Here is a 121,896-nt window from a genome sequence, read left to right as displayed (position 1 = left end):
GGGGGATAAAATCGTGTTTGTTTGCTGTTAGGAACGATCCAGTGGAAAAGCGAAGGTTGATGGTGCAAGGCGAAAAAAAGAATGGCGACATACTCGGGTCTTGCGCCCTGACGCCTGTGCATCTGCGCGGGCAAGAGGCAGGGCTGCCTCGGAATCACCCCACCGGAAGAAGGGCCGGACAAGTGGACAACAGGGCGCGCGAATACATGGCAAGGCGCGAATACACAGCAAGGCGGCAGACAGAGACGGGGGCTCGGGGCGCTTACAGCTGCTCTGGTTTACTTATCGGGAGCATAGTGACTGGTCGAGTGAAGAAAGCAGGTAACTGGGGAAATACAGTTTAACTAAGGGACAGTCCTGACACCCACCTGAGACTTGTGGTCACGAGTTTAAAGTGAGAACAGTCGCGATCGCATTTTTCCAGTCACATCTGGCGAAGCAGGCGCGCACACAGCATGTAGAGCGTCGGTCTAACCCAGGCCAGGGCTACACACAGCTGCGCTCATGAGAAGAAACAGAACATGGGACAGTTTATATTGCTGAACACCAATATGCCACTTTATTATTTGGACTTTGTTTTTTCCCATTTGTCACATACCTGTCAATGTTTATACAATGAGGAAAATCAACCAGCAGTGGAAGCAACCAGCCAAAATCAGCTGATAATTCTGTACCCTCTTAACACACATCGATTCTAACTTGGAAGGGACATCTTTAATTTGATTCAGTCTCACGGCTATTCTTAAAATCGGTGTCAAGATTGTCACAACTTTAAATACAGATAGAATTGCCAGAAGTACATAATTTTATATATATATATATAATGTATATATATATATACACACACATACAGAAAATACAAGACTAATTGTTTTTCCACAATATTTAATTTACACACTACTGTAACTCTGCAACTTCTGAAGACAGGTTAAGGGGTACAAGAAACTGTTTAGAGCAAGTAAGTCATTTGGTCCAATATTATCTTAACATAATGGTTATTTGCTCCCTCCCTTTTATGTGACGACATACTATGACATACAACACATGCACAGTCATTCACTGATGAACAAGGGGTAAGACGCCACGCAGACTAACATCTGTCTACCCAGAGGGCCAACCAACCACACACGACTAGTAAGGCTATGATACAGCTATGCAGCATAATGGTCAACACTGCTGATCCTAAAAGTGAGCACCATATATACATTTGAATATAAAAAACGATTGAAAACCAAACACATACGGGTTAGTTAAAAGGTGCCATTCCAAGGCTATACATAATCACAGGAAAAAGTATTTACATTACTTGGAAAACAGCTGCAACAAAGAGTTTATTGCCAATGCCCTTTATAAACTTCTCTCTGACGTTTAATACAGATGTTACGCTCACTATCTATGTGAACCACACATCTTATTTCTGGCCCTTTATAAGATCCCTGCTCAATAAATTTCAAGCAAATATGTTCTATGGCTTCACCCACACATCTATTCTCATAGCTTTCAATTATAAACATCACAATGAACTAGAGCTGTAGCTTAAAACGTTATCTAGTCTAGGTCTAGAAAGTAAAATAGGTATTTTGAGTATCATCTTTACTTAGGTTAGTAAGCATACTGTGAAATTCAGAGTTCCGAGTAAAATACATGAATCCTAAAGTAGCAGAGTCGGTGTACACTTGGAGAAACCGTGACCAGTGGAATGCTGTCCTTCGCTGCTCCGCCCACTCTACAGACCAGACAACCGTCACTCAGACAGGACGGGACACTGGGGAGCGTGCGAAAGCCAGAGGGACTGGCCACGTCCTATAACCAATGTCACTAAGCGCTGCTTTTAAGACCCTCTGGGCACAGCAAGAAAAAGTAGCATCTCGCCCCTTCCCAAAATGATACTGTGTCCTACAAGATAAAAGCCACGAAAGATGATTATCTGGTCAAGAGTAGTCTTGTACAGGAGTAGTTTTAAAGCAAGAGTTCTTTGATTATTGTTCTGGCAGGAAGGTAAGGTAAAAAACACTTCCAGCAAAAAACAAAAAGAAAAAACAAAGCAGGCTTTGTGCATTTTTGTTGGCTGTTTGTGTATTCAACAGTTTTAATCTTTTTAATCAGCCAATTCCCATAGGTAGTTGAGCTAAAGGACATAAAAGAATGGAAGTTACCAACAGACAACCTAATTATCAAAGTCCTAAAAATCAAATGCCAAATTTTTTTTTTTAATGGGGTTTTGACTTTGCCAACACCTTTGCTTCCACGTTATTTAGGCCCTAGCGTTTCTTCTACCTACATGGTTGTCCAGGAAGCCTGGGGTACGCCCTCCTCAAGGGAATTTACACCAAGCATCCTTTTGTTCTGTTAGACAGACACACACTCTAGAAGTCAAGTTGAGACATCTTCAGTTCACGTTACCACATTACAAAATGAGACTGTCTGCTTGCGACTGACCACTGCGGAGGAAGCTGCCTAATGAATCTATGTACTTTCTCACCTAGTACAAAACAAGAACATCTTTTTCAGTTAAATTTTAAGAGCCCAAACTGTTTTCACACTATAGCTTAAGACAAACAGGTGTGGGTTATGCTGAAATCATGGTTTTACGGTTGTCAGTGCAGACGCTTGCTGCACTCTGCTCCGCACAGGCCCTGGAGGCTGGGCACCCCACGCCTGCGGGCTCCAGGCCTATCGGCATCACAAGGTTATTGCTTTGGTTCTGTCTCAGACACCAGAGTATGCCTCAGAGCACGGAGTTCCCATGTCACTGAAGGTCGGGGCGGAAATTTAGATTTTTCACAAGGAAAAGCATTTTCTCTAAGTTAAGTGCAGAACATCAAATTTCTAAGTGCTCCATGGATATTAGGTTCCAAATATACATTTTAATTTAATCCTGATCATCCACATTAAAATTATAAATGTAAAAATGACACGAGACTTTTCAGCTGGAAAAGAAAAGTAGTGTCTAGCAGCATGCACAAAGACCATGCATTTGTCACGTCGTCAGGCGAACAACGAGAAAGTAATAAATAACTGCGGCTTTAAGAGAGTAAAACCGAAAGGGGACCAGTGGAGTGAGCCGGTCTTGGCCGCTCTGAGCAGGAGGCACGCCGAGCTCAGATGACGTGGCAGCAGCTGGCCTGGCTGGAGGCGCACAGCAGCCCCTCCTTGGGGTTCCGCTGGATGTTCACAGAGATGGTCTTTTCGCACAGAGGTAGCTGGAGCACGTTGTTTTTCAGGTTCCTGCTCTTTATCCGGTCCAACTCCGCGGTGGTGTCCACCACGTGGTCAGAGAAGAACTTCATGCCGCCCCCTGCCGGGGCGGACGCCGCACCGCCGGCGGAGCCAATGCACATCTTCCAGGCGGACTTCTCCTGGACCTTCACGCTGGAGAAGGACAGGCCGCTCTGCGGGTCAAGAATGTACTTGGCGCTGCCATGCAGCTGCGAGCCGAGGCAGAGGCCCATGAGTTTGAGGCTCTCCACCAGTTCCCCGGCGCCGCGCGCGGCCAGCTGCGTGGATGTGGGCAGCGGGCCCGCACAGCGGCGCGGCGCTGCCCGGCGATGCCCGCCGGGCGCCGCCCGAGCCCCCCGTGGGGCCGCCGCCGCCGGCGCTGTGCTCGCTGGGGCTGGCCTTGTCCGCGCCCCCGCCGCCGCGGCTCGGCTTGCTCTGGCCACCACCGTCGCCCTCGCTGCCCGGGGGCCCCTCGCTGCTGTCCCGGCGGTGCCAGGAGTACGTGAAGCCGCTGTCCTTGTCCAGCCGCCGGCGGCTCTCCGAGTCGTCGTCGCTGGTCTCCGAGCTGCTGCAGCTGGAGCCGCGGCCCTGACTTTTCCGGCGGTGGTAGCGCTTGTGCACCGTGCCCGGGGAGGCGATGTTCATCTTGAGGCGGCTCAGCTTGGGCGGCAGGTTCTCGTCCATGTCGAACTCGTCATCCGACTCCCCCTCCTCGAAGATCTGGTTGAGCACCGGCGCGCTCTTGCGGGATGTCAGCCGGTTGGTCACGGACGGCTTGCGGCGCAGCACCACCTGGGTCGAGAGGGACATGGGCTTCTTGTCCTCCTCGTCCTCCTCCTCATCCTCCTCCACCCGGAACAGGCACTTCCGCCCACTGGCCGCAGGCTTCAGGCCGGCCTGTGGCCCCGAGGACAGCGCGGGCCCCGCCAGCTCGGGGAGGTCCTCCTTCTTGGCCGAGTCACACAGGCCTTTGCTCCTGTGCCCGTTGAGGACACTGTCGGTGGCCCGAGCAGGAGACTGAGGGACAGTCGCGTGGGACAAAGGAGTGGCCGTGAGGTCATCCTCAAGGTCCTGGGGCACATCAATTTTGGTTGGCCAGGACTGCCTATATTGAAAAAAAAAGGAAAAGCTATGAAATAATACGTAGACTTGACTCAAGTACCTTATATATAAAACACTGGGAGGAAAGCCACAGACATGAAGAAAACGAAAGCAACAAAAAGCAGCAGCAGCCCTGCAAACCCTCTCGACATCCTGAAGGCACTGCGAGGACACTAGAGTATGTGCTCACATGGGGCTGAGGTTCCGGCTTCGTGACCAAATGAGAACTTCATCACAGCTGTCAGAAGGGGGCAAACATCTCTTCTACATAAGTGTTTTACACCACAAGAAAAGCCTTTTTAAAAGTGCAAGGGAGTTATCGCCAGAGTCAAACCTGAACACAGGTTCTGCTCCTTCTGGTCTTAGATCACAATCTTTGTAGGTATATATTATTGCTAAAAAATTCACCTGCAATTTCTAGTCCTCCAGATTTTACAGGGTGGTGTAAAAAGTTGGTGTGTAAAAAAATAAAAATAGTTTAATGGATTTAAACTACTGATGAGCAAAGTCAGTGAATACTGGCACATATAAATCTCTTCAGCAATTAAATTATGCACCCCATAAGCTCCTTCTCTTTCTCTCTCTCTCTATATATATATTTTTAATGACCACACAGGAGTTCTGCACAGCAAAATCTACTGTTATTTGAACTTTGATTTTACTCCCAATCCAGAATCACCCAAGTAGTAAGAACACTGCTTGGTAGCCCAAGGACAACTTTTGAAAGTGAGGTCTCTAGCCTCTCTTGAATAAACATCTGCAACTCTCAAGGGCCCTCTGCCCAGGAGAAGAGACACCAGAGACACTGCAACAGCCACAGCTAGACCGACACTGAGCTTCCCACCAACTGCTATCCCAGACGTAAAACCCATCCAAGCTGTAGCTTTACAAGAACCCATAGGCGTTTACTGCAGACCTCTTTTCCCAGCTCAGAGCTTCCTCCTCTCAAGGATGGAGTGGGCCTGTTTGCTGCTCACTGCTTGGTAGTTTACAGAAGCTGAGTGTTCAATGTTTTTGAGGTCAAGCAGCGTCTCTGGACAAGTCCTCTGTCCTCACGACACAACTGTGCCAACTCCAGGTGAGCCTTGGGCCCTGAGAAATGGCACCCAACATTCCTTTCAGGATATATTCCTCAAAGAGCAACCACTCAAAATGTCACCCTAGCAAACACTGGGGTGGCCCTGTGGTGGGAGGCACGTCAGACCCCCCAGAGCCACAGCCAGGCCTCTCGAGGGGGGCGGGGCAAAGACTGGAGGGGATTCTCTCCTCCCCCCACAACAGAACCCACCCGGAAACAAGAGGCAAAGCCTTGCAGCTGTACCGGCCACTCCACCATCACTCTGAACCAATGGTTCTTATTTACATGAGTTATCAGATGGTTAAATAGCTCACATCTACGAAGAACATATCCGGGTCCAATGCTGTGCTAGACTAAATAAGCACGACACTGTGAGAAAATCACAGCTTCTCTTAATGAGAGACAAGAAAGCTTGCTACCAAGAATCGTCAACGAGCTGCACCGACGGCACAGTTCCCACGGACAGGGTCGGCTCCTGGAGGACCTCTCAAGGCTCTCGTACAGGCAGAGGGCACGTGTTTCCAGCCTACGCTGGCAGGACACAAAGAATGGACCCTCTCCAGGCAGGCCTTCCCTGGCTGGACCCAGGGACCCACAGCTAACTCAGCCGCTTAACACCAGCCTCCTGTCTCAGGCCACGTTTCTGCACAGGTCACCCTGAGCCTGAGGCGCACCCAGCAATGGAACTGAGTTAGGGTCCGGGGTTTTGACAATGAAGACAAGGCAAGTCAGCAGACATCTACCACATGCCAGCAGGCCAGGGCCCAGGAGGAGGACAGGCCCCACAGCACCTCCACTCCCTAATCCCCAGCTGGGTAAAAGGAGACTGCATGGAAGGCGCTGATACTTCTTTATAGCTACTGTTGGCTGTGTAATTTCTATAATAAAGTAAAGCCACTTTAATTCATTTACCTGTCTGATCAATTTTAGATTGAGTTCTGTCCCACTGAAAATAAAACAGTTCAATTGCAAATGTTCCCTTCTCCCAAACACTGGAGTGGCTCCAGCCCAGGCCCGCGGTGATGCTGCTCTTCACACAGGAGGGCTCGGGTCAGGGCTGGGCTGACCCTAACCACTCACTGACCTCCTCCTGGTTTGTCCCACGTGCAAGGTTCCCACCTTCCCTGGGGCCCAGTCCTTTCCCAAGCTGACACCAGACAGAGTGCCTGGTTTTCGTTATGCAAGAAAACATCCAGGATATAAATGAAGCTACCAAATTCATCTTCCAGTTAAACTAAACTTCAAATATTTAGTCTTTGGTCACCCAGGAATGTTTTCTTGTCTCTTCTCTGTCACGCCACCCCAAGCAACAACCTACCCGTGGCAAGCTGACTGCAAGTAATTTAAAATCCAATGGTACTCTTCTTTAAAACAGTAATTTATTATTACATATTCATACACATATGTTCATATATAGTTAGATGTACAAGTAGAGAATTACTAAGAATCAAGAGCATCCTTCTGTTTCTGAATCACTATTAATTCCACTATAATTTCATTATTTTATCTGAACAAAGATAAATTCTAAATAAATTTTCATAATGGTGACAAAAGTAACCCTTTTGTAACCCTTCCCAAGTTTTGATATTAAATGGAAAGCTAATATGGTAGAAGAAAAAGAAGAGTAGGCAGGTAGCGGGAGAGGAGGAGCAGGAAAAAGTTGGGGAAGGAAGGGAAGGGAAACACAGCGGAGACGCGCGCGGCCCCTGCTCTGCCGAAGATGACACGGCGGGGACGCCCACAACGGCGACAGCGAACACACAGGCCGGTTCAGACCACCTCGCACAGATAGTAATTCGTTTATCCCAATGACACCCCCAAGGAGCAAAGAGCATTATTCCACCCATTTCACAGATGAGGAAGCCAAGTCAGAGGTTAGGTGAACTCCCAAGGTGAAGTAGCTAATAAATCAACTAGCTGATCTGTCATATTCCTGCGATCCTGAGATAACATCATGCCACAGAGAGGCCCCGTAGGCTTTCTAAAATTATTCCAGATACTGAGGGAAAACCCAGCCTTGTTCCCGTAATAAAACTTAAAAGAAAATGACACATCTCTACATGTCAGATCTGGAAGAGTTGAACAGAAATAGCGACAGACACCCCCTAGCTTGAAGCCGCTTCTGCACAGATGTCTTCGCAGCCAGGCCAGCAGCTACAGCCCATGTCCCCGCGGAGCCCAGGAGAGGAGGGCGGCCCCGGTGATTAAGGACCCCGGCCCCTCCCTCCCGTGGGGAGCCCACACGGGGCCTCTCAGCGAGGCTGTCACCGCTTCATCCTCTCGCCCCAGACTTAGGAAACATTGAGGAAAAGGTGGCTATTTCAAAACGGTAACTTACTAAAATCAGTGAAGATTTTTTTCTCACCTAAACTGGGCCTTGATGTTGCTAGGGCTTGCAGATCTGGTTTGTATTTCTTTCTCTTGCTTTTCCCTCAGGATCCTTTCAGCAAGCAAGAAGTAAGTGGCTGTGATGTGGTTGTACCTGTTGGTTTCCAGGGCCCTGAGGAAGGAAGGGAGAGAGAGCAGAAGCCGCATTAGCAGGTCTGATTTTGCACAACACAACTGAGTTTTTGCTTTTTAAGTAAAACCAAATGAAATCCAAGGACCTGGAATTCTTTAAAATTATAGGGGTGGGGGGGAACCCCACAAAAGGCGAAAAAAAAACTAAAGCTGGTAGTAGATCATTCTTAAAACTCTAAGAAACAACTGCATAAAAATGCTCGGTTAGTAGGAAAAACCCAAAATGCTGATGGCAACTGAGCTGGTGTCAGTTTTAGATGCTTAAGAAAAGATAATGAACTTTCTAAGAATGTATACATTATCTAAAAATTTAATGTCCGTCAAGTTTACTAAAGTGGCTTACTTGCTTCCAACAGAATTATGAACTGAGTTATATGAATGTGCACTCAAACACGAGTATCAATGAGAAAAATTAGAAAAAGCTCTTCCTTTTACACTAGGTATTTCCTGGCATTTTCAGACCCTAACGCATGACTAATCTATTGAAAGCATGTTATTAGCCCCTTCTTTGAATAAAATTTATGAATAAAATAAAATTGGTACGTCCACCTCAAAAGTAGTGCTGAGTCCTCAATGTGGCTGGCACTGCTGGGCACATGCCCACTGGGCAGCCAGCGCCCCCGCCCCCCGCCCGCCGTGGATAGACACTGGAGGGGTGTACGACCGAGGATCCACAAGGCCCGGAAACACACGATGCTGCTGTTCAGGCCCCTGTGTATTAGTGAACTTACACAAGGAGCACTCGGGAAGGCAATACAGGGGCTGCTCCTCATAAAACAGACGGTGGGGCCGCAGCTCAGGAGGGCAGCCAGGGCCACGCGGAGAGATGCTGAAGCCAGACATCGAGGGGAAATCTGGGACCAGAATGGCTTCTCGGAGGGTTTCCTCAACTGAGCACCAGATAAAGCTGTGGGCTTGTCTTAAGGGGATGGACAAATGTGTCTTTGAATTCAGCAAGCATCCTACAATGAGGAGCTGCTCATAATGTGGGCAGCAGGCAAGACTAGCCTGAGAACAGCTGGGAAGACCTGAGGCTTCAAATTGTCCCTCCTTTTGGATTTATAATTGAATTTACCTAAATTAAACAGTTCTACAGGACTCCACTGCATGTATTTATTTAAGACTCAAGCCAATTCAAGGAGATGCAAACAGCCTTTTATCCACTCAAAAGTGAAAAGTCATTCTCTACACATTCCTACAGTGAGTATCCTTGGCAAAAAGAGCAAGTGTCCTGCTCTTCTCCATTTGTTTAGGTCATTTCAGTAGCTGCGGGTCAATCTGTGAAAACTCAAAACACACTCAGAAACCTGCAGATATTTGTACTTAAACCAAAACCATGAGCCTGAGTTTATTCTTATAAATTCTTCTTTCCAGTATACCCTAAAGATGCACGTCCTTTATAAAGACACCACCCTTCTCATGGACCAGACCCGGGAGCTGAGCCTGACAGCCCGCCCGCTGCAGTGGTACATCCAGCCTGCATCCGCCTCTTCCCGGCAGTCAGACACCTGGGTCGGAGCACTCAGCCAGGCCAGAGTGGCCCCCTTGAGGGCAGCCCCCCAGAGTATATCCTTGTTCCATCATCCTCAACTGTTTCACCCAACGAATTAAATTACTTTTGACTTGGCAAAACACTTCATATTTTTAGACAGGACCTCTTAGAGAAATGAATCATTGTTAAAGCAACTGTATCTTTATATTATCCTTGATTTCAAACTTCATAGTTTATAAAAAACTGGCTTTGGTTTTTAAAAAATATAACTAATGTGTGCATCTCATGGGCTCCAGGTTACTATAGCAAAGGCTCTAAAAAGCCAGACAGTAAAATCTTCTAAGTCTCGTTACGTCGTATGGTCCTTCTCACGATGACTCTGGTAACGTGCACACAGACGGGCTTGGCTGTGGGCCCCTACACCCTTACTTATGAAAATGTGCGACGACAGACAGGCCAACTCCTGATTTCAAGAACTTGGGGTGCTGCCCCTGCTTCCCTGTGGGGACCAGAGGGAGACCCAGGAGTTAGAAGGACCCAGCAATGGACAGCGCAGCTACCAGGACACAAAACAGTCTGCTCCAATTCACCTCTGTGAGAAGGGAGAGCAGCCACAGGACCCACTGACACCACTAGCGACGGTTTGCTCGTTCACTAGCACAAAAAATAAAAGCAAAAGACAACAAAACCATGAGCCAGGCCCGGGGCCGGGAGCTCCAGAGATAAGTGACGTAAGCCCTGCCCACTGGGAACTCCAGCTGTTACACCACGCCACAGGCCCGGACACAGTGAGAGCGAGCCCAGGACTTCCCTGGCGGCTCAGAGGTAAAGAATCTGCCTGCTGATGCATGAGACCCGGGTTCCTTCCCTGATCCAGAGGCCCCACATGCCTCGGAGCAAGGCATGCACCACAGCTCCTGAGCCTGGGCCCAAGAGTCCTGGAGCCTGCGCTCTCAACAAGAGAAGCCACCATCTGAGAAGCCCATGCACCTCAACGAGAGAGCAGCCCCTGCTTTCTGCAACCAGAGAAAAGCCCACGCAGCAACGAAGCCCCAGCACAGCCAAAAATAAATAAATTAACAAAACTTTAAGACAATCTTATTTTATAAAATAAAGGGCCCAGCCCAAGAACCCTAGCCCCTCGGCCCTGTGCTGGCGAGCGCCGACATACTCGACGATGGCGTCGCGGTCCGCTATGTCCCCGAGCACCATGCGCTGGATGATGCTGTTGTGCTCCTCTTCTGACAGGTTTTTATACGACACGAGCGGGATGTTATACTTCGTGGCTGGGGAAGGGTCCACTCCTTGAAGCCAAGGATGGTTTTCAATCTCTTCTAAAGAGGCCCTCCTCTTGGGATCTCTCTGCAGCATTCGTGTGATCAGGCTGGAAAGGAAGGTAAGTCCATTGTTAAAGCAAAGTCCTGGCAGGGATGAGTAATGGTGAGCTACTGTATTTTTCAAAACTGTTTCCTAAACTTATACCATCAATTTCATTAGGTTCGCCAGTGCTGATGGTGGGGCTGATGGGAATGAAGCAAATTTGGTGCCATCAGATTCACAGAATAAAAAATCGTAACCACCAGATAGAATGAAGCCAAACACACAAATGCAGTTTCCTATCATCTAGGATTAACACGAGACATCAACATCTGCCCCTGAGTTAACTGGGCAGTGGCGCCAGAACCCGATACAACAGCCAGCAACACAGAGCAGGGCGCTGAGCTAACTTGTTTCCAGAAGAATGAATGACCATCCTGATCAAAGCGACCGAAGTGTCATCTACCTTTAGACATATATTCTGTTTAAGGGCATTGTGTTGGCAAGAAGGAAGGAAGGATGAAGGAAGGGAAGAAAAGATAGAAGGACGGAGAGATGGACGAACTACTCAGCAAGTAAAAATAGAGTAAAAGTAAGACTCTTGGGAGCAAATGACAAAGCTGGCCTTGTTCAGATTTTTCCTGCTTCTGCACTGAGTAACTCAAAGCAGAATATACGCAGAATATAATGATTGTGCAGAGCCTCCCGAAGGTGAGAAGTACAACCAGAACATAGCAAAGAGCTGGGACCCAGCTTCAGCGTGAGGAGGAATGAGAGGTGAGAAACACGTCTCCTGCTAAGACGTCAAGATGGAAACCTGCCTGCCTCAACACTGCTGTGGAGGGGGACAGGGGAGTTTCTTCTACGAACTTCTAGGTACAAGCTGGTCCTCACACAGGTTTGTGGTCCAAATTAATGACACTAAATCTGTGTGGTACACACAGTGAAAAGGTTACTTTTAAGAGGTTTCAGGGTGGAAATGCCCCTGGGTAACCAGGAGGAAAGCGAATACAAATTCTTTGTGTGGGGACTATAACTTACAAGAAACCTGACCTCCCAATCAAAAAAAAAAAAATGCAATGGAAACAAAGTTCCACTGCGAGAACTTAAAGACAGGATGGCAAATTAAGAATGCAGACTTCAAATACATCTCCATCTATCAGTGAGTACAATAATAAATCGAATGACTCTCCAATTAAAAGACAAAATGCTCACATGGTTAGATGGTATCAATCAAAATTCTAGCTCCTAGTTGCTGAAACAAAATATGTACCTAAAAACCAGACAATAAAAGATTTAAAGAACGGAAAACTATATAGCACATGACTGCTAACCAAAAGAAGACTGGTGTGATCAGCTACAACTAGATGACACAGACTGTAAGGCCCAAAGCATTGTTAGAGAGACAGTGATGCAAAGGTTCAACTCACCAGGAAGACCCAACAGTTTTCAACTTGTCTGGATGTAATACTATTCCCCCCAAAACACCAAAAGCAAAAACTGACAGACTTCCAAGTACAAAATAATAAGCTGAGTGTGTTGTATTAATGGGGGTAATAAATATTTTTATTTGCTTATGATACCTTTTTACACAGTGGAAGAATATCTCACCAAGTGGTAGATTAAGCAGTGAAATAACTAGGAAAGGATTTAAATAATTCTGAACAGTATAATTAACAAGCTTAGTCTTAAGGATTTATAAAGAAGTCTGACCCCAACAATTAGAAAGTGTACACTCTTTTCCAGAATAAAAGGATTATTTACAAAAACTGACTCCATGCTAATCTAAAAGCAAGCCTTACCAATTTAATAAAAACTAGTACCATATAGACTCTAGCCTTGGATCACAATGCAATTAAGTTAGAAATGAATAACAAAAAGCTGATTAGTAAAACTCTTACACGTTTGGAAATTTAAAATATCCTTCTAAAAGTAATGGGTTAGATAAACACATGGAAACTAGACAACAATCAGAACTGAATAACAAAAGGACTATAAATCAAAACTAGCGGGATGCAGGTAAAACGGTGCTGAACTACTACATTAGAAAAGAAAAATTTATGGAATAGTCAACGTAAGAAAATGGAAAAAAGAACTAGCCCATTAAGTAGGTAGCAGGAAATAACACAGACAAAAGAATATCAGTAGCATAAAACAAACAAGCAAAAAAATACAACAGTAAATCAAGAAAAACAAAAGACAGCTCTTAGCAACATTAAAATGAACAAACATCAGGCAGGCCTGATCAAGACAAAAACAGAGAAAGCAAAAATAGAAGAAGGCAAAAAAGTCAATACTAGAATGAAAAAAGGACAGCAAACCCACTAGTCTATGGGCTTTAAAAATATAAGTAGAGAATGTTATGAATACTTGAGGCCAAGAAATGTGATAATTTAGATAAAATGGTAAGTTCCTTAAAAAACAAAACTTAGCAAAACTGACACAGGAAAAAGGAGAAACTGGTCCTATGATTATTTAAAGATAATCCCTCTGAGAAGGAGATGCCAAGAAGAGGCTTCTAAAATATTAGAACTGTTTCTTTTCTTGAGCTGGCTACTGGGTACAAAGGTGCTCACTTTATCACATATACATTTTATCTGTTCTTCTGAATGATATATGTCATCATAAAAATATCTTACTCTGTTTTTTCTCAGAAGGGGCTATGAAGACACTCCTGAAAGACAAACATCTAACACACACACACAACATACAGCCACAGACAGCAGCCTGCTTCCTGGGACAGAGAACAGTGGCAGTCAGGGCATAAGGATGGCGACGGTGGTACTCACCACCAACACTCATCCTGAGTGCTACTTATGTGCTAAGACTCAGCTACAGCTTTATATACATTAATTCATTTCATTTCCACAATAACCCTGTAAGGCAGGTTCCACCATTCTCACATCAGTAGTAAACGGAGAAACTAGTATTTGAATCTCGAGAGTTTGAATTCCTAAGTTCTTAACCATGGCCTAGGATAGGGATCCACTTGCAGAGAAGATTCCTCAAACTATCAGACTTTCCTTCATATAAAAATAATGATGGGAGAAACTAAAAACTTTAAAGTAACGAAATACTGAACTTCCAACAGTTCTTTCATTTCATTATGAATTTATCACTATATACATCACAGTGCTATATATAGTACTTTAAATCCCAAATAATCAGCTTGCATGTACTCTTCCTATAGTCACACGAACCAAACAGAGCTCTTAGTCAACCGCAGGGAAGAGTACATGAATAAAATGAGGCACGCTCTGTAAACCCAAAAATGCTGTGTTGATAGTCTATTTCAGGAAAGCAAATCCCCTAACTCTTCTCTGGAGCTTTAAATAATTCCAGGAGCAAAAACAGAAAGTAGTTCTTACTGCAATTCTTCAAGTGAAAGTAACCCACCAGTCCTGGAGGCCGAGGAGGCATATAATGCGTTTCTTGAAAACTAGCTTATTTGAAACACAGACTAACACATTATGTTCTCCAACGTTAAATTTCAAATCATATTCTGGGGTTAACTCCCAGAACACCCTTACCAAGAGTAGAAAGTTAAAAGGGTTCAAAAGTTAAAATGAACGAAGATGCACATGTACTTTCATTATTTTCACTTACTCCTTACACTCTTTGGACACGTGGGATGGCACTGTGTACTTGCAGTCCATGATCATGGTCAACGTTTCACTGTCATTGGCCTCTTGGAAGGGTGGCTGCCCACACACCAGCATGAAAAGGATCACTCCCAGACTCCATATATCTGCAAATCAAAGACATATTGTTAAATACTAAATCAATAAGAAAACTAAAAACATTCAGAGGAATAAAAGTAGACTACAAGTTTATTTTATTTTGAACAGGCAAAAAACCTAGAAACAAGTGAAAATGAAAACGACGATCCAGAACTGACATGAAGCAGCAATAGCAGTTTCAAGAAGGAAGTTCAAAGCAAGACAATCTTACTTCAGAAAACAAACCAAAAAAGTAGAAGGAAAGAAATCATAAAGATCAGGTCAGAAATAAATGAAACAGGGATGAAGAAAATAATTGCAAAGATCAATAAAACTAAAGCCTGGTTCTTTGAAAAGATAAAGAAAATTGATGGACCTTTAACCAGAAAAGGAAAAAATGAAAAAGGCTCAAATCAATAAAATTAGAAATGAAAAAGGAAAAGTTATAACAGACACCATAAAATACAAAGGATCACAAGAGACTACTGTAAGCAGGTGTCTGCCAATAAAAGGCATAACCTAAAAGAACTGGACAAAGCCTTAGAAAGGCACCATCTTCCAAGACTGAGCCAGGAAGAAACAGAAAATATGTACAGACCAATAACAAATAATGAAACTGAAACCGTGATTAAAAAAACCAAAAGCTCCCAAACACAGGTCCAGGAACAGATGGCTTCACAGGTGAATTACAGAAAGCATTTAGAGAAGAGTTAACATCTGTCCTTCAGAAAATATTTCAAAATATTCCTGAGAAAGGAAAACTCCCAAACTCATTCTAAGAGGCCAGATCACCTTGATACCAAAACCAGGAAAAGATATCACAGGAAAGAAAATCACGGCCAGTATCACTGATAAACACAGATCCAAAAATTCTCAACAAAATACTAGCAAACTGAATTCAACAATGATCAAGTAGGATTTATCCCAGGGATGCAAAGATTTTTCAATATTCACAAATCAATCTGTGTAATATACCACACTAACAAACTGAAGAAAACCAGATGATCATCTCAATAGATGCAAGGGAAAGCTCCTGACAAAATCCAACACTCATTTATGATAAAAACTCTCCAGAAAGTGGGCACAGAGGGAACCTACCTCAACATAATAAAGGCCATTTATGACAAACACACAGATAACATCATTCTCAACAGTGAAAAGCTGAAAGCATTTCCTCTAAGATCAAGACCAAGACAAGGATGTCTACTCTTGCCACTTTTATTCAACAGTTTTGGAAGACCTAGCCATAAGAATCAGAGAAGAAAAAGGGGATACAAGTTGGAAACAAAGTAAAACTGTCCCTGCTTGTAGCTGAGATGGTATCACACACAGAGAATCCTAAATATGCCCGAGAATACTACTAGAGCTCATCAATGAATTCAGTAAAGTTGCAGGATACAAAACTAATACACAGAAACCTCCTGCATTTCTATACACTAACAACACAAGATCAGAAAGAGAAATTAAGGCAACAATCTCACTTATCATTGCATCAAAAAGAGTAACACCTAAGAATAAACCTACATAAGGAAACAGAAGATCTATAATCTGAAAACTATAAAACAATGATGAAAGAAATCAAAGATGACACAGATGGAAAGATATGCCATGTTCTTGGATTGGAAGAACAATATTATCAAAATGACTATACTATCCAATGACTGAATGCAATCCTTACTGAATTACCTATACCATTTTTTCAGATCTAGAACAAAAAATCTTAAAATGTATGTGGAAACACAAAAGATCCCAAAAAACCAAAGCAGTCATGAGAAAGAAAAACAGAGCTGGCAGGATCAAGCTTTCTCACTTCAGACAATACTATAAAGACACAATAATCAAAACCATATGGTATCTGGCACAAAGACAGGCTTATAGATCAGCAGGACTGAAAGTCCAGAAATAAATCCATGTACCTATGGTCAATGAATGCATGGCAAAGAAGGCAAGAACACACAATGGGGGAAAGACAGTCTCTCCAGTTATCGGTGCTGGGAAAACTGGACAGCTACGCCTAAAGAATGACATCAGAACACTCTCTAACACCATACACAAAAATATACTCAAAATGGATAAAAGATCTAAATGTAAGGCTGAATACTATAAAAGTCTTAGAAGGAAATATGAGAACACTCTTTGGCATAAATTGCAGGAAAATCTTTTTGGATCCACCTCCTAGAGTAATGAAAAACAGGCGGGGGGGATCTAATTAAACTTAAAGGAAATCATTAAAAAAAAAAAAAAAAAGACAATCCACAGAATGGGAGAAAACATTTGCAAATGATCTGACCAACAAGAGATTAACTTCCAAAATATACAAACAGCTCATGCAATTCAATATATTAAAAAAAAACAATAAAAAATGGACAGAAGATCTAAATAGATTTCTCCCAAGAAGACATACAGATGTCCAAAACACATGAAAAGATGCTCAACATCACTAATTATTAGAAAAATGTAAATCAAAACTAATTAAAGTATCACCTCACATCAGTCAGAATGGCCATCATCAGAAAGTCTACAAACAATAAATGCTGGAGAGGGTGTGAAGAAAAGGTAACCTTTCTACATTGTTGGTGGGAATGTAAATTGATAATAGTCGTTATGGAGAATAGTACTGAGGTTCTTTGAAAAACTAACAACAGAAATACCGAATGTTCCAGCAATCCTGGGCATAAATCTGGAGAAAACCGTACTTTTAAAAGATACATGCAATCCCATGTTTTTTTTGCAAACTATTTACAATAGCCAAGAGACAGAAACAACCTAAATACCCACCGCTAGATTAATGAAGAAGATGTGGTGCATATATATTACAACGGACTGTTACTTAGTCATAAACAAACAAGAATGCCACTTGCAGTGACTTGAACAGACCTGGACATCATCACAGTAAACAAGTCAGACAAAGATAAGCATCGTGCAATATCACTTTTATGTGGAATCCAAAAAATAATACAAGTGAACTTACAAAACAGAGAGAGATTCACAGTTTCAGAAAACAAACTTAAGGTTACCAAAGGGGAAAGATGGAGGGGAGGGAAAAATAGGAGGCTGGGTTTAACATATACACACAAAAATACACACACACACACACACACACACACACACACACACGATAGATAATCACTAAGGATCTACTATACAGCACAAGGAATTCTATTCAGTACTCTGTAATAACCTATATAGGAAAGGAATCTGAAAAGAGTTGATATGTATAACTAAATCACTAGCACAACATGGTCAATCAACTTTACTCCAATGACTATCAAAAAATTCAAAGAAAACAGAAGTTTTAAAAAACCATTTATAACTCAAAGTAAAAAGATCTAGGGAAGAGAAGTTACGCCCCAATCAGGCAGAGAAGGTATCTGTCTTACTCTGTTTTTATATTCACTTAAGATCCAAGTGTCAGGCACATAGCGAACAGTCAATAAATGTTCAATGAAGAATAGAAACTTAAAGTACCTATCAGGGTTCCCAAATCTATGGACACACACTGCCATTTTTCCCATTACATTATACACCAGAGATAAAACTAAGATACTAATACTCTGAAACATGAAAAGGGTTTTGCCTAAGGTCACAATTGTCTGGGTTGTTCTTAAACCTCAATCCTGGTTAGGTAACCAAATCATGTGACAGACAAGAAAATTAAAGCTCATGAGGAGAAAAATTTTCCTGGGCTGGGATGTCAATGAGGAGAAAGACTGGTTATGTATGACTTCAGAGGAAAGAACTGGGATTGAAGGTATAAGCAACCGGGAGGGCTCACCTGACTTCAATACAGATGCTGCCATGAGAACACTGGAAAAGTCAGTAAGTTTCTTACCACTCTAAGTATTTCAGGAAAGGCTGAGTAATCATCTGGCTAATCTCCTGCACAGGCGCCTGTACTAGTTTTAAAGCTGGACCAGCTGATAATCTGAGGACTTTCAAAACCCCGCATTACACTAACTCCTATAATAACAAATAACCCGCTACTTCTTGCCACTAAATAAAAAATGAAGCCATCACTGAGATGGAAAAAGAATGACTCCATTTAGGAAGGACACCATAAGTCATTCATTTCATCCAAAAACTAAAAGTGTAGACATGATAATATCAACGTCCAAGTAACACAGCATCAATTCAAGAAGCTTTCTAGACCACGAAAAGCTTAGGAGAGAGCAAGTGGCAGGGCACATGGCCTTGGTCACCGCATCTGTTAACACTCAACTGCTGCTTTTACTTAAGGTTAAACACTCAAAATTATGTAGGTTCCATGGGAATTAAAACTTGTTAATAAAATCTTTTCCTTGGTCCAAACTAAACAAAAAGGGCAATAAATGCAGAAACCCAAAAGTTACACACGCTGTGATTTTTCTATATGTACAATAAATTTTATTAATTTTCCCAGTAGAAATTATTGAAGGAGATGGGGGAATCTACTAAAATTAAAACGTTTATAAAAATGAGAATGAAAGGGACCTGAGGACCCCTCAGTTCAAACCTCTGGCTCTGCAGTGTCGCCAGGAGGTCACCTGGCATTATCCGCTGGATGCATGAATTATTTTACTGCCCCAGGACACCAGGCAGCTTAGGATTCCACTCCACTCACTGAACCGCATTCCTTTATCTTGATTCTGGAACCCAAAGGGCCATCTTCACTCAAAGTCAACGATCAGAAATGGTGGCTACTTGCACCTGTTTCTAAAATATTCAGTGAGAAGAATTTCTAACCTCAGCTCTAGGAATACCTTATTACGATTTTTAAAGAAAATCATACAGCTGATGTTTACCTGAAACCAGATTTGCACAACGTGAACCTGCTTTTCTGGTCTCTGCTCCAACCTTCAGGCCACTGTGGACAAGTGGCGATTACAATGATTCTCCCTTCAATGCACGTGTCCTTCACGGCACACAATGGTCATAATCTAGAAAGTAACTGTAAAGTAAGCCTTCCACTGATCTTCATTACACAAGGATGGAAATTCACATTTTTGTTTATAATGTATACTTGGCTGTCTCCTCCCCAAGGAGGAGGCGATTTTAAACTGCTTACAATAAAAATGCATAAGCACTGAGGCGGAGTCAAGACGGCAGGTAGGAGGATGCAGAGTTTGTGTCTCCTCACAACCAGGGCACTACAAGGCACTGATGCAGGAACCTGGACACCTAAGTGGACAGGAGGAACCCCCTTCATGACCAGGTGGAATTCAGGGGGTTGGGAGGGGAGGGAAACAGAAACGGTGGGACCAGCAAGCCTGAGGGACGGCTGAGGCAGGGGAGAGGTTCCCAGGCTTGAAGGGGTTCACTCATGGTGAGGATATCAGGAAAAAGGGGGGATCTCAGGGGGCTGAAGGACCAGAAGGAAATGGGGCCAGTGCTTCTGCTGCCCACTCAGGCCCCAGGGGGCCTGCTGGGTCCTCCGAGGCCCTCTCCAGTCTTGTGCATCCTGGGGGATAAGGGGAGGCAGGGAGAGGGGGAGGGAAAGTAGAGGTGAGATGGGCGGGAGCCCCTAAGGGGCAGCGGGGGCAGGGGCGGGCTTCCCACGTTCAGGGCGCCCACTCACTGTAAGATGATCAGCAAGGATGGGGGAGACCTTCAGGGGGTAGGGGAATTAGAGGGGAGCCAGCCAGCACTTTCCACACCTGCTTGGGTCTTGGCAAGCCTGCTGGGGTCCCAGGCCAAGCTCCTCCCTTCCAGCTACACAGAACCTAAGCTCCGCCCCCTGCACCTCCCCCACAAGGACCTATTCCCCTGCACAGGGGCCCTGAGCCTAGGCCCCACCCTCAGCAAGACCCTGCCTCCACAGCCAAACGTGGCTCTACCCAACCGCCTGCAAACTCCAGCGCTGAATGCCTCAACCCAAACAACACCAAGACAGGAACACAGCTCCACCCATCAAAAGAGTGAGATGACAAAAACACAGGTCACTGATGAGAGAACAAGGTAAACACCTACAAGACCAAATAAAGGAAGAGGAAACAGGCAAGCTACCTGAAAAAGAATTAACAGAAATGACAGCAAAGATGATCCAAAATTTCAGAAACAGAATGGAGACACAGATGGAGAAAATATAAGAAATGTGTAACATGGACCTACAATAACAACAGAATAAATAAACAGTGATAAACAACACAATAACTAAAATGAAAAACACATCAAAAGAAATCAACAGCAGAATAACTGAGGCAGAAGAACAAACAAGTGAGCTGGAAGACAGAATGTCGAAATAACTGCTGAGGAGCAGAATTTATAAAAAAGACAAGACTTGAAGACAGTCTCAGAGACCTCTGGGACAACACTAAACGAACCACCATTCAAATGGCAGGGGCCCCCAAGTAAGAGAAAGAGTCTGAGAAAATATCTGAAGAGGTCACAGATGCAAACTTCCCTAACATGAGCAAAGAGACAGCACCCAAGCTCAGGAAGCACAGAGTCCCACATAGCAGGGGCCTCCAGCCCTTCCTGGCACCAGGCCCAGCTTCACTGCAGGTAAGCTTAGGTGGACTTTTCCATGGACTGTGGGGGAGGAGGTGGTCCAGGCAGTCACGTGAGCAATGGAGCCGCAGGGGAAGCTCTGCATGCGCATCTGGGTCACTACGAGGCCGCAGACCAGCACCAGGGTTAGCGACTTCTGCCATGCAGGATAAACCCAAGGAGACACACACCAAGATGTCCAATAGTCAAACTAACAACAATTAAATTCAAAGAAAAAGTATTAAACAGCAAAGGAAAAGCAACAAATGACATACAAGGAAATCCCCATAAGGTTATCAGCTGATTTTCAGCAGAAATTATGCAGGCCAGAGAGTGGCAGAGAGAAATCAAAAGCTTCACAGACAAGCAAAAGCTAAGAGACTTTAGCACCACAAACCAGCTTTACAACAAATGCTAAAGGAACTGCTCTAGGCAGAAAGATAAGAGAAGGAAAAAACCCATAAAAACAGACCAAAACTATTTTTAAAACGGTAACAGGCACATACATACTGATAATTACCTTGACTGTAAATGGATTAAATGCTCCAATCAAAAAACACAGACTGGCTGAATGGATACAAAACAATATCATATATATGTACATCTACAAGAGACTTACTTCAGAACCAGAGACATATACAAACTGAAAATGAGGGGATGGAAAAAGACGTTTCATGCAAATGGGAATCAAAACAAAGCTGGAGTCATAATAACCTTAGATAAAATAGACTTTACAATAATAGTGGAGGGGGATTTCAACACCCCACTTACACCAATGGACAGATAATCCAGACAGAAAATAAGGAAACACAACCTTAAATGACAAGACAGACCAGACAGATTTAATTGGTATTTATAGGACATTCCACTTGAAAGGGCAGAATACACTTCCTGCTCAAGTGCACACAGAACATCCTCCAGAACAGATCACACCTTGAATCACAAATCAAGCCTTGAAAAATTTAAGACAACTGAAATCGTATCAAGCATTTTTTTTTTTTTTACCACAATGCTATGAGATTAGAAATCATCACAGGAAAAAAAAAAAAAAACTGTAAAAAATACAAACATATGAAGGCTAAGCAGTGCACTGCTGAATAACCAAGAGATCACTGAAGGAATAAAAAAAATTAAAAATACAAGTAAATGACAATGAAAACATGACCCAAATGATGAACCAAAACCTGTGTGACACAGCAAAAGCAGTTCTAAGAGGAAGTTTACAGCAATTCAAGAAACAAGAAAAACCTCAAATAAACAATCTAATCTTACACCTAAAGCAACTAGAGAAAGAAAAACAAAACCCAAAGTTACTAAAGGAAAGAAATCATAAAGATCAGAGTAGAAAAAATGAAACAGAAATAAAGAAAACAATAGCAAATATCAGTAAAACTAAAAGTTGGTTCTTCGAGATCATAAATAAAACGGATAAACCTTTAGCCAGAATCATCAAAAAAAAAAAGGGGGGGACTCAAATCAATAAAATTAGAAATGAACAAGGAGAAATCAGAACTGACATGGCAGAAATACAGTCATGAGACTACTACAAGCAACTATATGCCAATAAAATGGACAACCTTAAAGAAATGGACAAATTCTCAGAAAGGTACAACTTTCCAATACTGAACTGGGAAGAACTAGAAAGCATAAACAGATCAATCACAAGCAATGAATTTGAAACTATTACCAAAACTTCCAACATACAAAAGTCCAGGACCAAATGGTTTCACAGGTGAATTCTATCAAACATTTAGAGAAGAGCTAACACCCATCTTTCTCAAACTCTTCGCAAAAACTGCAGAGGGAGTAATACTTCCAAACTCATTCTACAAAGCCACCATCCCATAATATCAAAACAGACACAGATATCACAAAGAAAGAAAACTACAGACCAATATTCTTGATGAACATGGACAAAAAAATCCTCAAAAAAATCTAATGATACAATGAAAGAGTCATACAGCACAATGAAGTGGGATTTGTCTCAGGGATGCAAAGATTCTTCAATATACGCAAATCAATCAATGTGATACACCATATTAACAGATTAAACAATAAAAATGAGATGATCTCAATAGATGCAGAAAAAACTTTTGACAAAATTCAATACCCATTTATGATTTTAAAAAAAAAAAAAACCTCTCCAGAAAAAAGGCAGAGAGGGAATCTACCTCAACATAATAAAGGCCATAGACAACAAATCCAGAGTAAATATTCTCAGTGGTGAAAAACTGAAAGTATTTCCTCTAAAATCAGGAACAAGACAAGGATCTCCACTCTCACCACTATTACTCAACACAGCTTTGAAGTCCTAGCCACAGCTATCAGAAAAGAAAAAGCAATAAAAGGAATCCAAATAAGAAAAGGTAAAACTGTCACTGCAGATGAAATGACACTACACACAGAAAATTCTAAAGATAATGCCAGAAAACTACTAGAGCTAATCGGCGAATCTGGTGAAGTTGCAGGATACAAAATTAACACACAGAAATCTCTTGCACTCCTAGACACTAACAATGAAAGATCAGAAAGAGAAGTTAAGGAGACAATCCCATTTACCACCACAACAAAAAGAATAAAATACCTAAGAATAAACCTACCTAAGGAGGCAAAAGACCTATACTCAAAAAACTATAAAAGACTCATGAAAGAAATCAAAGATGACACAAACAGATGGAGATATATACCATGTTCTTGGACTCAAAGAATCAATATTGTGAAAATGACTATACTACCCAAAATAATTTACAGATTCCATGCAATCCCTATCAAATTACCAATGGCACCTTTGCAAAGAATTAAAATAAAAAATTCTACAATTTATATGGAAACACAAATGACCCCAAATAGCCAAAGGAATCTTGAGAAAGAAAAAAGAGCTAGAGGAATCAGGCTCCCCAACTTCAGACTGTACTATAAAAGCTATAGTAATCAAGACAGTATGGTATTGACAGAAAAACAGAAATATAGATCAGTGGTACAGGACAGAAAGCCCAGAAATAAACCTATGGTCAATTAACCTAAGACAAAGGAGGCAAAAACACACAATGGAGAAAAGACAGTCTCTTCAGTAAGCAGTGCTGGGAAAACTGGACAGCCACATGTAAAGAAAATGCAATCAGAACACTCCCAAACACTATACACAAAAACAAACTCAAAGCGGGTAAAAGACATAAATGGAAAACCAGACACTATAAAACTCTTAGAGGAAAATATAGGCAGAATAGTTTCTGATATAAATCACAGCAAGATCCTCTTTGACCCACCACCTAGAATAATGAAAATAAAAACAAAAATTAACAAATGGGACCTAATTAAACTCTTCGGCACAGCAAAGCAAACCATAAACTAGATGAAAAGACAACCCTCAGAATTGGAGAAAATATTTGCAAATGAAGCAACAGACAATTTATCTCCAAAATATACAAACAGTTCATGCAGCTCAATAGCAAAAAAACAAAATTTTTGAAAACAATAAACAACCCAATCAAAAATGGGCAGAAGTGGTAAACAGACTTTCCTCCAAAGACGACACACAGATGGCCAAGAGGAACATAAAACAATGCCCAACATCACTAATTATTATAGAAATGCAATAAAAACTACAGTGAAGTATCACCTCACACTAGTCAGAATGGCCACCATCCAAAACTACACACAGGGACTCCCTGGTGGTCCAGTGATCAAGAATCTGCCTGCAAATGCAGGGGCACAGATGCGATCCCTGGTCCGGGAGGATCCCATATGCCACAGAGCGACTACACTTGTGCAGCACAGCTACTGAGCCCGTGCTCTGCAACGAGAGAAGCCACCACAAGCAGCCCGGCACCGCAGCAGAGTAAATTCCTGCTTCCTCTAACTCGAGAAAGCCCTCCCACAGCGATGCAGACACAGAAGTATTTTTTTAAATCTACAAACAATGCTGGAGAGGGTATGCCAACAGTCTTGCACTAATTGATACAAGGGCTCTGGAGAACAGTATGGACGTTTCACAAAAAACTAAAAATAAAACTCCCATATGACCAAGCAATCCCACTTCTGGGCATAAAACCATAACTGCAGCACCATTTACTACAGCAAGACATGGAAACAACCCAGATGTCCATCGACAAATGAATGGATAAAGAAAATGTGGTACATATGTGCAATGGAATACTACTCAACCATAAAAAGGAACAAAACTGGGTCATGTTTACAGATGTGGATGGACCCAGAGCCTGTCGTACAGAATGAAGTAAGTTAAAAAGAGAAAACCACACATCGCGTATTAACACGTCTGTGTAATCTAGAAAAACAGCACTGATGAACCTAGTTCCAGGGCAGCAACAGAATCCCAGACCCAGAGAATGGCATGCGGACACAGGGGGAAGAGGAGGGCGGGAGACTGGGAGACGGGGACAGGAGACCACTGCCATGCGTCAAACAGCCAGCGGCGGGGGCCTGCGCAAAGCACAGAGAGCTCAGCCTGCGCCCTGCGACACCTGGAGGGCTGGGTGGGAGGCGGGTGGGAGGGGGCTCACGAGGGAGGGGACATGTGTGTACACAAGATGATCCGCTTCGCTGAACGGCAGAAATTTACACTCCAATAAAATGCATAAACATAAATATCAGGATAGTTAAAAACTTTCTTCTGTCTTTAAAATACTGACAATGTTTAATGCTACTACCGTAACCAAACCTAACCATTAACACATATGTAAATGAGATATAACAAATTCATATTTTTCCATATAAATTGTTAAAAAAAAAGAACAAACATTTTTATAAAGTAAGTTTGGCTGTACTATTTCTCTGGTCAGCTCATACTCTGGTTAAACTAGTTTGGCTTTTTACTTTCTCTCTATGCTAAACTGGAGATGACATCTGACAGTACAATTATACAGAACCAAGGATTTAAAAATATAAGAAATAATATAAATATCAACTAATAATTACCCCCAAATTTTAATTTGCTTAAAAAACCTTATTTTTCTGTTAAATAGTAACCTCAACAGCAATAACTATTTGGAAATGTTCTCTTCAGGATCATTTGCCCAAGCAAGCTAACACACTCAGCTTGTTATGAAGCGAGGCATGTCTAGAAGAGCAAAGGAGAAAAATAATGTAAATATATACACTGTTCTGTTTCTAGTTCAGGCTCAAATAATTGCTGAACATGGAAATGCTTACAACTTGAGAAACTCAGCAATACAATTCTAGGGCAAGTAGTTTACAAAGCTCCATGACGTCTGAAGCATTGAAGCTGGAGGAGAACAGCAGAGTGACTGAGGGGGTCAAGTTTTGGAAAGGGCAAATGACTTCTTATGGAGACATCATTCAAGGGACCACTTATTCCATTTACTTTTTTTCCCCTGAATCTTTATTTCTCTTCTTCTTCCTTTTTGTCTCTGAATCATTAACTTTTCCATCCTAATAGCCAAAGCAAAGAGAGAAAAACAGTCACTAAATGAAAGGAGGACTTAAACCAAGTTACTGAAAAATGTGTCACCCATCTTTAAAATGGGAATCGTTACTTCCTCTTAAAGCTGTGGTGGGCATTAAAAAGATTAGAATCGAATCCACGCTAAGTATTCAGGACCGACCCAGCACACAGACAGCATTCCCAAAGAGGCTGCCGCCACCCCATTCTGGTTCACCTGTGCCGGCTGTCAGGTCACAGTGAGGCCAGAAATCAATGAGACACCCTTACTCTTCCAGGGCTCCTAATTCACTGAGAAACAGACAGCAGGTAACAGAAAAAGAAGGCAGATTCAAGTTTAAGAAGGCACGAAGCCCACACGCGAAAGAGCAACTACCAGAGGTGGGAGGGGCCGAGGACAGGGACGGTCTTTTAGCAACTCAGGTTTAAAAAAAGGGTGATAACTCAGGGGTTAGGGCCCCAGGAGTAGACATCTGGTGAAAGAGGATTTAAAACGGAATCAAGAATGATTGTTAAACCCAAAATGGAGGAGGGAAATGGTACTTGGCTTAATAAAAATTCATTTTAGTGGGTATTTTAAATTACCTTTTCCGTTAAAAAAAAAAAATTGCTAATATAACTACAAACTCCCAAGGTATAGATCACAGTCACAGCTTGAGATCCCAGGACCAAAAGGAATTCACCAAGTCTGCAACTGAGGGAGTGAGATAAGTGGGGAAAGTAAGAGAGTATAGAACACAGACTTTATTTTCATTAAAAAAGAAAAAAGGTTAACAGAACTGTCTATTCATATTAAAGGTCCACAGGGACACAAATAACAATTCTCTCAAAAATCAAACTTAATTTTGATACTACTATCCGAAACATGTTTTTATTTCATACCCAACTATAGACCCTTGGTTAATAATAGAAAAAGAAAGTATCACTTCACAAATACAGTTCCTGTGGTTTAAAAAAAAAAAAAACCTTTCAGCTCATGGAAGGCGAAGGGATGGAAAGATAACGAAGTCTTTTTAGTATAAAGTATGGAGGGACTTCCCTGGTGGTCCAGTGGCTAAGACTCTGCACTCCCAACAGCAGGGGCTTGGGTTTGATCCCTAGGTCAAGGAAGTGGACCACACGCCGCCAGCTGAGAGTTCGCGTGTCACAGTGAAGGTCACAGATCTCCGGGTGCAACCAAGACCCAGTGCAGAGAAACACATAGACAAAAAAACTTTAAAGACAGTATAAAGGGGGGAGACTACTGGGGCCCTTACTGGCTCCCAAGGTAGCTGGAAACAAGATGACAAAAATGAGCACTCAAGTCTCATCTGCCAGCACTCAGTAGGTCAGTCCATCCTAATACAACGGAATCACGCTGTTTCTAGGGCTGGAAGTGGAGTCTGTGTTACCAAGTTCGCTCAGGCAGGCTAACCAAAGAACAAAATGAACACAAAACAATCAAAGTATGGCTACACTGAGAAAAGTACCCGCCAAAGGGTGCAGAAGCGAAGATGTCACAACTACTGAAAGGTTTCTGAAAAATCATTTTTGAAGTGAATCATCTAGACAGCAGAAAAACGGACAGGGATTAGACAGTAACAAAAATGGGACGACCAGAAGGCAGGCTTTAGGTAGAACCCTCTATGTTTTCCCTCTGGCTTTCTTTTATCAGTAGCCATGAGTCATGACTCACGAAACAAGCGACAAGAATAGAATGTTCTAAAACCGCTACAGGTGAGGGAGGGACCCGCACCTTTCATAGCACCACTTACCACCGGCAGGACTTAGGCAATCACTTTGCAGTTCCCACTACGGTCACTAGGAACTGACACATGACCCAGTAGTGATGTTAAAGGGAATGCTTTCTCAGAACAGCAAGTACTGTTACACAAGTGTGCAGCTCCCAGGAGTTCTGTAACACAATCGAGGGCCTCTGTTCTTGAATGAGATGCAGAAGCCTAATCCCTATAGTCCACTGATGTGAATTCCTATCTACACAGTAAGAGCTACTCATCTGCATTCAAAATCACCTAGAGCTCTACTTTTTAAGGATTTTTTCTTGTTCTGAACAAGATCAGTGGCTGGATCTAAGGGACATAACTAAAGGCCATTCTAAAAGTAGAAAACTGTCGGGTAATTTGAACTAACACCTTGAGGAGTGAGGCAGGAGAGGAAAGCAGAACGTGGATACGTCTATGCTTTATGATAGCTCCGCTACTCCTGATTTTATCAACACTCCAGTTGGAAGCCAAGTTTTAGTACGATTTTTAGATAGTTACTCGGCTGCAGCAGGTCTTAGTCGTGACACGTGGGATCTAGCTCCTCGACTGAGATTCGAACCCAGGCCCCTGCACTGGGAGTGCAGAGTCTCAGCCACAGGACCACTAGGGAAGTCCTGCCAAATTTCGTAATTTAACAAAGAATCATTTCTTTTCTTGAAAGAGTGAGAATAAATCTTATCATCTCACATCTACTTGAAAAAACTTCTTTCCCAGACCTGAATCCACCTAAACGTCCCCTGGGGACTTCAAAAAGCAATGCTGCCCAAACCAAGCTTATCACCTTTCACCCAAACCTATTCGTGCTCACTTGTATTCTAACCTGGACAACAGCAGCTCCGTCTACCCAATCAAAACTCTGGAGACATCCTAGACCCTACACTCTGTGGGTCCTCTGACTTCCGTGTGAGTCGCCCAGTCCTGTCCGACTCTTTGCAACTCCATGGATTGTGGCCCGCCAGGCTCCTCTGTCCATGGAATTCTCCAGGCAAGCATACTCAAGTGGGGAGCCGTTCCCTTCTCCAGGAAATCTTCCCAACCCAGGAACTGAATGCAGGTTTCCTGCATTGCAGGTGGTTTCTTAACCGTGTGAGCCACCAGGGAAGACCTCCACGTGAGGCAGATACTGCCAGTTCCAGCATGTACTTAGAAGCAAAGGCTCCTACCGCTGACACTCTCTGCCCTCCAACCCAGCAACACGGGCCGCCTGACGGTGTCAGCACCACCACAGTGAGCTGTAACTACCCAGGCTGCCTTCTTCCACTGCTTACGTTCCTTAGTGTAGAGTTCGTCTCCTGCACCCAAGCGGTGTCTGCTCAATGAAGTCTGCTGAATGGAGTCAACGAGAAACTAAAGACACAGCAGGACTTCTACAAACACTGTTTGGTTGGGCCCCCAGAAGGCAGCCGAAGCAGAAGTTTGAGGTACAGGGGCAGTCAGTGGCTAGCGAGAGGGCAAGGAGACTAAGGAAGGCTCTGAGAGAGTGGGGCCAGGAGGTGGGGCGCCAGTGAGGACAAGATGCAGTGTCAGCTGTTTAAGGCCTTATGCAAACTTGTTTTTTCAAGTCAAGAGAAAACAGGGAAAAGTTCAAGGAGCCAAAGGTTTTGAAACACATGCTATACGACTACACACGTTCATCCAGATCCAAACCAGACAAGCAGCAGATACTCTTCCAACTCAGCATTCTTTCCTAAGTCACTTTACAAGTCTCATTTTGATACCAGTTGGGAAGTGACTTCACAGATGAGGAAGGAAAGATAAGCCAGGCCAGAACATAATAGTTGTGTGATTCCTTTCAGGGTAGCCCAAGGAAAAGAGCATGCCTGGGCTACAGCATCAGAGATCCAGGTCCAAATTCTACCCTGGCCGTCGAATTAGTTATGTATTCTTAGCCAAGTGACCCAGCTTCCTTACATCTTCGTTTTCTCTTCTTCAAAATGCAGACACCACTACCTATCTGGTACTTTCTGAGAGGATGTCTGGGCAAACAGTGCTACATGTATCACTGAAGAGTCTGCAAGGATCATGAATGGTTGCCTCTAGACACAGCAGTGGGGCTAGTGTGTGGCTCAGTCTCCCAGTCGTGTCTGACTCACTGCAAACCCCAAGAGTGTAGCCCTCCAGGCTCCTCTGTCCACGGGATTTCCCAGCAAGAACACTGGAGTGGGTTACCATCTCTTCCTCCAAAGGCTCTTCCCAATCCAGCAGACCCACATCTCCAGCATCTCCTGCATCGGCAGGAGGATTCTTTACTACTGAGCAAACTGGGAGGCCCCAGTGGAACCGGCAGGAGAAAGCAAAAGGGATTTTACACTTTTTCTTAAATATACTTCTGTATTATCTGAATTACCTTAGAAGACCATTCATTTATTACTTGTTTTAAAAAGTAAATCTAAATTAGCTATGTTTAACAGACTATTCTGCTGCGTACATATTTTAAATGAACAAGCAGAAACCTCTTTATAGGAATGTAGAAGGTAATTTGAAAAACGTCTAGGACGCATTCCCTATTCACTGAGCCACCGGCTCACAGTGAACCTGTGGTGCGGGGACATTCGGTTCTGCAGGGCTCCCTTAAGGGCTTCATAGACCAACCTCCCCACTGCATGAATAGCAATAATGGGAATTACATTGCTTTTAATTTTCAGCACAAATAATTTCCTTCAAGGATTAGGAAAACTCAAATATTAAACTCACTGAAGTTTCACAAACACCCCTGAGAGTCTTACAGAATGTGATGAAAAGAACCAGGGCGAAGCTGTGGTCCAGAGACGCTCTGGGTAACTGTCTTCCTGGTGGTATCTTGGTGCTCCGGTGTCTAGGAAGCGGGTTGGGGTCTCGTGAAGCCTGGGAGGGGTCAGAGCAGTGCTGCAGGCTGGGTCACCCTCCGGCTCCATTTCCCTGCTTCCGGACAAACCTGAGAGTTCTCAAGGGGAAGGTGACCTGAAGCCAGACCCCCCGTCATCCAGCTTGCGGACACTCCCGGAGTCAGTGTGGATACTCCAGGGTCCTAGAAATCTCCTCCCTCGAAGCACTGGTTTCTATATACTTTGGAGAAGCAACAATCAGTTACAAACTCATACCTTTCCAAAATCAGATCTCAGAACAAAAAGCCTGTGAAACCTAAAAACTTCCTTTTATAAGTTTATGAGAAAAATCTCTAACTTTTGTCCAATTTCAATACTAGCCACAACGTTTAAAAGGTTCATATGATAAATATTTTCTGCGTCTACTAACAAAGCTCAAGAGGATGGCAACATGCCTAAGAGGACATCCTTCTCCAAATGTCAACATGGGTGCTCTTCAAGGAGAGGGTATGGGGATCACTGCCACATCACGGATACTTCGGGGACTCTGATTTCATTTTAAGAAGTGATTTTACAGGATTATGACAAACGCGAAGTGATGTCACAATTTGACTCTGATCTAGAAAGTAAAAAGTGTCCCAAGTTCAGTACCAAACCTAAAAATGTCATCTCAAACAATACCAGTTATGCAGACGAAAGAATAAATGTGAAGTCTCCACTAACTTGATGCTTTAGTTTAATAGCTAGTGGAACATTTTCATGTTTTCTTAAACTGATTTTAAAAACACTGAGCCTTTTGTGTAAGACTGAGGTGTTCTAACATGAGACAAATATATAAGCCATTAAAATACCAGTTAATAAAAATCACCTGCATATGCTGACTTTTGTAATTCTCTTTGAAAATGCAGCAAAGTCAGCTTTTTGGGTGCAGAGGCACAAAGTCAAATGAGGCATGTCCTTTAACGGAACACAGCATTTCTCTAGACTCCCTAAAATGTTAAACATGTCAAGAGATTTTAACATCCTCATTTGAGGATAAAGAGAAATAAACTTTAACATAGCGTACTTGCTCTATATAAAAAAAGGTTCAAAAATTCAAAATATGAGTTCTTGAAATGTGCGTTTTAGTTAGTTCTCTATGCATAAAGCCTAAACTAGCCATGTGGTTTTAAAATGCATGGAATTAATTCCCTGGTGGCCTGGCCGGTAAAGAATCTGCCTGCAGTGCAGAAGACGCGGGTTCAATCCCTGGGTCAGAAAAATCCCCTGGAGAAGGGAATGGCAACCCGCTCCAGTATTCTTGCCTGGGAAATCCCATGACAGAGGACCCTGGTGGGTTACAGTCCATGGGGTCGCAGAGAGTCGGACACAACTCAGTGACAAAACCACCAGGAGCCACGTTGTTTAAAAACATACACAGGATACTTTCCTACATTAAAAAAAAATCAATATATCTTTCTAGGGATTACAATAAACGTACAATCTGGTTGGTCCTACACAGAATTATAACTGTTAGATTCCTTCACGTTAAAACTTTACCTAAGAAGCTCTCCCAAATATAACCACATATTTCCTGTTTTTAAAAGTTAACATTTACTTTCTTCAGATTTTGAGATATGTGTTTAATGACAGTAAGATTTTATTGGCAGCCTGAGGCAAGCCTCCACTTCCCAATACCACAATCTTTCATATTAGCCTATTATTAATAGATAGGCTAAAGATGTAACAGATTTGTTTTAATTTGCCCTGTCCCGGTTATTTCCCCCCAATTTCTCCAACGTAAAACTGACACAACTAGAGTTCACCACTGTTAGTGTGCACCTCTGCAAGCTCTACCATACGCGGTCACGGAGCCACCATCACAGCAGACACACAGAGATCCAGAGCAGCACTCTCGAGAGTTCCCCGTGCCACCCTGCAGACAACTCCTCCTCCCCGCCCAGCCCCTGGCAACAGCAGGTCTGTGTTCTGTCCCAAAAGTCCTGCCTATAAATGGACTCATGCAGTGTGTGCTGTCTGCAGTCTGGCTTCCTTCACCGATGCATCTGAGATCTGTCCATGTTGCTGCGCGTGCCAATAATCCATCATTTCTTCCTGCTGAGTGGTATCCCTTTGCACAGGTGTTCCACAGCTTATTTAAGCTTGAGATAGTTATGAATAGAGTCACTAAAAACACGTGTGTACAGGCACTGGTGCAGACTTAAATTTTCATTTGCCTTGGGTAAGCACCTAGGAGTGGGCTTGCTGGGCTGTACGTTCGTTTTATCAGAAACTATCAAACAATACGTGTGTGTTCATTTACAGATTCTTTATTCAATTCCACTGACTCACATAATCCTTTTTTTTATACCATATCGTCTTTAAGTCTTTATTAAATTTGTTACAATACTGTTTCTGTTTTGGGATTTTGGCCGTGAGGCATGTGGGCTCTTCGCTCCTTGACCAGGGATCAAACCCACATCCCCCTTCACTGGAAGGTACAGTCTTAACCACTGGACACCAGGGGAGTCCCCCACATAGTCTTCATTGCTGTCCCTTTACACTAAGTACCGAATATTCTAATTACTTAAAGGTTAACCTTTTCCTTCTTCATTGGCTATTCTTATGATTTGTAAAGCAAATCTTTGCATTTGTCTTGAGAGTTTTCTCAATGATTTCTTAAGAGGTCATTCTATAGTAAGAATAGTTATCTATATTACAAATTATTTCCCCTGTTTGTTCCCATTATAACTTTATTTTAAACATATATGCACCATACCCATAAAGTAATCAAATCTATCACCAATTTCTTATGATTCCTGTTTAGAAATGCCAAGATCTTATGAATATTCAACTCTAGGGGAGCTTAATTCTTCATATACAAATCCTGAATTCACCTGGAATTTACTGTGACATATGACACAGGTAGGGATCTATCATCCCTTCTTCTCGAAATATTTAATTACTCCCGTACGACTTACTAAATAATTCTTCCTATGATGCCTTCTGATAATGGAAGAATTTTAAATCAGTAGTGCCTCTTCTTTTTTTCTGCATCACTTAATCAGCAGCATCAGTCCTTACTCTACAGGGCCGCCAGCAGAAACCGATGTGTGTGTTCAGCACGTACACGCCCGGCGCTGTGCTGGGCGGTGAAATGCACAAGACCTTATAGGTTGGTCATGAATTTCCCGGAGACAAGGCTCTGCTGCCCTGTGTGTCCTGGGTCTTGCCACAGTTCATCTCTGTTCATTCATTTACAGAGAAAATAATAAACATCTGGCTTATAAAAGATGGCTCCACCTCACCCTCCATCTAGGATTCCCATTCTAGAATGCTTCCACGTATCTCACTCTACCTCCAAAGTACCCACAAGCCCAGATAAAAGCCTGGACTCTAGACAACAAACAAAGGGACAAAATTAAGAGTTGTTGATTACAATTTCATGATTCTTCCCTCAACTCTTGTTGCTATCAGTGTGCTGGCCTCTAGGAAGTCCCTGTGTTACCTATGAGCTGAAGGTTAGAAAAACAAATTTATTGATCTTGCCTAGAATGTTATGTAAAATTGACTAATAAATAAGGATATGAGTGAGACTCTGAAAATGACAACTGTAAACAAAATACATGAGCTTTACACATGGCCGAGGACAGCCCATGTCAACATCCCACCAGCCTTTATCTGCTTGCTTTCTGGTGCTCGCTTGTGTTTGGGACAACTCAAGAATTCATCTAAAGAAAGTGATCAGTAAGTAGTTCCCTAACTGGTACAAAACACAGATGGCTAAGGATTCTGAAGTTCACTTATCCTACCTAAAACAACACAAGAACAACTTGAGAAAGCCTCCTCACCATATGAAAAGCTGCTCCCTTTACTCCAGAGAGCAGCTCAAAGAGCCAAAGGTTAGGAAGTCACAGAACACAAGCTCTTTTCTATTCTTGCCTCTGCTGACTGATGATTTCACTACTGAAGCTAGATGGCAAATCCAAGAATTCATCAAGCTGTTTACTGACAACTTGATAATACAACTGTCCTCGGGACAGATGGCACTGTGCCCCACCCACAAACTCTCATGATTGAGGAAAAAATTCGGACTAATCTAAAACCTCCGGGAATCTTCTGCTTCCAGGCAGAGCAGAATGGGCTACAGCAGACGGATGGCCCTGCTCTAACAACTAGAAACAAAATGGTAACTTGCAGAATCATGCTTTTGAAGCCTTGGAAATAAGAGGAATAGGTGAACTAAAATTCCAGATTGGAAAGAGCTCCTTCTAGAGCTGAGGCAGCGACTCAAACAAGAATCCTATGACCTCCAAAGTTTCAATGGATCACAAAAGTTCCTGAAAAGGTTAAGCCCAATCAACTTTTAATACACTATAAGAGTACCTTAGGTATAACATCCTTTTTAAAACTCTGAAAAACAGGTAAGGTTAAGAAAATAAAACTACTCTGATGCGAGAATGTAAGCTTACAGTGAACTGATATTTAATGTCTGATCTATCAATCTACTGGTATGTGTGTACATTAGCCTATTAAGGATTTGTTAAATCAGTTTCTGCCTTCTAGAAATGAGTACAAAACTGGGCTCCACACCCTGGAACAGAGGGTCACACCATCTGAGGGGCTTCCCTGCATCTACTGGAGCTCCCGATCCACGTTCTCTTACACTGTAACAAGAACCTCCAAATGTTGGTGAAGAGTTAATACACAAAAACTGTTACAACACAAAAATGAGTATGTGGGGTTTTTTTTTACTTATTCTAAAAATCATGGGACTTCCCTGGCAGTCCAGTGGTTAAGAGTTCGCCTTCCAATGCAGGGGGTGCAGGTTTAATCCCTGCCAGCGAGCTAAGATCCCACATGACTCAGGGCCAAAAAACCAAATCATAAAACAGAAGCACTATTGTAACAAATCCAATAAATACTTTGAAAATGGTCCACATCAAAAAAATCTTTAAAAAAAAATCATATCAAACATACCCAATAACCAACAAATTAAATCTATTTTAGCTTTTAAAAACAGAACAGTGCTCCCTCAAATGACATGACATTCCTTTTGGAAGTAGCCCTTTTAAAACTTTACCTCCAATTTTCCATTACCATCTTCCCAAGTCATAGCTAGGAAACTGAAAACTCTATAAGGAAAATGAGAACTCTTAAGAGTTACGCACAAAAAACAAGGCCCCGACTCTGCACCTGTGTTTTATGCCCCGAGGTTTACTGCAGTCGTGCTTGTGCTCATCCTTTCTCTCAAAAAGTTGTGGGCCCGCTTTTTATGCGGCTCCAAGGTCAGATTTTAAAAAGGGCTTCATGATGATTCATAAAACACCTCAGAAACTGCACCTCCGCATTTCTCCCAAAGAAGCCCCACAGCTCTCATCAGACTCGTGGTGAGTCTAGGACTCATTAAATAACCAAACAGAAGGTGAGAAAAAGGAGGTATGATGTGACCAAAGAGATCAGGAGGAGTCAGGGAGGGCAACCACAACTAAACTTTGTAAAGAAGTTTAGAAGACGGTAAATTTTCATTCCTTATCTCTGCAATGTTTATTCAACAAACAGGAAGAGCTCGTCATGTTTACCAGGAGATGAGGATGGAACATAGACAGACAAGATGGAAACAGACGCAAGTTCCCTCTCTCCACGACCTCACTACTGAGCACGCGGGACAAGCTCGCCATCTGGAGCGATTATGCTTGGCATCATGCCACCCAATTCCGAAGGGAAAAGGCCAACAGGATGCATGTCCTCTGCATCTCATCACCTTTTTTTTTTTTTAAGCCATTTAAAAGCCTTTGTTTTTATCCAACAAACCAGAGTGCCTACTCTGTGCCCGGCTGCACCCCAAGCACCAGGGGGACTGGGGTGCATTTGTGAGGAGGATCTAACTTCACAGTCTTATTTTCCTACTCATCAGATGTTGCCACGAATGCTGGGGACCCCCAGTTTTTCCTTAGGTTCACGGTTTAAAATAATTCTGAATCAGGGGACTTCCCTGGTGGCCCAGAGGCTGAGAATCTGCTTTCCAATGCGGCAGGGGCAGGTGTGATCCCTGGTTGGGGAACTAAGATCCCATATGCCGCAATAAGACATGATGCAGCCAAATACATAAACAGTTCTAAAATATTAAATTAGGCAGTGCCTTATACTGGGTATAATTTTAACTAAATCACCGTCAGGCTAATAAATCAATAAAAATACTTAAGACACACCAATGTCTTCCAGAGACAGAGCAGATTATATAGAAAATGGGTTACTCAGAATGATGGGACTAAGAAATGAAAATCGGTGAAGGACACGACTTGGCATCATGGCTGTATCAAAGCATCAGCTCCACAGGAGTCTCTACTGATGACCTGGCCTAGCTCCAGATGCCCTGTCCCACGACTGAACCACCTTTCTCTACCAAAGTCAACGCTACCATGAGGATCGGACTGAAAGAAGTCACAGCCCTTGGAAGAAGCCAGCTGTGTGTTAAGGTGACTGTGAAAGCATGTCCCAACCACTCTGGGAGTAACGACAGCTCCAGGACCCGTTGGGCAGGGTTTCCCCAGAAAGTGGGGGCCTGTTGCTGACGAGTCCCACCAGGCCCACCTCAGGAGACACACAGGAGAGGGATGAAGCCCAGAGCCCTGATGGAAGCAGATACACATCCTTCACAGTTCTTAAACACACGACAGTCACTCTGTGGAGGCATCTGGAGCTCCGAGTCTGTCCAACAATGTGCATTCTGACTGAAAGGATTCCAAACTTCCTGCATCACTGACATTATTCTGATTCTTTGTTCTGCAAACTAGTCTTTAACAGGTGTATATTTCTCTCCACAAATAAATGGCATAAAAAACAACCAAATCTGACATTTCCAACACCCCAAAGGTTCCTGTGTCACACCTGAAGTGAAGATAAGTGGTGAAGACAAGTGGCTTCAGTTTTCATATGTGCTGCTGCTGCTGCTAAATCACTTCAGTTGTGTCCGACTCTGTGCGACCCCATAGACGGCAGCCCACGAGGCTCCCCCATCCCTGGGATTCTCCAGGCAAGAACACTGGAGTGGGTTGCCATTTCCTTCTCCAATGCAGGAAACTGAAAAGTGAGAGTGAAGCGACCCCATGGACTGCAGCCCACCAGGCTCCTTCATCTATGGGATTTTCCAGGCAAGAGTACTGGAGTGGGTTGCCATTGCCTTCTCCTTTCATATGTATTTCTGTATTAAAATAGTTACTGTTTTGTATATTTTGAACAACTCTTCTGAAGTTGCAAGAAACTAAGCAGTTATCAAGTAAATACCAGGACCTTCAGTGTTTTTTTTAAAAAAAAACCTAACCTTAACACACACACACCCCCCCACACACACACACACCCACCCACCCACCCTTCCTCAGAAGCCAATCTACGCCCTCAACACAAACCTAACATTCGGAAAGTTACTCACAGCTACAAACACGAGCGAGAAAGCACATGCACTCATGCCCTTCCTCCCAGTTTCGCCAGGCAGCCAACATTTCAGAAATTCCGCCAGGACACATGCCCAGAGGAGGAGAGAGCACCCCAGGTAGGAAAAGGAGGCCACTGCAGCGCCGCAGAAATGCAAGGTGTCCTGTTTCTCTTCCAGAGGTGGCTGTGCAGACACTTAGAGCTGATGGCTGAAGGCTGACTCCCCAGGGTCTCCATTCACCTAATCCCTACAACAACCCTAAGGCAGGAACTACTCCGACCCCCAGAACACAGAGGGACGGGTAAGTGAGCGGAAGGGGAAGCGGGTAAGTGAGCGGAAGCGGTAGGAAGATGAGGCCTGAGGGCAGGGCTGGAGCAGGAGGAGGGTGACCGGCAGGCCCAGCGGCTGAGCAATGACAGGAAAAACTGCGAAGGAAAGTCAGGAAAGAAACGGGGGAACCAACCTCGAAGGCCAGGCCAGCCACTGTGAGGATGCCAGTTTTGACTGAGTGAAATGGCAAGCCTTTTAAGATGTTCCAAGGAGAAGAGTGATGTAACAGAGTCCTGTTCTCAAAGGCACTGAGAAGCACTGTGTTCCTCCTGGGCACTGGGTGCCCGAGACAGCGGCCTCAGGCTGCAGACCCAAGAAAGCCCCCTCCCTACAGCTCTCCCTAGAGCTGCGGACAACCCCGGCTCTTGGGCCCTCGCCCCAGCCCCAGAGGCCGCCTCTCCCGGAACTGTCAGGGTCTGAGAAGGGCAGCAGCACAGGGAAAAGGAGAGCTGCTGCTGGAATGCATTCTCTCACCCGCTTCCTCAGAGAGCGAGACGCACCCCAGCCCGAATCTGCCCCGAATCTGCCCTCCTCAGACAACAGACACACACCAAGTGTAGGTGAGCAAACTTCTGGCTTTTATTCGAACAGGGCCTGCAATTACCAGCTCTGCACACCTTTGTCTTTCTACGGATTTTACAGGGAGTAAGAGGTGCACTCAGATTCACCTAAAACAAAACAAAACCCCTGTCTAGTTAACAGTCGGCAGAGCCCTGAGAAAATCGCAAAGGTACTGCACGTCTTCTGGACGAAGAAATGGATTCTGAGCGATGCAGTGAAGCACCTTTCTGACCGCTGTGGAAGGGAAGCAGGCAGGACAGTCTCTGGGTTCCTCAGGACAAGGGGACCCTAATGAGTGTTTAGCTTCAAGCTCCAGGAAGCGGAGAAGCATCAGAAAACTTTTCAAAGGGACCTGAAATTTGGTTTTCACTGAATGAGCACAGTGTGCCTAAAAATGGGGGGTGGGAGGTGGAGGGGAGAAACTAAGCTCCATTATCAACATCAAAATGAATCCACATTTGAACCTAAAGGTTAAAAATAATTTTTTCTTACTGATTCTCTAAAAGAACATTAGAATACTGGGAATCTATTTTTTCACTAGTGGCTGAAAACATTTGATTCTATGGATTCCAATCAGTGGTAGGCAAGGCTGGATGCTTATCGGAATCTCATGAAAGCTTCTGGTGGGGGGGCCTCACTCAAGGACTATCAGAATCAGAATCTCTAGCAGGGTTGCCCAGGTAAGGTTTGTTGTTTTGTTTTTTTCTTTTTTAAATCTCCCCCAGTGAAACTGGTGAGTGACGAGTTAAGAACCACCAGTTTAAATCTCACCATACCACTCGACAGTAAGTTATACTTTTCAAAACAGTCATCTGTTTCATTTGATCTGACCTTATTACACAGTAAGAACAATATACACCATGGCTAAAAAGGCAATAAGGAAAACATCAAAAACACGCAAATCATTTTTATCATGTTTCTCAAACCTTTCATTAAGAAATCAACAGTTGAGTTAGCCTAAAAAACCCCATCTACAGGGTACCTATAAGACTATACCACACCTGACACTTTCTGCTCAAGAATCTTCCTTATAGACATTAAATTCAAATAACAGTTTATTTATAAAACCCAAAAGATTTTACTCAAGGCATTGCTACCTCCTTCTCAAATTAAACAACATTCACATTTAAAGCCAACACACTGTGAAGACAGAACTAATACCAAATCAAGTGCTTTTACTTACAAAGGGCTCATGCCAGATCAATTTTTAATTGTGATTTCTGAAATAATTTTCATTTCTCCTAGGCATGTGAAACTTCAGAAAGTTTAGGGAAGGATTTTCATTTTTTCTTTTGGTTTTATATGACAAGTGATGGCACTATACTTTGAAAAAGGTACCTTTCAGAGCATGTGACCCTGTGTTTCACAGTTGGGTTGTGGAAGCCGTGTGCCACATTTCTACGGATGTGTATTTTCACTTCTCAGCAAACAGATGCTACCCGTGTGACTAGGCCTGAGCCCCAGGGTCCAGTGCAGCTCATGGTGGGCACACTTACACAAGTAGGTTCTATGACTCCTTTTTAGAGTAAAACAAGGTGCTACTTTAAAAAGGACCAAACTTCCTTAGCTACACACAGAAGAGGCATAAATCACCCCTTAAAAATAGGTAATCCCAAATTCCGGAGTTTGGGGCCTAAAACTCTGACGTATGCCTAAGGTCTTCCAACCTACACTCATCGAGACCCTATGTCCAAATGACAAACAGGATAAGAATAAATAATATAAAATTTAGCCAGATTCTGACCGGGAAGAAAAGGTTCAAGTCGGAAAATACTGAAACATTACAAGACATCTGTCTCTAATGAGTGACAACTGAGAAAACTGAAACTGTACAGATTTGGTGCAGCCTGGCAAGGGCGTTCAGAGAGTACATAACGGCTTTTCTGTAACAGGTATGAAATAAAAGCAAGGCATTCACGGTATACGCTATAATGGCAGACTGATGGAAACCTATGGGAGAAACCTCTCATCTGTGCACACCTTTTTGGATTACTTCAAAGTTCCGTCACAAAGTTTAGGTTAGGTTGCACTATCTGTATAGGAAGGAGGAATCCTTTAAAAAATGTCAGAGAATATTTAAATGTTTTATACATATAATGCTAGAATCACAGGTCTTTTGGTGGCTCCCATTTCCTAAGCCCTCTGACAGACTCTTCCATGGTTAAGAGCGTGTAGAGATACTTTCTCACAGGACTAGAAGAGACTGAGGAATGACTGCTGTAAGCACATTATATGTGGCCTCCAGCTTAACTATAGCTCTGGGCTTAAATACACCAAGATTTCCCAAATATTATACAAAATATAATTAGCATATAAATTAACAGTCAAGAATGTCTGAATTTATGTTTTACTGATCTACTTTTTGACAACACAAGGTAATTCTTTTCAGGGAGATCAGACAGTCATTTTTAAATTCACACTGGATTTTGAGATGTTCTTCACATGCAGTAAGTCAGGACAAAGAAAAGAATAATTAAAAAGAACACAATTCTAAGATGTGTCCATAGACTTCCTCGGATGTTAAGGCATTACTGAGTCAGAAAGACCTAAGAACCACTTCTCCAAAATAAATGCAAGTACATATTTTCAACACGGTGAAGGTTCAATGCTCTGGCCTCAGTGGATACAGGATAATTTTTGGCTGATTATCTGGTTTTACAATTCGTTTTATTTTTTAAAATACAATATAAAAATAATTTGTTAGCAATGAAAAAATGCAGTGTGTTTCTGCCATGGCGACCTTCACTCTCAGACCATAATGAGGCATTATTGTTAAAAAATAAAGTAAAAACAACCCCTACACAACAGCTCAGGAACATCTACATTGAAATACTTACCTTCCCTGATGGCTCAGGTGGTAAACCGTCTGCCTACAATGCAGGAGACCTGGGTTCGATCCCTGGGTTGGGAAGATCCCCTAGAGAAGGCAATGGCACCCCACTCCAGTACTCTTGCCTAGAAAATCCCAGGGATGGAGGAGCCTGGTAGGCTACAGTCCATGGGGTTGCAAAGAGTTGGACACGACTGAGCAACTTCACTTTCACCTTAGGCAAAGAATAGTAAGTATTTTTTAACTTTTTATTTTGAAATAATTATAGATTCACAAGAGTTGCTCCCCCCGCCACACACACAAAAAAAGCACAGAGAGGTCCCATGTACTCTTCACCCAATTTTCTCCGTGGCAACAGCTTACGTAACTATAGCACACCACCACAACTAGGAAGCTGACTGGTTTACTCCACAGAGCTTATTCGGGTTTCCCTGCTTTACATGCACTCAGCGTGTGCAGCGTCCATGCAGCTTCATCCCAGGTATAGACTCATTGAATGACACCAGCTACAGAAGTGCTCCACCACCCAAGGCTCCTTCATGCTATCCCTGTGTAACTACATCACTCACTATCATCTCTAGCCTGTGGCAACTGCCAGTCTGTTCTCCATCTCTTTAATTTTAGTTCAAGAGTTATATAAATGGGAATTGTGCGGTATGTGAGTTTTTGAGATTGGCATTTTTTCACTCAGCATAATTTTCTTAAGATCCATTCAGGCTGTTAAATGAATCGTTTGTTCCTTTTTATTGCTGCATAGCATTTCAGGGCAAGGATGCACCACAACTTCACCCACTGAAGGACATGTGACCTGTTTCCAGTTTGGGGCTATTACAAATAAAGTTCCTACGAACAACCACATACAGATTTTCATGTGAAAATAAACTCCCAGGAGTGCAACTGCAGAGCTGTATGGGAAGTATATATTTAGTTTTATAAGAAACCGCCAAACTATTTTCCAGAGTGGTATAATAGCGACTCCTCTCCAGCTCTTCTTTCTCATATTGTTTTAGCTATTTTGGGTCCATGGCCTTTCCACCCAAGTTTTAGAATAATGCTGTCTATGTCCTGAAAAACTCTGCAGGGCTTTTGGCAGGAACTGGATTAAACCCATGGATCAATTAGCAAGAGTGACATCTGTACTACCTGGTTTTCCAATCCATGAATATGATTCGTCTCTCCATTCATTTAAGACTTTTTAAATTTCCTTCATTAGCATTTTGCATTTTTCAGCATGAATTATTTTGTTATATGTGTTTTCTTAGATACATACATTTTCTTTCACAGGACTGTAAATATACCATTTTTAATTTCAGGCTCCAGATGTTTGTTAATATAGAGAAATGTAACTGGTTTTTGTGTGTTGATCTTGTATCATGTGATCCTGCTGAATTCACTTATCATTCCTAGGAATTTTTCTGTAAATACACATCTCGAGATTTTCAATGCAGAAAATCATGTCCTCTGCAGATTGAGGTGGTTTTATTTCTTCCTTTCCACTCTGTGTGCCTTTTAGTACTATGCCCCATAAGTGTGGTGAGTGAACATCCTTGTCTTGTTTCTAAACTTGGAAAGCATAAAGATGAAAGCATTCAGTCATTCATCATTAAGTATGTTAGCTGTAGATTTTTGAAGATGTTTTTTATGAGGTTGAGAATGTTCCCCTCTATTCCTAGTTTACTGAGAGTAAGATTTTAATGTGGGACAAAACACAGATTTATAAAAAGAACTCTAGTTTTCTGCATACCTTCTTGTAACTGCACACATGAATAATCTCTATTGAATACTGCAAATTGTGGACAGTGTATACAGACCTTCTGTTTACATCCCCAAAGCTCATCTGCACTGACTTCTAAGTCCAAACCTGTGCACCGTACTAATACGGTCCCACGTCTTACGTAATTTAGCTTTCAATGACTTCTCCTGCATATTAATTTAGCAAATAATAAACTAATGAAGAGATCTAATATTTCATCCTTGAAACTGTTTGTCTATAAACTAGGAAGCACCTAATATAGAGGTTTTCAATTCCAAAACTAACTTCCCTGGAAGCCTCTGAATCTCAAGTGAGATGATAAAGTTTTCGGTATCAAATCTAGTTCATTTCAACTTGAAACTAAACTTAAAAAATGTAGTGAAGTAGAAAGATATAAACAATGTCAGGGTTTTACAACTGAAAAGTTCTGTGCATGATCTGAGAAACAGTTTTTTTCATTTTAGAGTTTCTATATTTGAAGAAACCTATAGTATAGTTTTGCTTTTTAAAGCAGAGTAAAGTCTTCTCCTGGTGGCTCAGTGGTAAAGAACCCCCCTGCCAATGCAGGAGAAGCAGATTCAATCCGTGGGTCGGGAAGATCCCCTGGAGGAGGAAATGTCAACCCACTCCAGCATTCTTGCCTGAATAATCCCATTTTTTTCCTCTTCCCTTCTAACTCGGTGAAGTCAACTTAGTTCACATTCCTGAAAGTCAACAGAGGCACCGGAATCAACAGCTCACTGAGTATGATCCAGCTCTCTTTCTCCCCACAAATCTCTAGATATGACAGCAAAGGTAGATGGCACACAGGATCAGACTAAAAGAGGAACCAGCTGATAGAAGCATCTGTGTCGGCCCTTTCCAGAAGACAGTCTGAAAATAGGAAAGACTTGCACTGAAGACAATCACTACAAGAATGAATCCACCAAAAAAATTTTAAAAAAGAATGAACCCAGTTCTCTCACTCTGCAACTCACTGAGCATGAACAAGCAGGTATTTGTTCCAGGTCAGGGTGGTGACTGTGGGCACAGGGGCAGAGGTGGTCTGACAGTCTGTCAAATACTAAGACCAGATACCAGGCCACCCTCTGCTCCTCCCCCACATCAACTGGAGGTTACTCAGACACTGCATTTGCAGACTACTAGAGAATCTCATTGGTATGTGTATTTGCCCTTTGGCACAGAGGGTAAAGCATCTGCCTGCAATGCAGGAGACCTGGGTTTGATCCCTGGGTCGGGAAGATCCCCTGGAGAAGGAAACGGCAACCTCTCCAGTACTCTTGTCTGGAAAATCCCATGGACGGAGGAGCCTCGTAGGCTATAGTCCATGGGGTCACAAAGAGTCGGACACGACTGAGTAATGACACGTTTAAGAGAATCTCCAAAAAGAAATTAAAAAGTTAAGCACACAACTAACAATCCCCAAGCACCAAGCAAACGTGAGCGCAGCATGAGACATGAACCAAGTGCATCAAACAGAACACCCAAGAAAAACCACTGAAAACGGCATTTCTAGAAGTGAAACTATGCACCACAGATTACACGAAAAGTACAGCCCAACAATGAAAATAAAATTAATCTCACGTGAGACTTTGCCCCCATAGCATCTGAAGCAAAAGATGACTGGAAAGTATCTTTAAAGTTGGAAAGAAAACGATTCTCAATATGTACTTCTATACCCAGCCAAAGTACCATTCAAATGTGATGATACTTTCAGACAAAGACTTGGGAAACTTTTCACAAATCTTCTCTAAAGAATTAAAAACAAAACAAAAGTAATCTAAGACAGAAGGGAGGCAAATCAGTGGTAAACCAAAAAATTAGTAAAATTAAGTTCAAAAGTAAAATTTTTTTATAAAATAAAAGCAAATAAAGGAAAGTGAAAGCAAACTATAGTTTTTTGCATGGTAGAGGGAATGAAACAAATATTAACTCTAGACATTAAGAGTAGACACGAATACAGAGAAACAGACTGCACGTCTTGCAAACCACTAAAGGAAGAGCAAAGAAAACTTGAATACGCCAACGAAGTACGGCAAAAGGCATAATGAAATAAAAAGGCAAGTGAAAAATACAGAACGGCACAAATAAGTCCAAATAGTCCAGTAAAAAACAAATGTGAATGCACTAAATTCACCTATTAAAAGTCTTACGGATTATGCACACCTAATAAAGCCATATACTGTTTAAGATAAACCTGAAACAAAATGACAAATGGGATTTAAAGCAATAAGCAAATAAGCACAGTTTCATATCATGTAAAATAAATTATACAGACTTTTATGTACCTAACACAGCATGAAAATAACAGGTACAAGCAAAAACTGATTAAATACAAAACTGACAGACTTGAGTAAGGGACTAGCATAATCCTCTCAAAAAATAACAGGTAAGAATAAAAACATGGCACAAAGGAACAAAATACATAATTAACAATCTCAATTATGTATAAAAACTTTATATGTACCAAAAATACAAATATTTCTATCACACAGGGAAGTGTAACCAAAAATTACCATGTACTAAACCACACGGAAAATCTAAAAATATTCTCCAAAGCAGAAACCAATCAGGCATATTTGACTGTAACATACTAATATTAGAAGTTAAAACCAAATAGCTAAAAAAATAAATGTATCCATTTTGAATTTTTAAAAAACAAAAAAATCTCAACAAGAAACAAAGCAGTAAAGTTTAGCGATGAACAATGACTGCAGAGTGAAATTCCTGAGATGTTACCAGACACTGTGGGAGAAGACAACACACAGTCAGACTTATTCATTAGCAATCAGGACAATAAAGGAAAAAAACTTTCAAGACACTAAAAAGGAAATCAGAAGGGAAACTCAAAGGTCCTAGAAAGAATAAAAAGTGAAAGAAAAAGTAATGATACAGAAAGAAAAGTGCAGTTAAATAAAATCAAATTTGAATCTTTGAATATAATAAAATACAATTTCTGAACTAATTTTCTATGTTGAGGATCAGTGTACTCTTAAAAAACTTATAAAATTGAACCAAAGTTGTTTTACTTAACAATATCTGATAATTACGTGACAGATTCTAATCTTTATCCTCAACTAATTTTGCTAAGTATCTGTGAAAAATCAGTGATTGATTTTGGCATAATAAACTAATACTACATTAACAGAAATGCAACTTTCCATTTGTTTTCCAAAGCAATTCTATGGTAATTTCAATCACACAATTACACAAAATGTATGGAAATAAATACAGATAATGAAAATGAACTCTACCCAATTCCACTTTACCAACATAAGTTAACCATTTATCAGACTGGTGATTATCCTTTCAGACAATTTTCTTTTCGTTTTTAAAAGCTTATTTAAAGTTCTATGATGCAATGTTTAAGAGGAGGGAAAAAAGAACATTACAATGAACACCTGCGCATTCACTGCCCAACTTCAGAAATAAGCATCACCAATACAGTTGAAATCCTGTAGACAGGCCTGCACCTCAGAAGTTAACTACCTTGATCTCTCACGTTCATCATACTTCACTGCATGTACTGCAGCCCTAAACAATGTTTCATACTGCTTTGTATGTTTTAAACTTTTGTATAAATGTTCTAATACTGTATGTACTCTTTACTCATTTTCTCACTTAAACAAGTTTGTGAAACTCCAGCCATGCTGACATAATTCATTAATTTTCACTAAGCTGTAGTTTCACCATATGAATAATGAACAATTTATTCTCCTGCTGATGAACAGTCAATACTGCTAAAAACACTCTTTGAAAATCTCCAGCATATATGAGAGCTTCTCTACGGTGCATACACAGGAAGCAGAACCACTGGGTCTCAGGATGTCTACTTAACTCTACTAGTTACCGACAAACTGTCATCTACGAAGTACAAGAGTTCTTCATGTTCTATAGTCTTACCCACATTTGGTTTTGTCTGCCTTTAGCTTTGCTCAATACGAAAAGTAAGAAACAGTGTCTTACTATAGTTTTAATTTGCCTTTCCCTGATTATTAGTGAGGCTGAATATCCTTTTCACGTTGACACATTGATGTTTCCTCATCTGCATATTAGTCTCCACTAATCAAAAACTGTCTGCCTCAAATATTCTAATGAAAGCCTTCAGTGAAGCCTGGTTATCTGTAGTGGGTAGAAACCACTTATTAACCCTTTCTTTTCCAGAACACATAGTCTAACATGAAAAACAGTGCCTTGGTGCACAGGGTATTCAGCGTAAGATCAGCACTCTTCAATGTGTACCTTTAATCTTCTATAACCTGCATTTTAAATAATCAGAATGCAAATGAAAGGCTCATTATCTATGAAGTTTGATATCATATGCATGTAATATTAGGATTATTTTTCTAAAATTAAACCTAAAATTTTAAAAGCTGACCACACCTTCAGATTAACAAATCCTTAAAAACTGAAAATAAATTCCTAAATGACCTTCACAACAAATCTGATTCCAAGGGGACAAAATTGACACAAGCTGAAAAGCAATAAACACTCTGTCACAACGGAGTAACTCATGACGAGTAAGAGCGTGAGGAAGTGTTGGAGTGAAGGGAGCAGGCGGGTGGAATGCCAAGAGCTGCCACTCTTTTGGAATTCACCACACAGCAGGCACTCTGTTATCAACTTTCTATCCTATACAGGAAGATAGACAGTAACCACCACAGGGGTCACTGTGAAAAGTAAACAAGATAACACTCAATACCCATATCTGATCTATTCTTTGGATGATGAATGAAGCAGAGAGGTCAAGTTCACTGCTCAAGGTCACAATAAATGATCCCAATGTCAGAATTCTTCACGCTATACACTGTCATATTCCCAGTACCTTTCTAATACGGGTCTCATGACTGTTTAAATGTATTCACAGGAAGGAAATAACTAGAAATATCTAAAAAGATAGGAAAAGCACCTAGACCCTAAAAAGAAAACAAAACAGGCTGATGAGAGGTTACATTAAAAGGTAACTCACTCTTTTTCTTTTGTGCTAACAAATATACTTTAGACATTAGCTAGCTATAAGGTAAAATAAACTCAGACAGCTTTAGTGAAACACAGAAGTCATGAAACCCAATCTGTTTACTAAGATCCATTTAACAGAAATTCTCTTAGAAATTATTTTCACATAAACAACAACTGATTTGACCAACTACACTTCAGCCAGTAGAATTCAAGACAGCAAATACTGAAAGGTACCTACCTACTGCGGGTGCATCGTACTCGTCACCAAGCAGAATTTCTGGGGCAGAATATGCGAGAGAGCCACAGCTCGTAGTGAGCTTCTTCCCTGGTTGAAATTTGTTGCTGAAACCAAAGTCTGTCAGCTTTACAAGACCTTGCTTTTCAAAGAAGACCACATTCTCAGGTTTTAAGTCTCTGTGAACCACATGGAGTTTATGGCAATAAGATATGGCGTGAACTATCTGAGCAAAGTACTTCTTGGCCAAGTCTTCATTGAGTCCCTCCTCATGCTTCATTATGTAATCGAACATGTCTCCTCCATCCCCGAGTTCCAGGATAAGATAAAGTTTGGTCTGGGTGTCGATCACTTCGTAAAGGCGCACGATGTTGGGGTGCTGCACGAGCTTCATGCATCTCACCTCTTGGAAAAGATGACCAGTGGCTAGTGTGTCCAATTTTGTCTTGTCAATAACTTTTACTGCCACTTTTTCACCTGTAAAGACATGCCTGGCAAGTTTAACCACTGCAAAATGACCTCGACCCAAGGTTTTATCCAGATCATATAATCCAGCAATCTTCCCATCATACCCTCGCTTGAATCCTGCCATGGTGGTCCGACGTGAGAAAAAATATTTAGACTGTTTAAAATGGATCTTCTCATATATCTGGTGAAAATAAGGAATTCATTTTCAATATCGTCATGGACATCTACAAAGTAAGAGAAATAAAATTAAGTTTTCTGTGACTTATCCTTTTATAGCTTCAATTTGAAATAAATATATTTTGACATAAAATCAGTCAGGAGCATTTATAATTACCTATTTACAGATTTAGGGTTTACATTATAAAGCTTGATCATTTAAATGCCGTTTTATTTTGCAAACTGTTACAAAGTTAATCAGTTTAAACAATTTTTCAGTGATGTCATAAGAAAACTGGCAAGTTTGATATGCTTTAAAAAAGCACTTAAAGAAGAATATTTTCCAAAAGTAATTTCAATTAGCATCTTAAAAAAGAAGTCTGGGACTGACTAGAAAGGGAAAACACAACAAATATACACTTGGACAGAAACCAACAACTTCTTCCTGCTATTCCAAAATCAGCACTATTTAATATAAAATCCCTTCAGTAAAGACTTCTGACTCTCCCAGAAGAGTATAGTTTGGTTTTCTGGGGTATTTTCATCTACCTCCCTCCCCTGTATCTCCAAAGCACCTGAGACACCTCCACCCCAGGTAGTCTTAATCTTATAGGCTACAGTACACACCATCTTCATCCTGAGACCTCAAGGTTCTTGAGGACTCTATGGTTCCATGTTTTATTTCTACCCTCTGCTAACGCCAAGAACAGTGTTTTATATAGAACAAGTAATCAAATTGTTTCAAATTTTGAAATGCAACTTTTTTCAAAATATTTACAAGTAAATTGTTTGCTCTTGCCTCACTAGTACCTAGAACAGTATCTGGTACACATTAGGTGTTTCAATATTTGCTAACTGATGGGTACTTATTCTTTGTGCTTATCCGTTATGCTTGTTTCTATTATGGTTTTCCAACTCCCAAACAAAACCTACCACGATGTGCATACATTTCAAGAACACACAAGCATGCATTTAAACTATGTGCATGTTAAAGATTATTTGGCTTTAAAAACCTCATTTTATATGCGAGTTTAAAATTCTTAACCTTTATAGTATAAACCTTAAAATACAGAAATAGGTTCTTATAAATGACCCTGACTTAGAAAAATTTTTAAATGTTTATTATACAAATTAAGACATCATTTTAAATCTCAGAGACTAAACTCACACTATTATTTTTTTTTTTACCAAAATTAAATAGAATAACCAAATCCCATGAAAAATACAGCCGTCTCCTAAGACTAGATCTTTCCTATTAGTGCACATTAATCCATGCAGTGAAGCCTTTTCTGATGCTCCCATATGCAGTTTCACATTTTCAGTAACTTTTTATTAACAGTACTTAGAGCAGTTACCCTACTTAGGTGATAATATCCCAGAAATCTAAACTGTATGTACATAAAAGTTGTTTTTTTTTTAAGCACTAGCATTAAATGCCTTTAAATCTCATTTTTGCTTAAAACAACAGAAGAAAAGCTAACAGTTAACATTTACTGAAAACCCACTACATATGTCTGCAAAAACTGAATCAGATTAGATTGTGTCATTGGATCTGAACAACCCTAAGAGGTCAGTATTATTCCCATTTTATAGCCAAGAAAGCATTGTGTTTCAGGTAAGTGCTGAAGGTTCAAATTGAATTCTTATTTCAAAGCACAGACCTCTTATAAACATATGACCATTCTAAACAATATTATATTTAGGGTAATAATATCATGAAAGTTAAAAAAATATTCTCACAGTCATTCTCCCATGCAGGCTAAAATGATCTGAATCACATATCTGGGGCCACCTCAAACTTCTCTGTAATTGTAAATTACCCTCAGAGTAATTCTGAGTGCTTTGTTTAATTGAAAACTGCCCCCAGAGATAGGATTATTAGTCTCATTTTGAGGCAGAAAACCAGTGAGTAACTTGGCCTAGGCTCTAAGGCCAGTGTGTTAAAGAGCTGAGAGTCACCAAAGTCTGTGCTTTTAACCACTGTTCTACACTGTTTCTGCAAATTAATTTCAGAAACAAAATCCTATTTCTATTGAGACTTTTAAAAATGAGAAACCTGCACTGTTAAGATACGGCTTATGTGGCTTTCTCTTTAGAGAAAAAGCAAATTTCTTCTGTACTGTGTATTATCCTTGTCATCTGAGCTGCTCATTTTATTGATAACAGGAAAATCCAAGAGGAAAGATCTTTCTTTATTTGGATAGTAGTTCCCCAAAATAAAGTTAATTTAAGCATATTTAATTTTCAAAAACAAAAATTCTAAGCTAACTCCAGGGGGCAGAAAACTATATTTAAATCTTTAGCTTTGATTAATTATAAGGGCAGTAATAACTCTTAAAATTCTACCTGAGTTTATGTTTCCATTGCACAAGCTTACATATGCAACTTTAGCTTTCAAAAAAAACTTCTTCAGGCTGCCCCCAAGTTATATAATATTTACTTTTTCATTTATCACTTTAGATATATTCCTGGAAAGTGGCACAGAAATCAAGGCTTTATAAACACATTTCAGTTGGTTTACATTTTAATTATTTTTTAAAGATTTATGTATTACAAAGGAATATACAGATATGGGCAGGATTTTTTTTTAGGGTCTCAGACACCCACAGATAATCACCATTCACATTGTCATTTCTCTTTCCAAAAGTGGGTTAGCAAAAGGGCACAGTGAAATAATTTTTAATCTACTAGTAAGTTCATGGGGAAAAATCTCATAGGGTATCTTCTTAATGACAAGCTACCGATAGTAAAATGACTAATTGCTTTCACTATCAAAGAATTCACTTTTTGGGTACTTTTCTGGATACACATATCCCTTTTTCATTGTCTGAAAGTGAAGTGAAATGAAAGTGGCTCAGTCATGTCAGACTCTTTGCGACCCCAGGAACTATACAGTCCGTGGAATTCTCTAGGCCAGAATACTGGAGTGCATAGCCTATCCCTTCTCCAAGGGATCTTCCCAACCCAGGGATCGAACCCAGGTCTCCTGCAGGGTTAGGAAGATCCCCTGGAGAAGGGAAAGGCTACCCACTCTAGTATTCTGGCCTGGAGAATTCCATGGACTATCCATGGGGTCACACAGAGTCGGACACGACTGAGTAACTTTCAGTGTCTATCAAACTACAATTATAAACCAAAAAAACAGGAAGTTACAAATAACTGAAATGTGAAAGGAAAAATATCCTTGTTATTCAACACTTTTTAAAATAGTTTAATCATATTATCAAGTGTATTTTGAGTTAGTATAGGAAACCATTAGGCTTCCCCGGTGGCTCAGACGGTAAAGAAACTATCTGCAACACAGGAGACCCAGGTTCAATCCCTGGGTCGGGAAGATCCCCTGGAGGAGCAAATGGCAACCAACTCCAGTATTCTTGCCTGGAGAATCCCCATGGACAGTGGAGCCTGGCGGGCTACAGTCCATGTGGTCCCAAAGAGTCAGACACAACTGAGCAACTTAACACAGGAAATAATTAAATCATTTTTGATATCTGAGGATCTTGCAATGCCTGAAAATCATTCTGAACACCAATGTAGAATGTTAAGATGTGGCTTATGTAAAGTAAAGGCGACTGTGTACCAACTCCAAGACATACCCTGCAAATTGCATGTGGAGTAATCCTTGTTATCACTGTGTTTTGTTAGTCGCTTCTTTTTCCTAAAAGAAAACAGAAAGATACTAGTTTAGTTCTATTTGTTTTAACTTGACAGACAAATAAAAATGGAGAATTTGTCTTCAGTGACCCAGTCTTCCATTATTTTTCTCCCCTCTGTCAACTACAGCCCGTTCAAGGAGTCTTTAGGCAACAGGTATTTCACAGTGAAAAGACCCTGATGCTGGGAAAGACTGAAGGTGGGAGGAGAGGGGACAACAGAGGATGAGGTGGTTGGATGGCATCACCGACTCAATGGACATGAGTCTGAATAAACTCTGACAGCTGGTCAATACAGGGAGACCTGGCGTGCTGCAGTCCATGGGATCGCAAAGAATCAGACACAACTGAGCTACTGAACTGAACTGATTTCACAGTGAACAGATACATGGAGATTGGTTCAGGCAGACAGAGTAAAAGGATTATTCCACTTGAAGGAGGAGGGAATTATAATAATGAAGAGTAAAGTCACTGTTTTTGAAATGCCTCCTGGGAAATGAGCACGAATCCGCAACGCGATGAATCCTCACCAGGAACCTGCAAGGTAGGCACCAGGAGGCTCCGCCTGCCCCACAAGCAGCAGCCTGCGACTCCAAGCTGCTCAGCCAGGCTTCAAAGCCCAACATGCCTGCAGGAGCCTCTCTGGCTCATGAAATACCCACTCCAATAGCCGAGGAGGGCAACTTCTCCAGCCCTCCGTCCTCCAGAAGGCCAGCAAAAGTCAACAGTAGCGCTGGGGGACACACACAACAGCTCCGCACTAGAGGCTTTCCACCTGACAGTAAAACAGAAACTCCAGGAACAAAGAGCATGTGAGGGGATCACTGATACCTAAGCTCGGGACACAGGGAGGGAACTAAGGCAGCCTTGCAGGCCTTTCCTCAACACTGGAACATCGTATTAACAATTTCTAGTTCTAAACATTCAAACTAGGCCAAGGCACTTTATACAACATACTACAGATGAGTCCAGGTAATCATTAAGCTCAAGCTCGTATGAGCTCTGGGAAAAGAGCACGTGAAGAGGTTGGGGGAAGTAGGAAAGATGAAAGGAGGAAGAAGGAAAGATGGCTGTGAAAACAAGTTTACTGCTGGGAATGAGGGGATGAAGAGCAATGCAGACAGTTGCTCACACAGACAGGGCCAAGCAAAGTCAACGGCACAGGCCCACATCTAGAGAAAGGTGAACTCTGGGATGCCAACCTGCTCCTTCAGCTCCAAGTAAGATACAATAGCTCCTCCCATTACCCACACCTGCTTCTCTCTCCAACAGTTTCATCCACAGTCTGGCAAGGCAGTGTGATGGTCCAGCTTGGTTGAGGACTGGTTCTGTTAAGGCTAATGACTGGATCTGAATGCCAGCTTACCAGCCACTAGCCACTTGGACCTGAGAAAAACCTGACGTCTCTGTATGGTCAGTCTCCTCATTAGAAAACATCAGTAGCAGGAGCATGGCATAGGTCGCGGTGAATTAAATCAGTTAATAAAGGTAGTGTTTAAAATAAAGCCTGGCACAGAGGGAGCAGTCAGTAAATACTAGCTACCACCACTACCACGGTCATGATGATAGTAATCTCCTCCACCCAGGTAGAAATTCCTTCAGTCTTCCCCTCTACCTCAAGAGACTGAATTTACTGAGCTATCGTCTCTCTTCTATTTTCACAAAATTCCCTATGACTCAGAAGGTAAAGAATCTGCCTGCAGTGCAGGAGACCCAGGTTCCATCCCTGGGTTGGGAAGATCCCCCGGAGAAGGAAATGGTAACCCACTCACTCCAGTATTCTTGCCTGGAGAATCCCATGAACAGAGGAGCCTGGCAGGCTGCAGTCCGTGGGGTCGCACAGAGTCGTGGACTGCTTGGTTTCCTAAAGTGTGTTAAACTGCAAATGGATACTATAGATTGGTAAAGAAATTAATCTCTAGTTGGGTATCAAAGTCTGATGATTTTTCAATAAAGCACCCCACAAAATCTAACTATTTGCTTTTTTCTTTAAACTTCTTCTTCTGTATTGGGAATACAGACAATTAACAATATTATGACAGTTTCAGGTGACCAGTGAAGGGACTCAGCCATACTCATACATGTATCCGTCCTCCCCCAAACCCTAGGTGTGATCATTCTATACATAACTTTATATCTTCTTTATATTCTTCTTTATATTCTTCTTTTTTCAACTGACCCATTACTTTCCTTTCAGTATTTTTGTTTCAATTATGAAAGAAACATCTATGCAGTGTAAGAAACAATACAATCAGAACATATATACTGGCCAAAAAAAGGGGGGGACATTTTTTTTAAAAATCATCCATTATTCTATCCTCTGTGATAATCTCTGTTAACATTTTGGACACAGCCTTCCAAATTATTTTCTATGTATAATACATGCCAGACACAAAATGGGGTAACACTCACACACACACATATACACACTGGGGATGAGGGGAAGTTGCAACCATTTTCTAAGTATTTCCACAAAACAAGTTCACTTTAGAAAATCTGGAAAATACAGAAAAGCACCATAGATGAAAAACAAACAAAAAACATCTATAACATCAAGGATAGCCTCTCTTCAGGCTTAAGTTTACATTCTTTACACCTGGGCTTCTATACAAAGCTTATTGTATATGAGGTCACAGGACTACTTTTTCCTCTACTACAGGATGAACTTTTTCCATGCACTCTGTTCTTCTAAATCACCATTTTTAATGACTACATTAACTATTATGACATCTTTTAAAACAGCAAGAGCCCTAAATCAGGCCATTCTAAAGTGGTCTTCTCACTTATGATAGCATTTGCTCATACATGGATATGACGCGGCTGGACCTAAATGAAACAGACCATCCAGTCGAGGGTGTTTATAACATGGAAATTCGTGTTTGAGAAACAAGTACTGGTATGTGTTGCAAGAATACACTGATGCTCTCCCAGTTTACTGAAGAGAGCAGAAGCAACTGAAGTGTGCGGGTGTGGCTGGAGAAGAGGAAGGAAGTGTGGGTGGCCCTACACACATTTTGCAAGCTGCTGAAAACAGTTGTAAAACCAGCCTCTGTTAAACCTACTGTCAATTTGGAATGCACCCTGTTATTCTTGTCAAAACTCACTTCTAGCTTTTCACTGACATCTTTACCACTGGAGTGTGTCTCCAACTCACACAGCACGCTCAACAAAGGTGGTTCCGTGTGGGTCATCATTACCAAGCAAGCCATCGCATGAGAAAGCAGGTCACACAAAAAAGGCCATATGCAAAAATTAGGGTACTCCATAGCCTCTCTACACTTTGGGATATTATAAATTTCCCCTGTTAAACCAGACCACTAGTATTCAAACACAGAAAAACCTTCCAAACAATTTACATGCCTCAAAAAATGATCTGTGCCAGTGCTCGCCCTCCAATATAGACATCTAAGAGATGAGTTTTTATACAACCATGCTAAAACTGTATTTAAGCTTCTTATACATGGAAATTATCTGGTATCTTTCACAAACAGCAAAAATATGAAAACTGTAACTCTTACTCATAAGAAATGTCAGACTAAACTACGTTTAGAGAAAAGTCAACTCAAGTAGAGGAACTAATGCACGTTTCACGAAAATTGCCTGCCCTGATCTCACTGCTAACATTTCAAAGATACCTAGAACAGAAACAGTATAGGTCGAAAAGGAGGCAGTAGACTCAGTCCTCCAGGAATATCAGTCACCTCCAAGTCAAACAGAAACGCAATCCCAGTGGCAGTCACCGTTGCTGTTCTTTTCATCCAAAGTAGACAGTACTCCGCAATTTTGGACTGGTACTCCTCCTGGGCATAATTAACATAGGCTATAAGGCAAGGATGAAGCAACCAGGGTCATCCAGCGGTTAGGATCTGGCACTTCCGATGCAGGGGGCCTGGGTTCAATCTCTGCTCTGGGAACTAAGAACCCACATGTCTCACAGCATGGCCAAAAAAAGAAAAAAGAAGAAGCAACCATCACAAACAAGTCAACAGGTCCCAAGTTATGGAAGAATCTAGAGTTCTTCACTGGACTGGGTGTCTATTACTATGTGGGTATCACAATCAGCCTGTAGCCACTGGATGGAATCAAGACAGAAACTGCAAATTAGAAGCTTTCAATCATTTATTATGAGAAATGGCCCGATTGGCAAAAACGTACCTCCAAATGTCTAATAAAGCATTTGTCAAGGGAAGGTAAAGTAACTGTTTACTAAAGTATGTCCTCAAAGTTTTCTTCCTGGCAGTCAATTTTAATGGACTCAGGGCCACTGGAGGTAACCAGGAATGCCAGGCTGAAAAGTCTGCTCTAGTCTCTCAAGTCAGCGACTGGGTTGCCAATGCAGACCTATCCCTTAAAGTGCTGGTTTAAGAAATCTTTATTTTCCCTAAATAGAGCAAGCTATATTCCAGGGATTTGAATGAAAGGAGGAGTCAGACAATCTATTAACTGATGGAAAGTAGCACTTAGCGTTTGTAGAGAGAAAGGGGTTAACATCCAAGCCACAAAACCTTGACCAGCAGCACAGCTAATAAGTTCAAATTCTTCAACAGAACTGCCTCTCGTTAAAGTGCTGAAAAATGCTAGGCATGTCACCATTTCTACCTGAGGGTAAATGAGTCTTTAAAAATTAGTATGGTGACAGCTCTGGTATAAAGTGCCCACATAATAAATAATGATTTAAGCACAAGTTAGCATCCAGAAATTATTCCAAAATAAATAAAGCTAACCCACAATTGCTCCTTTGCCAGGAAAACAGAATGTAAGGTGGAATCTATGGAGCATTTAAAAAATTTAATCTAAATCTCTCTTCCAGAGCTTTTATTAATACTGTCAAAATTCATTTTAACTCCATATCATCTTTTTTATACCCCCTGCTGCTGATGTGACAAAGATGGTCATGAAAAAGTGCTCAAAAAAGAATGTCAGAAAAGAAAAAAAAAAACTAATCCATGAACAAAAATATCGGCACCTAATATTTCACTGATTTTGACTTAAAAGGCAGAAGCATTTGGGAATTTTCTCATACTGCTGGCACCACAGATTACTTTTCTGAAAAGCAATTTGGCAATACCTGTATTAAAAGCCTTAAAATAATTAATATCCTTGATTTAATAATCTTACTAATAGATTTATGTCTTAAAGAAACAGACAAATACCTAGTCACAACGTTCAGGGACATTTATATTTGAAAAAAAAAAAGATCAGAAATAACCAAAAGATCTACAGTAAGAAAATGGTACACCTAACACAACACTCTGCTGGTATATTTTGAATCTATTCAATCTCATGGGAAATTGTCACAATAAAATGTTAAGTAAAATTCACACACTCAATTTCATGGCACGGGATCCCAGATTTTTTTAAAACATATAATCTGTCTGCATATATACTTTTAAAAAAATGTTAAAATTACAGCTTTTTTTTCTCTTTATACTTTTCTGTTCTTTTCAAATTTTTAGCAGTGAATATGTGCTGCCTTTATAACCTAGGAAAGGCAGAGGTTACTAAAATTTTGAATTTCTGTACATAATTATTCATTCAATTTACTTTTCAACTGACACCAATGAAATAAACCAACTTCCCTGAAATATATATATTTATATAATCTTAATAAACAGACATACTCAATGAAATATTCTGCCTCCTTTGAGGGACAAAGTATGCAATTCCTTCAGGCTAAGGAAGGAACACTGAGTCTAATTTTTTATTAGCAAATATTTCAGCCCTAATTGTGGGGGATAAATTGCGGGGGACAATACAGTCCCCTAGTCCTTGAGAATCTTACAAATAAGTTATCTACACATAAAAAGATAATTATACGAGATGGTTGGATGGCATCACCATCTCAGTAGACATGAGTCTGAGCAAACTGAGGGAGGCAGTGATGGCCAGGGAAGCCTGGCGTGCTGCAGTCCATGGGGCTGCAAAGAGTTGGACATGACTTAGTGACTTAGAAAACTTGGGCAAGTTATGTCAAAGGAAGAGCAAAGGATACTAAAGGCAGGACACCCAAGGATGGGGCAGCCCACAGATCAGGCCTTAGCCCTCACCAGGAGCAGTGGGACACCCTTTCTGGAAACAGGAGAAATGGACAGCAGAGTACACGTGGTGGGGTGGGTGAAGTCAGGCCAGCGGGCAGAAGTGAGATTATAAATATAACAGGGTTAGGAAGGCTGATCCTGAAAGCTACCTAGAGCTTCACCATTTAGGGAACTGTGATGAACTCTCAGTCTCTCAACATCAATGGAAAACTTGCTAGACTAAATTCACCACAGTCCCTTCCAACTGTACTTTAGATTAATTCAAGTGTCATCAAAGAATTAAAAATGCACAGAAGGAGCTTCACATCACAGAGCTGATGTGAGGCCTCAAAAGGAAGGAAAATTCTAGGTTTTTAACATGAAAGCAACAGAAGAATAAGGTCATTAGAAAATTCAGACCAATTATAAAAGTTCACTGTTCACCTTAAGATTCCATAAAATATCGATTTTTGTTTTGACTTACTGGATTCTCTCATTACCCATACTACTTTCCTAAAAACCTACTAACTTATAACTAAACAGGTTTACAGGTTTATATAGAAATGAGTCTTATAGCAAAACCACAGTTGACATTTCTTTTCATTGTCTCATTTCAAGTTTTAACAATATCTTTCACTGCCACAACTGCCCATCTGAGAAGTTTACTTTTGTTTTAATGCAGGTTTCAAAAAGTAAACAATTAAAAAAAAAGAATAAACAATTTAACTACTGGGAATCTATGTATGCACTGAATTCTTTACATCTGTTCTGTAGTTTATTCCTTACCATCAGGAATGTGATGGAAGTATCACACCCCATCTATGGAACAGAAAGGAAGGCCAAACAGGATCAAGTCTTCTATGCCACAGTCCTACGTCCAGGTAAGGGCTGCCTGAGCTGACTCCTGAGCCCTGTATTTTTTCCTGCAATAATACAATGCCTCCCCACTTTGATCTGGGCCTTTCTAATTCCCAGGAAAACAGAAGCACTAAAATAAATCTATTCTGACAATTCTGCTTTTCCTCCAATTCTGACGCGCCATGCCGAGTTACCTGATCCAGCCATCAACTAACAAGAGCGACACCAAGGACTCACCTAATAAACATTATTAACAAACAGTTCCACTAAAAACTTTTTGAAATGTTTAGAAACTACACTTTGAGAAAGGAAACAACAGGCAAATAACCATTCAAAAGACAGACTGAGAATTACTGGTCATCTAAAAATGCAATGGCACCTTGGGAAAAACTTCCATCTTTACAGTTTGTATACTATTTTGTTATGGCAAGATTTCTCCCCGATGGCACAGAACAGTCAACACCAAGCAAATCATTTAAGTACAATTTAAGAAGGCTCTATCTTCTGCTTTAAAAAATTTATCCTTACCCAAACTGCAATTTTAATGTACTTTGCAAATTACATTCTCTCCATTTGTTTCTAACAAAGCATTTTCCTTCACAAGAGGATTAGCAAATACTCATAAAAGAGGAGAACAAAGGATCAGATCATGCCTTGAAACACTAGATTGAGTATTGTCATTCTACATGTCTTCAGTAGTACTCGTAATACTTTATACCAATAAAGAGAATTGTTTAACCTGCAGAAAATGAGATAGAACACAAAGCAGAACTCTTAAATTCAATCGCTTAACTTTCGTCCACTATTAAAAAAAATTATTGTGCAATATTTGGACTATTTAAGAGACCCATAAATATGGCACACTCTAAGCTTCATAATTTTGGACTATTTAAGAGACCCATAAATATGGCACACTCTAAGCTTCATAATTTATCCAATGAATATTTGTTAGTATAGTGTCCTAGATCTAAAATGAACTTTACCTACATACATTATACTGAGTGAAACCTACATTACCTAAAGTGTACTCTCCTTAATACAAAAGAACCAATGTGTCTAAATATTAAACCCACTTAGATATACTATTTAAACATTTCCCTACCTATGCAATATGAAAATAATATAATGACCTAAGAGATAAGTCTGTACATAGAAGGGGAGGGAACATCAGAGAAGAGCTGGGACAGCAACCTAAGCGTCACATTTCAAAGTGACACAGAGCCAAATTTTCTCGTTGTCTAAACCACAGAGGTGCACATTAAAAATTATCAAAATTCATTTACTCAGCAAATATGAGGAGCAGCATCATAGCATAAACGAGTACCATAGGATCTGGAGCCCAAGGAGATACTCCGCTTCTGTCAACAGGCATGTCTTTGTCTATAACACAAAGATAAGCACCACCTGGGACAATTATGAAGGCAAAAGGCGATAATACACATCAGCAATGTGTCAGTGGGATTATAATCACCCCAGATTTCCGCCCCCCCAGCTTTTCACAACTGGCTTCCCTTTCAGAGAGTTTGACATCTGAGAGGAGTTGTATACTTAGTTCCCCATCTTACTCCGACACCCTTATCCTCACCCTTCTCTGGCCCAGAACACCACCCCTGTACTGTAGCCTGTACTGAGGCCTGTACTGGATACAACAGGAAGGCCACTGCCCTGCACTGCTTACACCTCTCACAGGGACAGGAAGGCTGGAAGAGGGGTTCTTTCCCCTAAATCTGCCTTTGGGAGCTCACAGGAGGCATCTCAAAGAAATTATTTTGTTTAAGATAAGAACTGAAATTGGCTGAGGTGGAAAAGTGGCCTTAGTGTGACTGGGACAGTAACACGCACAGAGCACAGGGTATGAGACAAGGGGAGAGAGAGGCAGGGAAGGACCGGACTCCCGAAGGTCCTTGTGTCCCATGCATATGAGCGGATGCTGCTCACACCTGGCCAGCCATGCTTCAGGGCCAGCACACAGGCCACCATCCAGACCACTGCCTCTCCCTGCCCTGCTATACTCCTGCACACCAGCTCCTGTGCCCTCTCACAGCACTATGCCCTCTTCCATCATGGCCTGTGTCACAGTTGTGGTTACAGAATTATTTCTGTGATTATGTGATTAATAATCTGTAACCCCCACTAGACTACACGATAAATTCAGCCTGTGTAAGACACGTCTGCTTTATTCAGCTCTGCATCCCTGGGCCCGCCGAGTATAGCATCTGCCTGAAATATATAGATACACTTTATTAAGTGAACAAATGAAAGCTGGCACTAAGAAGCCAAAGAAGAATCCTGAGCACGGGAATGGCAATCAGAGATGACAGCTGAACAAACCACTCTGGTAGCAAAGTGAAGATCAGATTGGAAGGGCAAGACTAGAGCCTGAACACAGGTGAGGAGACTAGTGAAAAATGCCTCCAGAAAAATGATTAAAGACTTAAAAGTGAGGGCAGCCTGAATCTGGGCAGTGGTGAGGAGGATGGAATGGCGGAGACGCGCTTAGGAGGCAGAATCCAGAAACTCAATGCACAGGGGGCAAAGCAAAGACGGGAATCTGGAATGACTCTAGTGGAGAGTGCTAGCAGGTGGGGCATTGACTCACACCGGGAATACAGGACGGCAACAAACATTCCCTGAGCATCTACCGCTTTCTATTCTAGAGTGGAAGATCTGCCTCTAGCTCTGGGATTCTATGAATGGGAAGCAATTTCTATCCAACCCATTTGGATACAATGGGTATGGTATCCATTAATGGGCAGCAAACTACAGTTCAGGTTTTTCACATTTCTTCACCAGGACATTTCTTGGGCATACTGACTACGTATGAGGCCTAACACTGGTCTGGGGATACAGCAATCAAAGAGGAGGCATCTCTGCCTCCAAGGAGCTGACAGTCTTCTAGGTTTGAGACAGGTAACCGCGTGACAACAACTGAGAAACTGAGGCCAGTTATGCTATGTTTGACCAGTTACATGTCCTGTAACCTACATTTCTGTGATTTCGTAACTTCCATCACATTTCAGGCCCACGTGTAGTTAAGGGGTTGCGTGTTTGGACATCCAGACAGACACCCTTCCCACTAATCTTGCTTTGAGCCTGGAGACACTCCAGAACAGAAAGCAACATGGTACATGGGCAGCCAGCGCCCTCCAACTCTGAAGCAACTGCTGTAGTCATGGGGCAGCAGTGTGGGTAAGAGGATACAACCAGTAAGGAGAGGGAGAGAGGCCTGCGTGGTCAGGAAAGAGCCTACCTGAGCGGAGGCCAAACGCTGGAAGTGCCAAAGGAGAATCTCAGAAGGCTCTGGAAGTAACAGCAGAGAAATAAACATTCAGGGAAGGTAGAGCAGGAATCCTCTTTAGTCAGGTTCCTCCCCTTCCACCAGCAAGAAATGGTTTCCCACGGGATGGAAGGCCTCAACCCAAAGCAGATATACAGGAGAACAAGATGAGGAAATGGTCTGCAGTGAGAATAATGCAGCTCCAGATTATCCGGACCAGACAACACATTTTCAGCGCTCACTCATGAGGTCATTAAATGAGAGGTTTTATACTGGCCCTTCCCAAACTAAAACAAAATACCCAAACATATCCTCCCCTTCAAACCCAAACCTACTGCCCTTCTTTGCCCCCTTCCTTTCTACAGCCTTAAAAAAAAACAAAAACAGCTGCACTGTCTCTACCCCCTAGGCTTCCTTTCACCCACTTGGATCTAAATCCTTCCTCCACCATCTGACCTTGTCTTTTCAACCTCCCTAAACCCTTGGAGCCCTTTCCCCTTTGCTCTGCCTAGGAACTCTACCTGTCCAAGACTGGTTCAACCATCGCCTTCTCTGTGAGGCATTCCCCAGTCCAATTGCCCAGGGGTGACTCCCTGCCCAGGGGTTTTGCCTCTGCCTCATCACAGCATTTGACCCTACTGTCTTTGTTTACCTCCATGTAAATGTAATTCACAAGAGCCTGAAAGACAGGATCTCATTTTTATTCACTTTTCTGTTGCCACCCTCTAACCCAGGGCCCCCAAAGTAGACAAAGGCTCCATGAATAAATGATCAGAAGTTTAGTTTACCTTCAAAACTGCTACAAACCACTCGATTCTTCCACCTAAATTGCTCTAAGAATAGTCTTGCATACACACACACACACACACACAGAGGGAAGTATCTATATTCTGAATAATTAGTTTTCTTATAACAGCATCTTGGCTATAAACTCTAAATTTTGGTGGTTAAGCCAACAGCTGGCATGCAGTAAAATCAATTCTTTAGAGTTCCTCATCTATGTTTTTAATTCCTAAAATTCTGACCATGTGGAAAGTGTACCTTTTTCCTGGGCAGTGTAATGAATTCTTAAGCTCAGAAAACCTGCTTCAGAGAAGCAACCAAGCCTTATTTATACCAATGCTTAGAACCTGGGCTGCTCAATAGCTCCCCAAATAGTTTTTTTTTCCTTCTATTTAGTTTCACTTTCTGTATGAAACACCCATAGTAAAGTTTAGACACACAATATTTCCTGCAACCAGTAGAAATATCTGAAAGCCCTTCGATTCTAATACGGACATTCAAAAGCCCTAATTTTAGGATTATGGGATTACATTTGAACCTTAACAGCCCAATGTATACTTCTGTTCTAGAAAAATAAAAATTATGTAACTTCTCAGTCCTTGTATGTTTTCTACAACGGATCTTACTGCAATAATACAGAAAAACTTACTCAGAAGAGCAGAGGAAAAAAAAAAATACAGTGAAAGTAACTTTTCTATACTAAAGAAAACGATTTAAAAAAAAAACAAAACTGCAAATTAAAAAAAAAATAGAAAGGTGGCAAAGTTCCCTGCCAGGAAAACCTTAAAGATGGAGAAATCAGAAAAGTTAACTCAATGCACCTGACTTTCAATTACCATACTGCTTCAGTAAGTGACTTGACTCAATAAGTGACCTTGGGAATGTCATTTCTCTCATTTTTAGTTCTGTAGAATGGGAATGTCATCTGTTTTCCTACTAGAGACAATTGGTCGAATAAAAGAACGTGATTTTTTTTTTTTTTTAAAGAAACTTGTCTAATTAGTTTGCTTTAATCACCACTAGTACAGTACATTCCTCTTCAGGAATCCAATTCCAAGAAAAATATTTAAGCAGACGTTGAGGACAGATTTCCTTAAGGGAATGATTTTATAAATCTGGAGAGCAATGTAACAAGATTATAAATTAACAAACTGATTACATAAGCCTTGACAACCTCAGGCTTTAAAGTACACTGATACACATTCTGATAAATTAGACTGATTTGGGACTAGCGCCTCAACCCCATACAAGGAACCCAAACTGAGGCAGCTGGTGTTTGATAGGAATCAGGTGGAATCTGATCAAGACGCGGAACATTTGCAGTTCTATTACCTGCTAGCCACGCTTCACCTTTCACCATAAAACGTGAAACGCATTAAGTCAGCTTTACCACCTGCTCCTAAGATTGTGAAAATGTACTCAATTAAATGGAACGGGGGAAAGTAACTAGATAGTGTGAAAAATCCTATACCCTTAGACGTCCAGAAGCTGAAGAACCCTACTGCTAAATCCCCCCTCACCCCTCCAAATACTGGACTTGAACCGAACTCACTATACAGCTACCGAATTTTACCTGACCCAAGTGTTAAGAACAGCACAGCTCCAGAAACCCTACTCAGGATAAAAGGCTGTCACTTTCCTGGATCCCAAGTCCAAGCAAACGGAAGGAAGGGTTTTGTAAAACGGTCCAGAAAGGAATCAACAGGCGATGACTATGGAAAAGAACGGAGGTTTTCCAATCTGAAAAATTCTAGCTGTCCCTCGGGAACGGCACTGCTCCTCCTTCCTTACCCCGATGCCCTTTCTCTACAGACAACAATATCCCCATTCTATTGTACGGCTGCAGTTTTAGCAAGAAATCCCCTTGCTGCGCCAGATCTCCAGATTCCTTTGAAAAAGGAAAACACCTTTAGTGAAGAAAACACCGTACGAGAGAACCTGGGCGCGGGGATCCGCGGGCGCCGCACTCGGCCAGCTCCGGGGCGGGGCACGGGGATGCGGGCACCTCCCGAGGTGCCGCAATCCCGCCGCGGCCGCAAGGGCAGGGCCTCGGGGAGCCCGTGGCCGGCCGCCGCAATGCCCGCTCCCGCGCGGGCCCCGCCGCTGCCCGCTGCCTGCCTCCAGGCCATCAGGCCGCACCGCCGCCGCGCGGAGTCCGGGCCGCCGCAGCCCGGGGCCCGCGTCCTCCCCGGCCCGCGACGCGGGGAGCGCGGAGCGCGCAACTTACTTTCCGCCTGCGGCGGGCGCCCCGGCCCCGGCGCCCAGCCCGGCAACCGCTGGGGTCACTCGGCGGCGGAGGCCAGCCCGTCCCCCGCCCACGGCCGCCGCTCCCGGGTGCACTGCGTGCTCGCGCCTACCTCAGCAAGCAGGCGGGCTTCCGTCCGCAGCGGCCGCGGCGCGGACAACTCCCTCCCGGCCGCCGAATCCCCGCACCCAGCACTAATCATAATACCAAGCGGGCAGCCGGCCGCAGGGAGGGGGTGGGGGACCGAGATGCGCCTGCGCGGGACGCGCGTCATTGTGACGCAGGCGCCGGGGCGGGGCCGCGGCGAGGGCGGGGCGGGGCGCACCTGCGGGCTTCGGCGCGCGAGCTGCTGCAGGGCAACCTGGCAGCGCCTCGACCCCAGCGAGTCTGGGCTGCGGCTGGCGGTAGGAAGCGGGCGAGGCGCCCAAGCAAGAGCAAGCTGATGAAAGAGGAAGCACTAGGGACACGGGACAATGGCCCAGAAAAGTAGCCGAGCCGTGGCGGAAATCGGAGGGAAGGGACCGGGTCCTCACGGGACTCTGCGTCTTGGGGCGGGGGTCTGACGGCACCAGGCACTTCACCCTTCTAAAGGTTCACCCCCATCCCCGGCCCAGGTTTAAACAAACAGCGGGAAAAAAATACACGTTCACGAATATAAGTACATATTTTTTTTCTCTACAGTTTCTTCTCTCTGGGAACCCAATTAGAAGGAATTGTGTTGATTTTGTGCTATTTTTAAAAAAGAGAAAAGCCCAGCATCTGAACACAACGCTGGCTTTAAAGGTCAGCAGGAGACCCTTGCCAGGCCAGGCTGCCTCCACAGGAAAAGCGTGAAAAGGCGAAAGGTCGTGAGAAGTATTAAGACATGTGAAGTCAGGGACTCAGAACATGCCAGGCATTAACTATGCCCCGGATGGTTCAGCGCCATGGTCACTAGGCAGGAGGCTCCCAAATGGAGCTTAGCGATGGCCAGAGTGGAGAGTTTGGGAGGGTGAGAGAGAGGGGCAGGCGCTCCCATCTCCCATCCTTGGAAGCCTGGCGCGCCATGGAGATCAGCTTCCCTTGCTTTCTGGAAATAAGTGACACGCCAGATGTCAGATCCTCCAACCTGCTTTTCCATTTCGGATTCTCCCAGCCCTGCACCCCTCCCCCAAGAGAGGACCCCAGGCAAAAAAGGGCACAAACTACTGCGTGGAGGGCGGGGGAGGGGGTGCGCTACTTAGATGTTCCAAATGTGATTAGATCGACTGGAGGGAAAAAAGAAATCTAGATGGCTTGAGCAATTGTCTTTGCTGACCTGCAAACGTCAGAAGCCAGTTTTTTCAGACTGTCTCCTGGGCATCTACTTTGCATGTCTGAAGATGACTGGAAAGCAAGAGTGGATTGTTGGGAGGTACAAACACTCAGGGTAATAACGGAAGTTAAGCGGGGCTTCCCAGGTGGCACTAGTGCTAAAGAACCCGCCTGCCAATGCAGGAGACGCAGTCCAGGAAGAGACGCAGGTTCGATCCCTGGGTCAGGAAGGGAGAAGGGAATGGCCACCCGCTCCAGTACCCTTGCCTGGAGAATCCCATGGACAGAGGGCTACAGTCCATGGGGTTGCACAGAGGGGAATGGACTCTGCTCTGTGATGACATAAACGTGAAGGAAATCCAAAAAGAGGGAATATATGTATAAATATAGCTGATTCACTTTGCTTTTTAGCAGAAAACACTGTAAAGCAATTATACTCCCAATTTTTTTAAAAAAAGCAAAAATAAAATAATTAGAACAGTCTTGCTATATAAAAAGTATCTAATAAAGGCTTATTTTTTTTTTAAGTGGGGGACGGGGGTTAAAGGAGGACTCCAAGTTACCCTAACACTGTGGCATGGGGTGATGTCACTGGCTGGGAAAGCCTTGGGCTATGGGCCTCTGCCCCTCAGGCCTGAGTCGAGGCCCCAACTCTGGGATAACACTGGCTTACTGGCTTACAAAGACCTTCAAAGAATCATCTCACTTTGACACACATTCTAACTCTAGCAGTATGTTCAGCAGGAGCTTATGGAATTCATTCCTTTGTTGCTGGAAAACAGTGGCGAGGCCTTGCACTTTTCTCCTTAGGGAGGTATCACTATTCAGGGAACCCCATAGCCAAGTAAAGGGTAAAAAAATACCATTCTAATGGTCTCCCAAGGGAATTCCAGTGGTTGAAGACCTCCACCACCAGGTCTGTAGCCCCTGAAATAGAACAGTCGTCACAAAACAATGTCTTAATAGATAAGCCCTTGGAAAATATGTAACTCAGGTTTTGAATAAATTCTATACAGAAAATGAGACACAAGAATAGAAAAACAATAAATAAAAAAGGAACAAAATAATACCTTGGTTTAAATAAAGTGGGCTTGAATTCTCTTCCAGAGAAAGGGCTGCAGTCCTGGCCACGTGGTGAATCATTTATTCATCTCCAGTGTTTCTTGGGAAGCTGGAGTGCTGCTGGCAAGAACATGACCCATTTTCAGTGCCACACCATCAATGTGGAAACATGATCTGATTATTCTTAGGCAATATTTTTAAATATTCAAGTATAAATTAATATATGAGTACTTAACTTTGAATTTAAGCAAATGTGTTCATTGTTAACGAGAACCCCCTTCTTCAGTCTGCCCTGGGGCTTTCTCTAACCCAGACTGCTTTTTTAATGTTAGGTCTTTTTATGGACCTGTAAGAAGCTTTAATTAGATACACAGCACTCCACACAAATGACAAGATGGAGCACGCGGGCTTGGATTACACTCTCTGTGATTCAGATCTCCGAAATAACATAATGCCACTGATTTAGGGAAGTTGCTGTTTATTGGAAGGCAACCAGGGAGATGCTACAAATTAGGTTAAGATGTGAAAAGCAAGCCGATTCATGAAAAGAACTGCCAATTTCATCTTGGGACTACCCCCCAAAGCAGCATGTATAACAAGGTTATATCATCTCTAGATATTGTTAATTTTCATAATATAAAAGCATTTCAAATATATTGAAAACAGAGACTGAGGATTCACGTATGGTTCAGTTTTGAGTTGTGACATTTAATTTTATGATTTCCTTTTGCGTATTTAATTAGTCATTTTGTACATTGATACTTGGGCATGTCTGAATCCTGGCTTCATTCCAGTAGGACCAAAATAATACTTCACTGGAATGGCCTGAAGAGTTTCTCAAAGAGTTTCCCTCACTACCCACTTGGCATCCGTTAGCATCCCTAATTCTTTTAGCTCAGATGTTTGTTAAGGCCTGTGCATATGTGTGCATGCGTGTGTGTGTGTGTGTGTGCGTGTGTAATATATTCTTGACAGTTGCAAGGAAGGACAGAAAATGCCAGCCCTTAATTCTGCTTCTTTGCAACCTGTGAACCGGGAAACACGGCAGACACTGCCTAGCATTGACCACCTGCCCCACCACTAAGAGTTATATGCCCTTGTGGGCAGACCGCTTAACTTTCCATCTGTTTCCTCTGTAAAATGGGAAAGATGGTGATGATAATGATACCTTTCTTATAAGGTATGTGTAAGGCAGCTGTTCTCCAAGTGTGCCTCCTGGACCAGCAGCAGCAGCTTCTCCTGGTAACTAGACTGAAATGCAAATTCTCCAGCTCTACTCCAGACCTCCTAAATTAGAAACTTGGTGGTTTCTCTGTTTTAAGAAGACTTCCAAGTGAATCTGACACAGGTGAGAGTCTGAGAACCACTATAGATGGGATTAAGGGGGTTTATGTTAGTTGTCCAGTCATGTCCAACTCTTTGAGATACCATGGACTGTAGCCCGCCAGGCTCCTCTCTCCGTGGAATTCTCCAGGCAAGAATACTGGAGGATCTTCCCAACCCAGGGATCAAACCCAGGTCTCCTGCATTGCAGGCAGATTCTTTTACTGTCTGAGCCACCAGGGAAGTATTAAAATAGTGCTGGCACATGGTAAGTAGTATATTAGTGGATTTTTTTTTAATTAGTGCAATATGATGTTGCCAAGATACAGTTTAATTCAGGCCACAGGAAGGATGCCCATATTCCTCCAACGAATAAATTCTTAATGCTTAATCTTTTGTCCAAAGACTTTTAACACTGCCTGCCAAACACTTCATGATCTGGCCCCTGCCTTCCTTTCCTGCTCTTTATCTCCAAGTAAACTGTATCTGCAACCTTCCCAGTTTTCAAAAGGGAATTTCTTTCTCATACCTCCAAGCCTTTGCCCATTCTGTTCCCTCTACCTGGAAATGTCAGCCACCCCTTTTCTCCACTCCCTATACCTGGCAATTTCCTGAATCTTCCTACTTACCTTCAAAACCTCAAGTGTCCAGGCTCATCTGTGGCACCCCCAATCCTGCCCAGTCAGAGCCAGGCCTTCTCTGAACCCATACCTCCTTGCACATAAATATTTATTATAGGTTTCATAACTGTTAACTGTTCCATTTTCTCCCTTTGGCTCTTAAACTCCTGGAGGACAAGGATTTCATTTTATTCAAATTTCTATTCATGCAGCTTAGCAATAATGTAGCAAGTAGGCAGCCCAAGTGCTTAAACTTCGGGCATTTTTTTTTTTCAGAACATTGTTTTTGGTTTTTTTGTGTGGGGGGCTGTATCTTGTGGCTTGTGGAATATTAGTTCCCCAACCAGGAATTGAACCCAGGCCATTAGCAGTGACGGAGAAGGCAATGGCACCCCACTTCAGTACTCTTGCCTGGAAAATCCCATGGACGGAGGCACCTGGTAGGCTGCAGTCCATGGGGTCGCTAAGAGTCAGACACAACCGAGCGACTTCCCTTTCACTTTTCACTTTCATGCACTGGAGAAGGAAATGGCAACCCACTCCAGTGTTCTTGCTGGAGAATCCCAGGGATGGGGTAGCCTGGTGGGCTGCCGTCTATGGGGTGGCACAGAGTCGGACACGACTGAAGTGACTTAGCAGCAGTAGCAGCATTAGCAGTGAAACCGCAGAGTCTTAATTACTGGACCACCAAGGAATTCCCAAAAACATTTTAAAATTGGAAGATTTAATTTTTTAAATAGTTTTACTGAAGTATGATCTGCATACCATAAACCTCACCATTAATACATGGTTATTCAATGTGTGTGTGTGTGTGTGTGCATGCTCAGTTGCTCAGTTCAGTTCAGTTGCTCAGTTGTGTCCAGCTCTTTGTGACCCCATGGACTGCAGCACACCAGGCTTCCCTGTCCATCGCCAACTCCTGGAGCCTCCTCGATCTCATGTCTATTGGTCGGTGATGCCATCCAACCACCTCATCCTCTGTCATCCCCTTCTCCTCCTGCCCTCAATCTTTCCCAGCATCAGGGTCTTTTCCAATGAGACAGTTCTTCACATCACATGGCCAAAGTATTGGAGTTTCAGCTTCAGCATCAGTCCTTCCAATGAATATTCAGGACTGATTTCCTTTAGGATGGACTGGTTGGATCTCCTGCCAGTACAAGGGACTCTCAGGAGTCTTTTCCAACACCACAGTTCAAAAGCATCAGTTCTTCAGTGCTCAACTTTATGGTCCAACTCTCACATCCATACATGACTACTGGAAAAACCAAAGCTTTGACTAGACAGATCTTTGTTGGCAAAGTAAAGTTTCTGCTTTTTAATATGCTGTCTAGGTTCGTCATAACTTTTCTTCCAAGGAGCAAGCATCTTTAAACTTCATGGCTGCAATTACCATCTGCAGTGATTTTGGAGCCCAAGGAAATAAAATGTCACTGTTTCCATTATTTCCCCATCTATTTGCCATGAAGTGATGGGACCGGATGCCATGATCTTCATTTTCTGAATGTTAAGGTTTAAGCCAACTTTTTCATTCTCCTCTTTCATTTTCATCAAAAGGCTCATTAGTTATTCTTTGCTTTCTGCCATAAGGATGGTGTCACCTGCATATCTGAGATTATTGATATTTCTCCCAGAAATCTTGATTCCAGCTTGTGCTTCAGCCAGCCCAGCATTTCTCATGATGTACTCTGCATAGAAGTTAAATAAGCAGGGTGACAATATACAGCCTTGACGTACTCCTTTCCCGATTTGGAACCAGTCTGTTGTTCCATGTCCAGTTCTAACTGTTGCTTCTTGATCTGCATACAGATTTCTCAGGAGGCAGGTCAGGTGGTCTGGTATTCCCATCTCTTGAAGAATTTTCCACAGTTTGCTGTGATCCACACAGTCAAAGGCTCTGGAATACTCAATAAAGCAGAAGTAGATGTTTTTTCTGGAATTCTCTTGCTTTTTCGATGATCCAATGGATGTTGGATATTTGATCTCTGGTTCCTCTGCCTTTTCTAAATCCAGCTTGAACAAACACCTGGAAGTTCACGGTTCACATACTATTGAAACCTGACTTGGAGAATTTTGAGCATGACAGTTTCTCAGTAGTATCCAAGTCTTTGCAATCCCATAGATGATAGCCCAGCACGCTCCTTTGTCCATGGTGTTCTCCAGGCAAGAATACCGGAGTGGGTTGCCATTTCCTCCTCCAGGTAATTCAGTGGTTTTTAGTAAATTTAAAAAGTTATGAAACTGTCACCTGATCTGCCCCTGATAGCTTATGGTGAACGATGTCAGATTTGTGATCTCCGAAGAAGATGTAGCTTCCGGACCAGGGACCAGACTTGATCACTCAAGAGCTTTTATGTAGCAGAGTTTTATTAAAGTATAAAAGGGGACAAAGAAAGCTTCTGACATAGACATCAGAAGGGGGACAGAGTGCCCCCACTCACTAGTCTTAGCGAGGCCCTATATACTTTTACCAGACCCACTCCCACAACATACACCTAACAATAGAAAGGTCTTACCAGACGCACTCCCGCAGTGTACCTCAAGATAACAAGATTAGTCAGAAGGTTCTTGTTAAGGAGAAACATGTCTTCAAGCAAGATACACTGTTATATTGACTAAGACAAAGCAATGTAAAAAAAAAAAATGTTCGTCCTTTTCCCCTTGATGCCCCAGACCCCTTTCTCTTTCTCTAGGGCTCCAGACCCCTTTCTCCTCCTTGGGGACCCTGGACTTCTTATCAACCTACCTAGGAATAGACTCTCTCACCCCAATATTTCCATCACTCCCCAAAAGTTTCCCTCTGTCCATGAACAGTCAGTCACAATACAATTTCCATCTCTTGGCCACCAATGATTTGTTTTCCATCTCAGTGGTGTCCGACTCTTTGCGACCCCATGGACTGTGTAGCCCACCAGGCTCCTCCATCCATGGGATTCTCCAGGCAAGAATACTGGAGTGGGTTGTCATTTCCTTCTCTGGGGGATCTTCCTGACCCAGGGATCAAACTGAGGTCTCCCGCATTGTAGGCAGACGCTTTAACCTCTGAGCCACCAAGGAAGCCCTTTCTACAAAGTCACTTAAATGAAATCTCAGTCTTTTGTGTCTGGCTTCTTTCACTGAGCATGTTTATCTATGATGCAGCTATATAAACAGTTAGTTTTTTTTTGCTGCTGAATAGTATTCTATTATATACACTGCTGCTGCTGCTGCTAAGTCACTTCAGGCGTGTCCAACTCTGTGCAATCCCATAGACGGCAGCCCATCAGGCTCCGCTGTCCCTGGGATTCTCCAGGCAAGAACACTGGAGTGGGTTGCCATTTCCTTCTCCAATGCATGAAAATGAAAAGTGAAAGCGAAGTTGCTCAGTCATGTCCGACTCTTTGTGACTCCATGGACTGCAGCCTACCAGGCTCCTCCATCCATGGGATTCTCCAGGCAAGAGTACTGGAGTGGGGTGCCATTGCCTTCTCCAATTATATACACTAGACCTTCTTTATCCATTTACCAGGTGATGAACATTTCACTTATTTTCAGATTTTTGCTATTATGGATAATGTTGTTGTGAATATTTACCTAAGCTCTTAATGGGGATATGCTGTCATTTTTCTGCTGCTGCTGCTGCTAAGTGGCTTCAGTCGTGTCCGACTCTGTGCGACCCCATAGACAGCAGCCCACCAGGCTCCCCCATCCTTGGGATTCTCCAAGCAAGAACACTAGAGTGGGTTGCCATTTCCTTCTCCAATGCATGAAAGTGAAAAGTGAAAGTGAAGTCGCTCAGCCCACCAGGCTCCTCCATCCATGGGATTTTCCAGGCAAGAGTACTGGAGTTACGTTTAACATTATAAGGAACTAACAAATTGTTTTCTGAAGTGACTGTTCCACATTTTACATTCCCAGCAGCAATGTATGAGGGTTCTTATTTCTCCTCATCTGTACCAACACTTGGCATCATTAGACTTTCAGATGATCTTTATTCTAATAAATGTATAGTGGTATCTCCTGTGATATTGATTTGCATTTCCCTAATGACTAGTGATGTTGATCATCTTTTAATATTATTTTTAGCCACACAAATATCTTCTTTGTTGAAGTATCTATTCAAAACTGTTGCCAATTTTTAACTGGGTCACTTGCCTTATTGAGTTATAAGAATTTTTTATCTATTTCAGATACAGGTCCTTAATAAGATATATGATTTGCAAATATTTTCTCCCAGGCTGCGGTGTGTATTTTCTTCTTTTAAATGATATCTTTGGAAGTGCCAAGATTTTTTATTTCAATGAATTACAATTTAGAAAATTTTTCTTTTATGAATTGTGTTTTTGGTATCATATCTAAGAAAATTTTGCCTGAATCAAAGTCACAAAGATTTTTTCCTATGGGTTTTTTTTCAGGTTTTATAGTTTTCAATTTAACATTTAATCTGTAATTGATTTTGAATTAGTTTTTACACATGATATAAATTTTCTAATTTATTTATCTTTTGCATATGGATAGCCAATTGTCCCCAAACCATTTGTTAAAAAGAGTATCTTTTCCTAGTTGAATTCCCTCGGCACTTTTGTTCAAAATCAATTTACCACAAACATAAGGATTTTCTAGACTTTCTATTGATTTCCACTGATATACATCTATCATTACACCATTGTAACATAGTCTTGACAACTATTATTTTATAATAAGTTTTGAAAATGACTGAAACAGTACCCCAACTGTGTTGTTCATTTTCAAAATTGTTTTGCTATTCTGGTGTATGGCATTTCCATATAAATCTTATGGTCAACTTGTCAATTTAGACCACCAAAAAACTGGTTTTGGACTTTGATCTGAATTGTATATATAATTCAGTTTGGGGAGAGCTGCCATTTTAACAGTAGTGACTCTTTCAATTCATGAAAATGGTATATATCCCATTTAGATCTTTTAAAGTTTAGTGAGCTGTGTTTTACAATCTTTAACTCTCATACATTTTTTGTTATATTTCTGTTAAGTATTTTATTCCTTTAAGTGTGCTATATTGTAAATGGCATTGTTCTTCTTCATTTCATTCTTAGATTGTCCATTATCAGTATGTAGAAATACTGGTTTTTGTATCCTCTGACATTCTCATTTATTAGTTTTAATTGGTTTTTAAGATTCACTAGGATTTTCCAGATACAGGATCAAATCATATGCAAACAAACACAGTTTTATGTAATATTTCTTCATCTTCAACCTGAATACATTTCCTCTATTTTCCTTATCTGGGCTAGAACATCCAGTATGCTATTAAACAGAAGTATTGAGAATGGACATCCTTGCTTTCTTCTTAAACCTATGGAAGACACCTTTAGATTTATCACTAGTAAGTCTGATGTTTGCTGTAGGTTTTTTCTTAGACTCTTTTTTACCTGCCTGAAGAAATTCCCTTATATTTGGAGTTTGAGAGTTTTATCATGAATAAGTGTTGAATTCTGACAACTGCTTTTTCTACATATATTAACATGACCAAGTATGTTCTTCCCTTTATTATATTAATATGACATATTGCCTTAATTTTCCAGATGCTAACTCTACCTGGTTAAAAGACGTTTGCTCCTTGGAAGAAAAGCTATGACCAACCTAGACAGCATATTAAAAAGCAGAGACATTACTTTGCTGGCAAAGGTCCATCTAGTCATAGTTATGGTTTTTCCAGTGGTCATGTATGGATGTGAGAGTTGGATCATAAAGAAAGCTGAGCGCCAAAGAATTGATGCTTTTGAACTGTGATGTTTCAGAAGATTTTTGAGAGTCCCTTGGACTGCAAGAAGTTCAAACCAGTCAATCCTAAAGGAAATCAGTCCTGAATATTCATTGGAAGGACTTCTGCTGCAGCTGAAACTCCAATACTTTGGCCACCTGATGTAAAGAGCTGACTCATTAGAGAAGACCCTGATGCTGGGAAAGATTGAAGGCAGGAGGAGAAGCGGACAATAGAAGATGAGATGGTGGGATGGCATCACCGACTCAATGAACATGAATTTGAGCAGGCTCTGACAGATGGTAATGGTCAGGGAAGCCTGGTGTGCTGCAGTCCATGGGATCGCAAAGAGTCAGACACAACTGAGCGACTGAACAAGTTCCCAAGATAAATCTCACTGGGTCATTTTTTGTTACTGGATTTGATTTCTGTGTTTACGCTCACGTTGTACATTTGGCCTCAGTGAACTTGGAAGTAAATACATTCCCAGAGCCTGTAGATAAGAGCCGTGTCCAGCTGACACCTTCATTTAAGCCTGTGAGACACTAAGGCAAGAACCCAGTCGAGTCTACCTGGACTTCTGACTGACACAAGTCTTGAGTTCTAAGCTGCGAAGTTTCTGGTAATCTGTTTCATACCAATAGAAAACTGCAGTCCACGGGGTCGCTAAGAGTCGGACACGGCTGAGTGACTTCACTTTCACTTTTCCCTTTCATGCACTGGAGAAGGAAATGGCAACCCACTCCAGTGTTCTTGCCTGGAGAATCCCAGGGACGGCAGGGCCTGGTGGGCTGCCATCTATGGGGTCGCACAGAGTTGGACACGACTGAAGCAACTTAGCAGCAGCGGCAGCAGCAGCAATAGAAAACTAATACACCAACTTCATCCAGTTTTCCTCTGCTATAGAAGACCTGCCTCATGGCAGAGTTAATTTTGAAAAAAAAAATCAAAATAAATGAAGATTTCTGGTTTCTCTTGACAAAATGGGAAGACTGCAATTTGAGATTTGAATTTCTCACATGTCAAACAATCGGCAAGAGCAGAGCAGTGACTCTCCCCATACTCCTTGCTGGCCCGGGTCTGGGTCCTCCAGTCTGTCAGCCCTCACCCTTCACCCTAGGCCTACATCTCCAACTGCATGCCTGGCCCTGGGACATCTGAATCAGTAGCCACCCTGATCAGCACATGCCCAGCCTGTAGTATGTGTTCAGTAATTATCTGTTGAAGGAGTGAATCAAACCCCAAAACAGGCAACATGCAGGGGAATCTGACAGAAGAGCACATGAATGGATATCTGGCACCACTGAATGGACATAAGGCCGAGGGTGCCATAACCTCAGTGCACTCTGGAGGGGTCAAACTCGTGGACCCACAGAGCCTGTCCACCTGAAAGAGATTTCCTGGAAATCCCATCAACCTTCACTTATACTGCATTTGCCAAAAGTATATCATATAAACAGTCCTAGTTCCAAAGCAGGTCAGGAAATGTTTTCATCTTGTCCCATGTCACCACAGCCCCAACAAGGATGTCAGGGCTCCAGTAAGAGAAAAGGAGGAATACTGGTTAAGTGACCAGCAGTTTCAACACCCAGATCATAGAAAAGAACAAGACCAGCACCTCTGAAGCCCTCTTGTGCCCCTTTCCTGTCAGTGTTTTCCCAAAGAATATCCACTCTTGAAACATAGTGTTTCCTCCTTTTCAGCTTCATCTAAATAGATTCAGACAAGGAATTCCTGGGTGGCCCAGTGGTTAAGACTCCACACCTTTCCTGCCAAAGGCCCAGGATCCATCCCTGGTCAGGGAACTAAGTTCCCACAAGCCATGTGGCATGGCCGAAATAAATAATGAAATCTAACAAGAGACTTATTAATTAGCCTTGAGGAAACCAAGACTATCGGTGAGGGAATTAATCCACCGCTCCTCCTTGAGTTGGTTCTCATTAATTACTCATCTGCCCTTCAACAATGAACAGTCAGGGAAAATGACCAGTGAGTATACCAAGTAGTCTTTACTGGGGAGAAATGAAAAATATTTAAAAAATCAGACCCACGTGACCACTAAATGTCTGGACACAGAATGGACGGCAATAGTGTTGGCCAGAGAAGGGTCTTCAGGCCCCACTCTCCAGTGTAAGGAGGCCTTCGGCAGGGCAGGTGAGCTGCTCAGAGAGGAGGCAGGATGACCAAGGCAGCAGGACTCCAAGGCTCCAGGAACCAGATCTGTATCAGTCAGTGAGAGTAAGCTCAGTGTCCCCACCTCACCACAGAGTGCTAGCTGAAGGTTAGCACTTTGTTGTTCAATTGCTAAGTGGTGTCCGACTCTTTGTGACCCCACGGACTGCAGCATGCCAGGGTCCTCCGTCCTCCACTACTTCCTCGAGTTTTCTCAAATTCATCTCCATTGAGTCAGTGATGCTCTTCAACATCTCATCTTCTGCTGCCCGCTTCTCCTTTGCCCTCAATCTTTCCCAGCATCAGGCTCCTTTCCAATGAGTGCTCTTCACATCAGGTGGCAAAGAATCAGAGCTTCAGCATCAGCCCTTCCAGTGAATAGTCAGGGTTGATTTCCTTTAGGATTGACTGGTTTGATCTTCCTGTCCAAGGAACTCTCAAGAGTCTTCTCCAGCACAACAATTTGAAAGTATCAGTTCTTCAGCGCTCAGCCTTCTTTATGGTCCAACTCTCACATCCGTACGTAACTATTGGAAAAACCATACCTTTGACTATATGGACCTTTGTTGGCAAAGTGATGTCTCTTTTGCCAAAAGAGTGTGAAGGTTGGGTGGCTTCTGGTGAAACTATGGCCACAAAATATCCTGGGCATCATATGGAATCACTACAGTTCAAATGCAGTATCTCTTTATGAAGGTGAAACTGATCTGTCTCCTCACACATGGGAGCAGACACAATACTTGGCAGCAGGGACCCCAGCCCTGGAGTTGGCATCTGGTAATTGAACGGAGCCAAGCTGAACCATCATGGATGTCAAAACGGCTAACACTTATTTCCTTAAGGTGGTCTTGCAGATAAAGCTTTCCTCATTTCCAGCTCACAATTCTTTTTAGCTGTCCCACCCCACTTCCAAATCAAGGAGAGTTAGATTTCATATAAAAATAAAAAAAGTAAAAGCAGAATAGGGAAAGTTGCTTCAGGACTTAAAACCATTCTTCCAGAAATAGAAGCCCTAGATTCACTTCCAAACCCCAGTCCCTTGACAGGCTTGACTGCAGAGACCAGCAAAGTGACTTGCTCACTTCCCAGCCTCCCTTGCCCTCGCAAGAGATGGCCATATGATCCAGTCTGGCCAGTAAGACCTGGGTGGAATTCAGCTGGAGGTGGGGGTGGTATGGGGAAAGCTATTGCTTTTCTGATACAAAAGGACAGCTGCAGCTGGCTCTGGCCTTCCCCTTTCTTCCTGTCCTGACAGTGGGCGTGATGCCCGGAACAGGAGCTGCCATCTTGCAACCATGAAGGGGAGGCCAAGAGAATCAGCGACGCTGGCTCTGGACCTCATGAGCTGCTGAACAAATGCTAACAGCTGCCTGCTCCAGACTTTTTGTACTGTGAAAAAAATTGAAAACTGTGTTCTTTATGCTTACTTATAGCAGGGAAAGCATTTCTAACTGACACAACTCTTATAAATCATTACTTGTCATAAATAGGCCAGAGAAGATGTCCCAAGTTACTACGGGGGAAAGTAGCTTTGGATGCTTGCTCTCAAAGCAAATAGGTATCCATTCCCACTAGGGTCAAGTCAAAACACATAGAAGCCAACTGGAAAGGGCTGGCCAAGGAGGGGATAATATGAGCAGCAAAAAACAGTGATTACAGTGGATTAAAATACATTAAAAATGAAGAAAGGGAAATAACCAAGCATGTATCCTGCCTTCCTTGTTTGAACTGAATTTCAGAGAAACCAAAGACGTGCTGTTGCTCAGTTGCTGCTCAGATACTCAGTCATGTCTGACTCTTTGCAACCCTATGGACTATAGCCTGCCAGGCTCCTCTGTCCATGGTATTTCCCAGGCAAGAACACTGGAGTGGGTTGCCATTTCCTCCTCTAGGGGATCTTCCTGTCCCAGGGATCAAACCCATGTCTCTTAGGTCTCCTGCACTGGCAGGCAGGATCTTCACCACTAGCACCATCTGGGAGGCCTGAAGAGATGACAAGGAGAAGAATTCCAGCTGACAGAGACAGAAAGAAGGTCAGAATTAGAAAACCACTGCTTTGGAATACGTGTTGAAATAAAGAATCTAGGCAACAACCATCAATAACTTAAGTAGGGACTTCCCCTGGTGGCTAAGACTTTTCGCTCCCAGTGCAGGGGGCCTGGGTTTGATCCCTGGTCAGGGAACTCTTTCCCACATGCCACAGCTCATGCCACAACCAAAAGATGCCACATGCTGCAACTAAGACCTGGAGCAGCCGAATGAATGAGTGAACGAATGAGTAAGATCAGATCAAAGGGTGACAGGGAATTTTGGATGGACCATGCTGATAATACCTGAGCCCAAATTCATCAATTTTCACATCTCCAAAAATGGGACAATCAGGCTTGTGATGTAATACACCAGAAAGTACACAGCATCTTCTGTGAAGTTTTCTAGAAAAAACAACAACAAAAATACCAACTCTAATCCAGTTTATAGGAAACAGAAGCACAAGTTAAATGACACCAGGAGGAAACCACTGACCAAGTCCAGAATGTAGGCTATTCCAGTAGACAAATGACTCATTTCTCCCCCTCCTCAAGGGAATGGCCCTAGAAGAAAATGGGGATTTTTACAGCTGAGTGAAACAACTGTAAAAATACGAGTTACTTAGGAAAATATGGTACATTATGAGTATTACTTCCCATGATAATGGCATTGTGGTTATATATTTTAAAAAAGTTATTCTCTGATAGAATACCTACTGAAATATTTATGGATGAAATGTAATAATGCCTGGAGTTTGCTTTAAAAATATTCCAGCAACAGCCAAACAAATATTGTGTGTGGTGGAGCTGAGCGGAGAGTAGAGAAGAAACAGAATCAGGTGATTCCCCAAAGGGATGCATTGTAATTTTTCCTCCACTTAGATATGGTTGAACATTTTGTATAAAGTGTTTTTTTGAACTGATTACTTTAATTGGATTTTCCTGAATTCTAGATGCCAATAGCAACAGAAATGAGAAAGCAATTTAAAAAAAGAAAATCCTGTCAAAGTCCCTGAATTCTCGTTCTTTCCTTCATGATGTTATTTTCATACAAGCTAAAACAAATGCTACCATCCCAAAATGGAATATAAAGCAATGTCATGTGTCTGTACTTGAAAGCACAGTGTTTCTGAGGGTACTTAAGAGATGCAAGTCCTACCCACGGAGAAGGCAGTGGCACCCCACTCCAGTACTCTTGCCTGGAAAATCCATGGACAGAGGAGCCTGGTAGGCTGCAGTCCATGGGGTCGCTAAGAGTCGGACATGACTGAACGACTTCACTTTCACTTTTCACTTTCATGCATTGGAGAAGGAAATGGCAACCCACTCCAGTGTTCTTGCCTGGAAGATCCCAGGGATGGGAAAGCCTGGTGGGCTGCCGTCTATGGGGTCACACAGAGTCGGACACGACTAAAGCGACTTAGCAGCAGCAGCAGCAGTCCTACCCAACACCTGTGTTCTCATCCACCTGTGGTTTCCCAAGGCTGTTTCCCCTCTCTCCGCATGTGTTCCCAACTTAGCTTTTGTCACTGATGTCTAATAACTCCTTCATTCTTTTCCATCAGTCTGTGAGCCGTCCTCTCTCCCTCCCACTCTCAGTCAAGGACCAAGAATCAATTCCCATTACTCTCTATATACTAGGCTGATATTAACACATAGTGCATGCGTGCGAGTAGGTGCTCAATAAATATTTGGGGACTGTATGAACACAATCCAATCTGCTGTGTTTTATACCTGTGGAGTCTGACGTACCAAGGGTTGAAGTTTCTAGGCTAGGACTACATTTCAGAATCAGAACTGTTCCTGAGAACTTACACCTTCTCACTCCTAACCCAAGGCTACTTCTGAATGTCAGGGTTGATTCTAGAAGTCTTCCTCATTATGAGCGGAGCCTCCCTCTACCCGTCCAATGAGCCATTTCCAATGTTCCCCAAACCCCAATTCTCACCACAAATTCATCATGTGCTCTGCTGTGACACTTCTGTATCTTTCCAGAAGACATTACCCAAATCTGTTGTAGGCAGAAAGGATTATAAGTAATTTTATAACAGACAACAAGGTGCTGTTTCTCATCACCACCACCACCACCACCGCCATTCATGAAATCCTCAGCACTCATGCTTTCAGAGCTAGGAACTCTTTGTTTCTTGAGTTTGGGCCCCAGCGTCATGGGGATATACTGTGGCACACATGGCAATCCACTCCTAACTGGAAATGACCAGTTTTCTCTGAGCCTTGCTCACCACTCTGAGCTAAGTCTTCGGCAAGAGGTTCACACTCAGGGAGTCCACCTGGCCCATCTTCAGGAAAGTCCTTTTGTTTCTCTGATACTCCCCAGAGTACAAACCACAGTGATGGAAAGCCACCCAGACATCTGTTTCTCAGCCTTGTTGCTTACTTCAATGTCACAACCTCTGACCCCACCCCTAACCCCAAACTAGATTGGGCAGAGTTTTTTATATATATATAATATATTAATATTATTAACACTTACAATATATTAATGTATTAAATATTAACATTATAATTTATAATATAAACCTATAATTTATATAATACACTAATATTTATAATATATTATAAATACACATTAATATATTAATATATTATTCCAAATCCTGAAAGATGATGCTGTGAAAGTGCTGCACTCAATATGCCAGCAAATTTGGAAAACTCAGCAGTGGCCACAGGACTGGAAAAGGTCAGTTTGCATTCCAATCCCAAAGAAAGGCAATGCCAAAGAATGCTCAAACTACCACACAATTGCACTCATCTCACATGCTAGTAAAGTAATGCTCAAAATTCTCCAAGCCAGACTTCAGCAATATGTCAACCATGAACTTCCTGATGTTCAAGCTGGTTTTAGAAAAAGCAGAGGAACCAGAGATCAAATTGCCAACATCCACTGGATCTTAGAAAAAGCAAGAGAGTTCCAGAAAAACATCTATTTCTGCTTTATTGACTATGCCAAAGCCTTTGACTGTGTGGATCACAATAAAACTGTGGAAAATTCTGAAAGAGATGGGAATACCAGACCACCTGATCTGCCTCTTGAGAAATTTGTATGCAGGTCAGGAAGCAACAGTTAGAACTGGACATGGAACATCAGACTGGTTCCAAATAGGAAAAGGAGTTCGTCAAGGCTATATATTGTCACCCTGTTTATTTAACTTATATGCAGAGTACATCATGAGAAACGCTGGACTGGAAGAAATACAAGCTGGAATCAAGATTGCCAGGAGAAATATCAATAACCTCAGATATGCAGATGACACCACCCTTATGGCAGAAAGTGAAGAGGAACTCAAAAGCCTCTTGATGAAAGTGAAAGTGGACAGTGAAAAAGTTGGCTGAAAGCTCAACATTCAGAAAACTAAGATCATGGCATCTGGTCCCACCACTTCATGGGAAATAGATGGGGAAACAGTGGAAACAGTGTCAGACTTTATTTTTCTGGGCTCCAAAATCACTGTAGATGGTGACTGCAGCCATGGAATTAAAAGACGCTTACTCCTTGGAAGGAAAGTTATGACCAACCTAGATAGCATATTCAAAAGCAGAGACACTACTTTGCCAACAAAGGTTCGTCTAGTCAAGGCTATGGTTTTTCCTGTGGTCATGAATGGATGTGAGAGTTGGACTGTGAAGAAGGCTGAGCGCCGAAGAATTGATGCTTTTGAACTGTGGTGTTGGAGAAGACTCTTGAGAGTCCCTTGGACTGCAAGGAGATCCAACCAGTCCATTCTGAAGGAGATCAGCCCTGGGATTTCTTTGGAAGGAATGATGCTAAAGCTGAAACTCCAGTACTTTGGCCACCTCATGCGAAGAGCTGACTCATTGGAAAAGACCCTGATGATGGGAGGGATTGGGGGCAGGAGGAGAAGGGGACGACAGAGGATGAGATGGATGGATGGCATCACTGACTCGATGGACGTGAGTCTGAGTGAACTCCAGGAGTTGGTGATGGACAGGGAGGCCTGGCGTGCTGTGATTCATGGGGTCGCAAAGAGTCGGACATGACTGAGCAACTGATCTGATCTGATATTAATATAAATATATTTTATATATTGATATATATATATTTATTGACTTTATTTTTTTGTAGCTACCTGGGATTTCTTTTCAAATTGTAAACTTTTTATTTTGTACTGGGGTATAGCTGATTAACAATGCTATGGTAGTTTCAGGTGAACAGAGAAGGGAATCAGCCATACATATGCGTGTATCCATTCTTCCCCCAAACTGCCCCCCACCCAGGCTGGCAGGTAACACTGAGTAGAGTTCCATGCACTATACAATAGGTCCTGGCTGGTCATCCGTTTTGAATGCAGCAGTGTGTACATGTGGGTGGCCTTCTTTGTGTTCCCACAGCAAGTCACAGCTCACCTGCCATGGTTCTGCCAACACACTTTTATAGTTTCTGCTCACCGTCACTGTAGCTAACAAGCTCTGCCAAGGTAGAGACTCTTGTTCACCTTTGTTTCCCCAGCACCTTGCGCATGGTAAGCCCTCCACAAACACTTGCATCATGAATATACGCAGAATCCAACGAAAGGCTTTCAAAAGTCCAATGTTCAGCTATTGAGATTTTAAAACATTTGAGTTGTTAAGGCGTTCAAGAAACACCTTCTGTCCTCAAGGTTTAACTGAAACTTAATGCTGAAAAGGAAGGAATTACCTAGCTCTCACAAAGTGATGGAAAAACTGGACAGAAGTGGATGGGTTTTGCAGGTACCCACCACGTTCCTCTTTCGCTTCTCTTTCTCTCGAGCCACCACCTCTGAAGTGACCAGTGGAGGCTTCACTCTTCCTCGTCTTCCAGTCGTTTGTTCTGCCCTCTTTGCATAGAGACGACATGGAGGTGTGGGATAGTGGTAAAGGGAAAAAACCGCTGGCAAAGCTGAGCCCTTCTTTCCGCTGCTTCCGCTCCCCCTTACAGCACACGGGGACCTGACTCACCAGGAAGATGACTAACGCTTGAGCCCTGATCAGTACTCACGGCCCGTCCCTGTGCCTGGACCTGGTTACTTAGTAGATCTCAATCTGCGATAATCCGCAATATGGGTTATTCATGACACTCCCCATACTTCCTAAATGGTAATCTCTCAGTCACTCAAGGTAATGGAGCACTGATATGAACTCAGAGCCCAAAAAAGACCAGAAAGCACCCAGATGCACACAAAGTGAAAACAGCCTTGTTTCGTTTACCATTCGGTGAATAATATCTAACTTCACATGAAATCAACCGAAAGGGCCTATTTCAGATTTCAGGACCAATGGTGGTCATAAACCAGGTAGAAAAACTCACTACACTAAACCAACTGAGGTTTACTGAACATGGACTGTCCTATGCCCAAATGTCTACACGCTCAGGACTGAATACTCAAATAACTTATTTTTACAAAGGAATCTTTCAACAGATTCACTCACTGTTAGTTCTGGTAGGAAAAATCAATCTCATGATCACTGTCATTGAATATTCAGTGCCCACAATAACCTGCTCCAGCTGAAAGGCTGTTTAGAAAAGGAAAGAAACCGGGGACTCCTGGGCCTACGACCACGTGTGGGGCTCAGAGCCAACAACCCTATCATCCTAAGCACTGTGAGCGTGGAAACTATACTCCGCGTCTTGCCTTCAAGGAGGTTACTGTTCCTTTGCTGCCAAGGTGTCAGAGGGTAAATGCCAATACACAGTACAGTCTGCAAGAGCACTGCTTTTAGAGACAGAGGAAGAAAGAACGTGTCCGTAGGTAGAGATGTATATTGCTTTCTGCTTCTGCAGTGCTCTCACATCCAGCAGTATTTCAACTCCATGAGGGCAAGTCATGTATTTTGTTCACCACTGCAGCTCTGGAATCTTGCACTGGTATCCAGCTCAGAAAAAGAGTTCAGTAAATATCTGCCACATAAATGAACCAATGGGGATACTGCGTCACATGTATTTGGGAAAAGAAAACTGAGAAGGGAACTGATTTCTGGGAGCTGGTGGTCATCAGCTCAGTGTTTATCTATATGACTCGTTACATTTAGCTGCTCATAAGACACAGACATACACCTGTCCTGGTGTTCCTCTAACAGTTTCTAGAAGTTTGGAAAATACAGGAACACCATTAAGCAACATACACGTGTAGAACTAAAAACCTGACTCGTGTCTAAAAAGCAGTATCTATTATTCACAAAATTATAAACATGAAAAACCTTTCTCAGGACTTTCCTGGCGGGCCAGTGGTAAAGACTCCACACTCCCAGTGCAGGGGGGACAGGTTCAATCCCTGCTTGGGGAACTAGATCCTCATGGCACAATTAAAACCCGCCACAGACAAAAAACAAAACAAACTTTCTTAGGAGTAGAAGCATGGGTAGAGTGTGGACTTTGATGTCTTTGACAGTGAAATAGCCTCCAAGTCCTTTTTTGATTACACTTTGCTTCTTCTTTGCTCTGAAAGCCATAGCAAACACCACTTAATGTTCTTGTATTAGTAGAGGACATAACAAGAAATTTATATAGGTCAGAGAATATTTTAAAACCCCAAACAGAAGAGCTGCTAATGAATTTAGTTGAGGGTGTCTTGCCACCAGAAAAAAAATGACAGACCTTTCCTAAACACCTTTGGCTATCTGCTCATCAAGAAAAGTCACACATTTTCTCTCTGTAAAAAGTGTCAAAAGACGGGGGTGGGGGGGGTGGGGGAGACTGCAGTTTCGTTCCTGAAGGGCTGAAGATTGGGACTGTTTTAAAATTCAATATATATTATAATAACCCTAGAGGACCATGGGAGAGCTCCACTCAGAGAAGGCGCTGAGGTCAATGTCTCTGAGTTGTATCAGAGAAGTTTTGCAGGATGCAGGCTGAAATGCTGAGGCCTGGGCACATCATTCTCACCCATGAGGCCAAAACCAAAAAGTTTCTGTGCTTTTTCCTTTTTCTTTCTTCTTTTTTTTAATAGTAGTTGATATACAACGTTGTTATTTTCCAGTGTACAGCAAAGTGATGCAGATTCTTTTCAGTTATAAGATACTGAGTATAGTTCCCTGTGCCATACACTTATTATAAGATATTGAATACAGAGCCCTGTGCTATACAGTAGGATGTCGCAGACACAACTCAGCAACTCAACTACCACCACCACAGTCTGGTTAAGTGACTTCAGATCCTGTCTGCGTGTCCCTTGCTCACCCCTGAACAGCCAAAAGGGGAGGCAACACGCACTGACTCTGGGTCTTGGATGGGCTGCCTTCTTGCCATCCAAGTACGGTCCAGGCCTCAGGTTGGCACTGGTATTCTGGAATAATGGGTGGATGATGTGAGGATCAAATGAGTGAACTCATGAAGAATGCTTAGAAGGTATGGCCAATGTTAGCTGCACTTGCACTAGGAAGTGAGCTTTAACACCTCTGGCGCAGCAGTTCTGATGCCAACACATAAGTGTTCAGTTCCAGACTGTGTGTGAAATCATCCTTGACACAAACAGACTAAACGTGAAGGTGTGATGGATCACGGGGCTGCGGCTATTTTGACATCTCTCCATAAGCAAGATCAGGGTGCCAGCGAGGTCAGGTGAGGGCTGTCTTCCGGGTGGCAGACTTGTCACTGTATCATCACACAGAGGAAGGGGCTAGAGAGCTCCCTGATCCTCTCTGATTAAGGGCACTGATCCCTCTCAAGAGGGCTCCACCCTCATTGCCTAATCACCTCACTAAGGTGCCACCTGCAAATATCATCACATGGGGCATTATGAGTTCAACATTGGAATTCTGAGGGGACATGAGCGTTTGGACACAGCAGCAGGGAGTCTGAGCTGTTTTTGTCCAGAACCCTGGGGAGTTCACCCTACAACGGATGAGGTATGAGGTTATATGGAAGACACAGTCTTTACCCTGCTCGGCCCCAAGTGCATGGTCTGGAGAGGCTACTTATTATTTCCTTTTTAAGGGCACAAATGAGGGACACATATCATATTGTGGGCACCCAGAGGGCCTTTCTTCCTTTCCTCCCTCTCCTCCTTCCTTCCTCTTCACCTCCCTTCTCATTCAACAAATATTCCTTGCATGCTGGACACAGCACCATGCAGTGCTCAGGCCGCATCTGTGAACAGGACATGGCCTTCTTCCCTCCAGGAGTCTGCCGCTGAGCGAGAAGAAAGGCTGTTCTTCAAATGGCCCCACCAATAACTACACAATGGTCAATCTGATCAGTGGTGTCATCAACTGGCATCATGGAGGATTTCCACAGGGAAGTAACATTTAAAATAGGTATGAATGATGGGCAGCTGTTCGGAGAAGGCAGAAAGACAAATCCAGGCAGAAGACACAGCCTGAGCAAAGGCCCTGAGGTAGGAAAAGGTGCTCGCATGGTCCGCTGTGGAGAGGAAGAGGTCCTTCATAAACTTTATGGAATGGATGAGTGAAATTCTCAGTTCACAGTGTAACTGAAGGGATATTTACTTAAAGAGAAAAGAATTCCCACTAACAAGGCTTGCCAGTAACACTCCAAAAATCCCTGGTGGCCCTCACTTTCCCAATCCCCATCAACAGAACTGTTCAGCATCACTTGGAGTCTCTTCTCCCTCCCTCCATGAGGTGACCCAGCCTATCACTGCCCAGACATCCCAGTCCCTCTGGTTGGCGTGGACAGTGCTCTGCCCCACTGGCATGAGCCAAGCTCCTAGCACGGTCAATTACACTCCGTCTACTGCTGGGCAGGTCCTCCTCAGCTGCACTGGGGTGGGGTGATCTGCTCTGGCTCCAGCCTCGGCTACGTGCATTTTGACAGCTCAGTCCAGTCACCCATTGAGTCTATCACAGAAGGACACGCCCTCTCTTCCTGCAGGGCTCTGCAGACCTGGAAGCTTCTTTACATGACTGCAGCAGTCATGTAAAGGGTCTCTTTACATGAGACCTTTTCTGAGGGTCTCTTGGTAGCCAGTGACCAAGAGCCAGCCAATTCTCCCAGCAAACTTTCGGGAGGCCATCAGGGGCTCACACGTTTGGCAGGAGGCTGGAGAATCAATCTTGGAGCTCCGGCAGGCTGGACAACAGAAAGGATGTGACCCGTGTGCTGCTGCTATAATGAGTGTGACCTCTACCTGCCCTGGCCTCACTGTATTTCTCATGCTCTCCTTAGTCTCTAGAAAGACTGACCTGGGCAGTGAAAAGATATTCTCCTTTGAAATGTAAATTGGTGCAGCCGCTATGGAAAACAATGTGGAGGTTTCTTGAAAAACTAGACTTTCCGTATGACACAACAATCCACTCCTGGGCCTATATTCAGAAAAGACAAAAACCCTAATTCAAAGAGACACATATACCTCAATGTTCATTGTCGCACTATGTACGATAGCCAAGTTATGGAAGCAATCTGTGTCCAAAGACAGATGAATGGGTAAAGAAGATGTGGTTCGTATACACAATGGAATATTAGCCATAAAAAGAACAAAATTTTGCCACTCGCAGCAACAGGGACCGACCTAGAGATGATCATACTAAATAAAATAAGTCAGAGAAAGTCAAATATATGATATCACTTCTTACATGTGGAATCTAAAAAATAATTCAAATGAACCCATTTACAAAACAAAGTAGACTCACAGACATAGAAAACAAATTTATGGTTACCAAAGGGGAAAGGCAGTGAGAAGGCGATAAATTAGGAGTTTGGGATTAACAGATCCATACCACTACTAGGAAATAGACAAGCAACAAGGATTCACTGTATAATACAGAGAACAATGTTCAATATCTTATAATAATCTATAATGGAAAATAATCTGAAAAACGTTATATATATATATATATAACTAACCGAATCACTTTGCTGTATACCTGAAACTAACGCAATATTGTAAATCATCCATATTTCAATTGAAAAAACAATCTTCTGCTTTGATTTCCAACTCTCAAGAGAAGTCCCCAGAAGTGACTGGGGTAAATTAGAACAGAAAGTTGGACGCAAGATGGCCTGAACTGTGACCTATGTCTACTACAATAATTTTATTTCCTCAGCCACCATCTAATGACTGCTTGATCTGAGCCAAACTCTGCACCCGGAGGTGAACAGGACTGTCTACTCACGATCAGGAAAGACAGCAGTGTACGTGCTGGAAGGGCCTCAGAGCATGTCTTTGCCAGATGCATAAAGGAAGGGGTGCTTAGTTCTGCGTGGGGAAGGCAGGGGTGGCTGATAAAGCTTGATGGTAGGAGTCACATGGGAGCGATATCTTGAAGGAGGGTTGTGCAACTGGCAGGCAGTTTAAAGGCATGTTTGGGCAGGAGATGAGAACATTCCAGGCAGGGAGAACAGCAGATGCCAAGGCTAGGAGGTGTGAAGTGGGCACAAGGTTTAGGGAGCTGTAAGTCATTCACTATTGCTGGAATCCCCACTTTGAATGAATTTTGGCGCAAAAATGAAGGCTGTTCAGACAGCGCTGGGACACGCCTGAGGCTTTGGATTTCATTCTCCAGGCTGACGCCGTCTAATATGTAGCCACTAACCATGTGTGGCAATTTCAGTTTCAGTTGGTTGAAATAAAATGCAATTAAGAATTTATTACACTCCCCACATTTCAAGTGCTCAATCGCCAAGTGTGGTTAGGGGTTACCACACTGGACAGTGCAGACAAAAAACACAGCCACCGTCACAGAACGTTCTGTTGAACAGTGCTGCCCCGGGCCGTGGGAAGCACACGGGAATTTTAAGCAAGTCAGTGCCACTGTCGTATTTCACGGAGCCCTCCCTGTGGCCACCTGGGGATGGCTCAGAAGGGAGCACAACGTGAGACTTGCCTGGCAGGCCAGGGGTGAGGACTCCAAGCTGCCACTGCAGGAGGCAACGGTTCGATTCCTGCTTGGGGAACTAAGATGTCGCATGCCAGGCAGGGAGCTGACCAAAAAAGAAAAAATGGGAGCATAACAGAATGTGTGAGATCAGTTAGAAGACCATCACAACAGTCTAGTCACAAGGCTGCCTTCACACCAGAGGAAGTGGCCCTTCTGCCCGGAACGCGTTCTTATCCAGAGCTGAGATATTCAGGGTGACTAATGTTTTACCTCAGCCCTCCCACCCCAACTTCAGAGGCAAGAGTCCCTCAACTAGCCAACTGGGGCAGCGGACCCAGCGCAAATGGATCTCATTTAGTGTCCAGTAGGTCGCAGGGCTGTTACGTAAACCTAGGGTGTATCCACAAGACTCAAGGACCCTCAATCTAGGAGTTGCATGCCCAAGACCCTCACTCACTCACACCAACCAGATGGGGGAGACTCCACAGTTTTGTTACCATGAAAGCCAGGTCAGCTGTTAACCAAATCCCTTTCACATCAAAGCAGCCAGAAGCTGGTACGTTAAGAAGGTAGAAGTCTATGAACCTGATAGACACACACAGGGAGCTCTGTTCGGTGTCCCTGGCTGTTTGCAGCTGCCAAGGTGGGTATGTGAATGCGGACACAGCCTTGCTGTGAGGGTAATTAATGACCATGCGCCCACCATGTACCACTGACTCAGACAGGGCACCTGACCAAGACTCGGCTGGAGGCTTCTATGTTCTGAGGGCGTGGATGCACCCGCTTGAACGTCACTCGAGTGTGTGAATATCACTCTTATGTTCCTGGCTGAGTCACAGGCAGATCTGGAATCAGAAGACCTGGTCCAGGGCCTGGCCTTGCCAGTCCGTTCAAAAACAGGCTCATTAAAAATGCTTCTCCCACATGACCCACAAGCCCACACTACAAGCCAGGTCCTGCCTAAAGCCCCAGAGGTATTAATTCATTTAATCATCACAACTCACAAAGCCAGTGCTGTTATTATCCGTACCTGGCGGATTGGGAAATCAAGGCACGGAAATTAAGCCGATTGGCCAAGCTCACATACCTACTCGTATTCTGCCCAGCCCCCAGTGCCTGTGAGCTGGGCGCTACTGAGAACTTGCGGTGAACCAAAGTCCTAAAGAACCTGCCACCACCAAATGAAGTGCCAGGTGCTTAGAGCTATAACTGCCATGATGATGGTGATCCTGTGGGGGCCATGAGCTCCTTTGGGGAGGGGTGGGCACAAGCACCCCAAGCCCACCTCAAGTCCACAGCCTTTATTACTAACCCACACAAGGAAATCTAGCTACACCCCCTACCTGGACGCCTTGGCAATGAGACTCCCACCCTGGCCCCTCCCATTCCCTCCCAGGTGGCTCCGCAAGTGTCCACAGTGCGTCCTGGGGGGAAACGCCTCTCTGAGAAGCAGTCACAGCATGGGGGGATGCTGGTGTGGAGATGGCAACGCACGCCTATGGGCCCAGCACCCTCCCACGCAGCTCCCCCTGCAGCCCAACTAGACCTGCCTGTTTCCTTATGGTGGGCCAGCATGGGTGTGTCTGAGACAGGCTGAACATGCCCAGGGGGCAACTGCTACAGAGGACCACATCCACCTGAAAGACATCACCAACCAAACTCCAGCCCTAGAGTCAAGGTAGTGATCTGAGAACACCTGCAGATCTTATCTGTTTCTGTTTTCCTGTGGGGTGAAACAAGCAACATGACTAGCAATTTACATGTAATAAAAATCCAAGAGTATCTCTGGCTTTAGGTCAAGCTTGATCCAGGTGCTAAAAGAAGGTCATTATGTTTTGTTTTCTATTGGTCTCGCAGCTCTGCCATCCGTTTGCGGCTCCATTCTTGAGCTCTGTGTTGTGGCTAAGAATGACTAACTTCAGAGTTTCATTCAGTGGAAAAGAGTTAACACTCTTCCAGTGGCTTCTACAAAAGTTCCCAAGATTCACTCTGATTCGACTGGCTTAGGATGTGTGCCTGTCCTTTAACCAATCATTATTGTCAGGTGGGGAACTGAGAACGGGCTCCACTCCTGGAGAATGAAGATAGGACAGATCCTCAAACAAAGATCAGAGGTCTTACTAAACCAAGGGGAACGTATGCTGAGTATTCAAGCCACAGATGGATGTCCAGCACAGACAGGAGAAGAAATCTGCCTTAGTGAAACCTGGAGCAATGAAGGGAGGCCTGCAGGACCACACAGCAAGAAAGTGGTAGAGTGGGATGTCTTAAACCTAGCTCCTTCTGTCCTTAAAATCCACTCCATACAAGTGACCTCACCAACTCTGGGTGTCTCAATTGGGGCAAAAATGTCAACGAGCGACCCAGATGGTTCACCACGTAGCGTATGTGCAGAGACTGCCCTTGGGGATGCCTTTGGCTTCATGGCAAAGCCTTTCTTGCCTATGCATTTTCCCATGTCTTTAGTCCCAGTCTTGCCTCTCCTGGATCATAGCAGCATCTTTCTGGCTCGCATCCTGCTTCTAGGTCTACGATCCTTCCTACTTGCTGAAGGAAGACATCCTTCACTGCCCAGAGCTGTTAGCACAGAGCACCCTTCCTCACCCTCTGCATCCAGCCCAGGAACATGGTGATTTCCCCTATTCCACGGCATTATTACCCTGAGGCTGCACCTCAACTGAATTACCCCTTTAAGAATAAGGAACCACAGAATGTAGGGAGCTACAGTTCTCAGCATTTCCAAAACTGCTCCGGGCTGTATAGCACCCAGCCTTGGGCAGTGTTCCCTTACCACGGCATTTCTCCACTGCCCACTCCCTGGGCTGACTTGGACTGACCCTTCACATAGCAGCTTAGATCTCACCTTCTTCTCTGAGGAGCACAAGTTTCCTTGTGGGAAATCCACCACAGTATGTGGCCAATCCACCACAGTATGTGGCCTTGTCAGAAGAGTAAAACTCCGGGACTCCCCTGGTGGCTCAGTGGCTAAGACTCCACATCGGACGGCCCTGCAATGCAGGGAGCCGGGTTTCCATCCTGGTAGGAGAACTAGATTCTGCATGCCGCAACTAAGACCCAGTGCAGTCAAATAAATAAAAATAAATACATAAAAAAAGAAGAGTAACTCCAGTGGAGCCCCACCTCCCACAGATGATAGGGGCTCATCCCTCCTCTGCTCACTCCCACCTGGCCAGGCACAGATGTGTGACCCGTGCTTGGCCACTGCCATGCCTTCTTCGGGAACACACCAGATGGAAGATGTGCTAGAGGTTTGTTTTTTTTTTATCCTAACAGCACTGACCACATCCTTCTGCTCTGCGATCCTTCCTATAGTTCCTTTCTTCTTAGCCCCTCCAGCTTGAGCTGCCCTTTTCTCCTTCCAATTTCCAAGATTAATTCTATAATCTTCTTATGATTCTGTGGCTCTCGCTCCTTTCTGTAAATTCACCTTTGCTGCTGTGAGACAAAATCTGTTTCTGTTGCGGGTCATCAAACATGCTTGACTGATGCATGGAGTAGGCACCAAAGAGCTACTGCCTGGATGGCTTCCTGAGCCGGTTCCTGTGGCCCACACCCCTTTCTCCAGGTCTCCATCGGCCGGCATCCCTACTCCATAGTGCAGGAAGGCCAACTTGGTCATACAGCAGCGCCTGGGTCCCCAACCTCCCCATCCCCGCCCACTGCACAGTGAGGACCTTGCCTTCCTCCCAAACAACGCTTCACTCCATCCACAGGCAGGAGCTGCCTTCCTTTTAGATCTGTCCCCATAGGGCCAGTGCCTTTCTGCTTGGCTGACTCCTATTTCTCAAATTCTCCTTCCCTGTCAGTTAATTTAAAAAAGCACGTAGGGTGCCATCCTCATTGGTTGGTTCTGCAATCACTCAGTGTCCCATAGTTTAGTAACAAACAGTTGGATCCCTTTTTTTTTCACTCTATTCTGATTTGGGATTTATTTTATAAAACAGTCAAATCGCAGTAGAAAATGACACAAAATTTTATCTACCTACAGAAAGAAATTCACCTGGCATATGGATTTCATTCTAGGACTAACCACACTTTTGAATTTTCTGACCCAACCTTCCAAAATGAGATCCAGATGATCGTCAAATGCAGGACCATAGCTTCCTTTGGAGGTGGGGATGGATGTTTATTTTTTTGTTTTAAATTTAAAATAGTTTAATCACGGTGATGCAAACACATGATAATGAATAATGAATAAGAGAATAAAACAGCTCCTGGTGAAAAGAAACAGCCTCCAAACCATTGCCACCTGCTTAAGACCATCTCTCTAATTAGCATCTGCTTTTCTCTATCATGTTTATGACTCTGTAATAAATCTTTTCCATGCACAAAACTTTTCCCTGTGTCTCAGATCAGGTTTCCCCAAAGCAGAGCCTGAGGTGGGATTCTGGTGACCATGATTCCCAGACGGCAGACCTGAGAACAGGAGCAAGGGGCACAGGATGGGGCAGGGAAGAGGCTGAGCAAAGACAAGGTCTCTGCCAGACTTGGGTCCGCCTGATCCCACGGGGCGCTCTGGAGCATGCGCTGCATCAGAGTCCAACCCCTGATCCCCGTCGAGGCATAGGATCTCCAGTTAGTCACAGGCTGCAGGGCTGTCCTGGGTGGAGAAGGGTGCATTACTTATCCAGCAAGTCAGCTCTGGGGAAGAGGTCAGAGGTCAGAAACTCTTCCAGGTGTGAGGACAGGGCTCTGGCATTGTGGAGGGACCTGGGTGAGGAACCAGCAGTATCTACTCCACTCTGTTTGGAACATATTCTGAGAAGTGGGACCATTAGAAAAAATGGTGGAGCAGGCATTAACCCTTAAAACCTGTCCCATGGTACAAGAAATGTGGGGATTAGCCCAGTCATTACTATTAGGCTGGTGCAAAAGCTGATATCAAACTTTGCTGTTTGATATCAGAATACATTCTAAATAAATGTGGTTATGTTATGTGTGTGTGAAAGACACTCAGTCGTGTCTGACTCTTTGCCACCCCACGGACTATACAGTCCATGGAATTCTCCAGGCCAGAATACTGGAGTGGATAGCCTACTCCTTCTCCAGTGGATCTTCCCCATCCAGGAATTGAACCAGGGTCTCCTGTATTGCAGGCAGATTCTTTACCAACTGAGCTATCAGGGAAGCCCTGATAAACCTGCTGTTTATTTTGTATTTATTTTAGACTGTGGAACTGATGTTAGACAAAAAGCAAATTTGAACAACCTTCTTATTTTAGGTCAAAATGGGTTGTAAAGCAGCAGAAAGAACTCGCAACATCAACAACACATTTGGCCCAGGAACTGCTGATGAACATACAGTGCAGTGGTGGTTCAAGAAGTTTTGCAAAGGAGATGAGAGCCTTGAAGATGAGGAGCGCAGTGGCCGGCCATCTGAAATTGACAACCAACTGAGAGCATCATCGAAGCTGATCCTCTTATAACGTGAGAAGTCGCCAAATGACTCAATATTGACCGTTTTACCATCATTTGGAATTTGAAGCAAACTGGAAAGGTGAAAAAGTTCAATAAGTGGGTACTTGTGAGCTGACCACAAATCAAAAAAATCATGTTCTGAAGTATCATCTTCTCTTATTCTGCGCAACAATGAAACATTTCTTGATGGGATTATGAAGTCTGATGAAAAGTGGATTGTATACAACAACTGGCAACTGCCAGCTCAGTGGCTGGACCAAGATGACACTCCAAAGCACTTCCCAAAGCCAAAGTTGCACCAAAAAAAGGTCAAGGTCACTGTTTGGTGGTCCGCTGCCAGTCTGATCCACTACAGCATTCTGAACCCCAGTGAAACCATTATATTTGAGACGTATGCTCAAAAAATTAATCAGATATACCAAAAACTGCAATGCCTGCAGCCGGCATTGGTCAACAGAAAGGGCCCAATTCTTCTCCATGACCATGGCTGGCTGCATGTACACACCAACACTTCAAAAGTTCAAACAACTGGGCTACAAAGTTTTGCTTCATCCACTATATTCACCTGACCTCTTGCCAACCAACTACCACTTCTTCAAACATCTCAACACCTTTCCGCAGGAAAAAAGCTTCCCTAACCTGTAGGATGCAGAAAATGCTTTCCAAAAGTTCATCGAATCCCAAAGCACAGATTTTTACATTACAGGAATAAACTTATTTCTCATTGGCAAAAATTGTAATAGTTCCTATTTTGATTAATAAAGGTGTGTGTGAGCCTAGTTATAATGATTTAAAATTCACAGTCTGAAACTGAAATTATGTTTGCACCAACCTAATACTTTTTCGTGAAGTCATCTATCAAATGGGACAGTTCACTGAGGCTGGTCCCTCAGCTGATGAAGTAGAATATGCTGTGGGTGGGTTTCGGTAGGAGAAGAGCACTGTCTCTCAGGCCTGGCAAGCCAAGGGTTTCTTGCAAAGAGGGTAGGGGTGGGTGGGAACATGCAGCAAGGGGGCAGGCCATTGGTGGGGTGAAGGCGGTGGGTGCTTGCCTGTGATGGGCATATGACACTGAACAGGACTGAGGGAGAGCCTGGGGGTGTCCTCATGCTTGCTAGGCAACAAATGTTATACCTGCACAGTGTTCCTGGGTTTCCTTTTTCAAATATTTTCATTGCTATAAAGTAACTGAAGCAATTCAGAAAGATGCAATACAGAAACTCACCCTCTTCCATTCCCCACCATAAGCCTATCTCCCACCAGTAACTGCTGTTAGTAGTTTGGTTATAATAACTGGGTTTTTTGTTTGTTTCTTTCTCTTGGCTTTTAAATTTTTTTATTGAAATAGCTGTTTTCCAATGTTGTGTTAGTTTCAGGTGTACAGCAGTGATTCCATTAAATACGTATGTATTTTAGATTCTTTTCCATTATAGGTTATTATAAGATATTGAGTACAGGGACTTCCCTGGTGGTCCAGTGGCTAAGACTGTGCACCTCCAATGCAGGGGGATGGGGTTCGATCCCTGCTCAGGGAACCAAGATCCCACAGGCTGAAACTAAGGGTTCCCAGGTCACAGCTAAAAATCCTGCAGCCACAACTAAGGCCCGGAACAGCCAAAGAAATATTTTAAAGACAAACCAGATATTGAGTATCGTTTCCTGTGCTATATGGTAGGTCCGTGTTGATCATTTTATATACAGTAGTGTGTATATTTTAATCCCAAACTCCTAACTGATGCCTCCCTCCTCCTGTTCCCTTTGGCAACCATTAGTTTGTCTGTCTGTGAGTCTATTTCTGTTTTGTAAATCCGTTCATTTGCATTACTGTTTTAGACTGTGTCACGTGATATTTCTCTTTGTGGTATTTGTATTTGTCTCTGAGTCGCTTCACTTAGTATGATCATCTCTAGGTTCATCCATGTTGCTGCCAATTGCGCGGCTTTTTGAGGGAGTTAAGTTGTTCCTTCTCCTCCCACTAGCTTAAAGGTGTTTTTCCGGCTTCCAGACTCCATGGAGGGCAAATAATAATACCCAAGACCCAAGCAGAGCATCCCTACTAGGCAACAGGGCCCCTGGAGGGTTTTGCTCCAGCCTCAGGAGAGAGACCCGGTCCTCACGGCCACTGTCATGGGACCAAATGGGGGTTTGGGCGCCTGTTCAGCTTCTACGTCTCCCCTGGGTCCACTTCACACCCATTTTCAGAGCAAACAGATAGATTTTCTAAAGCTTCCCACCCACTCCTTTCTCTGCCATGGATCATCAAAGCTGCACCAAGATCATCTCCCATTTCCATGTCTCAAATGCAATGTCAGAGATGTTGCTGTTTTCCTTCAAACTGAAGGAATATACCAACTTGTTTAATCCTGGAGAGCCAGAACGGAAACTACTGTTTACTCCGAATCCAAATAAAAAGGAAGCTCAAAGAGCCAGATGATATTCTCACGTCACTTCTCTAGAGGCAGACACAGTGGAAACAGTTTAAGGGTGGATCTAGTCCTCAAAGCAGCTCCCAGAACAAACCGCAGTCTCACGCTGAGTTCCTGAAGCTCGTTTATCTACAGCACCAGGCAAAACAATCACACGATAAGGACAGCTTCCAGGCACTGCCAGGCTGCGGCCCAACGATGAGTCCATGATACTTCTGTTTCATGCATGCAGAGTATGGTTAGTAGATCCATCCGGTGATTGGATTCACTGGACACCTACCACGTTTCTGGCTGAATGCTAAGCATTCTATGGGGTCACCCCGAAAGTAAAATGATCCAGCTATTTGGTTTTGGGGGCCATACTCTACAGCAGGTTGAAACAGCAGCACGAGAAACCATGGTGTGAGGCAATGTAGGTGCAAGAGCTGGAAGAGGAGGTCAAACTGTCGGAGGAGTTTCAGGCAGGAACGACAGCTGTTTATGGGGTTATGGAGGGGCATTTCTTGGAGGAGGAAGGGGCTTTTGTATTAAATTCTAAGAAAGGATGATAATTTGGTGAGTGGATACAGAGGATGGTTGGATCAGTGGGGGACAGATATTCTAGGTGGGAGGAGTCAGGAGGAAAGATGTGTAAGCCTAAATTGTGGCAACAGGCCATCTGGTAGAATCTTGTGCACCCAACGATGAGAGGGCCAGGTTGCTGGGGATGATCTACTGCAGGACTGCGTTTCATAAAGTTTTAAAAAGGCAAACTGAACTGTGAGACTCAGATTTAGTACCAGCAGTTATTCTTCCTAGGAGGGGAGTCAGCATTGTGACCTATCTGTTGAACTGGCTGGTGATTATCTAGGTATTTATTATCTAATAATTTATTCAGGGGACTTCCCTGGTGGCCCAGTGGCTAAGACTCGGAGCTCCCATTGCAGGGGGCCCGGGTTCCATCCCTGGTCAGGGAACTCCATGTCACATGCTGTCGCGAAGACTGAAGATCCCACATGCTGCAACTGAGAACTGGTGCAGCCAAATAAATAAATAAAAAAAAAAAAAAACAGGAGAGGAGAAGGCCAGGGCACAGAGCCGCCTGCAGGGACTAGGGTGAGAGTCCAGCTGAGCCACACAAATGCCTGACTAGTAGAGGATTGAGAGAAATGGGAAAGGAAATGTGAGCATTTGTGGCTGATGGAGAGGAAGGGAAAGGGCCTCTATGATAAGAGTCTAACGGTGTCCAGAGTCAGGGAGGTGTGGGGAGCTGACCAAGATCTGTCCATCAGGAGGGGATGGCTGGGGTGACACTGATACCACATTTGGTGCCACAATAAGGCTGAGGCTGTAAACAGGAAGAGTTTACAGACCCAGAGCTGCCATGGATGAATTAAGGAAGCCTGGAAGGGCTCACTGACGCCTGGCAGGTAATGTTCTGCCTGGCAGGTGAGCAGCCCATGCTGCACCCAGGACTTGTGTACACTTAGTGTGTTCCCGGCATTCATATTTAGTGCCCTGTCTTCTACTTTGCAACTGATTAACTTCATTGAAATGACTCTGGTGCCCACTGCCTGTGAGGAGCCATCTTCCCCTGAATCCTTTATCTCTTTATGACCCTGGTGATGCCTGTGAACTTTTGGTGCTTGGAGCCCCAGGGATGCCCTGCTTGGTATCAGGTCTCTGACACATGTTATAATCTGCCAGACTTCACTCCTACCAGAGTATAAACTGAAGGGCTTAGTCTTTACGTTTGAAATTCAACTTCGGAACCTGAAAGGGCAGCCTGGTCTTACTGTCACAAATAGCACTGTGGATCCTTCGACTTTGAGCAGTACCTCAACTCTAATCCTAAATATAAACCTGTTTAATTTTTAATATTTGATTTCTTTGAATATTTAGTGCCTTAAAACTTAAGTCAGAAACTCAGCCAAAATGCTGAGTGGGGGAAGTTCCATTCTGTTCCTAGAACTACACTGAATGAAATTCTTCCTCCCCACAAAATTGGTTTATGGTGGGGGGCAGGAGGAGAGTTCTTCTTTCTCTAATTGTCTGGGTTTAATTTGCATTTATAATGAGAAAACCTTCATAGTGAGAAAAGGGAAGGCTTCGGGTATGCTCTGATTAGAGTGTACTAGCACGGGGGTGCTGGACGTGAGAAACTAGAAGTGGATCATCCTACATTATTGGTTAGGAGAGTATGTATTTTTAAAGTATTTATTTTAAAAAAATTATTATTATTAGTTACTTTTTGGCTGTGCTGCACAGCACATAAGATCTTGGCTCCCTTAACCAGGGATCAAACCCACGCCTTCTGCATTAGAAGCACTGAGTCTTAACCACTGGACCCCCAGGGAAGTCCCAGGGAAGCATATACAATATTTGGCTTTCCCTGGCTGGGAATGAATTGGAAGCAAGTGTCGGGGCAATGGGAAGGGGGAATGGCAAAAAATATGGAAGCAAGCATATATTGACCAAGTCCTACTGTGTTCTGGGCCATTTGCTTTGGAGGTTGTGGGCTGGTACCTGGGGCTGCTGCTGCTGCTGCTGCTAAGTCACTTCAGTCATGTCCAACTCTGTGGGACCCCATTGATGGCAGCCCACCAGGCTCCGCCATCCCTGGGATTCTCCAGGCAAGAACACTGGAGTGGGTTGCCATTTCCTTCTCCAATGCATGAAAGTGAAAAGTGAAAGTGAAGTCGCTCAGTCGTGTCCGACTCTTAGCAACCCCATGGACTATAGCCCACCAGGCTCCTCCGTCCATGGGATTTTCCAGGCAAGAGTACTGGAATGGGTGGCCACTGCCTTCTCCAATCTGGGGCTTCTAACAGGGGTCAAAGTCCTGCTGTCATGATCCAATCATTGTCCATTGGCATATCTATCCTCCTACAAGTGTATACATGCAGGTCACCACCCTCCAGAACAGAGTGAATCTTGATAGTGTGTTTGAGATAATTTCTTAGTGTTTTTGAGCGCCTATAGCACCATACTTGTTAGAGGCACTTCTTATTTACAGGAAGCCCCCATTATATTAGGGAGATGATGGTGGAACGTGATCAACATAATACAAGGAGATACAGCCAAAATGCAGTTTTCCTTTCCTTGTGTTAAAGTTTCTCTGATCTGATGGCAGAAGAGACTGTGAAAAGAGGAGAACAAGCAGAGAATTCTGAGTGGGGCCATGGAATCTGGGGAAAGAAGCTGTGACAAAGTCTGGAAGTGCTGTGTGGGACAGAGAGAGGAGGTGTGAGGGGTCAGAGAGAGGAATAGAAGAGTGACCTGAGAAGGAGGGTGGAGTTGGGAGGCTTCTAAGACTGAACGATCACATCCAACTCCTACAGACTGCCTCTCTCCTGCTGCCATAGAAATACAGTGCTTAGCTGGGTGCACGGCTACCCAGGGAAGAAAAAAATTTCCCAGTCTCCCCTGCAGCTAGGTGTGGTCACATGACTTCCTCCTGACCAATGAGATGTGCAGAGCATCCAGAACGATCCCTTGCTGGGTAGAGGAGTACCCTCCCCTTCTTCTTTGCTGCTGGAATGTGCACATGGAGATAATGAGGCATTTGGGGCCATTTAGATGAGACCAGCACCCTAGGGAGAATACAGAACAAGATGGAAAGAAACTGGGCCTTTCCAGCTTATGGGTCTTTCCTCCAGCTTATGGCCAGCTTGTTACAGGAGAGAGAAGTAATTCCCTCTTGTTTAAACCAGCGTTATTTGGGTCCCTCTTACGTTATGTCGCCTCTTGCCTGTGAGGTTTCCATTTTTCCATCCACCCACTTTGTGCTCTGCTGTCCAGAACAGATTTTGGTACTTTGCTTCCTCACACTCCCCTTGGTATGTGCCTGGAGACAAGCCTGCCAGTCGTAACCCCAAGGCATCTACAGGGAGGAGCCTAAGGGGGAAGCAAAGCAATCACAAGGATGCCACATGTGGGCACTTCCCTGGTGGTCCAGTGGCTAAGACTCCATGCTCCCAATGCAGGGGGCCTGAGTTCTATCCCTGGTTAGGGAACTAGACCCCACATGCTGCAACTAGGAGTTCACAAGCCACAACTCAAGATCCTGCGTGATGAAACAAAGATCAAGATCCTGAGAGCTGCAACTAAGTCCCAGAGCAGCCAAACAAATAGACATTTAAAAAATAAATAAATAAAAGAATGCCATGCCTACATATGTATCTTTTGGCTCAGGCTTCACAGCAGCCACCAGCAGGCCAAGATGTTACCATGCTCGAACCCCAGACTCCCACACAATGGGAGATAGGCTCACTGGAGGCTCGCGGTCGAAGAATGCCCTGATGTTTGGGGGCTAGGGGGCTTCATGGCCACCCTTTCTTGCCACAGCTTGACAGCTTTAAGGCTCTGAACAGATTTTTGGTTCTGAATGGAAGCATCTGTAAGAAGCATCAAGGTTTTCTTTCAAATCTCATTTCTGTTCATCATCTGTGTTAACAATATTGTCAGTGTACTTCTTTTCTTTCCTTTGCTTTTTTCTCTCTTTTTTCATTCTGCAGCATTAGAATCTAGAGTCAACTCACCCCAGGACACTGGGTGAGCCTCCTCTAGGAGGCCCAGCTCCCGGCATACCTCGTGTTTACAGAACAGGCACCACTTACTCTCCATCACAGAGTCACATTAACCTTCATAAAACTTCCTGAGACGTTCCAGGCACCAGCCATTACCCGCAACAGTGTACTGGGTTCCAGTGGGCCGGTCATGCTGCTCATTGCTGGCTTCCCACAATTCCTTGTCCTGGCCTGTGCCTCGGATGGCCACACAGTGGGCTCTCTGCTGTTTCCTCTTGCCTGGTTAATCGCTGCCAGACTTGCTGTTCTCAAGACCAGGAATCACGCCAACTGAATCAGCTTTGTGTTTGGGGCATTCGCCTTAAATGATGCCAGATTCATTCTTGACCCTAATTGTATGATAAATGCTTCAATAATCTTCCACTAGGTGAATTAAAATAACACCAGCTTGCTGCATGAACCTCTCCTCTTCACCGTAACCTGGTTAAGAAGCATTAAAAGCTCTTGAAACATATCCTGTATTTCTTCTCATGCTTTTATATTCAGGGTCCCTTCAAGAAGCTGCCATAACCCGAATCTAGAGCCAGGCCTCCACTGAAAGGAACCGAGATGGGTTGTGGGTGGAATTTTAAACTCAGAGGCATTTCCAACAACGGGACTTGAGCTTCTCTCCCCGCTCTGTCTCTGCCTGATGCACACACACACACACACTTTGGCTGCTAAGGATTCTTGCTCCCAACTTCTCCTCATTCAACGCACTCCCGCACCCCGACTCTTTTACATGCTCTCCAGCAAAGTCTGGGTAAGGGCTTGATCCGTTTTCAGAGCGCTGGTCCCCCAGCATTTCAGCAGGCAGTTGTGTTTTTTGACTGCATTCCAGATGGATGCTTCCGGCCTCATTGTTTACCATGGGACACACACGCAGGCTCTTATTTCCCCTCATTCTTTTTTTGGGCACCGAGTTTCTCTTGTGTTTCAGTGGCCACGGAAATCTCTCCTCTAAACACATCCTGTGAAACACAAAAGACCAAAAACATCCCATAATGGAGGCCTGACTTGGGCGGGGGCAGCGGGGGGGCGTTCATGCTTGTTTCTACTGCCCATGTTAGTCAGATTTTATGCATTCTAATAGCATGTGTTCTGTAATATTCCGTTGTTAAAATAAAAATGTCCTGATTTTACTTCATGTCTCTGAATGGATGCCAAACCGTGATCCATGTCTAGTTCTTTAAGATGCCAAATGAGAGAGCTGGAGGCTGGTCCAGTTGCCAGGATGACAACTGGCTGGACAGTGATGCTCCTTGATCTCCACATGTGTTGCAGTTCCTTTGCCAGAGCCTCCTATTCATTTTTCTTCTCTGCTTAAGGTTGGGAAGCTCAACTCTCCACTTTGTCTCACTCTGTAATGAGCCTTGGGCTGGCTGACAAAGGCAGTCTCCTCAAGAAGGTTTCATTTCTTTGCTTCTAGGAAAGTCCTAGAGGGTCCGTTCACCCAGAGAAAATGCGGGAACCCCTCAGCTGGCCACCACACTACAAGTCTAGGAGAGGGGAAGGACATTTCTCTTTCAACACTTCTCTCTCCATAGACTTCATCACGGATCAGCCTTCTTCAGGTGAGCTGAGTTGGTCCTGGGTTACAGGCTATCTCAGTTCAGTTCAGTTCATTTCAGTTGCTGAGTCGTGTCTGACTCTTTACAACCCCATGGACTGAAGCACGCCAGGCTTCCCTGTCCATCACCAAATCCCAGAGCTTGCTCAAACTCATGTCCATCAAGTTGGTGATCCCATCCAGCCACCCCATCCTCTGTCATCCCCTTCTCCTCCTGCCTTCAATTTTTCCTAGCATCTGGGTCTTTTCTAAGGAGTCAGTTCTTCGCATCAGGTGGCCACAGTATTGGAGTTTCAGCTTCAACATCAGTCCTTCCAATGAATATTCAGGACTGATTTCCTTTAGAATTGACTGGTTTGATCTCCTTGCAGTACAAGGGACTCTCAAGAGTCTTCTCCAACACAGTTCAAAAGCATCAATTCTTTTATGCTCAGCTTTCTTTATGGTCCAACTCTCACATCCATACATGACTACTGGAAAAACCAAAGCTTTGACTAGACGGACTTTTGTTGGCAAAGCAATGTCTCTGCTTTTTAATATGCTGTCTAGGTTGGTCATAACTTTTCTTCCAAGGAGTAAGCGTCTTTCAATTTCAAGGCCGCAGTTACCATCTGCAGTGATTTTGGAGCCCAAAAAAATAAAGTCTGTCACTGTTTCCCCATCTATTTGCCATAAAGTGATGGGACCAGATGCTATGGTATTAGTTTTTTGAATGCTGAGTTTTAAGCCAGCTTTTTCACTCTCCTCTTTCACTTTCAAGAGTCTCTTTAGTTCTTCTTTGCTTTCTGCCATAAGGGTGGTGTCATCTGCATATCTGAGATTATTGATATTTCTCCCAGAAATCTTGATTCCAGCTTGTGCTTCAGCCAGCCTGGCATTTCACATGATGTACTCTGCATAAAAGTTAAATAAGCAAGGTGACAATATACAGCCTTGACATACTCCTTTCCCAATTTGGAACCAGTCTGTTGTTCCATGTCTGGTTCTAATTGTTGCTTCTTGACCTGTACACAGATTTCTCAGGAGGCAGGTAAGGTGGTCTGGTGTTGCTATCTCTTTTAAGAATTTTCCACAGTTTGTAGTGATCTACACATTCAAAGGCTTTGGCATAGTCAATGAAGCAGAAGTAGATGTTTTTCTGGAACTCTCTTGCTTTTTCTATGATCCAGTGGATGTTGGCAATTTGATCTCTGCTTCCTCTGCCTTTTATAAATCCATCTTGAACATATGAAAGTTCTCAGTTAATGTACTGTTGAAGCCTGGCTTGGAGAATTTAGCATTAGAATTTGCTAGTGTGTGAGATGAGTGCAATTGTGGAGTAATTTGAATCATCTTTAGCACTGCTCTTCTTTGGGATTGGAATGAAAACTGACCTTTTCCATCCTGTGGCCACTGCTGAGTTTTCTGAAATTGCTGGTTAATTGAGTGCAGCAACTTCACAGCATCATCTTTTAGGATTTGAAATAGCTCAGCTAGAATTCCATCACCTCCACTAGGTTTGTTTGCAGTGATGCTTCCAAAGGCCCACTTGACCTCATACTCCAAGATGCTGGCTCTAGGTGAGTGATCACACCATCATGGTTATCTGGGTCTTAAAGATCTTTTTTGTATAGTTCTTCTGTGTATTCTTGCCACCTCTTCTTAATATCTTCTGCTTCTGTTAGGTCCATACCATTTCTGTCTTTTATTGTGCCCATCTTTGCATGAAATGCTCCCCTGGTATCTCTAATTTTATTGAAGAGATCTCTAGTTTTTCCCAGTCTACTGTTTTCCTCTATTTCTTTGCATTGATCACTGAGGAAGGCTTTCTTATCTCTCCTTGCTATTCTTTGGAACTCTGCATTCAGATGGATGTATCTTTCCTTTTCTCCTTTGCCTTTTGCTTCTCTTCTTTTCTCAGCTATTTGAAAGGCCTCCTTGGACAACCATTTTGCCTTTTGGCATTTCTTTTACTTGGGGATGGTTTTGATCACAACCTCCTGTACAATGTTACGGACTTCTGTCCATAGTTCTTCAGACACTCTATCTATCGGATCTAATCCCTTTAATCTATTTGTCATTTCCACTGTATAATCTTAAGGAATTTGACTTAGTCATACCTGAATGGTCTGGTGGTTTTCCCTATTTTCTTCAGTAAGTCTGAATTTGGCAATAAGGAGTTCATGATCTGAGCCACAGTCAACTCCTGGTCTTGTTTCTTCTGATTATAGAGAGCTTCTCCATCTTCGCCTGCAAAGAATGCAATCAACCTGGTTTTGGTATTGACGATCTGGTGATGTCCACGTGTAGAGTTGTCTTGTGTTGTTGGAAGAGAGTGCTTGCTCTGACCAGAGTGTTCTCTTGGTAAAACTCTGTTGGCCTTTGCCCTGCTTCATTTTGCACTCCAAGGCCAAACTTGCCTGTTACTCTAGGTATCTTTTGACTTGCTACTTTTGCATCCCAGTCCCCTATGATGAAAAGGACATCTTTTTTTGGTGTTAGTTCTAGAAGGCCTTGTAGGTCTTCATAGAACCATTCAACTTCAGCTTCTTCAGCATTAGTGGCTGGGGCACAGACTTGGATTACTGATACTGAAAGGTTTGCCTTGGAAACAAACAGAAATCATTCTGTCATTTTTGAGATTTTACCCAAATACTACTGCATTTCAAACTTTTTTGTTGACTTGACTACTCCATTTCTTCTAAGGGATTCTTGCCCACAACAGTAGATATAATGGTCATCTAAATTAAATTCACCCATTCCAGTCCATTTTAGTTCACTAATTCCTAAAATGTTGATGTTCACTCTTGCCATATCCTGTTTGACCACTTCCAATTTACCTTGATTCATGGACCTAACATTCCAGGTTCCTATGCAATATTGTTCTTTACAGCATCGGACTTTACTTCCATCATCAGTCATATCTACAACTGGGTGTTGTTTTTGCTTTGGCTCAGCCTCTTCATTCTTTCCTGAGCTATTTCTCTACTCTTCTCTAGTAGCATATTGGACACCTACTGACCTGGCGAGTTCATCTTTCAGTGTCATATCGTTTTGCCTTTTCATACCGTTCATGGTATGAAATGTTCACAGGCTATCTAGTCATCATGAAATTTTCCTGGCCTCCTCCCCAACCTCTATGTGTGTTCTCTGAGTCACCATAGCCAAGACCGCAGCTGTTACAACAGGGGGGTCATTCCCCACAGGGTGCTCTTCAGGATAAACAGAGTGGTATCCCTCTGAGACCCGCCTCCCCACCCCCTACTTGGCCTCAGTTCAATCCAGCACACAAATGTTGAACACTGGCTCTATGCCAGGCAAAATGGGCAGCGTGTTATTTATTTTTAAGTCTTGCATCTCTTGAAGACCCCTTGGAAAATGTGGACTCTCTATCTAGAAAAATGTACACACATGTAAGTTTTTGTAGGTGATCTCCTGAAGTCAGACAAAAGACGCTAAGTTCAGATGGCCAATAAACACGTGAAAAGATGCTTAGCGTCACTACTTGTTCGAGAAATGCAAATCAAAACTATAACAATCACACCAGTGATTATATCACACCAGTCAGGAAGGCCATTATCAAAAAATCTACAAACAATAAATGCTGGAGAGGGTGTGGAGAAAAGGGAACCCTCTTGCACTGATGGTGAGAATGCAAATTAATAACAGCCACTATGGAGAACAGTATGGAGGAAAAAAACTAGGAATAAAACTACCATATAGCCCAGCAATATCACTACTGGGCATATATCCTGAGAAAGCCATAACTGAAAAAGACAATGTTCACAGAAGCACTATTTACCATAGCCAGGACACAGAAGCAACCTAGATATCCATCAGCAGATGAATGAAGAAAGATGTCATACATACACACAATGGAATATTACTCAGCCATAAAAAGAACAAGTTTGAGTCTGTTCTAGTGAGGTGGATGAACCTAGAGCCTGTTACACAGAGTGAAGTAGGTGAGAAAGAGAAAAACAAATTTTCATATATTAACACATCAGATCAGATCAGAATGGAATTAGAAAACTGGTATGTATTGATAACTTCTTTGTAGGGAGGAATGGAGACTCAGATATAGAGAAACACAGTGGACAATGTGGGGAAGGAGAGAGTGGGATGAATGAAGAAAGTAGCATCAACATGTGTATACTACCATGTGTAAAATAGATAACTTGTAAGAAGTCACTATATAACACAGGGAGCCCAGCCCAGCGCTCTGTGAGGACCTAGAGGGGTGGGACTGGGGAGGTGAGGGGGCTCATGAGAGAGGTGATATATGCATAATTATGGCTGATTTGTGATGTTGTATGGCAGAAACCAACACAACATTGTAAAGCAGTTTTCCTCCAATTGAAAATAAACTTTGAAAAAGACATTTTTTTTAATTAAGCAAAAAAAAAAAAAAAGGTGCTGGGTTAAGAACCTGCTGGATGTACAGAAACTGCATAAGATGTGGATACATGTGGGCTGAGAAAGAATTCTGTCATTTACCAATGGTAGGACCTTGGGGGAACCCCTTCAAACTCTCCAGACCTCACTCTGCTCAACTCTAAAACAGGACTATACAAATAACGAATGCTGGAGTGTGTGGAAAAATGAGAACCCTCTTACAATCGCTGGTAGAAATGTAAACTGGTGCAACCACTACGGAAAACAGTACAGAGGTTCCTCAAAAGACTAAAAATAGCGTTGCTATATGATCCAGCAATATCATTCCTGGGCACATATCCAAAGAAAACCATAAATAAATAAGATACAAGGACTTCAGCTGGTGGTCCAGTGGCTAAGACTCCATGCTCCCAATCCAGGGGCCCTGGATTCAACCCCTGATCAAGGAACTAGATCCCCCATGCCACAACTAAGAATTTGCATGCTGCAACTAAAGATCCCACACGCCGAAACTAAGATCCAGCACAGCCAAATACATAAATATTTAAAAAGAGAAACGTGAACTCCTATGCTCACAGCAGAACTATTTACAACAGCCACGATATGGAAACGAGCTAAATGCCCACCCAGCAGATGAAGGGATAAAGATGTGGTACAATGTGATACAATGGAATACTACTTGGCCATCATAAAGAATGAAAGAATGCCATTTGCAGCAACTGGATGGACCGAGAGACTATCACGTTAAGTGAAACAAATCAAAGAGAAGGACAAATGCCATATGATATCACTTACATGTGGAAACTAAAATATGACGCAAATGAACCTCTCTATGAAACAGAAAGTCACAGACACAGAGAGCAGACTTGTGGTTGTCGAGGGAGAGTGAGGGGAAGGGAGGGATGGATGGAGATCTGGGGTTAGCAGATGCAATTATACCCAGAATGGATAAACAACAAAGTCCTGTATAGCACAGGACTATTCAATATCCTGGGATAAACCACCATGGGAAAGAATATGAAAAATAAATTTTAAAAAAATGTATTAAAAAAAGTAACATTTGATTCTGTTTCCTTCTAAAAGTAGAACACAACAACTTGCTGTACAAAAGGCATGCCAGCAGTCCTGTGTGCCGAAGGTCTGAACAGCACGGAAGCTTGGGAAGCCAGGGAGGGAGGAAGGAAGAAATGAAGGTTGATGGAAAATCAAAGCTGGTGAAAATTCAACGTCAGCGGTTCCCAAATGAACAGGAGCCAGATCTGTAGCCAGTGACCAGAGCAGGAACCTGTTTTAGAGATGCACACCTGGGTAGGCCCAGGCATTCTCTTTACAGGGCATTTCACAGGCTGTTGCTGAAGACACTGACCCCCTTTTTCCTTATTCACAACTTTTCCAGGTAAAAAATACTGCATTAAACTTCCAGATGAGTAAACAGATATTAGTAACAACATTGGCTATGGGGAGAGTCACTAAAGATACTATGTAACATTAAAAACCAAATTATATAGAAATAGGTAACAGGAAACATCTGTACTGGGCTTTAACACAAAGCTTAGACTTGGGTAGACTTTCCTTCTTTTGATCCTCATAACAGCCCTGCAAGGCAGATAAAAAATGGCTTTTATTACTCTCATTATGAGATGAAACCAAGACTCCATGGGCTGTCCAAGACCACAGACTGTCCTGTCTCAGCTTTTTGGTTCTCTTCAAGTCCTCAAGCCTCAGCAGGAGGGAACTTGGAAGCCCAGAATCAAGAGATCTGGCCAAGGGGATGAGGGTAAGAGTTGGGATTTCGGTTCCTTTGAGGTCCCACACCAAGGGCGAGAAACACCCGGTGCAATCCAGGGTTGCTGGAGTCTCATAGTCTGAGGGGCAAGTACAGAACAAGGTTGGGCAGGGAGGGTTGAGAGGGCAAGGAGCCCACGGGCATGTTCTGTGGAGATTCCTGAAGCCGGAAAAAAAGACGCTAGGTTAAGAACCTCCTGAAAGAACAAAGAAGATCTCCATATAACCGGATAGAATGAAAGGAAAGATCTCTAAAAGCAAAGGATTCCCTGTTACATCAAAGAGGTGTCACTACAAGAAAATATATTTTTGTGCATTTTTAAATATTATTCTGATCACATGAGCGGGGTAATACTTAGGAGGGTTAGTGAAAAACAGCTATTTTCAGTCAGTCTGTACAATCACAAAAAGCAACAAAGATAATGAAATGTGTACTGCACTGAACTCCCTCCAGCTGAACTGGGAAAAGCCTGCTGGTCAGTCACTCCTCATCCTGCCCACTGCAGACGCAAGAGCCTGAGCTAAGCCCGTGGGAACACAGACACTCAGGGCTCAGTCTCTCAGCCACGTCCGACTCTCTGCAACCCCATGGACACGGACTGTAGCCCACCAGGCTCCTTTGTCCATGGGGATTCTCCAGGCAAGAATACTGGAGTGGGTTGCCATTTCCCCCTCCAGGGAATCTTTTTCAACCCAGGGCCAACTCTACAGTATGCTCTGTTGCAGGCTTTTACTGTGATTGAAACAATCTGACTGGTTGACAACCCTGAGTCATACAGGCCCAGATTTCAGGGGACTGATGAGTGGTTCTACTTGAGATTGACCAAATTTATAGATTCCATGACTAGAAGTGCTTTTGAAATGACTGTGATGAAAATTTTCAAACATATAATAGGAGCAGAAAATCATAGCCTCCACATAGCCATCCTTCAGCTTTAACAGTTGTTAACATTTTCCCACATTTGTTTCATTTTCTTCTGAAGTATTTTTAAAGAAAAATTACAGACGTTATGACATTTCATCTCTAAATACTTCTTTAAACTACAGAAACAATTTCCTATATAACCATAATCCAATTTTTTTTAAAGACTATTTTGTAGAGCAGCTTGAGATTCACAGAAAAATTGAGAGGAAGATACAAAGATTTCCCATAGACCGCCTGCCCCCACACACGCATGGCCTCATGACCAACGTCCCCCACTAGGGTAGTACCTGTGTGACAGGCGATGAACCTACAGTGACACCCCATCATCACCTCAAGTCCATAGTTTACACTGGAGTTTGCTCTTGGTGTTGTACATCCTACAGGTTTTGACAAATGTATAATGGCATGTACCCATCATGATAGTATCGTCCCACTGCCCTAAAAATCCTCTGTGCTGCACCCCTTCATGTACATACGTCATTCAGTCGTGTCCAACCCTTTGCAACCCCATGGTCTCTCCATGGAATTCTCTAGGTAAGAATACTGGAGTGGGTTGCCATTCCTTTCTACCGGGGATCTTCCCAACCCAGGGCTTGAACCCGGTCTCCTGCATTGCAGGCAGATTCTTTACCATCAGATCTACCGGGGAACCTCTTCATCTAACCCGCTAACTCTTGGAAACCACTGACCTTTTTACTGTCTCCATAGTTTTACCTCTTCCAGAATGTCATATAGTTGCAATCGTATGGGTATACGATCTTTTTAGATGGACTTCAATCATTTAGTGATAAGCATTTAAGCTTCTTCTCTGTCTTTTCATGGCTTGATAGCTCATTCTTCTTAGCTTTGAATCATATTCCATTATTTGGACGTGCCAGTTTATTTACTCATTTTCCTAGCAGCCATTTGGTTACTTCCAAATTTGGGCAATCATGAATAAAGCTACTATAAACATGCATGTGCAGGTTTCTGTGTGGACACGAGTTTTCAACCGACTTGAGTAAACGACTGCTGAGCATGACTGCTGGATTGTACGCTAAGAATATGTTTAGTTTGGAAAGAAACCGCTGAGCTATCATCCAAAGTGGCTGTTATCACTTTGCAACTCCACAATAACTGGAGAGTTCCTGTGGCTCCACATCCTTGACAACATTTGGTATTGTCAGTGTTCTGAGTTTGGACCATTCTAATAGTATGCAGTGGTATCTCACTGTTGGTTTAATTTGCAATTACCTAATGACATAATGACTTACTCCTTGGAAGGAAAGTTATGACCAACCTAGACAGCATATTCAAAAGCAGAGACATTACTTTGCCAACAAAGGTCCGTCTAGTCAAGGCTATGGTTTTTCCTGTGGTCATGTATGGATGTGAGAGTTGGACTGTGAAGAAAGCTGAGCGCCGAAGAATTGATGCTTTTGAACTGTGGTGTTGGAGAAGACTCTTGAGAGTCCCTTGGACTGCAAGGAGATCCAACCAGTCCATCCTAAAGGAGATAAGTCCTGGGTGTTCTTTGGAAGGAATGATGCTAAAGCTGAAACTCCAGTACTTTGGCCACCTCATGCAAAGAGCTGATTCATTGGAAAAGACTCTGATGCTGGGAGGGATTGGGGATAGGAGGAGAAGGGGACAATAGAGGATGAGATGGCTGGATGGCATCACCGACTTGATGGACATGAGTTTGAGTGAACTCTGGGAGTTGGTGATGGACAGGGAGGCCTGGCATGCTGCGATTCATGGGGTCGCAAAGAGTCAGACACGACTGAGCGATTGAACTGAACTGAATGACATATGATGCTGAGCATCTTTTCATATGCTTACTTGCCATCTTCTTTGATGCAATGTTCATTCAGGTCATTTGCTTATTTTGAAAATCATTTTTTAAATGTTTGCTTTCTTATTGCTGAGCTTAAGAATTGTTTCTTTTGGATAGAGGTCCTTCATCAGACACATTTTTGGCAGATTATCGTCTCCTATCCCATGGTTTGTTCTCATTCTCTTGACACTGTCTTTTGCAGAGCATAGTGTTGCAATTTTAATGAAATCCAGCTTATTAATTATTTATTTCCTAGATCATGTCTTTGGTGCTTTATCTAAAAAGCCACTGCCATACCCTCAGTCATTTTAGATTTTCTATGTTATTTTCTAAGAGCTTTATAGTTTTGCCTTTTATATTTAGGACTGTGAACCATTTTAAGTTAATTTTTGTGAAGGGTGTAAGCTCTGTGTCTAGGTTTATTTTTTTGCATGTGGATGTCCAGTTGCTCCAGTTCTGTTTGTTAAAAGGACTATCATTCCTCCATTCTATTACCTTTACTCCTTGGTCAAAGATCACTTGACTGTATTTATGGGGGTCTATTTCCGGGCTCTTTACTCTATTGGTCTATTTGTCTATTCTTCTGTGAATACTACACTATCTTGACTACTGTAGCTTTACGGTAAGGCTTAGAGTCAGGTATTGACAGTCCTCTGATTTTGCTGTTCTTCAATATTGTGTTAGTTATTCTGGATCTTTTGCCTCTCTGTATGAATTTTAGAATTAGTTTGTTGATATCCACAAAATAACTAGCCGAATGAAATTTTGATTGGGATTGCTGTGAATGTACAGACCAAGGTGGGAAAAACTGACATCTTGGCAACACTGAGTCTTCATATCCATGGATATGTAATCTCTCTCCATTTGTTTAGTTCTTTGATTTCTTTCATCAGAATTTTGTAGGTTTCCTCATATAGAGATCTTGTATATATTTTTAAGGTTTATACCTTAGTTGACCTTGAACAACATGGTATGAACTGCATGAATCCATTTACATGTGGATTTTTTTTTAATAACTAAGTACTATAGTACTATAAAAGTCCATAGTTGTTTTTATCTGTGAATATAGAAATGTGGATTTTTTTTAAAGTTAAGAGTTTTAACTATTTATAACAGCCAAGACATGGAAGCAACCTAGTCCATCAACAGATGAATAAAGATGTGGTACATATATATATATGATGGAATATTACTCAGCCATAAAAAGAATGAAATAATGCCATCTGTGGCATCATGGACGGACCTAGAGATGATCATACTAAGTGAACTAAGTCAGACAAAGACAAACATCATAGGACATCACTTACAGGTGGAACCTAATTTTTTAAAATGATACAAATGAACTTACAGACTTAAGAGATATCAAAAATAAACTTACTACAGATCTCAAAAATAAACTTACAGTTACCAAAGGGGAAATACTAGGAAGAAGGAATAAATCAGGAGCTTGGGATAAACATACACACACTACTATATATAAGACAAGACAGCCAACAAGGACCTACTGTGTAGCACAGGGAACTCCACTTAATACTCATGGGGTATTTCCCATGACCTACATGGGAAATTAACCTAAAAGAGAGTGAATATACATATATGTATAACTGACTCACTGTGCTGTACCCCTGAAACTAATACAACATTGTAAATCAACTACACTCCAATAATTTTTTTTTTTTTAGAAAAAGTTCTGACAGAGGAGAATGGTCAGGGAAGTTCCAGGTAGTCCAGCCTTGCTGAGGCTGGCTTAGAGGTAGATCAGAGTCATGAAGGAAGGGAGGGGGACCAATTTGGAGGAGCTTGTTCTGAAGAAAACTCTGCAGGCATACATCAGTTCAGTTCAGTCGCTCAATCATGTCCGACTCTTTGCGACCCCATGGACTGCAGCACACCAGGCCTCCGTCCATCACCAACTCCCAGAGTTGACTCAAACTCATGTCCATTGAGTCAGTGATGCCATCCAACCATCTCATCCTCTGTCACTCCCTTCTTCTCCCACCTTCACCTTTCCCAGCATCAGAGTCTTTTCCAATGAGTTAGTACTTCTCATCAGGAGGCCGAAGTATTGGAGTTTCAGCGTCAGCATCAGTCCTTCCAATGAATATTCAGGACTGATTTCCTTTAGGATTGACTGGCTGGATCTCCTTGCAGTCCAAGGGACTCTCAGGAGTCTTCTTCAACACTACAGTTCAAAAACATTGTCTTCAGCGCTCAACTTTATGGTCCAACTCTTACATCCATACATGACTTACTGGAAAAACCATAGCCTTGACTAGACAGACCTTCGTTGGCAAAGTAATGTCTCTGCTTTTTAATTTGCTGTCTAGGTTGGTCATATGGAGAAGGAAATGGCAACCCACTCCAGTGTTCTTGCCTGGAGAGTCCCAGGGACATGGGAGTCTGATGGGCTGCCGTCTATGGGGTCGCACAGAGTCGGACACGACTGAAGTGACTTAGCAGCAGCAGCAGCAGGTTGGTCATAACTTTTCTTCCAAGGAGCAAGCATCTTTTAATTTCATGGCTGCAGTCACCATTTGCAGTGATTTTGGAGCCCAAGAAAATAAAGTCTGTCACTGTTTCCCCATCTATTTGCCATGAAGTGATGGGACCATGATCTTAGTCCCTTAGCCATGATCTTAGTTTTCTGAATGCTGAGTTTTAAGACAACTTTTTCACTCTCCTCTTTCACTTTCATCAAGAGGCTCTTTAGTTCTTCTTTGCTTTCTGCCATAAGGGTGGTGTCATTTGCATATCTGAGGTTATTGATATTTCTCCCAAAAATCTTGATTCCAGCTTGTGCTTCAACTAGTCCAGTATTTCTCATAATGTACTCTGCATGTAAGTTAAATAAGCAGGGTGACCACATACAGCCTTGACATACTCCTTTCCCGATTTGGAACCAATCTATTGTTCCATGTCCAGTTCTAATCGGACATACATAGGGTACATATAACCATTTTGTCCAGGATTGATACTCTTTTTCTGTTATTCTAGGACTGAGGATAGAACTAAACATTTGTCAAAATAAAATCGATCCTTATTTTAAAGGACTTAAAAGGACTAAATCCAGTTGGATGGTAGAGAATGTTTAACAGCTGGTTCCTGGGGGCAGTGGGGAGCCCTATTTGTTGGATTTGCTGGTTTCTACATACAATTACCTTTCCATGCCTGATTTCAAGCTACCAATGTCATGTTACTGAACATGACATGGGAAGAGCAATGCACACTTTCATGAGCCATCGGGAGCCAACTCCAGCACACCATAGGTTGAAGTGACAGTTGAAAACAACAGATAGAATCCAGGCGTGGCAGCTTATGTAACCGGCTAGACCAAGGGGTGTGAAAGGAGGAGGCTGAATGAAAGTAGGCCAGTCACACGCAGATTAGAAGAGTAACTTGGCACAGAAAAGAGGGTGTCCGCAGGGCTGGTCACCCATGCATTTTGTATGTTGAATCTTGGTACATCTCAGAATGTCTCTTTTGTGATGCAAACAGTCTTCAGAAACACAGCTCCCTGCTTGAAAGGCTGCTGCCAAGGTTCTGTTACGCTGTGGTAATCATGCAGTCAGCCAGGCCAACCTCTTTTCTGTGCCGTTGAAGCAGCGGATGAGGCTTGCCTGGGCTGACTTCACCTTCAGAAGGCAGAAATTAAATCAAAGAGACAGCATAAATGGAAGCTTTCGCTTGTCTTTGGTATGAGCCTATGTGGTATATGCATATTTTCCAGCATGAATCAGTTGCCTAGAGAAGAAAGATCCAAGTAAATCTGGACCAGGTGTCCACTCCATTTAGTCCCAGAGCCAAGAAAAACTATCTTCTGGGCACTGGGAAGAAGAAAATGGAAAAAGCCAAGTAACGATCATCTTTTAAATTGTTTCTTCTCGTCCAAGGGACTGGGTGTCATCTGACCCTCTATGCTGAACTGGGCAATTGAACTTCATTGCAGAGAATGTTCTGATAATGGTGAGTGAGGTCCTAGTGAATTTTAAATATGGGAGTTTTAAAGATAGATGACTTCCTCCATGAAATCAAAGCTTTATCTGCAGCAGGGTCTTTAGGAAGCCAATACAGGCAGCAGAAAATGAGAAATTCAGTTACTCAACCCAGGAAGGGCAAACAGAAGGCTGTGGGATGCCTTGCAACCAGGCTGATGGATTTTTCACAGAATCGATGGGTGTTTTGGCGGAATTGCCCTGAGTAACTGGTTGCTTAGGTGATGTGCAGACACAGCTTTCTTCTAACTCAATGGGATGCAGATTATCTTTTCCTTTACTTGCTAGACCCCAGGGGAAAGAAATCTGTATATTTTAAGAAAAGACATACATTTCCTTTGTGAGTGAAATGAAACCAAGGGGATACGCATAATAAATGATGAACGCTCACTTACCATGATAAGGAGAAAAGAAAGATTGATTCTCCTTACCAAGCAGCGCCTTGATCTAGCCAATCTATTAAAGAATAATTGAACCGGCAGCAATCACTTCCATGAAGTATCTACTAATTACGCTGCTCTATAAACAGTCTTTGCATTCAGACATGCTAACTGCGAAAACGGGATCACTATCTCACCAAGGGTGTCGTTAGAGTAGCTACTCCCAGCTTCAGAGGATCTAACCCTGAAAAATAAAGGATATTTTGTTTTTTCCCTTTCCTGAGTATGCTCTGACTCTCATCTCTTATGCTAAAACCTTTGCTTTCCTCCCAATTCTTTAGTCTTTTTTTGTGTTATCAACCTCATAAGGTATCCCCAAACATACCATTTCTCTTAAATAATTCACATATTTTAAAAATCTTATTTAGCAAACTCCCAGACAGCTAAATTCACCATGAACTGAGCCTGATGTAATCCATTCAGGCTTCCATTTATATCTTTGAAATGAGACAGGCTCACATCAATTATGTCAATGAGGACTAACAGACCCCTCAGCTGTACCAGACACCAAACAGTGGTTTAAATTAAACATAAGGTTACTCTCTGAGAAGTGAAGCCTGGTGGTTAAGAGTACCACCGCAATCATCAAAGACCCAGACTCCTTCTGTATTATTGCTCTGCCATCCTCCAAACTCGACTTCCACCTCCTGGTCTAAGGTGGCTACTCTAGGTCAAACCAGCACATCCACATTTCTTCTGTCAGTGAAGAGGGGCACACTGCCTCTGTGAAACGGTACCACCAGAAGTCACATTCAGCATTTCCAGTCATAAGCCAGTGGGTGGCTGTGAAAGTCTAGAAAATAAGGTATCGATTCTGAGAAGCCACTGACCGACTGAAAGTTGGGGATTCTATTACCAGCGGAGGAAAGGGAGGACAGATACTGGGAAGAGCTAGCTGGCCCTACCACACGCTACACAGGTGACTTTGAGATTCTGTCCTCAGAGTCTGAGGGTTTTGGCATATTGCACAGAGCCTACTGTGGATTTGGAATGAGGTGACATGTAAGTCGACGTGTATTATCACCCTGCTTATTTAACTTCTATGCAGAGTACATCATGCAAAATGCTGGGCTGGATGAAGCACAAGCTGGAATCAAGACTGCTGGAAGAAATATCAATAACCTCAGATATGCAGATGACACCACCCTGATGGCAGAAAGCGAAGAGGAACTAAAGAGCCTCTTGATGAAGGTGAAAGAAGGGAGTGAAAAAGCTGGCTTAAAACTCAACATTCAAAGAACAAAGATTATGGCATCTGGTCCCATCACTTCATGGCAAACAAATGGGCAAACAATAGAAGCAGTGAGAGACTTTATTTTTCTGGGCTCCAAAATCACTGCAGATAGTGACTGCAGCCATGAAATTAAAAGACACTTACTCCTTGGAAGAAAAGTTATGATCAACCTAGACAGCAAATTAAAAAGCAGAGACATTACTTGACTAACAAAGGTCTGTCTAGTCAAAGCTATGGTTTTTCCAGTAGTCATGTATGAATGTGAGAGTTGGACCATAAAGAAAGCTGAGCATAGAAGAATTGATGCTTTTGAACTATGGTGTTGGAGAACACTCTTGAGAGTCCCTTGGACTGCAAGGAGACCAAAGCAGTCCATCCTAAAGGAAATCAGTCCTGAATATCCATTGGAAGGACTGATGCTGAAGCTGAAGCTCCAACACCTTGGCCATCTGATGCAAAGAACTGACCTACTGGAAAAGACCCTGATGCTGGGAAAGACTGAAGGAAGGAGGAGAAGGAACAACAGAGGATGAGATGGTTGGATAGCATCACTGACTCAATGGACGTGAGTTTGAGCAAGCTCCAGGATGTGGTGATGGACAGGGAAGCCTGGCATGCTGCAGTCCAGGGTGTCACAAAGAGTCAGACATGACTGAGCAACTGAACTGAACTGAACTGACATGTAAGTAAATTTGCAGAGAATCCCAAAATACTTAGCAAAAACAGAGTATACAGCCCCCTCTTGAAGTATAATTGTATTAGAACATCTCCGATGGGTGGCAGTGGTCTGGACTGAACCACTGGCAAGTGCCCAGTAAGGATTCTCAGGGCCCTGGAGGAAGGGGTACTTCAAGTGGTACCCTCGGCACGTCAAGGTGAAATCTGATTCTGGAGCAGGTTGCCAAGTCCTTGAAAATGACACATCAGTTTCACACTGATGTGTGACACACATCGTGTCACATCAGTTTCAACATCAACATCACCCAACACTGACAGGAGCCACAGCAGCTGACAGCTGCGCCTGAACCTGGACTGAGAAGAGTCTGTATTTTTCTGTCTGAAAAGGGCTGTGATCCAGTTGACAGTTACAGTAGAGTTCCTCAACCTCGGTGCCCGTGACATTGAGGAAGAGCTGATTCTTCGCTGTGTGTGGCCGTAACGTACGTTTTAGGGTACTGAGCCACACCCCTGGCCTTTACCCAACAGACACCAGGAGTGTCTGTCCCACTGTGAGCGCTGAACATGCCCCCAGACACTGACAGATGTCCTTGGGCGCCCAATCACCCATAGGTGTAAACCACCAGGCCAGAGCCTAGCTCATGGGACCCATTTTTGAACTCTGCTAATGGTTGTGCAATGTGGTAGCAATCCTTTCACAAATGTGATACATAACAAAGGCCTTAATGCATCTATGATTTTAACTTAATCCCACTTCTTGGACCTCTGCCCCAAGGAAACTATCTGCAAGAGGCTATATGTCTAAAGATGTTTGTTGGAGTACTATTGTCAATACAAAGAAAAAATTGAAAAACAACAAAAAATATGAAACAGGAGGGAAGGAATTAAGTAAACCATGGTAGATCCATGCACCCAGTAAAATGTGTTTATGAGTTTATAACAACATGGGGAAAGTGAGCAAATAAAGAAACCATGTAAGGAAAAAAAAAGACAAGAAGGAAATTCACTAAAAATGGTAGACTCTGGGGAGTGATCAGGAGTGGATTTTTCTTTCCTCCTTCATGTCATCTTCCTATAGTTTCTAAACTTTCTAAGCTCCCTATGAATGACTTTATTTCAAACAACAAAACTAAAAAGAAAATCCTAATTAAAAAAAAATATATATATTCTGATGCCTGTCCTGGGAGGATCCACAGACCTTTAGGAGCCTTCCTGTAAGCACAGGCTGCTGGGAGAGAGGCCA

At 43.0% G+C, this 121,896-nt stretch overlaps 1 protein-coding gene and 1 long non-coding RNA gene across 2 annotated transcripts; both read right to left on the bottom strand.

The window, feature by feature from the left end:
• Nucleotides 1–2,847: 2,847 nt before the first annotated feature.
• On the bottom strand, nucleotides 2,848–66,649 carry SNRK (SNF related kinase). Its single transcript, XM_070359698.1, is given in 10 exon segments — nucleotides 2,848–3,533; nucleotides 3,535–4,324; nucleotides 7,764–7,898; nucleotides 10,582–10,794; nucleotides 14,334–14,475; nucleotides 48,983–49,456; nucleotides 49,552–49,671; nucleotides 53,200–53,261; nucleotides 63,382–63,431; nucleotides 66,549–66,649. Coding segments are annotated over 10 exon segments (2,508 nt in total). The 5' UTR covers nucleotides 66,639–66,649; the 3' UTR covers nucleotides 2,848–3,101.
• Nucleotides 66,650–68,591: 1,942 nt separating this feature from the next.
• Nucleotides 68,592–68,878, bottom strand: LOC138984764 (uncharacterized). The gene is made up of 2 exons (XR_011462050.1): nucleotides 68,800–68,878; nucleotides 68,592–68,656 (listed from the first exon to the last, which is right to left on the bottom strand). It is a non-coding gene; the product is annotated as an uncharacterized lncRNA (long non-coding RNA).
• Between the last annotated feature and the right edge of the window lie 53,018 nt (nucleotides 68,879–121,896).

Source organism: Bos mutus, chromosome 22 (genome assembly GCF_027580195.1).
Source record: "Bos mutus isolate GX-2022 chromosome 22, NWIPB_WYAK_1.1, whole genome shotgun sequence".
Taxonomy (NCBI): domain Eukaryota; kingdom Metazoa; phylum Chordata; class Mammalia; order Artiodactyla; family Bovidae; genus Bos; species Bos mutus.
Note: the sequence above shows the minus strand (reverse complement) of the source record. Positions and strands in the feature narration are given on the sequence as shown.